Raw genomic sequence first — 138,156 nt, forward strand, 5'->3', positions numbered from 1 at the left:
CTAAACAAAATAACATGTAATTTACTAGAGGTTCTGACAAAATGTCAATTGTCAATGGTCTATTTAAAAACTATTTATTTTATTTATTTATTTTTATCAGTTTGAATGAATGATTCAATGACTCACTCATAAAGAATTCACTTGTTTTAATACTGGAGGAATTAGCATTTGTGAATAAATCTTTTGAATGAACGATTCATTTATTCACTCATAAAGACTTCACTTGCTTTATTACTGGATGAATCAGTGTTACTGAACGAAACTTGAATGAATGATTCAATGGCACTTAGGCTATATTGTCGCCACCTACTGGTGTAATGATATAATTGATACAATATTTGAAGTGTCAGGGTACTTTGATTTACTCTATTTTGAATAATACCGTAGACATCAGTGTTTATATCCAAACTATAAACATTTATCCCAGTACTTCTGTGATAATTTTAATTACTGCAACAGGAATAACGATACTATGTGGTTGAAAAGACTGTTTGTGAAGCTGTTTCATATCTATACATGACAGCTGCTCTCTCTGGGTCAGCACGAACACAGATTTTAATGTTCCGCTGTGATCGTACTTGTCAAAGGTTTAATAGACATAGCTGAATCGCTGTCATTTTGGAATAAGGGTGTTTGAATCAAGATTGCAATCTTTTAACGATGAATCGTGCAGCTCTAGTGCTTTCAATTGAACCAAAAAGTAAACCCAGACAATTTAATACATGTGCATGTAAATTACTGAAAAGATCTTAAGGATCTGGTCTAAGACAGCACAATTTTACACAGTAATAAGCTGTACCACACACTCCTATTGACAAAACCACAAAACACGTAAAACACCATATTACCTCCATCTGTGCTAAGAGAATAATGGTTAAGTTAAAACAGTAATCACGGTTATTAAAGCGCAATGACATTTACCTCACAGCTCAATGTTTATGTGTCATTAGTACGTGTGTTTTTGTGAGTACACTCTGTCGTCTGGTGTAAATCGTTTCATCGCCACTACTCGTGACTTCCTGCCAGCTGGGGCCCTTTCCTGCCCAATATGCTTTTAATTATTCCAACATTCCCTGCTGAGAAAAAACCCTAGTGCTTTTTCCACATGTCAAACTAGAACAGCAACACAGCTGTAGGAGCCGTCTTCAGCAAACTGAAATCCTCTCAAACTATTGCAAATTCAGAAAGAGTCATAAATTCCTCTCATTTAGGACACAGAACAGATAAAAGTTGTGCCGAGACCTTCATTACAGTAATACTGAGAAAACAGAAGCCTGATACCAGCCAAAACATATGTATAGCATCTGCTAATCACATTTCCCACATACAGGAAGTAGACATCTAGGTGGACAAAGGGAACTTTTTTAGGATACAAATAATGGTAGCATACAGGAAAACTTCAAATATTCAAAGATTATCAAGGTCACTTAAAGTGATGGTTCAACTCAAAATGTTCTTCCAAACATGTATTATCTTCTGTGAAACACAAAATATTTTGAAAAATGCATTAAAAGATTAAATTTTAACTTAAAAAATAAATAAGTAAATAAAATCACTGTTTTAAGGTATTTCAGAGCCTGCACATAAATGCTGAGATGCTTGAATGTCATCAAATAAATATATATATCATATACATAAATAAAATATAATTTATATAGCTATGGCTTTGTTTTATTTTTTGTAAATACAATGAAAATCAGTGAGGAATGGATCAGTGTTGTTTTTGACTCCACTGACTTTCAACATATGGACAAAAACAGTTTTTCAAAAATATCTTTACAGAAGATAGAAAGTCATGCAAGTTTGGGATGACATGAGAGTGAGTACATTTTGCTTTTGGGGTGAATAATCCCTTTAAAGGGGTCCTGAATTGAGAAATTAAATTTTTCTTGATCTTTTGACATGTAAGAGGTCATTGTAATATTCTAATATACAAACATTCTGAACGTTTCAGAACTCAAAACTTCCTTGTTTCCAGCTCTTACTGAAACCAAGCTCCGAAAATGACTCGTTTTGGATTTTGTCACATTATGATGTAATAGTGTGACGAAAGACCGCCTCTGCAGAATCAGATTAACGCCTACTTCTACATCCTTCTATCTTTGGCCCCATCCACTGGCATGTTAGTGAGATGAGAAGGAGAGAAGAAAGATACGGGATCACTGGACTAAAAAGGACATTACCTTCCAAAGGATTCTAATGCTAGGAAAGTGTTTATTTATTTTCAACTATGTGAATGTCTCAGTGGAGCATTATTTGTTCGGTACATTTGTGGATTCTTTGGTAAATCAGTCGCAATTTAGGGGTAGACTTTGCAAACAGACTTTTACGCTAAGATATGGACCCAGACTGTAAAAAAAGTTGTGTTATTTATTGTACAAACATGTCAGCCATTTCAATTTAACTCCCAAAACAAAGCTCTCGAAGTCAAGTCAATTGCAGGCACTTTGTAAATCGATTTCACCAAATCATTAAAAAGAACTGATTCAAAAGAATGATTCATTAGCGAATCGGACAATCATTATTATCTTTTCAAAAGACAGACATAAGAACACCCAATGTGGTTGTGGATAAGGTCCATGTGGCATTAAAGTACAGAGAAAAGAGGAGGACAAAGTGCTGACATGTTTTGGCAACTACTGGTGGGCCAGATCCAAACTATTGTGCTGAGTGCCCTGAGATCCAAGTGAACCCTCTGCTGCACAGATGGTTTCAATCCAAACGTGCATATATATGTCTTCTTCTCTGTGCCAGGATGTAAGCACAGTTTTAAAGGTGGTTGAAGGGAGGCCTTGGGGCTGAATAATGATGAAATGGCACTGGCTATGTGTGTGCCCGAAAATTTTTTTTTTGAAAGGTGTCTGTTTAAAAAGACATGCTATATTCCACCTAAAACTATACAGGTGCTGGTCATATAATTAGAATATCGTGAAAAAGTTCATTTTTTTATTGTAAATTATTTTAAAAAATGAAACTTTCATATATTCTAGATTCCCTACATGTAAAGTAAAACATTTCAAAAGTTTTTTTTTTTAAATTTGTTGATTAGAGCATACAGCTCATGAAAGTCCAAAATCCAGTATCTCAAAATATTAGAATATTTACATTTGAGTTTCATTAAATGACCATCCCTACAGTATAAATTCCAGGTATCTTTTGTTCTTTGAAACCACACTAATGGGGAAGACTGCTGACTTGGCAATGGTCCAGGAGACAATCATTGACACCCTCCACAAAGAGAGTAAGTCACAGAAGGTCATTACTGAATGGGGTGGCTGTTTACAGAGTGTATATCAAAGCATATTAAATGCAAAGTTGACTGGAAGGAAGAAATTGGGTAGGCAAAGGTGCACAAGCAACAGGGATGACCGCAAGCTTGAGAATACTGTCAAGTAAAGCCGATTCAAACACTTGGGAGAGCTTCACAATGAGTAGAATGAAGCCGGAGTCAGCGCATCAAGAGTCACCACACTCAGACATCTTCAGGAAAAGGACTACCAAGCCACTTCTGAACCAGAGACAACGTCAGAAGCATCTTACCTGGGCTAAGGAGAAAAAGAACTGGACAGTGAACAGTGGTCGAAAGTCCTCTTTTCAGATAAAAGTAAATTTTGCATTTCATGTTGAAATCATGGTCCCAGAGTCTGAAGGAAGACTGGAGAGGCACAGAATCCAAGCTGCTTGAAGTCTAGTGTGAAGTTTCTGAAGTCAATAATGATTTGGGGGGGCCGTGACATCTGCTGGTGTTGGTCCATTGTGTTTTATCAAGTGCAGAGTCAATGCAGCCATCTTCCAGGAGATTTTGGAGCACTTTATGCTTACATCTGCTGACAAGCTTTATGGAGATGCTGATTTCCTTTTCCAGCAGGACTTTAGCACCTGCCCACAGTGCAAAAACCACTTCCAAGTGGTTTGCTGAGCATGATATTACTGTGCTTTATTGGCCAGCCAACATGCCTGACCTGAATCTATGGGATATTTTCAAGAGAAAGATGAGAAACAGTCGATCCAACAATATACAGATGATCTGAAGGCTCAATAGTGCCTCAGCAGTGCCACAGGCTGATCACTTCCATGCCACACTTCACTGATGCTGTAATTTGTGCTAGGAGCAAGTCATTTGCTGTAATATGTCCTGCCGATCAAGTATTGAGTGCACAAAAGAACATACTTTAAAGAACTTGAACTTTTCTGTTTTGCAAATCCATTTTTTGATTGATCTTAGGAAATATTCTAATATTTTGAAATACTGGATTTTGGACTTTCATGAGCTGTACGCTCTAATCATCAAAATTTAAAAAAAAAAAACTTTTGAAATGTTTTACTTTACATGTAGGGAATCTAGAATATATGAAAGTTTCATTTTTAAAAATAATTTATAATAAAAAAATGAACTTTTTGATGATATTCTAATTATATGACCAGCACCTGTAACTATTTTAAATAGCATTTTAAAAATTATTGTATAATTGCTTTACATTGAGTTTTTATGACCTCATATTAATAACTAGGGTTGTCAACTAAGTACCGGTACTTCGGTACCAAGTCGGTACTGAAATTTTAAAAATGTGACAATACCAGAATTTCCCCCTAGCCTTTTGAGTGGATTCTGGTTAAGTTAAACACCTCTGATTGGCCATTGTGTTCACACGCTCAACAGATATGTCTGAATTGGCTACAATGATCAACGCTTCAAAAACATGTTGTAAATAGACATCTTTGATGCTCTTCACCAAGTGCTTACACAGATACAGACGTGAGCTTTTGAAGATAGATGCCTGCTTTCAAATGCTCCTGTGTGTATCTGTGTAAGCGCTCGGTTAAGAGCGTCAAAGATGTCGAACAGAAGACCGAACCTGCTTGACGAACAAGAACAAACCTCAGGTTCTTGCTAAAGCTCAAATGTGCTGCATAACACACAAGGATGAACCAATTCATTGGTTCTCACGCGTCAAGCGAACATGCTTGAGCTTTCGTTTACCATAACTGATGCGAGTTGATAAATATTTATGTGAATAAAAGCTTAAATTCAATCTGTTCATCATATAAAATGATCGTGTCTCTTTAGAAAATTTGGACTAAACCGCTAAATTCATATAGATTAGTTTTACGATCTATTTATGAACTTCTTGAAGCCTCAAAGTGGTAGTTGCGTAGACTATCAATGGAGGGACAGAAATCACTCAGATTTTATTAAAAATATCTTCATTTATGTTTTAAAGATGAACGAAAGTCTTACGGGTTTGGAACGACATGAGGGTGGGTAAATGACAACAGAATTTTCATTTTTGGATGAACTAACCCAAATAACTCTTTTACAATATAAATAATTTCAATGTATTTTTGATCAAGTAAGTGCAGCTTTGTTGAACATAAGTGATTAAATAATATATATCACTTATTATATATGTATTTTATTCGATTTTATTATAGTATTATTTTATTATATTCAAATTATGAATTAATTTTATGTATCAACTACCACAGTAGATATTTACAGGCTATATTTTGCATTTAGAACTGTTGTACTAGCATGTGATCTTCAAATCAAGTAGTTTGCTTGCTCTCCCTATGTGTCGGTGTGAACGAGTGCAGACCCCCATATGTCCCAGCATGCATGTGTGAGAGTGTGAGAATGAGAGCGAGGGGGTACTGGCATAAAGGCTATGTGTCCATTTGACAAAAGGATGCCTGCAAAGCACTCTGGGATACATTAAGGATTAAACCCCATTTTCACAGAAGCCCACAGAAAGGGGTGCATTCATCTTTTATCAAAAAGAGAATAACAACACCCAACCCCCCTCCTCTTCCTCTCCTTACCCTCCCTCACTCTCTTCCCTTCTGCTCTGCCAGACCAGACAGACCCAAGGGCTCGTCATGACCTCATCTCACACAGATTTACCCCCACATACCCCGTGGCTTTCCTGTGACCTCGGATCTAACAAGCCAACCAACTAGGCCAATCTCATCTCCAAGCATCCCAGGAAAACCAGGCCTTATTGATGTTTTCCACCATGTTAGTACATTCACATACAAGCACAGAAGCAGAAGCTCAAACATGCTGCGTAACACATGAAAACTAATCTCATTGGTTCTTGCACGCGTCAAGCAAACATGCTTGAGCTTCTGTTTACCACACCTGATTGATGTTTTATGTGAATATAAGCCTAAATTCAATCTGTTCATCATATAAAGCGATCGAGTCTCTTCAGAAAATTTGAACCAAACCGCTCAATTCATATGGATTAGTTTTACGATCTCTTTTTGAAGATGAACTGAATGAACTTTTTGAAGCATCAAAGCATCGCAACTGTCTATGGAGGGACAGAAAGCTCTCAGATTTCATCAAAAAGATCTTCATTTGTGTTTCAAATATTAACAAAAGTCTTATGGGTTTGGAACGACAGTAATTAATGACAGAATTTTCATTTTGGGGGGAACTATCCCTTTAATTGCAGATTTCTTTTTGGAAACAAGTGACCGTTGTTGGCCATTTTACCATCCAGCATTGGAGTGCTCTGAATGTGGTCACTGACAGCTATAGCTTGTGAGCAAAGGCAACCATGGCTGCAATTTCACGCAGCTGGATGCTATTTCCTACTGGTCCTATGGAGAATGGTTGCTTTCACAAAATAGCCTCAATTTATGAAGTAGACAGTAAACAAACCTTCTTGACATTTGAACTTGAAAAGTGTCTCTGTGACCTTCATCTTTGTCTGAAAGAAGTTTGAAACTCAAAACAGTAAAAACAACAAAAAAGGACTGTGGTAGCACCATGGTATACTGATGGTGTCAGACAGTTATACCATGGTAGCCAATATGGCTGGACTATTTTGCTAAAGACCCCCTGTGGTGAAAAACAAATTTTTAATGTTATTTATATGTCTATGTGGTGTTTTTAATATGCTTTAAGACAAACCATGTGCAAATTCATAAGTCAACACCATTGCTGAGTATGTTCTCTTTAAAACTTTAGTGATCTAAAGACTACAACGCGGGAAATCGCTGGTGTTTCTGACGTCACAAACTACCTTGTAACCAATCACGTCAACGTGCCGACAGGCTTTTAGCATATCATTAACTATGACCGCTCTGAAGCAGGGGAGTCTCAAGAGAAGCCAGGTTATCCCGGTATATTTTTCTGTTGATATGAAAAATCGGGTAGATTTAGCAATATAGTGGGTGTATGATGTATATTACGATGTTATGATGAACTATATGCCTTTTTCCACCGACGTTCTGAGTTGTTTAAAGCGTTTGAGACTGAGATGGCGAACAGGAACATGGTTTGTGTAACATTAGTAACTCATTATTAGCTGTTTGATAACGTAGTAAAGCAAAAGACTAATTATTACCATTATATGTCCGACGTGGTAAAAAGCAATACCATTGTGCAGCATTTACCTCAGTAAGTTGACCGAGTGGATCTCTGAGCTTGTGTGAGTGAGTGGGGGCGGGGCTAATTATCATATTCATAGATCCGCATATACTAAATGAAGCAAGGGTGTAGAGTTACATTCAAGCTATTTTAAGACATGAAGAAGTTTTTTTTCCACAGGAAAAAAACATTTAAATATGTCATTTTGGTGATCAAAGACGAGTTTTAATGGATGAAATTATTGACTACAGGGGACTTTAAAGTGAGCATGACATGAAAAAAAATCACCCCATCTATTTTTGAAGTGAAAGTTATTGATCTTATAGCAAGCCATTCATCAATGTATGCATTTTATTTTTTTAGGTTTTGTTTGACCTTGTAATTTTTAAATCAAAATTTCACAACATAAACTCATACACAACACAAAAGCACAGAGCACATCTGCTTAGACTATGAGAAAACATTGGTTGCACTTTATTTTACAGTACAGGCACTTACATGTACTTACCTAAGAAAGTACTGGGTAATATAAGGTAACTACATGGGTTAAGGTTAGGTTTAGGGGTAGGTTCATGGTTAGTACCTAGTTATTACCCAGTTATTGCAATTACTATAATAAGTACATAGTATGTACATGGGGAACAGGACTGTAAAATAAAGTGCTACCAAAACATCTATTGGATGTTTACACCAAGAACCATACTGACAGACAGGCTGCCTTTTCGTTTTTTGGCAGCATTCCCTTAATATTGCTGTGACTGAGATACAACAGCAATCCTAGATGCCTCTACATTATACATTTGACCAAATGTTGCATGCATGTAGAAATGCATTATATATGCACAGGCTCATAATGTCTCCTACTGAGTGTTGATATGCATTTCCGTGGGTGGGTAAAAACAAAAGCTGACTATCTCCACACAGCTCTTAAGCATAACATCATTTCTGGACAGTAACTGCTCAGTGATTGGACAGTCTGTTATCATGTGCAACATGAGGAGCTCAGTAAGATGGGTGAAGTCATTAAAACTGATTATAAGTCAATGCCACTCATTAGGCGTAAAAGACGTCCGAGCTTGACCAGAATGAATTTTCATCGAGTTTAAACTGGTTAGTGCCGATCAAGCTACCTCATCAGCAAAGCCATGCTACTAACTAGACAAAAAAAGGCTGGTTGACCAAATATGTCGAGCCTGGTGGTTTTCAGCCAGTGTGCTTTATATAAATAAAGTATTTGTGCTGTTTTAAATAGACAAGTGTTGTCTTACTGCATTATCATTGTCTATTCTGGTACAACTCTCTTATGTTTTATCAAAATTATGCTCATTTTGTGTTTATTATCCATAACTATCCCTTTTAGCTGTCAAATATGTGACTCTGAATGGTACATCTAGTACCTCAAAACCTAACTAGTTGCCACACTGCAGTAAAAGCTTCAGAGGGTGACGTCAGGCTTGAGAACATCCTTTGATGTTGCCGCTGCGCACGCACACATCGATCTTGATGTTGTCTCAATATTTCCAAATCATGTAGCAATTGAACTCGACCTACCTTTTGATATTCCGAGTCCTCCGGGCGGAAATCGCTGCTGGTCAGCTGAAACTGTAGGTTGAAGTGTGGAAGGCGATGAAAAAGGTTAACCCACCACGGCGGAGAATAATTCACCACTGCAGCCATAGTGTTCATGCAGATCTGTGGCTGTAAAAGACAATGCATTCAGCAGCCAATTCCAGACTTCGACTGTTTCATCACGTCGCATTGCATCAAATGCATTTAAAGTGTCTCTTTACACGCTGCCTGCAGTTAAGCAGGGGTTAAAATCTGCACCAAAGACCCCTAAGCAAACAAATGGCTAGTTTTCCCCTAGAATTGTGTGCCCAACACTCATCTATTATGTTGAATTAGATCATACAGATTTGTTCTTAAATGTAATAATTAACATACATTGTTTATATACTATAGGTTTTAAACCGCTATTTGCTCAGACAGGCTTTTGTTATGGGGAATCCGTTCTTACCCGCTGTCAGCCTAAACCATAGTTCCAGCAAAAATCTGCGGTGATCTCAACAACAGACAAATGGCTCCTGTCCTTCGACGTTTTGGTCGAAAAGCAGCAACAGCAGGTTTATCTGTGCTCAGCAGTCAGCATGCACCGAGTATCTTGTCCAACAACGCAGCCCCTGCGTCACTGCCGTCTGCATGTTATCCAGCGATACACTCACTGGAACTGAAGCGAGAGCTTTAAACGCCTTTGATGTCCATCGCGCTTTTGTTTTAAGGTAGTCCCGCAACGCTTTCTTCGAGTAGACGCGCGTGATCAGCGCTTGTGCATTTCTGTCGCGTTACAGTTGAGATACGCGATGATATCACACATTGCGAGGATGAACTAGTGATTTGTGTGAAAGACTACATACGGGCGTGATTGTCAATCATCCACGTCCATATATTTCAATACACAAATGGATTAGTGTGTTTACAGACCTCTGGTGGCCAAATGACGCTAATTCAAATCACATCACTTAGCAATACCTTATTAAAAGTCTTCTTTTTATTGTTCTTAACTACAGTTTTCTGCAATTTTACTGCTTTTTAGTCATTTAATTTTCTTACCTCAGAGGTGTGCTTAATTTATGCTACATAAGTGTATTATAAACGTTATACAAATACGTTAGGCTATTTACGTTATAAAAAATGTAACGTCCACAGATCTAACGTCTGAAAATTCCCCCGACAACGATGACGCGATTCTAAATTTGCATAATGTACTGATCCAATTGGTCGTCCTTCTAGCAATTATTTGCATACTGAATTCTTTTTTTATCTAGGCTTGTACAACTTCCAAATAGCACGATTTATTATGTTTTTTTGTTTGTTTTTTCTTTTGACAAATGGTCAACAAAATGTTGAGGAGGTCAAACAAAAATATTATATTTTTTATTTTTATGTTTTTTTGCAACCCTGTTAACTTTTAACCTTAGGCTACTTCGCCTCTAAATGCAGTTTAATACCCTGATTGACGTGATTTCGATTTTTTAACACATCAAAAATAATCATAAATTGTACTATTAAAAACTGTGTACTATTAAAGTCACCGTGAAATCAAAATTGACAATTCGTATTTTATATGTAGGCTGATATTGAAGTAATTTTTTATTCATGTGCCCTCCTAGCTTTTGGCCCTCTAGCGGTAAAAAAACAAAACTGCATGCATATTGCGGAAGAACATTGTTTTGGTTGTGCTTCGGCTCTGCGTGACTGTGTGGAATAATATAGCCCTTCACAATAGTTACAATGAACTCAAAAGAGAGTTATTATGGCAACTGATCTGTTCGATAAAATGCCTTACTCACCTGCTGAGTAATAAAAAAGGGCATCGCTTTTACAACATTTTAAATCCCTCAGTTCTCACCATCTCCGAGATCTAGCTGCTCAATATGTCAACCGTTCTCGCTCGCTGTGACAATACACTGTAAAAAAAATACTGTAAAATGTATAGTAACTTACTGCCAATTTTAGTTGCCATCAAGACTAAATATACAAGAGTACCTTAAATCATTAGCTACAAATGTACTGTAAAAAAAAAAAAAAAAAAAAAAAAAAAAAAATATTACATACATATAGTGTATATGAGCCATTTTTTACAGCTGATACTGTAATATATGAACATTACATAATAATATATATGTTTACTATAAATATGTGACTGAAATGACGTCATATTTTACATAAATTAGATCATTTTTCTGTGAAATTCAATTCACTTTACTAAAATAACTTCAGGTGAGATTTTCCAGTGTTGTGATATAGTATATTTGTATAAACCTACTTTTGCTGTAAATTCACTAGTCACATACTGCATTAGTCTTAAACCTTTGTCAATTTAATGTGTCATGTGAACAATATTACTTAAAATAACTGCCTGACAAGTTTTCAAAATATAACCAAATGTAATTATTGTACAGTTGTACAAATAGCACACTTAACACTAATATGCATACATTTCTTTTTCTTGTGCATTTGCATATGTATAAGTTTCCAAAAGATGTTCACTGGTCAAAAAATAAATGAAAGTGGAGATTTCAAAATAAATCTTAAGTATGTTAAAACTTTGCAAACACTTCAAACAAACAAACAAAAAACTACTGATAACAGCGGCAATTATCTGCCATACAGGGAATTACAGGCCGCACACCTACAGTGTAACTAAACTTCAATCATAATCTTAAACTTGAAACAGTCAAGAACTCTGGTGTTGGCTAAATAAGTAAACATTTTCCTATTTATGCCAAGCTCTAAAATATTTAACTGGGTAGAAATTTTCAATAAAAAAAAAAATTGTTTTAAAAATCATAATCATTAACCCTTATCCAGTACATCATGAATGGAAAGTATTATTGGTAACAAAAGATTGGGATCCTTGAGGAACATTCAGCTCATGAAGCTTCAGGAGTCCTGAAATTTAATTGAAAGAAACTAGGAAGGTTGGACATTCAAATATTGTTTGGGACAAAGGGGGGCTTTGGAGTCAAAAAGGTTGAAACCACTGATATAACATATAATATACTGGGGTTGTGCCTCCAATGCATAAAAAACATAATAGATCATCTAATTGTACTGTATTTATGTTAATTTCTTAAATTAATAATCAGCCATTGCTATATAGGAAGTTAGACTATAAACGAGGAAATGGTATTTTCACACTCTTAGCAAAAAGGACAAAAGTCCAGAGAAAAACAAATCTTTAATAAAGAAAAATTTAACACAAATTGGCACAAAAAATAATGTGCTCTTAGAGCAAAATCAGTTTTAATAAGACATCGAAACAAGAAAACAGCAACACATTTTTTTTCAGTGCTATTATTGGTTCAATACAGATTCATCTATAACAACACGAAGCACACTGACAACATTTAACTGCATTAACAGCATTTGCTGTCATTTTTCCTCAATCTGAACTTGAAGTTCTCTTATCCAGCAATATGTTTGTGTAGATTCACAGTACTTTTGTATCAATCAGAGGTGTACTTTAAAATGCACACAATGGCTTAAATATAAGATATTCTGCTTAGTGTAATGTGTATATTCATCTGCAATGAGAAGTAAATGAATAATATTAAATCCCTGATCCTCATTTAAACATGATCTTCCTACATAAGGCACTTTTGGAGTGTGAAGACACAACTTTTGAAATTTCTACCTTATTTGAAGGTTTTAGGTTTTAGAAGTCAAAGGAATGTGACTGTAGCAGAATAATAAAGTGTGAAATCACAAAACCGTAACAATCTATCATCCATGATCTATGTACAGTCATTATTGCCCATATAAATGTCAGTTTGTTTCAGTTCCCTTTTAAGTTGCTCAGGTAATAATGTGTGTTCCAAGTTTAAAAAGAAAAAGCATTATTTATGAAGGTCCAAATAGTAAAAAAAACCAAAGAGCTAAACCACATCATTAGCATTGAATGGACTAAAGCATTTTTCTCTTTTTCTCAGTGGCCTTGAAGGAGACACAATGATGTCATCTGAGTCGTCTGAATCAATGGTCTTTGGACTTTCAGTGGCTGGTTGCTGTTGGTGGAGCTTCAGGTCTCCTTAATACCAACAAAACAAAGTCATATATGTCATTACATTAAATAGATGAATGATTATACATTATACATCAGTATGCATAATGGTAGTTTATCAGAGAATTTTCAAGGATATACGGGTGTTCTCAGACATACACTACATTCAAAAGTTTGGGGTCAGTAAGTCTTTTTTGCTCACGGCTGCATTTCTTTATAGTAATATAATATTAAAATACCACTTTTGTATTTGAAAATATTTTAAAATGTAATTTATTTCTGGCTCCAGTCTTTAGTGTCAAATGATCCTTCAGAAATCATTCTAATATGCTGATTTGGTACTCAAGAAACATATCTTATTATCTTATTTAGTGTCTCTTATTATTTTTTATATATTTATATATATGGTGTTCTCAGACATACACTACATAACTGATATATTATATATGTATATGTGTGTGTGTGTGTGTGTGTGTGTGTGTGTGTGTGTGTGTGTGTGTGTGTGTGTGTGTATATAGAAATCATGATACATTTTTTCAGGATTCTTTGATGACTAGAAAGTTCAAAAGAACAGGATTTATTTGAAACAGAAATCTTTTGTAACTTTATAAATGCTTTTACTGTCAGGTTTGATCAATTTAATGCATCCTTGCTGAATAAAAGTATTAATTTCTTTTTAAAAAAATTGTACTGACCCATACTTTTGAATGGTAGAGTAATAGGAATGAGTTATATGTTCTAACCTGGTACTGATCTCTTGTCACGCAGCTTCTCATTATAAGCAGGATTTAGTTTCTCTGCAGTCTCCTCGCTATTATTCTGAGTTACACCTAGAAGAATATAATAAAACATACAAGTTACAGTGGTTTTAAAAGAGGTCGGTATAAGAGATTGTAAGAATAGCCAGGTTTGTATCTTTGTTTATGAAACATATTTTTGGTTCATCAAACGGTTCTAACCCTGAAAACCAACAAAGTCTTATTGATCCTAGATTAACAAACAAGAATCAATTTCTTCAGTGAGAACAAAGCACATTATTAAAGATGAATGATCACCTGAGGTTTGCGTTTTGTTCGTAAACATGGCCTGTGGGAACCCTGTGGGCAGCAGTGGAGGGGTGGAGAGATGCTGCTTTTTCTGATGAATGAAAGATTCAGACTGCGTCACTGTAGATGCCCTGCGAAGTCAAGTCAATATATGTCTGTCAGGAGACCACCTGGCCATGCATGCAATCATATTCATTCAAACCAACTGTTGTGAATGCATTCTTGCATTCTCTAACCAGAACAATCTTTTTTTAATTTTTTTTTTTTATTTTAATGGAATTGATATAATATAAATACGTACATATGCATACATATGGAAGTATGCAAAAACTATATGTAGTATTTCAGTGTAGTGATGTGGTAATTTAGTGTATACACTATGTATTTAAATCACCTGTCCATCCGTTTGAGATGAGCCCTAAAGACAGCCTGCAGCAGAGTCACTTCCTCTTCCTGTACAGCCTGAGTGTTCATAACTGATTGACTCTGAAATATATGGTAAAGGAGTTTAAAGGGAATATTCTGACAGGAAACATGTCAAACATGTCTTGACCAGGAGTATCAAGTAATACCAAGGTATTACCATGGTTTTTGGACATGTACCATAATAATTCCATGTACTATCGTATTAATAATGTAAAAATACATATACACTACAGTGCAAAAGTTTGGGGTCATTAAGATTTTTTTAATGTTTTTGAAAAAAAAAAAATCTCCAATGCTCACCAAGGCTGATTTTATTAAATGAAAAATACAGTAAAAACAGTAATATTGTGAAATATGTTTTTTATTTTTATTTCTGCGATTGCAAAGCTGAATTTTAAGCATCATTACTCCAGTCTTCAGTGTCACATGATCCTTCAGAAATTATTCTAATATGCTGATTTGGTGCTCAAGAAACATTTCTTATTATTATCTCAGTTAAAAACAGTTGTGCTGCTTAATATTTTTCTGGAAACCGTGATACATTCATAGAAAGTTCAAAACAGCAGGATTTTTTAACATTATAAATATCTTAATGGTTAGTTTTGATCAATTGAATATATCCTTGCTGAATAAAAATATTCATTTATTTAAATAAAAAAAAATAAATACTGACACCAAATTTTGGAATGTATATATTTCAATCATGACAATTGACAACTCTCGGAATATTTTTGCATGTTAGTTAATGTTAAAGAGCATGTTTCTGATTATGGAAATGTTTATGTATTTAGTCTGCTACGCTGCTGTTGATTATTGCTGCTGATGCTGTTGCAGAGCAAGTACAGACTTGCTACTGCTAATAGATACAAAAACTCGCTGCTGTGAGCATGTAAGATATGCTGCTGCTGCATGAATAGACATACAAAAATCCTGTAGCAGATCTAGGCAGGTGGAGCTGGGGAGGTGGAGGGTTTCAGAGGAACTCTGAACAGGACTAGCATTCAACAAACACTGAACCAGACTATTTAAATGTTGAGCAAGCAATCCCATTGGCTGCAGGGTGAGCAGAGGCCAATCAACTTGTGCCATGTGGTAATGATTTGATTGCATGCAGATTACATGTAAAGGATCTACCCTCTAGAGCTTCATGACTGAACTATATATATCTGTAAACAAACTGTGCATAAAACATAAAACATCTGATCAAAATGTTAAAAATGGTTACCACTGCAACAGGGACAGTTGCTTGCCTCTGTCCATCTAACTGCCTCTGTCTGATTAGATGCCCTCTGAGACAGGATTGCAAGAGAACTAGATCCTAAGCACGGGAGCAGAAGAATAAAGGAGGACATGAATAATCTACATTCACTGTGGGAGTACAGTACATGTCGGTGTGTTGTACCAACCCGTGTTCGGTGTGAGAGCCAGTGTGTCTGAATGATCTTAGCTGCTTTGTTCTTCTCTATTGACGCAACCGCCGATGACGACAATGGTTCTGTGAGTGTTAATGAAAAAGAACTGTCCTGAACCTGTGAGATGAGAAAATATATGACAGTTTCATATTTAGGAGTTGCCATCTTCACTGTCTTAAAGTGAACTGTTCGTGCGTGTAGCTAATAAGTATTTTGAAAGTATTACCTGACTTGGATCTTGTACTAATCTGAGTTTTCTCTCCTCCTCTAGTTTCTCTTTTAAACAGTTGATTTCTACGGTCAGCACACCCATCTCCTGCCTGTAAATAAAACATGAAATCTAAACTGACTTTACATACTTTCTTAATAAATTTCCTTGCTCATGATTCATCAATGCATGTTATTCTACAGAAGAAAAAAAAATTAGTTTTCAAAATCTTTCATCGAAATGTAATAACTTCCTATACCTTTGAAATGATTTTTCTTTCTGCACACATAACTGAGTTTTTTTTTTAAATGTCACAGAAGTAAAAGAATGTTTCGTTTTCGATATAAATTAAACTCTTCCAACAATAACCAGCATCTCTAAAGGAACACAAATGATTTCAATATAGAAAGAATTGTTTAGAGCATTGGAAATATAAATCAGGATTTAATAAGTTTGTCTCACATAACAGTAGCATCACATATGTGATTCAATCTTGTGAGAACTCCAAAACAAGCAAAACATCACCACAATATAGTTTTAATTCTTGATTCCTTCATTATGTTTATATTACAAACCTGTGTGTTTTCATCAGTCTCTCATGCTCTCTAATTTGTTCCTTCAGCACATTTTCTACCTCTTTCAGACCTTCATCCTTCTCAGCGGACAACTGCTTTATCTCTTCACTGATAAGACAAGACAAATATTTTCAATCAGACTTACTCTCAAATACGTTAAATATTTCAGAAATATAAATATAATAGGACATATTTTCACTATTTTTAACATTGACAATAATATAACATATTACCTGATCACCAAATCAGCCTATTAGAATGATTTCTAAAGGATCATGTGACACTGAAGACTGGAGTAATGTCTTTTTTGGTAATTACTTTTTAAAATATATTCAAATATAAAACAGTTATTTAAAATTGTAATAATATTTAACATTGCCTTTTTTAATCAAATAAATGCAACCTTGCTGAGTAGAAGAGATTTCTTTCAAAAACATTTAAAAAATCTTACCGACCCCCAAAATTTTTGAATGGTAGTATATATATATGCTGTCAGTACACTCACTCTCTCTGGGTTAGTTTTTCCTGTAGTTCCTTTTTCTCTTCTGTAAGTTTCTTTACTGCTCCCCTCAAATGCGCATCATTCTCTGTGATCACATCCATCTCTGTGTTGACAGAATCGCTCTGATTGGCCGATTCTGACTCAGTGCCTTTCCCCTCTGAGCTCTTCTGTGAGTCTGATGTTTTAGTTATATGAAGATTCTTCATCTGCTCAACTCTCTGAAAAAAATGAGACAATTTACATGATGAACATGATCATTACTTTCTACAAATAATGTATATTATAGTAATGTGTAATGCGTATATATATATATATATATATATATATTATTTATTTATTTATTTTTTATTTAATTTTCGATAGTGTATTTCAAGACATTTGTCAAGTTTTGTCCTTAAAACACTCTTGTGTGGGACTAATTTCTTACGCATCTCATCCCAAGCCTCCGTTGCTAATTCCAAAACATCCTTTCAGAACTAGTAATGGAGGCTTGAGCCTTGATAGCAGACTAATACAGTTGATACAGTTATTAACGCATTAGAGAGAGAGAGAGATTGCAGTAATGAGACAGAAAAGCATGTGCATCAATATTTATTTATTTATGTATTTATTCATTCGTTTGTTCGATAGGCATATCAATATTTATTTATTTGTTGTATTAGCTATCTGCAATAATAACGAAAAAACGTGCAGCAGGCCTATCAATATATTTATATATTCTGTTTAATTTTCTATTCATTATAGGCCTATATGCTTTATTTACTTAAGTTAAACTGCACGTTTCCATTGATTGTAAAGTTAGACATCGAAAACGGTAGATCAAGCGCAGAGGGTTGCATGTTAGCAGAGTTTGTTTTTTCCTAGTGATCCTTGGCTTGATTTTCTGTGGCGTTTGGACTTTTGTTTCCTGAGAGGATCAAGCTCCATTTCTTTCTTTCTTTTGCCAAAGGTGCCCAGTAGCTTCTCAGGCTTGTTTCACACTTGTGCCCCGTGACAGACATGATCTGCCTGCTCTCCAGCCCTGCCTCTGACAGCATTTGAACTGTGGAATACCAGCATTCTCTCCTGTCAAGCTCCTCCTGTGGGGCTTTCAGTGGATGAAGATAAAATGATGTGGCATCAGGTAGGCATTTGGTGATGTACTGGGCAAAGGGGGTCACCTGGACTGGCAAACATGAATCCTTGGTAGCAGTCTTTGTTGGAATCGGAGGGCTTTTTGTCATTTTTTGTTTCTCCATTATAGGACAAGCAAATATATTCATCACTATTTTCGTCTTTTTTAATGACGAATGAATGCTTTCTTAACTCTCGGTTTCCTTCACACCCAGACCTTGCGAACCAGCCCGGCTGCTGTGTCTGGTAACAGATACGGAGAGTTACGAATGCGCTCGGTCGAAATGGGAGGATGATGAGAACTGGAGTCTTTCACAGACTTGCGAATCCTTTTAAGGATGGCCCTGAACACGTTGTTGGATGACTTGAATTCAGATTGTCCAATGATGTTATATTTGAATATATGGCGGTTCAGTCCAGCTCTTAGGGAGAGAAAACTTGACACCGAGTACTCTGCGCCAGATGCGTTTCGGACGGTGGCATAGAAAGCTCGCAAGCTGGCATTTAAAGCGTCTGCCCCCTCTCTCTACTTTGTCCACAGACGTATATTTGGCCTTAAGCCAGTCGTTAAAAACATTGACAGCCCAAGCAGTTGTTTTTTTGGTGTTTTCTTCATGTTTTTCGCCCTTAAGTCTATCCAGCTGTTCTGCACTGATTGTTTTGTGTCTTTTGTTGTTGCCAGTTGCCTTTGATGTCACTTCCTTTTATTTATTTTTTCACCTGGACTATCCAGTACTGCTGCCGCCCAGTCGTTAAAATGTTTATGTTCACCATAAATATAAAAATTTACTTGTGATATGGAACTGTAATGCGGTCAATACCTGCCTGGAATTACTTTAGTCATGCGTTTCCCTGAAAATAATTGCACACCTTAGAACGTTCGTCAACCAATCAGATTCAAGCATTCAACAGCCCCATAGTATATATATATATATATACACACACACACACACACAAACACACCTTTTCAAGTTCCAGGATTCGTCGCACAAGTCTCTGTTTGCTCCAATCCATATAACCTGTAAACATAAAAATATGATACACCATATGACTGAATTCAGCCCTGGTGCGGGAATAATTTTAAATACTAAATATTGTGTTTAGACCTTTTTTTCCTGCACATTTAAGCTTGTCATGCTAGGTGACCAGCTGGCTGGTCAACCATACCAGATAAACACCAAATTGGCCAGGTTAAGACCAGTTAAACATCTTAAGCTGGTTTAGGCCAGTCTTTTCAGTATGGTTGTTTATAGAAAACAACGTTTGGTAAAATAGTGTTTCCAGTTCAAGATACGCCTTTGTAAATGTAAATACCCTTGGCACGGCACACAGGGCTGTCCATCATGCTCATCTCTTCCTGTGTCAGTTCTTTTTTGAGTTCTTGGTTCTCGTCTTCCAGTTGTTGAACGGTCTTTGTGAGTTTCAGAACCGTTGCACTAAGGGTCTTGTTCTGCCGCCTGATGTCTTTGATCTCCGCCTTATTACTGAAGAGAGAAAAAAAGAGTGAGAAAAAGACTGATTCAAATCACATGGAATCAAGAGGAACCATTAAACTATAAGTAAAATTAACAAAATTAACAATGTTCGTACCTTCTCTCAGCTGACTCTAACAGTGCTCGCAATCTTTGAACCTAAGCATGAAAAATAAAGAATGTATTACAAAAAAAAAACCACAGAAGTTAATATATAGTTAAATACATTTAGTTCTATATGAAATAATGTAAGCTACCTCCTCAAAGTACGTTTCTACAGTGATCTTCATTTCCTGCATGTTGGTAGTTTTGAGGTCACTCTGAAGCTGACTGTAATGGCAAATACATAATTCATCAGTTTAGGTACAACATACATTAGGGTCCAATACACTGGAGTCTCTAGTTTATATCAACACAAAATTTTAAATACTAAGTGAAAATTTCAATAGAACATTTTTTATCATATTATTATTAACGTCAAGGGGGTGTTTACACAACATTGTTTTCAACTAAAAGCAGAAAAACTTTTTATGCATTTTAGCCATTCATTTACATGACAACGGCTTTTTGGGGACCTAAAAACGCGAACTTTTGAATACAGGTATCAAAGTGCACGTTTTTGTAAACGATACCGTTTATACACTACAAAAATGTGAATTTGTAAAAAAAAAACTCCACAAGTTTGTGTAAGACCTGATGATCATGTTCTCCAGCATGTTAATTATCCAAACTTCAGTGATAGCAAGAATATCTGAAAGTCTGAGCAAAGGAGTTCACAAATTTCATTAGTGACCTAGAAATAGTGCTAAAAAAACATTTTTTGATAGAAAAATAAAAAAAAATCTTAATTTCTTTGAAACTTTATTTTCAGGTTAAATTATTTTTTTTGTAATGTCGACTAAGATTTTTGGACTCCACTGAAGTTGCAAATTGCATGACTGTATAATATAAATGAAGTTGGCATCAGACCTCAAGGCATTCTCTTTTTCTTTGCACTGCTGCTCCAATCGTAGAATCCTCTGTTTCAGTCCATTAATGATCTGGTGTGTTTAAAAAGAGAGAAATACATTTTTTATATTATATCATTCATCCAATTAAGAATCAATGATCTGAAGAAACGTGATTGTTTTTATAATGGCATACTCACTGATCTAGGATCGGTCTTTCTGTCCACTAAACCCCTTGCATAATCTGGGTCCTATATGATCAATGCAAAAATGAATTATTTAAATTTTTTTATAAATAAATAAGCTCTGAGAGAACACTTTTATTTTACCCAATCGTTTAAAAGTTAGAGGTCAGTAAGTAATTTTTACAGTAATTTTAAAATGTTTTTGAAAGAAGTCTCACCAAGGCTGCATTTATTTGATCAAAAATACAGTAAAGCAGTAATATTGTGAAATATTATTACAGTTTAAATAACTGTTTTCTATATATATTTTAAAATGTCATTTATTTCTGTAAAGCTGAATTTTCAGCTTTTACAGTCTTCAATGTCACATGATCCTTCAGAAATCAGTCTAATATGCTGATTTGCTACTCAAGAAACACTTATTATTATCACAGCTGAAAATATATGGATTCTTTGATGAACAGAAATTTCAATCAATGAAATGCATTTTTGCTGAATAAAGTATTAATTTCTGATAAATAAAACAATTTCATAAAAGTATTTTAAAAAATCTGACCCCAAACTTTTGAATGGTAATGTACTGTATGTCTGACAGTAATCCACCCTGTAAATTCTGTTTTGTTTTTTTTTAGATTTCATGACAATCAAATATTCAATATAATAGAAATCATATTCTTTTCAGTTTGAACAGTGTACGAATAATGGCAGCCTGCAGTTGCAGTGGTGTGAAACAGGCCACAAACTAAGCTAATCATTTACTCAATAAAGGGGATGTAATAACTCATATAAACGATTCAAGCTCATCTCTGCTGCTAGATTTGCTGACAATTGCTCATCACCTTCGCTGGATCCAGCAGCTGTTCAATTTGTCTGTCTTTCTTAGTGTTGTCTTCTTCAAGACGGCGCAGCTTGGCTTTCATCTTGTCAGATTCAGCCTTTTGGGATTGGATGGCCTGAGAAAAAGGAGAGGAAATATGTGGTTACATGCAATTTCAGTGTGCTTACTTCTTTTTCAAAGAAAACTACATTCTAGGCTGGTGATAGGAAATCAAAATTACTTGATACTTAATACTACCACTTGCACTGTACAAGGAATTGTGGGTAATATTAACCCAAAAACCTCGCCTTGATATTTCCTAAAAATCCAGTGGAAATAATACACCATCCAGGAACATTTGGCGTACTATTTTTAACAAACTATGATTTGGGACACACTAATCCTAACCACTAATCCCTGGTATACATATAGTACTGATAGTATTGAGAATTTATATAAAGCCCAATTCGTTGAAAACATGCCATCTGATGTAATCAAAATTCTAAAAACACATCCTCAAAAGCACTTACAGTACACGTCAGCGAGTGAGTGTACGAGAGGTGAGCTTCACCTTTTTTAGATCCATTATTTCATCATACATTTCTTCCTTTTCTTTGTAGCCTGGGGTCCCTGCAACATAACCTGATAGAATTGTAAAAATAACATGGTGACAAAATTAGAAAATAACACCTGTTATATGGACAATTCAGGTTGATATATTTAGTTTTATCTCACCGTTAGATGCAGAGCGGGAATATTTTGGCTTTTTCATTCCTAAGGCCCTCCTTCAGGTATTCAGGTGTGCTGGTCATGGAGATGCTGGTCTGTGCGACACTGTAATCTGCTCCTTTCAGAGACTTTGACAATGCCCCTGAAATAAACAAAATGTAACCCTGTAAAGCCTGATATGAAATAATTGTCAGAAAATGTATTTTTTTAAATGGAACAGTTTATTAAACCTTTTTTAAACCTTTTTTAATTCTTTTTTTTTTTTTTTTTTTTTTTTTCATTTGCATATAGGTATGTGGGTTTTTTTTAAATGTTTTGTATCATATATGAAACATCAAGCTTATATACACAATGATATAATGAGAAAATTGAGGTCACACTTGAGGAAAACACCAAAATTTTACTCAGAGGCCCAAACAAATATCCAATTTGGTGCAGATGCTGATATTTATATGGCCAAAATGTAAGATGGAATTCTGATAGCTTGTAATGTACATCAGGGAGATCTTTTTAACAGTATAGCAGACTACTTACATAAAATGCATATAAATGTAAGTTGTCAGTCTATATCTCCCAATAATATCTCTTAGAAAGATAATAAATGCTTAGTTTTATGATCAAAGTTCTGTAGTCTTTATTGTGGGGGGCAAAGCATATAATGCAACGTAAAAAAAAAAAAAGTAACCTAAGTTGCTTCAGTCCAGTAAATGTTCATCTTGAAATATTACTAACAATATAAAAAATATTCTTACATTTACTTTATAATAATCAGCAAAGATTTCACAGCAAAAAGACTTGTGCACCACAAACACGTCGTTCCAAACCCGCAAGACCTTTGTTACGGGCAAAGGTCATACGGGTTTGGAACTACATGAGGGTGAGTACTTAATGACAGAAATTTCATTTTGGGGTGAACTAACCCTTTAAATTACATTTGCATGTCTTTCAAATGCATAGATAGCTATACAGAGATCAGCAGAAATGCATTTTAATCTTGAGGTGCAGATCTGAACTTTGGTTGGGTCTTAGAATGTAAACATATCTGGAACATCTTTTTTGGTACAAGATACATAATTTAAAATGGTAAAATACAGAGTAAAGTTTTAACCACATTATTAAAAAAAATCAACAGACCATGTCCATCATTCTGTAAGTGCAGCCAGACGTCCCTGGGTGTACCAGCCGGAGGGGTTTTACAGTTTTGGAGCTGTGTCCCCTTCACCGTCCTCCATGATGCTACTGGAGTTTTCTTCAGAAGCAAGTTTGCACTGTTCAGGTATGGTGACTCTTTATTTAAATAAAAAAAAATATTTATAATTTTAAAGGCATACTTGAAGTGTATATAGTTTTTTTTTTTTTTTTCATTTGTGTGGCAAGCATGAAAACTCAATAGAAGTCTTTAACTTACTAGGAGAAGGAGGTGGTCTGCCAGAAACTTTCTTTTTTCTTGACTTCTGAAAAGAAATCCATCAATCAAATACTTAAATGTAATACCATATCGGCACAAAGATTCAAAAATCCAAAAATGAAAGAGCAACAGCTGAACTAAGGAAACCGATTAGCCTAGAATCTTAAAGGGTTAGTTCACCCCAAAATGAAAATTCTGTCATTAATTACTCACCCTTATGTCGTTCCACACCCATAAAACCGCTCAATTCATATGGATTAGTTTTCTGATCTCTTTATAAAGTTTTTGAAGTGTCAAAGTGGTAGTTCCAAAGGCAGTCAATGGAAGGAAATCTGACAGCATTCTGTCATCAAAAATATCTTAATTTGTGTTCTGAAGATGAACGAAAGTCTTATGGGTGCTGAACGACATGAAGGTGAGTAATTAATGACAGAATTTTCATTTTGGGGTGAACTAACCCTTTAAAGTCATCATGAACTCAAATTGGCCAATTCTTGTTTTTTATGTAACATTGCTGTATTTATTATAAATGATTTATCCACGCACGTCATTATTTTTTTAATTACTGTGCCCTCGTAATCTTTAAAATATCTTCCCCTCTCTCCTACAGTGACATCTCCTTTCTTCTCTGATGACATTCTTACAGGCGCGAGGGCGGGACAACCTGTCACTCACATGAGATTGACCAATAGCAAACAATAACGATCCAATCAATTTTTGCTGGACAAAATCATGTCCCGTCCTACATTCTTTCTTGTTCAAGAAGCCGTTTCACTCAGACATACGCTACAATATGGAAGAAAAGACTATCGCAACTTTGGCTTTAAAGACTGTCTATCTCACCTTTTCAGTGTCAGACACATAGCTGCTACAGAGACTGTCCTCTGCCTTGAAAACAAACAACATATATATGAAACATTAATAAAAATACACATTAATGAATATATTTATAAGAAACATTTATATAAAAATCGATACACTACCATGAAATATTTATATGATGTAGTACCTGTATTTAGATAACTTTTTATAAGGGCAGGTATCCCAATGTATTATTACCATAGTACATCTCTAAAACACATGGTATTGCATGGTACTTTTTGCTAGTGTTACAGTCCAGGAGATCTACGAATTAAGCATAATGAACTGTTAATGTACTTACCAGATCCTCCACCTCTTCTTCAGTGACAAGTTCTCCAGCTACTACAGACATTATAGCCTATGTAATGGCCTGTTTTTATTTTATCATCACCTTTTACAAACAACAGGACCATAATACTTTCTCATACAGTATGATCTATGGAGCTACGACCTGTAATGTCCGCGTTTTATGATGCAGCAGAAAATCGTATTTTCATCATTTCAAAGATGTGTGTAAATCCTAATATAAAACAGCATAAACGAGCACTGAAATGGGTAGGGGGTGTTAAGAAGAAGTTCCCAAGATGCAGCTGTTTCCTGATGTCGCCGTTAAGAAAAGCAACAAATCCTACGTGGACAGTGTGTATGAAAGCTACAGATTTAACGCAATAATATCGCACAGCGTCGTTTCGCGTCTCTCTTCGCCGTACGGATATAAAGTGCATTATTGTCGTCTAGCAACCGAAAATGTTTAACATGACAATAAACAGAAAATCAAACGCGTTCATGTGCGTCAGCACTGCGCAACACTTGCGCACACTGTTATCATAAAGCAGTCGCCTGTTCGAAATACAGCTCCATTCTTTGAGTAAAATTATGTGATTTCTTAAAGCACCATTTTGTTCTTTCTTTCTTTTTTTGTTATTCATATTAGGCCTATGTATGTATGTGTGTATTGGGGTGAATTCAGGTTTATTGGGACACTTTTTCCCAGTCATCTTAATGGTAAAAGTGTCCCAATCAACCTGAATTCACCCTGTGTATGTAGAGTTAGGGATGTATGTATTTATTTATTCATTTAATGTTGGTTTAGATCTTTAGATATGTAATTGCTTATATTAGAAGTAGAAAAATGCTTTGCTTTATGTGTCACTTGTGTCAAAATGTACAAAATGTGGCTACTCAAAAAAAAAAAAAAAAAAAAAAAAAAAAAAATATATATATATATATATATATATATATATATAGATAGATAGATAGATACACACACACACACACACACACACACACACACATTAGCTTATATTTGCATGCCATGAATAATCGCACATTTAACCTAATACAGATATAATTGACAGAATGCTGGACTTACATTCACAATACTGAAAAATGTAAAAAGTTTACAAGAAACCAATTTTAATGTTTTTCTTTTCAATGGAAAATTTGATCATTTGAATGGGCTATAAAAATGTACCCTATTCAGCTTTTTTAAAATTAAAATACCTCACATCATGCTTTTAATATATATATATATATATATATATATATAATAGAAAGTGATATATGCTTGAAGATGACAGTGATAGTCATTAAAATAATGTTACAAAAACAGGAAACAGTGAACAGCTGCAGCGCTACAGGGGACATAATCCTGCTCCGCTGCTATCATTTGATATTTAATGGTAACTGTGGGGAAAAAACAGTGACTATGACCTTGCATTGGTCATTTAGTACTACCACATCACATTACCCACACGTGATAATAGACATCTCATAGATGGATTTGGTTTGGGGATTACATGGGTGTATTAAAAGCCACCTGTTACTATCTCTCCAATAATTTATCTAAAACTATGACTATTAAAATATGAGGTTATTCTCTCAATGAAATGATAACGGAGGTGTATGAATGTGTGGGTAACTGTTTGTCTCTAGTTATCAAGCAGCTCTGTTGCAAAGCTTTTAAAGTCTGTATAAAAACCCTAAATCTTTTGCCTGGCCACTCTCATTATTATAACCCAGTTACATAAGCTTTAATTCCAGCTTGCCTTCCAAGAGGCTGTGATGTTTTTTTTTAAAAGAGGTCCTATCCTCTTAAGATGATTAATGGTAATATGTGTGTGTTGAGGGATGCAAAGAGAAGGGGAGGGAAAGAGAGGGAGGGAAAGAGAGAGAAGAGGCTGTTATCTGATCTGTTGGTGTTGTCAGTCTGTACAGCCACAGTCGTAAAGCGTGAAGAGGGCAGTCAAGGTGCGAACAAAGGTCTCTCGGGGACTGCAAAGCGAAGCCAACTTCATACTCATCAGCAATCTGGTAAGTAATGAGGAAACATCTTAAAGCCATTTCACTGAAAAAAAAAACATTTTCATGTGAGCTTGTGCATTTGATGAAGAATATTGTTTTACATGTGCATTCATGTAAAACTTACTAAAGATAAAGTATTAGAAATGTATTTTAAATGATATTGCTTATTAGAATTACTGTTTCATTGGAGACACTTTTTAAATCAACAGTGCAAAGAACTGTTTATATTTCAAGGCATATGATTTCTTTGCTGTGAACGTTCAAGAGAAGAGACAGCCTGCCTTTTTGTATTATATGACAGTGTTTAAAGCAATGTTAATGTCATGTAGCTATATATGCGAATTATAATAGCAAGTTTTCATCTTTATTTCGCAGGTCAGTGCATTGCTCTTGAGGATCACCTGAAATCACCCATTGCCCCAGTGACAAGGTAACAAATCCAATTTTCACAAAGAGCTTACAGACCCTAAGAACATACCGAGATGTGAGAGACGGACAGACAGCATAAAGATTGTATTTACATTTAAGATACCTATGTGGAATAAACACAGAATCATTCATAATTAAAACAGAAAACAAATCATTTTAATAGATGCTGAATGGCAAAAACAACTCATGCATTTACATATTCCTAGCAAGCCTTATGCACAGCGAATATAAACCATCCCACTGTTATTTACACAAAAAAATAGTCACTCGTTTGAAGCATACTGTAGCTTGTGTTATCTGATGTGAAATAGGTCACTTTGTTCTACAGAAGATTAAAACGCTTCACTTAAACCATATTGGGGATGATTCTAAATCCATCACAATATTCCCTGTATGTTTTTTTTTTAGTAATTTGCATGTGTATTATATAATACAAAATGGATATTGAATTTCCAGTTAATCAACCACAATTATTTCAAACGCAAAATCATCCTCTCATCTACAGAGTAAAAATAACTGACTATAGTAAATAAATAACAAAAATCAAACATACAGTAAAAACGGAAACACTTTATAGTAAGGTTAATTAGTTAAACATTAGTTAATGTATTGACTAACATGAACTAACCATGAGCAATACATTTGTTGACATTAGTTAATGAAAATATAGTTGTTCATGTTAGTTCACAGTGCATTAACTAATGTTAACAAGATTTTAATAATGTATTAGTAAATGTTGAAATTAATATTAACAAAGATTAATAAATGCTGTATAAGTGCAGTTCATTATTAGTTCATGTTAACTAATGTTGTTAACTAATGAAACTTGTTGTAAAGTGTTACCGTAAAAACCAGTAGTTAATAGTTTTGTGGAAACTGATACATTTGATTTCAGGATTCTTTGATGAATAAAGTTCAAAAGAACAACATTTATCTGAAATAGTGGTAACATTTTACAATAATTTGACTCATTTGTTAACATTAAGTTAATGCATTAACTAACATGAATTACCGCATTTATTAACCTTTGTTAATGTTAGTTAATAAAAGTGTTCATGTTCATGTTGGCTCACAGTACATTAACTAATGTCAACAGATTCAAGTTTTGATCTTAAAATGTATTAGTAAATGTTGAAATTAACATTAACTAAGATTAATAACAAAATTTTGAATGGTAGATTTCGAATGTTATCATAAAACAATTATTGAAAACACATAAAAACAAGAAACATTAATGTAAAGTTAGGCTAACTGCGCACAAAAAGGCGATCTAGGTTGAGCAATATGAACCTCAAGAAAGTGTGCCATTAAAGCTTTTCAACAATTCTGTTAACTGGACCTTCTGTGTGTTTCTTGTCATGTGCAAAGAAAATGCATCTGGGTCAACAAAGCCCCCTGGTGGATGGGCTATCACTAAAAGAGCTGGGGGACAGTGTGCTGGTGGAAATAGAGCCCCGAAGGAAAGGACTGCCCTTCCTCAAACACGTGGAGTACCGTATTGTTAGCAAGGTAAATTCAATTTATATTTATAATACTTTAAGCATACCTTTTTAGTACATTATAGATCTACTTACATACACACACACTAGTGCTAAACGATTCTAGATAAATTGAGAATCATAATATTTTTTTTTGCTGTTGTTGTTTAAAACAAAGTCCCTTTAAGACAAGTCATTTCACTCTGCGGCCATCTTTGAAATGCCTCTCAGGCATGCAAGTGCAGCTCCTATCTCTTTGAATGGGGAAACATCAAATTCTCCAAATCTGTTTGCCAAGCTTTCGATTAAATTTCATATTTGAAATCACCAATGAAATCTGACAACAACTGTCTCATAAATTTTGTTTCTAAACGCTCGAATTATGACAAAAAAATATATTGCGATTTGAAAAAAGCCATATTGCGCATTGCACTTTCTCCCATTCAAAACAATACGAGTGACGCGTCTTGTGTTAAAATAGATCACGACTCTCCCACGATTCTAAATAGACAACTAAACAAATAACATATAATTAACTAGAGCTTCTAAGAAAATGTTATTGCTGCAGTTTATTTTAAAAATATGTTTGTTTGTTTTTTTTTTAAATTGAATGAATAATTCAATGACTCACTCATAAATACTGGATGAATCAGCGTTTTTGAACGAATCTCTTGAATGATTCAATGATAAATAGGCCTACATTTTTCAAGTAGTGCTTGCTGCAGAGCAAAATGACCTCCAGCTCCACCCCTCTGGAGCTCAAGGGTGGAGCTTAACCTGTTTAATGGGTGGAGAGATGGGGCTATGGGTAGGGTTAGGGTGTGGTTGGAGGTTGCAGCTCCACCCATCATGCCCACAGTAGGTCAAGAGAGGGGGAGCTGGAGGTTATGGCTCTGCAATGAGTAGCCTCTCACATTTTTTTTAACAGCCACTTGTCGCCACCTACTGGCGTAACAATGTTACAATACTGTGTTGTTGAAAAGACGGTTTGTGAAGCTGTTTCATTAAAAAAAGAAAAAAAAGAAGCTGTTTCATTCCTAAACATGACAGATGGTCTCTCTAGCTCAGCGGCAGCACCAACACAGACTTGAATGTTCGCTGTGATCGTACTTGTCAAAGGTTTAATAGACATAGCTGAATCGCTGTCACTTTGGAAAAAGATCTCAAGGGAGTTTTAACGATTTATTGTGTAGCTCTAACACACACACATCCCTAAAAATATTAAAGTATTCCATCTCTTTTAAATAGTGTTTCCAGATCCCAGTTCAGCGCAGATACAGTGATTTTGAGGTGTTCCACGGTCTGCTGCTGCAAAAGTTCATCTACAGGATGGTCCCACCTCTGCCCCCTAAACGCATCCTTAAAGGCGGTGAGATTTGAAATGTCCTCAGATGAACTTGCTTCTTAAGCCTTATTATTAGTATTATACCACTAAAACTCTCTATTTTTTCTAACTCTCCCATGAACTCTCAGTTTTGAACTCAGTATCAGACCGAGAGTTTAACGACAGTCGCCGCCGTGGTCTACAAAGGTTCATGACCTTGGTGATCAGACATCCAGTCCTAGCAGGAGATGAGTTGGTCACCATCTTTCTGTCAGCAAGCAGCGCAGTAAGTAATGCAAACCAACAGATGGCAGTAAACTAATTAAACTATGGATGAATAGTTTGACGTTTCGTCCTTTTTCATGTTATAGGATGTTCAAAACAAGATGCGTGATGCATATAAAAAGACAGGTGATGAGTTTCTGACCTCCCAAATAGCGTTGCATGGCAAGGTGGGTAAAAAATAACAAAGACATAAAATAAAAAATTATATTCCACGTAAATATCATGGTTTTGGTGTACAGTGTTGGGTAACCCTATTGAAAAAACCAACATATGCTGGTTTGGTATGTTTTGAAGAATGGCAGCTGGTTTGAGCTGGTTTAAGCTGATCCTTAGTTGGTCCTAGCTGGTCATGAGCTGGTTTAAGCTGGTCAAGTGCTGGTCCTAAATGGTCCTAAGCAACTAGCTCCAGCGCAGGACCAGCTTAAACCAGCTCATGGCCAACTAAGGACCAGCATAAAACCAGCTCAAACCAGCTGCCATGCTTAAAAACATACCTAACCAGCATATGCTGTTTTTTTCAACAGGGAAATTACTCTAAAAAAAGGAATTAATTATTACTAGCTACGAATTACATCTTCAACAGTGTAATTAGATTACTGTACTAATTAATCTTCAGTCACCCCTCTCCATTTCAGCCTCTTAAATAAATAATATAAAATTGCATAAATTATTCTTAAAAAGTATTTAAAGGGAGAAGGTTACATTAAAACATAGATTTTAACATTAGACATTTTGATGTTAAATCCACTATTGTTTTATATAGAATTGTTCTATAGTCAGATACAGTATTTAATGCAGTTACATCAGAAGTAACTGTAATTAAATTACAGAAAAAGTAAGAGTGATCCCTTACTTTACTTTTCAAGGGAAAAGTAATTAAATTACAGTAATTTATTACTTAGTAATGAGTAACACCCAACACTGTTGGTATATATCAAATAACCAAAAGGAAACTGAAAGGGAAATTAACACACAAAAGGAATATTGTAATTTTTAAGGTGAACCTTCCTGAGGAAATGCGGAGCCAGGCTGCTGCTAATCGAGAGGTCATTGCAAGTATCCACAGCAGTTTCAATAAACTCAGAGATGTAGCCGAGCGGATGGCTCAGCGCTCACGAGAAAACTCGACGGATCTGCTCATGTTTGGAAAAGACCTGAGGTGAACTATACTGAACACTTAAGAAATTCTCTCTCTCTCTCTCTCTATATATATATATATGTATATACATAATAGAAATATTAAAAAAAATAATGTTTATAATAATCAAGATAATAAATGTAGTGATACATAAAATATCCACAAATGTATGTGGCTAAATTGTACAATGTACAAAAGCTGCACAAACAGTATTTCATGATCTTTTAATATCAATATTAATGTTAACATTAGATTATTATTTAATATTTATAATTAAAGGTTTATGATTAGACATTTTTAAAAGAAATGTCCTATCTATTTTTCTATCAATGTATAGATCATTTTTATTTTTTGTGGAAGTGCATGGTGTGGTTTCTAACACTTATAAAATGATACATATGCAGTGATGGTTATTGTAGTATCATTAATATAACATTGTAGTATAATATTATATTTAATAATATATTAAAAATATATAATATTATATAATAATATAAATATATTTAATATTATTACTGAATTATTTTAAATATTTTTTTAATTTTATATTTTCTGTTTTCATTTTAATTTAAGTTAAAGTTTTAGTAATTTTGTAAGTAATTTTTTGTTGTCATTTTTAGTATTTTTTTTTAGTAATAAAAATGTCTATATAGTTTTTACTTTAGTTTTAGTTATTTTAGTACTTCAAGTTAAATCGAATGAAAATGAGTAATGTTTCCTTAGGAACTAGCTGAAATTGAAAAATGTTTAAAATGTTAATAGTTTATTTATTTTATTTCAATTAACGGATATTTTATTTCAAGTAACAGAAATGTTATTAATGGTTTTGGTTTTAGTTTTAGTTAACGATAATAACCCTGATATGTAATATGGAAAATCTGAAAGTCTCTGTGGACGAGTCAGAGGTTATTACTTGATTCTTCAACAGTGAACTGGGCTCGGACACACCAGACCTGCCAGTAAACGCTACAATGAGCAAAGCATGGAAAACACAGAGGAAGTCACTTGTAGAGCTGTCAGGAGAATTCGGTCTTCTCGCAGACAAAGCTGCACACCAGGTACTAAAACAGATCTTTATTGAGCATTAGTCTAATCACAAAAATGACTAAAATTATGCAGATAAATGATCTGCATTGAACAAACACCTCAATGTTATTATGACACCCATAATATTATGACTTTCAGTTTGCTTTGGTTGAACAGAAATTAAACTGAATATTTCCTTTTTATACACCAGGGCAGCAGAGAGGAGGATGAGGTGGTGGAGAAACTGAACCTTCTCCTCGAACAGCTGCAGTCGTATAAAGTGAGTATTGTCCGTAGAAAACTTTTCATATCAATTTGTGCCACAAAAGTAGTATTTAATGGATGTTAAAGGGGCATACGGAGCTGGTATTAGATGGAATAATTTAGGAGTTTTGTCATTTTTAATGTATGATTAAACCAATATCTGTGAAAGAATGGTCATTTTACACTTTAACAATTCAACTGTAATGGCATTGTAATGTTAATATATTTGCGTGTGTGTGTATAGGAGTTGTGTGATCGGCATGACAGCGGTGTGTTACTAGAGCATCAGAGAACGTTTGAAAAGCGCAGCGGGCCTGTGGCTACACACTTAAAATACCAGAGCAGCATTGAGCAGCCAGAGTCTCGACTCACACAGGTAACACATAAAGTATAGCACCACCAACATACAAACTACGCTTAACTACACTTTTTTGGGGGGGTGCGTGAGATTGTCCTGTTTTGTTGTTGCCGGAGCATGAGTTCTTGAAACCTCGCCTTCTTCTGGAGGGGGGGGGCTGGGAGCAACAGCTCATTTGCATTTCAAGGGACACACTCAAAGTGCCTAAACACACTAAACACACACTTCACATACACACACTGGGGACACAGGAGACTTATTTTACATTTTGTAAAAGGGGGATTAATAGGTCCCCTTTAAATATAAATTTTAAAATGCTAAATATAGGCTAAATAATGGGTACAGTATGCTCACAATCCATAATGATGTCTGATTTATGAGCAAGTTGTTCTTGGTCCTTGTTGGTCCTTTAGAATGAATCACCCAAAACGGCAACGAGCACACACAGTAGTGAATCATCGTTTGAATGAATCGTTCGAGTGAATGATTCAAAGGTGGCTACTTTGTTGCCACCTGCTGGAATAACAATGTAATTGCAATGTATCCACACCTCTGACAGGTGAACTAAATACTATAATTCTGTCTTCCTACAGCAGGAAAACACGATTATCACCATGGAAATGAGGAGCTATTTCTCCCTTTTGTGTCTGCATCAAGAAACCCAGATGGTCTTCACCCATCTGCCTCTTGTAACTTCAATACTGGGGACATTTGTCCACTCACAAATACAAGGGCACAAAGAGGTACATTTCCAATAACAAACTCTATTGCTTCAACTGATTATTTTAGTAGTTTAACACTATTTGTATTTACACTGTGTGAACTGAGTATTTTCACTCCTCAGATGGGTGATGTGTGGGGTGAACTTCATCCAAAACTGAAGGATCTGTTTGAGAACACTAATGAAGCCTCGTCTCGCTCCTCTTCTCAAACACACACCTCCAGAGGACAGAAGACCTGTGCTGTCATTGGTCCTGCATAACCAGTCCAGGACAGTAAATATGAGGGAAATTCCCAGCCTTTTCTCAACTCCCTAAGAACTCAGTATACTGCTTCATGCCATGTGTTTTCCTTCTCTTGACTGTACATACTTTAACACTTTTCTTCATTACTTTTCCAAATATGTAAATACAGAGAACACAGTGGCCCTAAAACATATTTGAACACTTAAGGTCACCTAAAAATTCCATTAGAGACAAAATATCAAACTGTCTGCTAATCAAAACTAACTTCATTTTTGTTAATGTTAACTGTAAAAGGGTCATGGCAACATATGTTTTTACATTACTTCAGCTCATAAAAATAAGCCATTTCAAGTTATACAAGATTCAACTCTATTTAAGTAAATATAATTTAAGTAAATGACTTGTACATCCAATTTGCTTATACTTAAAAATTTAAGGCAGCAACTAAACCTAAGTTTTTAAGTTGAAATAAATTATTTTGTTTGGTATTTTGCTATCTAAAAGAATGACATTCAAACATTTTTTATTGTGCCTCAAGTATCCAAATACTTTTTGAGCCCACTGTATATTCAGAGAATATAGAATATATTTATTTTAAAAAATTTTAGTATAAAAACACCCTGTGAGACTAACATGATGATGTCTTCACTTTTGACTTTTTCATTGAATTCCCATTTTTTCCCTTTTTCTTTTAATACTTGAACCACATATGTTTTGATGCAGTACATGGTTACATATTCAAATAAATAAACCCAGATCTTCCAAAACCTGCTCATCTCATATTTTTTCAGGTAACCCAAAATAATATTTCATTTTGGCAGGAACTTACATAATATTCAAAGATTACATGTGTTGTCCTTAAGATAAGGCCACAATTTGAGTATGGATGAAAAGGTTAATCTGAAATGGCCCTTTGCAGAAATTCAAAGAAAGACAAACGCCATTCTGGAAAAATATTTTTTAAGCAAGACCAGCTGATTTAATGTTGAGAAAGCACCTGTCCTCGAAAACCATCCACAGCCATCACCAGTTTTGGGGGTAATGCATTACAAGTAACTTGAGTTATCTAATCAGAATACTTTTTTTAAAGTATCATATTACTTTTAAATTTACAACAAAATAAGTTACTTTTTCAAATAAGTAATGCAAGTTACGTGTTTTCCCCATTTATTGACCTCTACTGTACAGACATGAATTTGCATTTCCTTCAGCTTGAGGCTTATTCATTTCACGTTTGGTGTGAAAGGGCCTTTACATTTTCCAAAAATAGTTTTTTTTTTTTCATTAAAAAAAAACAAACAACCCCAGCCCAGGTGATGAAAAGTAACACAAAAGTAATGTAATGCATTACTTATCATAAAAAGTAACTAAGTAATGCAATTAGTTACTTTATTAGGAAGTAATGCAATATTGTAATGCATTACTTTTAAAAGTAACTTTCCCCGACACTGGGCATCACACATACAAAGGACAAGACCGATAAGTTTTATACAAATGGCAGAGTATCATTTAATAATTCCAGATGTCAGATATGGTACAGCACAGGAGTTCTGTTGGTGTCATTGTTTTGATCTGATATGCTCGCACCAGTTAGCATGCAAATTAAGCTTGCAGCTAGTCGATGCTTCGTCAGCTAAATGCTTTATCAGTGAATAAAATGATTTTTTTTAAAAATGATTTCAAATTTAACTGTGCAGTCAATTTCACTGGATTACTCTCAGCCGAAAAGAGAGAAACAAAACAAAAAATAAGAGAATTTAAAAAAAAAATAATGAGAAGGAACAGCAGAGAAAGTCTAAGGTGAAATCATGTAATTTTCATCATTTTTTACCAGCGGTGTTAATCTGAACAGTCTATACAGTTATGTTGGTTTGTGTACATTAGATTCAGTCTTTATATTTTGAACCTCCTGTCTAAAATTAAACTCTTTAGTCACACATTATAATCTCCAAACTTAACAGAGTGCCAAACACATCAAATACACAGAAACGGGCCTGTTTTGGTGTTTGGTTGAGCCACAAAATGTGAAAAGTAAGTTTAATTTCATATTGAGTTATTTTTCAATATTATTATTTTTATTATTATATAGAATATTTGAAAGATGTGACCATATGAGGGGGAACAGGGAAAAGGCAGTGTAATCTTCACAAGTTAAAACAAACTTCTTTGTTCTTATAATGTTTTTACAAGAGAATGAAAAGTACATTTTAATGGCCATATGTCAACTCATAATTTTATTGTCAACTAAAGTGAGTGCTCTTCCTCTTGTAAAACCATGAATACAGTAGAACATGCACACATATGGGAATAACAAAAGTTTAAGAGTTTAAGTTCACAGCTTTGCAAAAGGGACCATAAAGATCCTCATAAATAGAGAAACAAATATGGGCAATGGAGCAGTCAAAAGTAAAACAATGTTTCCTGTTTGAGCTTCACTGTCAGTGCTGAATAATGTCTTAGCCCCGCCCCAGACTCACGCTATTGGTTGCTCAATCAGAGCAGTGTTTTGATCAAAATCAATGTACGGATGGTTCATTTTGTCTCTGCATATTAAGACGGGCAAGGACAAAAATATTTTTAAGATTAAAAAAAGACACAAAATACAATGTCGTATATAAAGACAATTCGGGGGGAAATAGTAAGAATAAAGGCTTTGCCGTTTTTCTACATATTTAAATATGATAATATTTAATACCCATCTCTAATTTGTGATAATGCCATATGCATACCAAAAGTTAAACTAAATAAACAAAGAGCAACAAAAACAAGTGCACGTGTATGATAAACAAATTGCACGGTTTTGACATGGTGCACAGTCATTAGTTACATTATATGATTATCATTAACAAATCAATCAATACTCCTTTTGGAATATTAACTGAACATATGACACTTAAGGCAAAATCAACAGCTCATTTAAGAGCCGTCATTTGAGCAAATTTAAAGATGAAGCTTATTTAGGTATTTTACACTGGCTTGGTTAGAACCACTGTAAAAATACCTGATGGCACTAAAGGTAACAATGTGAGCGGAGGCAGAAAGTTGAACTGAATGGAGATTAGCAAACAGTCAACAAAATTGATTAATCAGTCAATATTTGGCTAATTTTGAGATCATCAGTACCGGCCACTTAGTTATTATTAACATTCCCTTGTTTCAGGTCCAAATTCTAACAACAGCTTTTTAAAACAACAATAAACATTTTCTATTTTCAGTCATATGTGTATTTTGAGTAAATATAGTGTAATATGCCATCATTAAGTCATTTATGTATATATCCACATTACATCAGCCACCCTGCTCTCCAGAGATTGGCACCAATTATCTGCCACTGAAAAACCCATTTCAGATGAACATTGCTCAACAAGCCCAACTGTTTCCCTCTCGTCTTAAAGCTATGTGGAGGTCATAGTATTTAACACACAGAGCAGTTTAGAAATAAGAACATATGTGAAATTAGAAATGTGTTTGTGTCTTGTTTATGCACATGAACGAAACAGGGATTAATCACCTGATGCACAGAGATCCAAGATGATTGTGACTGTTTCATGCATTTTATAACATTTGCATGAATTCAATGAAAGGCATGGCGAATTATCTTGACTAGTGATTGACTGATATTTATATCGATCAGGCTAATTAATCCGTCCGATATTTGGTCATTTTGAGGCTATTGGCACGAGCTATTGGCACGAGCTATTGGCACACCCATTATCATTAACATAAGTGTTAATGATTCCTTGTGTCAGTATATAATATATAAATGCACCAACAGCTTTGGGTTTTAAAAATATAAATATACAATGGGGTTCATAAGTCTGAAGACACTGAAATTCTGGGATTCTACTCTAATTTAAACTTGGAAATAAACAGAATGCTTTAGTCAAAGTTATGACATAAAATTAATATGAAATCTCAGATTTAGACCACTAATCAAATAAGCTAAATTTTTAAAGACTTTACTCAAAAAAAATGCTGGGTTAAAAACAACCCAAGTTGGGTTGAAAATAGACAAACCCAGCAACTGGGTTGTTTTAACCCAGCGGTTGGGTTGGAAATGGACAAACCCAGCAATTGGGTTGTTTTAACCCAGCGGTTGGGTTGGAAATGGACAAACCCAGCGATTGGGTTGAAAATGGACAAACCCAGCAATTGGGTTGTTTTAACCCAGCGGTTGGGTTGGAAATGGACAAACCCAGCAATAGGGTTGTTTTAACCAAGTGGTTGGGTTGAAAATGGACAAACCCAGCGGTTGGGTTGAAAATGGACAAACCCAGCAACTGGGTTGTGTTAACCCAGCGGTTGGGTTGAAAATGGACAAACCCAGCAATTGGGTTGAAAATGGACAAACCCAGCAATTGGGTTGTGTTAACCCAGCGGTTGGGTTGAAAATGGACAAACCCAGCAATTGGGTTGTTTTAACCCAGCGGTTGGGTTGGAAATGGACAAACCCAGCAATAGGGTTGTTTTAACCAAGTGGTTGGGTTGAAAATGGACAAACCCAGCGATTGGGTTGAAAATGGACAAACCCAGCAATTGGGTTGTTTTAACCCAGCGGTTGGGTTGGAAATGGACAAACCCAGCAATAGGGTTGTTTTAACCAAGTGGTTGGGTTGAAAATGGACAAACCCAGTGGTTGGGTTGAAAATGGACAAACCCAGCAACTGGGTTGTGTTAACCCAGCGGTTGGGTTGAAAATGGACAAACCCAGCAATTGGGTTGAAAATGGACAAACCCAGCAATTGGGTTGTGTTAACCCAGCGGTTGGGTTGAAAATGGACAAACCCAGCAATTGGGTTGTGTTAACCCAGCGGTTGGGTTGAAAATGGACAAACCAAGCAATTGGGTTGTGTTAACCCAGCGGTTGGGTTGAAAATGGACAAACCCAGCAACTGGGTTGTGTTAACCCAGCGGTTGGGTTGAAAATGGACAAACCCAGCAATAGGGTTGTTTTAACCAAGCGGTTGGGTTGAAAATGGACAAACCCAGCAATTGGGTTGTGTTAACCCAGCGGTTGGGTTGAAAATGGACAAACCCAGCAATTGGGTCGTGTTAACCCAGCGGTTGGGTTGAAAATGGACAAACCCAGCAATTGGGTTGTGTTAACCCAGCGGTTGGGTTGAAAATGGACAAACCCAGCAATTGGGTTGTGTTAACCCAGCGGTTGGGTTGAAAATGGACAAACCCAGCAATAGGGTTGTTTTAACCAAGCGGTTGGGTTGAAAATGGACAAACCCAGCAATTGGGTTGTTTAACCAAGCGGTTGGGTTGGAAATGGACAAACCCAGCAATACGGTTGTTTTAACCAAGTGGTTGGGCTGAAAATGGACAAACCCAGCGGTTGGGTTTAATATTTGCCCGACCTGCTGGGTAGTTTTATTTAACTCAAATTTTGTGTAAAAGTTACTGTACTGCTTGCTTAAAATGAACCCAAAGTATGTTGGAAATTAACATTTATTAATATGTTTAATAAATGAACATTTATTAATAAGTTTAATGAATAATATTTAAACAATAAACTTTTATTAAATTGCTTATTGTTGCCTCTAGTAATTATGTCTGATTTCCAAAATATTTTGGGTTCATTTTAAGCCAGCCATATAGTATTTTTGGTTTAAATAAAACTGCCCCCAAATAAAACATTGGGCAAACATTTAACCCAACTGTTGGGTTAAAACAACGCAATTGGTGGGTTTGTCCATTTTTAACCCAGCATTTTGCATTGAACCCAGTGTTGCATCCATTGGAGCTCACGAAACTCTGGATCATTCTCAAATCATCAGGTTTTACACAAACTTGTGGAGTTCATGCAGCTCAGCACAAGTCCTGCTTTCATTAAATAAAAAACAACAACTACAAAAAACAAAGAATACTATGACATTCTGATATTTAGGTTCATTTTTTAATTCAATTTTTCAATGTTAAGCTGATAATTTAAAAAGTTGAACTATGTAAAATAGAAGCACTTTACTTAAGTGTTCTCGGACTTTTGGACCCCATTATATATGTAGGCTATACAGTTTGTTTATCGGCATTCGACCATCAGCCACCCTGCTTTCTAGATTAGCAATCAGAAAAACCCATTTCCATTGACCACTAGAAATGATATGATGAATAAATCATTTGTACTGCTTTTTTTATCTTGATTTATCTTACCCCACTGTACAAAACAAGTGCACCAAATCTGTTCAGCCATCTAACATACAAACAAAGGCTGTGCTAACAGGATGTTAGCATTAAAAAATAAAAGTGAGAGTTTATATTGTGCTTAAAAAGAAATACACATTTCATATTCATTACAGATGAAAAATAATAACAATAAAAACATTATATATGCATTCAAGTGGTATTTCTATGGCTTTTTGTACAATACAACCTTTAGTGAAAATATACATCTACACATAATTCAAGTACAAATGTACAAAATTCTTTAAACTCATACCCTTTTCTTTAATTATGATACAGTTTAATACAGTTCATAAATACAGTTGAACATTCATACGTTTAGCATTCTGATTGGCAGCTGATGGGAAGTGGGAGTGGTTTTAAGTCAAGATGGCTCCTCCTCCTCATTGCTGGCACTCCTAAAACAAACCTGTAAATGATGAAGAACACAGTGACAATATATATATGTCATTCTTGGCCACTTTTGAAGAATTTTAGTATGAATTTAACAACAGATTACCTAAATTAACCAAGAATCAATACGTTAATCTTATATCAACCTTATTATGTAATTTTTCTTCATTATGAATTGTAATTTCAGAACAATTTTTAATCACTTTAGAAACGTCTTGCCATCTAATGCAAAAATTGCAGTAGTAATCACTAGATTGCTTTCATTTTTCATTAGTTTGTGATTTGCTTTGGGTGCGTAATCATGTCATAATATCTGTTACTCTGTATTTTAACTTTTTGTTAAATGTATTTTATAAGACCAATAGACCACAAATGTTGTTTTTATATACATTTTAAATTGGAGATCAAATTAGCCGTAACAAATGTTAGTTTTTTGGTCTCAGAGCAAACACAACACAGTTAAATTATGAACTGGAATCAGCTGTCAATTAATCAACGAAACTTTGCTTTAAGTGGTAAACCACATAGATTCAAATGTCTAGTCATTTAGCTGACTAGTCATCAGCTTTGAGGTTTGCGTTACTCTGCCTAGGGTTAGTCAGGGTTAATCAGAGTAAACATACACAGATAGTCTAACTAATATATACAGGGTTCGTACGCATTTCTACCAATAAATTTCCATGACTCCATAACTTTTGAGGCAAACACTCATGACATGACGTTTCATGAAACCTCTGTGTATCCATGTAAAATAAGAATAAAATTCCATGTTCAAATTTGAAATCTCTTCGTTTCAGCGATGACTAATCTGAACACCTCTGATTGGCCATCACATTCATTAGCCCAACAAAAACATGTGTGATTGGTTCTAATGCTCAACGCTGCAAAACGAAATCTAATGGAATGCCACAGTCGGATGGATCAAATAAACATTAAGTATTGTAGTTTGTTTAACCAATATTATCACTTAAACATATATTCTATTATATAAATATTTTGAAACAAATTTCCATGACTTCTAAAACTTTCTGGGTTTATTTATTTTTCCAAAACTTTACCAGGCCTGGAAATTGCTATTTTAAAATTCCATGACTTTTCCAGGTTTTTCATGACTGTACGAACCCCGTATATACTATATCAAATTAATATCAAATGTATATATTAAATAAGTACATTCAGCCCTGTAGTATGAACATAGAGATAGAAGTGAGAAGTCTGGTCATGCAGAGACGGTTTATCATTCAAAATCATAAATGGCAAACATTTTTTGGCAATAAAACTAAAAGATGAAGATGAGAAAATCTGTCTGTGAAGAGCTAGAAAATACCTCAAGCCCCACCCCCTCTGACCACAGCGGGCGGCACGCTAGCACTTGCCTCTCGATGGAATAACCTGTAGAAGAATCCTCGTTTGGGTGCTGGATTTGGCCTGTTTACATCCAGATCAGAACACAGTGTTCCATCCATCTCGAACACATTAATCTCCTTAAAGCACTCCATCTCAATCATCTGAAATATGAACACACACACACACGTACAACTGTACACACTTAAAAGGTTCCATGCCAGTCCTCTATTTCACATCATGGCCGCATTTCCATCTAGGATTTTCAATAAATCAATGGTCCATCATGAATTTTTAGAAGGAAATTTTATTGCTCAGAAGTTACTTTTTTTATTGACTTAATGGAGATGTGTCTCATTTAACCTTATCTCAAATGATTCTCATAAATATACCAAGACATAAAAAAAGACACAATTGTCTACATACTGTAAGAGTGCAGAGCTATAAAATTGATCAAAAGTTATAAATTACATTATAAAATGACAGTAAAGACATTCAGAATCTTACAAGATTTGTATTTCAAATAAATTTTCTATTCATCAAAGAATCCTGAAAAAAATGTATCACAGATTCCACGGAAGTATTAAGAAGTAGCTGTTTTCAAGAAATGTTTCCTGAGCAAATCAGCATATCAGAATGATTTCTGAAGGATCATGTGACACTGAAGTCTGGAGTAATGATGCTGAAAATTCAGCTTTGCCATCACAGGAATAAATTACATTTTAAAATACAGGAATCAACATTTGAAATGGATCAAAAAAGTTAATCAAAGTTGTCCTAAGAAGAAGGTTTTAGGACAACTTTGATTAACTTTTTTTGATCTACTTAAATTGTTGACTACTGTATATTAAAATAGATCATTTAATTTCACAATATTACTGTTTTACTGTATTTTTCATTAAATAAATGCAGCCTTGGTGAGTATAAGAGACTTTTTTTAATTTTTTTTTTTACTTTTTGTTTTTTTTCCAACAAAATTTTGAATGGTAATGTATGGACATATTACTCTTCTGAAGTGACCAGAGTGCTGTACCTCATTTTGCCATGGGATGGAGACACTTCCTGTTACAAACTTATGGTAGAAGTCATCATCTGTAGGGTCCAGATTTACACCTTTGACTGTAGAAAACTGCTCTATGTCCAGAACATCCTTGCAGTACACCGCACGAGGCTAAAAAAAAAGACAGCAGATATGACAAACATCCACCTGGAAAATCATACATGCTTAGTCTTACAGGTGCTCAAGCAGATAAAAACATGAAAACAGCCAGTCAATGACTCACATCAGGACAGAACGGTGGGTCTAGTATGTTGGCCTCCAATCGCTTGAAATTGATGTTGCGGAAAATGGGATGCAGTTTGACTTCAGCCCCTCCTCTCCCTTGACACCCCAACCGCTCCTTTGGATCTTTACATAACAACTGTGGAGCCCAGGAAAAGAGAGGGAAAGTGCTGTCAGAAACAGGAACTGAGGTCAGGGAGGGAAAGAAATGGAGCTGACACAGAAGAGGAGAAATCCCAGTGGAAGTATAACTGACCTTGAGGTCACAGTCTTCCATGACACCATGAGATAGGACTAAACAACACTCACTCCTCCACTATTACACATGAACTCTTTTCCTTGTTGAAAATATTACATATTATAGCCAACATTCAAAATTTAATTTTAATTCTGACCAATAAGTGTGTCCATGATAAAGAAAAGGACACAAGTTCTTATACACCTACACTTAGAACTCATGAAAAACTTTTATAGCATTTTTAATATTTGAATTTAATAACTCTAAAATGTAATGTGGTGCAGTGTTGTTTTTGTTAACTAAAACTTGTTTATTGAAAAAAAGGTGAAATAAATTAAAATGTAAATATTAGACAAAAAAAAAAAAAAATCAAACTTGGCAACTAACTGAAATAATATAGGTTGAAGCTGAAGTACTAAAATTTTTAAAACTGAAATAAAAATAAATGAAAAGCTAAATAGATATATTACAAATAATAAAAAATGACAGAAGAACATCTAAACTAAAATTAAAATAAAAACGGAAATAAACAATCATTATTTTCAAAAAAAGTTTAAAAAGTGTTTTTTTTCCAAATTTAATAAATATTATGTTACTTATACCCACATGAATTATTTACTGAGCAAAAGTTTCTCAAATATTAATAAAATATTACCATAACTACTTTTTTTCCTTTATAAAAAAAATAATAAATTCATAAAGTAATATCAAATAAGTAAGTAATATGAAAGTAAAATAATATTTTTTTTTATTTAATATTAAATATTTAATGCCCCCCAAAAATATATACATTAATTTTAACAGAAATAAATCAAAACATGTTAATCAGGAGAGATGTATTTATGAATTGCACTTTTTATGTATATTTGCATAAATTAATACATTTGGACAATACATGATCATTATGTCATTTACCCCAATACCAATTTATGTTGACTGTGGTTTAGTTGACACACTCCCAATTTAAGAGTCCCACTGGTTACAATGGCACTGTGATCATGTTGATCATGTGTTCTCATCTCATGAATATGATCCTTTCCACAGGACCAAAAAAACCCTAAAGAGCATCAAGTGCGCACCTGTCGGCAGATATCTTTAGCATCTTCAGAGAACTTTTCAGTGTATTCCTCCTGGTCCTCACACACACGCCGGTCCACCTCCTCTCTCTTCACACGCTCTTTACGGCGACGGAAAGGAGACTGACCCTGAATCATTTCGTATATTAGGCATCCCAAACCCCACCAGTCAGGACTGAAGGTGTAGCTCTCATTCTGAATGACCTCTGGTGCTAAAAACACATACGGAGAAGAATGAGGTCAAACACTCTATGACAAGTACCGCTGAAGAGATACGGAATGCATTTGGCTCTTACCCATGTATCCCACCGTGCCAACACGCCCTCGTATCGTCTCACCCTCTGGAATTTGGACGGCAAGTCCCAGATCAGAAATACGGATGTGCCCTGGAAAACAGCATCTCTTATACTTCATCTATTTTTTATATTTTTAACTTCCTTTTGAGTGTAATGTTGCTGTTTGAGCATGAAAAAGGTCTGCAAAGTTACAAAGCACAAAGTCACTCCAAATGGAGTTTGTAAAAAAGACTTAGTAAAAGGGCTTAATAGGTCTTCTTTAAAACCTGCAGTTTTTTCATTCCTAACATGCCCAAACATGACATGCTTCAAAATGGTTACAGCTAATATGAATGTTCTCCTTAGAGGTAAATGCTCTAATTAAAGAAGTTTAAAGGGGAAAAACTAGATTTTTACTTTTTCTGAAGAAAACTTGATTTGTGTTTGTTTGTGCAAAATGCATCACCACAATGCAAGGGTATTCTGGGTGAATGGCAAGACATTGCTATGTGGTTGCTAGGGTGGCAAATGTCTAAGAGTCCACCCTCAAGTCTAGATACGCATAAATAAGATAAAACAGAAGACAAAAAAACAGGCCTTAAAGGGATAGTTCACCCACAATTTACTCACCCTCAAGCCATCCTCCTAGGTGTATATGACTTTCTTCTTTCAGACGAATACAATCAGAGATATTTTTCTTACAAAAACCCATCGCTTCACTTCATAAGGCCTTTATTAACCCCCTGGAGCCGTGTGGATTACTTTTATGATGGATGGATGCACTTTTTGGGGCTTCAAAAATCTCAAGCCCCATTCACTACCATTATAAAGCTTGGAAGAGCCAGGATATTTTTTTTGATATAACTCAGATTGTGTTCGTCTGAAAGAACGAAGTCATATACACTTAGGATGGCTTGAGGGTGAGTAAATCATGGGATGATTTTCATATTTGGGTGAACTGTTCCTTTAAAACGCAGTGGTAAATATAAAAATGGCTTACCACGATCATCTAGGAGAATATTTTCAGGTTTCAAGTCTCTGCAAAAATAGAGGGAAAAAATCATTTTAGATCATTAGTTAACTTTTTTGTTATTGTTTACACAACCATTCAAAAGTTTGGGGTCAGTAAGATGTTATTGAAAGAAGTCTATTATACTCACCAAGACTGCATTTATTTAATCAAAATTACAGCAGTATTATGAAATATTATTACACTTTTAATATATACAATTTAATATATTTTAAAATGTAATTTATTCCTGTGATGGCAAAGCTGTATTTTCAGCATCATTACTCCAGTCTTCAGTGTCACATGATCCTTCAGATATCACTATAATATGCTGATTTGCTGCTCAAGAAACATTTCTTATTTTCAATGTTAAAAACAGTTGTGCTGCTTAATATTTTTTCTGGAAACCGTGATATATTTTTTTCAGGATGCTTTGATAAATAGAAAGTTCAAAAGAACAGCATTTACAGCATCTTTCGTAACATTATAAATGTCTTTACTGTACCTTTTGATCAATTTAATGTGCACTTGCTGGCTAAAAGTACTAATTTCTTAAAAAAAAAAACCTTACTGCCCCCAAACTTTTGAACAGTAGTGTATATGGGGAGCTGTAGCCTTATGTTTAATAATCTGAGCAGCTAATACATGGTTTAAATCCGGATACTTTTGAACAAGTAATTTGACAGAAAGCTTGCATAATAATCCTGCTCTATTTTAGCACTGCTCTGACCAGGTAATTCCATACGAACTGTCTCCTCAATCTGCCTGCTTCTAATAAAAGACGTACACATACACGGAAAAAAAAAAGAAGAAATTTGTTTATATTCATTTTGCATAGAAAACGATGCCTGCCAATATTGATGGAAAGTAAAGCCTTACATTCAAAAAATATATTCAGAATTTAAATATATTCAAATCTCGCAGCCAAATATTGCTATGCAGTATCTTCAAAATTTGCAATATTCATCATGCAAAACACAAGGGAAAAAGTCCAACAAAGTTATCACTAGACAGAATCTCTGGACTTTATCATTTATATTCTGGAAAATCTTCAGAATTATGCAAAATGGATGTAAACATGGTAAAATGTGAGAGTGTTAAACTAAAACTAAACACACCTGTAGACGATCCTCTCTCGATGCAGGTCCTCCAAACCACAGCAGATCTCTGCTGCATAAAAGATGGCACGCTGTTCATCAAAACCTGAGTTTCCCATGTTATAGATATGAAACTTCAAGTCACCGCCATTCATTATAGTCAACACCAAACATAGAGCGTCCTTAGTCTCATATGCATATGCCAAACTAACCTAGGGAAGAAAAAGAGAGAAAAAGAGGTGCATTGTTATCTATTCATGAAGAAAGGATACATGAAACTTTGTGGTGTGTGTGAAACGGTCAAATGTAGCTCATGAGAAGGTGTTTCACATAACACCTGTAATACATTACAGCACATTTCAAACCTCCACAAGGTTATGCCAGGATAAACTATAAATGGACACTCAGGAAATAAACCGTATATGCTTTTAACCATTAAAGCATCTTGATTATTGTATTTCTTTAGGATTTTTTACTACTATAGAGACTAATAGAGACACTTCAATGGTCAGAGAAACAAAGGAAAACTAGACTTTTATATTTTCTGAAGAAAAAGAGATGTATGCCCATTCACAGTTGCTATGCAGTTGCTTTGATTTGATTTGTGATTTCAGATTGTTTTTAAAGAAGTTTTATGCTCACCAAGGCCAGATTTTTTTATCACAAAATAGTAATATTGTGATATAATCAGCATATTAGAATGATTTCTTTGACACTAAAGACTGGAGTAATGGCTGCTGAAAATTCAGCTCTGCCATTACAGGCATAAATTACATTTGAAAATATATTAGAATAGAAAACAGTTATTTTAAATTGTAATAATATTTCACAATATTACTGTTTTTACTGTATTTTTGAACAAATAAAAGCAGCCTTGGTGAGCATAAAGGTGATGATACACAGGGCAACTTTTTGAGCAATGTTGCTGGGCAATGTTGCCAAAAGATGTTGCTTGGGCACTTTCCCATTGAGAATGGGCAACAAATTTCTATCTGGATATCTAGGGAGAAATTTGTTGCCCATTCATAATGGGAAAGTTCCCACAACAACATCGCTTGGCAAAATTGCCCGGCAACATTGCTCAAAAAGTTGCCCTGTGTATCATCACCTTAAGAGACTTCTTTCAGAAACGAATTTTTTCTTACACCTGTTTTATCGTCTGCCAGGCGAAAAATGTCTGATTAGGTAGAAAAGTGACCGCACACCTCTAACTCAACAAAACATACAATTTGAGGTATCACTCATTTTCTATATCACAGTACAGGACTAGTAACTAAGTTTAATACGTAGGATTAAGGGTTTAGAAAACTCAAGCTGCAGTAATAATGGTGATGTTTGACTTAGCAAGCCTGTCTAGAAGGGCTACATCATATGCAGCACATTATCATTTTACATCAGCATGTCCTCTGTGATCTGTTGAGTGACGTCTGAGGAGAACCACTGCCGAAGTTGAAAACCGCAGTGTTAAGGAGGGGTTCTCATCCTTCAGCGGTTACACCCAACATTGTGGGTGGTTAGGTTTCAGAAGCAGACAGATGTGAGAATGGGTTGTGAATTTAGACAAGAAGCTGATGTTACCATGAGAACCTGCAGCTCAACGAGACCACGAGGACAATCAAAAGACCCTTTACATTATTAATAACTCCAAAAAATATAACTCCAATGGGAGCCAATCTGAGTGTTTACAAACTACAATGTAAAGCAATCTGGTCATTTATCATGTAAATAGTGCTGATTTTAAATTCGAAAGAAATAAATGACTTCTCAAATACTCCAATAACATCAAAAATAGATCTCGTTGGCTATTACACCACCATTTTTTACAGACGGTATACCACAGGTTCCGTTGTACCTTGGTATTACCAACTACTTTGGACTACAATGTAAATACTGGACAGAATCTATACATAATGTATACAGAATGAATTTGGTTGATCATACAGTATGATGATATATCAACTGTGTATCATCTGATATAACTGTACAATGGTTTACATGTTGTACTATATCTGATATATATATATATATATATATATATATATATATATATATTGTGATGGAAATTTTGAACTAATTAATAATGAACTAACATTTCTTTTCTTCTACAGGCCTAATAAGCTAACTTTGAAATAGAGAAATAGTCAATAGGACTGAGTGTTGTAACAAGTGGAACAATTCTGCTGTGCTGGCTAGACAGCATCCTTCTAAGGATAAAAAATAGTCTTTGAAAAATTGTTTTAACCTATTGAGTAATCTGAACTATTAACCCGGTGATATTTTTTGATGATCTTGTGATTCAGTTGTTCTAATCTAAATTTACTCCGCCAGTGAGCGGGACAGAGGAACTGATATGTTTTTCTTAAGTCTGAACCAATCATATTAAGACTGATGATTATGAGTAATAGATCATGCTATACTGACTGTGAAATGTACCTGAAATCCTATAAAACCTGCTGTATTCCTTTGTTCGGAGAGAGATTCTCTGGGATTGATGGGAACGCTCCCGGCCGTGATTAAAGCTTTGAAGGACAAAAACTGGAGTCTCTGGTTATTGCTGCGCAGCAAGTCAGGTTAGGGAACACTAGGTTTTTGAGGGTCAAGACGTTGACCGAGAAATTATTGAGTGTTGATTAGGCAACGCTCCGAAAGATCATATATTATTGAGTGTCGATTTGGAGACGCTCCGAGTACTATTGAGTGTCGATTTGGAGATGCTCTGAAAGATCAGGAAATTTATTGAGTGTCGATTAGGAGACGCTCTGAAAGATCAGGAAATTTATTGAGTGTCGATTAGGAGACGCTCGGGTGTCGATTAGGAGACGCCCCAGGAACAGGTAAACTTAAGTCAGGTGCGTCTTGGAAAATCTATCACAGTTTATATAAATATATATATATATACACATATATACATATATATACACACACACACACACTCCACAATGCTAAAGTTGAGTCAGTATTTTTTTTTTTTTTTTTTAAGAAATTCATACCTTTATTTAGAAATGATTCATTAAATTGACCAAAAGTGACAGTAAAGACATTTATTATGTTACAAAAGGTTTCTAATTTAAATAAATGCCGTTTTGAACTTTCTATTCATCAGAGAAAAAAAAGAAAAAAAAAAAAGAAAAAAAAACCCTAAAAATATATCAGTTTTCACAATAATAATAATAATAATAATAAATCTTAGGAAAATTTGTAATATTTCACAATAAAGAAAATACTGACTGATTGGTTTAAACATGATCACCATTGTTGTTTGGTTTTATAGTTACGTACAAACCACGAATATGTTAGAGATTTGAACTGTATTATTGTTTATGTATTTTTATTTAATTGTTATTATTTTAATTAATTCATTTTTTCCTACAGTGATATTGTTAATTTGTAAAAGAGTACATTATTTAAAGTTTACTTACCATTTTATATATTTTATTTTATTTTATTTTATTTATTGTTATTATTATTACTATTGTCATTGTTGTCTTAATATTTTATGTATGTTTAATTATTTCGGTGGAAAGGATTATAATGGGGAAAAAGTTATAACTTTAATTGTATGAAACTTTCTGTTAATGCTTTGAAAAAGTTTATACATAAATTATAAAACAATACAGACTGTTGTTAATGTAGTTTTTGATTATATATACATTATTTTATAATAATACAATTTTAAATATTTTAAATATATTGTCATATTACAAAATAAAAATATTGACTTTTTATTATATATATATATATATATATATATATATATATATATATATATATATATATATATAGCTGTATTTCTTTATCAAATATATAAAAAATACAAAACAATCTGAACAATATATAAAATAACTATATACAGTCAAACCAAAATTTATTCAGACACCTTGAACATTTCATTCATTAATACAGTTTATTCACTATAGTAAAAAAAAAATTGTAATAAAATATGACAAGATCTCAGAGTTAAACTGTGTCAGAAAACATTAATCTTAATTATGTCAGATAACACTTAAGCAAAACATGGTCAGGTCAAAGTTTTATTTATAAATTTTTATCAGTTTTACTGGTAATCCACTGTATGAAGAATTTTGGGGTATAATATGTCACAGTTTACTTTATTTTGCTATCCTCACTTACATAAATGAACTATAGTGTCCTGCACCCACTAGTAAAAATATATCAAAAATATAAAAAATGTCTGAATAATTTTTGGTTTGACTGTATAATCATATAATATGATAATAATATATAATCTTACTGCTTAAAGTTTACAGATTAACAGCAGGGTGTCAGTCAGAGAAAGAGTGAATAGAATAAAAGCTGTTTCCCATCACACACAGCTCAAATTAGTCACGGCATTATGTCACTTTATACTGTTAGAGTTTACTTGTCGTCCCCAACTTTTAAACATGAGTCTGTTTATACATGCTGAATGAACTCTGGGGCTGGAGAGAGAGAGAGAGAGAGAGAGAGAGAGAGAGAGAGAGAGAGAGAGAGAGAGAGTGAGAGTGAGAGTGTGTGTGTGTGTGTGTGTGTGTGTGTGTGTGTGTGTGTGTGGGTGTGGGTTTAGGGTTTAGAGCACTTGACTCTGCTCTCTAAAAAGCTGCTGTTTGGTCAGCGTTGCTAGGCAACAGAGATGTTCTCATTTGTGAAGTAGTTCATGAGGAGCAATCGTTCCTGCCTGTAGCATGAATGCGGACAAAGACTCGCACACACGCATGCATACTCTTGCGCACACATACACACACAACATTTTTCTTTTAAATTTAGATGTACTTTACATACCTAAAAGACACTTGCACTAGCTGCAATCCTAAGCACAACTCACCTGTATGTGTATGTGTTCGTGTATGTGGCTGTGTGTGTCTGTGCGAGCTTTGTGTTAGTGTGTGGGTGGGTGGACAGAGGCTCAGGTGCTCTACAGCTGTAGTGGAATGAATCAGAGGCCGACATTACACTGCAGGGACTGTGTGCTATGTCTGTACACATGTTCGGCTGGCTGTTCTCTTTTGAATATCGTTTTTTTTTTTTTTTGAGGTCCTGGAATGACCAAATTCCAAAAGATAATGTAAAAAGGCTTTAAGTTATTAAAAGGAATAGTTCAGCAAAAAGGAAAATTATTTACTTGCCCTCGTGTCATTCTAAACTCAAGTAATTTTTATCTGTGGAACACAAAAGGAGAATCTTTGCAGAATGTTATGGCCACTTTCCATTGAAAGTGAATGGAGACTGGAGCTGTCAAGCTCCAATAATGACCAAAAAAAAGCATCAAGTGGTCCATAAGACTTGCACACTATATTATAAGTCCTCTGAAGGCATACAATATCTTTGTGTAAAGAACAGACCACAACGTGAATCACTGTTAATTAAACATCTTTGTTTACATACATTCATGTTTAATGACAGGAACAAATTAATGTTTGATGTCATTGGCATCAAACCAGGTGCAACATATCTTGAGGCGCATATTTGAATGTGCATGAGAACAAGTTTTGTACTATTTTTAGTGCATTTTTTTGTCATTTTGGAGATTGACAAAACAAGTCATTTAAAAAACAAAACAAAAACAAAAACAGCCAGAATATTCTGCCTAACATCTCCATGTGTTTTCCATGGCAGTGTTGTTATTGTTAAAGGGTTAGTTCACACCAAAACTTGATTCGTATCACACGAGAGTGAACCTCATTGTTTACGAAGCACGTTCGAGCTTCCAGAAGAGGTTTGTTCTTGTGTGTCATTCAGATTCGGTTGAGCTTCTGTTTCTGTTTCGCTGATCAAGGTTTACATGCGAATAAAAGGTTAAATTAAATCTGTTCATCATATATAGCGATCAAGTCTCTTCAGAAAATTTGGACTAAACCGCTCAATTCATATGGATTAGTTTTACGATCTCTTTATGAACTTTTTGAAGCATCAAAGTGGTAGTTGCAAAGGCAGTCAATGGAGCGATAGAAACCTCTCAGAATTCATCAAAAAGATCTTCATTTGTGCTCCGAAGATGAACGAAAGTCTTTTGAAGAATTTTTTTTTTTCGAAAGAGTTTGGAATGGCATAAGGGTGAGTAATTAATGACAGAATTTTCATTTTGGGGTGAACTAACCCTTTAACTAAAACTAAAACTATTTAAAATCATTTTGGTAATTAAAATACAGCTGAAATAAAATAAAATAAAATATAAATATTGAAAAACTTACTAACTGAAATAAGTTTAAGTACTAAAATAGTTTAAACTAAATCTGAAATATAAATAAATTGCATTAAATTCAACATGAAACAGAAGTTGCGATAGTATTTTCTATTGTGACATATATCTGAGTAAAACGGCCACTTAAACGAGAAAAAAAGTAGGGTGAGACTTGATTTTGTTTATCCAATTGATTGGATCATTGGATTATGAGGGCACATGATTTTTTTTATGATGTGCATGGATTATTTATAATAAACACTGTAATAATAAATAAAAATAAGAACAATCTGGAACAAAACAAAAATAGATCATTCAATCCTTCTTAAGTACATGGTCTTGTTTTTAAATACTATTTTACTTTGAATCAAACGTCATAATGTTAAGATCATCTTGGAGTGGACTGGTTTGGTTCAAAGTTTAGACCTCTTTATTTAAAAGGTTAGTTCACCCAAAAATGAAATTTCTGTCATTAATTACTCACCCTCATGTCATTCCAAAGACCTTCGTTCCTCTCCAGAACGCAAATTAAGATATTTTTAATGAAGTCCGAGAGGTTTCTGATCCACACATCAGCAATGTCATTACACATTTCAAGGCCCAGAAAGGTAGTAAAGACATCGTTAAAATAGTCCATGTGACTACAGAGGTTCAAACTTAATGTTATAAAGCAACGAGAATACTCTTTGTGCGCAAAAACAAAACAAAAATAACGACTTTATTCAACATTTTCTTCTCTTCCCTGTCAGTCTCCTATGCTGTTGATGTAGTAAACACAGTGCAGCACTTCCGGGTTCTACGTCAGAATGCCGAACAAATCATAATAGTTCATTCAATCATTCTTAAGTACATGGTCCTTCTTCCTTTTTCACATTTTTCAAATACTAATTTACTTTGAATCAAAAGCCATAATATTAAGATCAGTGGTTTCTGTGGTTCAGAAAAAAATATCTTAAAAAATAAAAAAAATGAGTTTCATCAAAAATATCTTAATTTGTGTTCTGAACATGAACGAAGGTCTTACGGGTTTGGAATGACATGAGGGTGAGAAATTTCAGTTTTGGGTGAACTAACCCTTAAAGAAATTTTTAATGGAGAAATCGAAATACTTGGAAAAGTGGGTTGATAATGTCGCAATCTATTGAATGGGTAAATGAGACCAATGTTCTTACAGTAGAATGGTTTCCACTATTTTTGTTTTAAAAATCACAAAGTGACGCTTAAACAAACATTCTGTAAAAGTGGTACTATTGAAAAAATAACAATAAAAATTGAAAATACTGAAAATTAATAAATAACAGAAACATATCAACATATCAGGAATATGTTTCCAAAGTGTGTTGTGATTATGTCAAGATTGGTATAGGACTGCTTGGTGATATATGCTTAGTTTGAATATCTGTTTTACACAGCAAATATTAAAAGAATTTTTATGGCTGATATTTGGGACCACAGCCAAATAGCTGTTATAAACCATCTCTCTGTGATTTAGCTAGGCAGGAGGTAAATGATTCAATTCATAGCAATTGGTTGTGAACTACTACTCTGAACAAGATTCAGCTCAACTACCCATGATAAATGTAAATGAAGTTGAGATTTGCCATTAAGCTGGAAAATATAGCAGATTTTCCCTAAAACTCTGTTGAGAAGCTCGTGGAAACTGAATCACAGAGAGAGTAAGTCAAATGTTTATTGCACAAACAATACAGACAAGACCAGCATGCAACTGAGACGTCAGGTTAAGATAAAAGTAAAAAATGAGGAATAAAAAGAAAGTAGTACTTACTACAAAACTACTGTTAACTTTTTCTAAAATGCGTTTTTCATTTAATGCCATTGCTTCACCTTTTCTTTTCTTCACCCGTTTCTTCTCCAGCTTTTTACAGGCGTACATCTTACCAGTGGCACGAACCTGGCAGGCACAAACCTGGTTGGATGGAGGATGAAGAGAGCGAAATGGCACAGAAAAAGACATTATTATTTTTAATCACCTTTTCCAGTTCACTTAAAGGTGCACACATTTATTATTACTATTATTACTATTACTATTATTATTTCAACCAGAGCTCAACAATAAGGACTGTCCGATGTCCTGCCCAATCTAAATATTCAAGTGCAAGAAGACGCAAGAGAGAACTTAATTCAGTACTTGCGCGCTCTGTGAGAAACCCTGTGTGTGTCAGACAGCGTGCCAATACTGAATTGAGTTCCCTTTTGTCTGCTTGCACTTGAATCCTCACAAACGTAGTCGTATATATCTTAAGCGAACAGAAACAGTTGAGAAATACTCGATCTGGGCATTAGGTCTTAAAGTGACAGCAGCCTAATATTCCTGCTGCCGCCTGTGTTTTTAATGTTAATCAATCAACAAAAAACAAAGAAAATAATCACTCACTGCTCTTGCCTGAATAACTTTTGTAACTTTAATAAGGATTAAGCTATGTTTAATTTATACAGTGAAGACTATGCTGTGTTATTTCAAATTTTATTTTACATCTAATTTCTTTATTTAGTTAGTTATTTAGTTTTGTGGTGGGGCCAGTGAAACTTTTTGCAGGGCAAGTAAAAATTTGAACCACTGGCCCAAACGGACCAGTAGGGAAAAATCCATAGTGTTGAGCCCTGTCAACGTTATTTCTCTAAAGTACTATTCATTTCGCTTTTTCAATTAGCAAAAAATAACTAAGTGCACCTTTAAATAGTCATGCTGTATAACAAAGTAATTTTTTAAACAATGTGAAAATCTTCCACGTAGTCTCTCAATTAAAAATGTCATAAAAACTGCACACATAATTATTACAAGAGAATAGACGTGTTTAAAACATGTGTTAACATAACATGTGTTTTACATTATGACATAAGAAGTCATGTCAAATGCTCAAAAACTGATCTGACAGTGACTAAATGAAATTACTCACCTCACCAAATCCGCCCTTGCCCAATACCCTGTAGTGTCTAAACGTGTTTTTGGTTACTGGTTGCCTGCAAATGAAACACAGTTCAAGTCAATTCACTGCACAAAACTAAATTTCAGAAATAGAACGTGATTCATAATGATGCAACATAAGGGCATTTCTTCAACTATGGGCATTGCAACTAAGGATGATTTTTATTAAAACTAACATTTCGTTTTTGTTGTATGAAGGTCATGTTAAAACTTGGAAACTTATAGATTTTACTGTAAAAATATGAAAATCCAAGAGATATGAATTAATGATTTCAAATGACCTTTTGTTAGAGCAAGATTTTTAGTTGTGTGAGTTTTAGGGGTGTAACAGTTCTCGGTAAAAAACAACAACAACCGTACGGTTTAAACTCAATTTAAACAATTCAATTTAAACATTCAAGAGCAAGACGCAAAAGAGAACTCGCGAGCACTGTGAGAAGATTTGTGTGTGAGCTCACCCGAAGCATGCACATGGAAAGCCGCGTCTTAGACAGTGCACAAATATTGAGTTCTCTTAAGTCTTGCGCTTGAATGGACAAATTCACACAAAAATGATGTCAACATGTCCATCTTGGCGAGTATCCTAGCAGACATAGGTTATGCCTTAAGTGAACGTAAACAGTCGAGAAAGACAACGCATGTGTATCAGTGTCAGTATTTTGGATCCGTGCATTATGTCTTAAAGTGACAGCAGCCTGATATTCCTGCTGTCTGTGTTTTTAATGTTAATCAAGCAAAAGACAAGGAAATCACTCACTGCTCTTGGCTGAATAGCTTTTGGAACTTTAATAATAATGAATCTTTATTTAATTTAAACAGTGAAGATTATATGCAATGTTATTTTACATTTGATTACTTTATTCAATTTCTGTACCTGAAAACTACTGTTAGATAACCTGAAATAACCTGAAAATCACTGTTTATTTTATTTGTATATTTGCTCTATTGTATTTATTTGTGATGTTGGTTGTAGTTTGATTATTTTTGTTTCTTATTTTCTTTATTTTTATTTGACAGTAGTCCTTTTTCCCATGAACATAGCACATACCAAACCGTACTGAAACCGTGACCCTAAAACCACGATAAAAAACAAACCGTGAGCAATTTGAGCAGTTACACCCCTAGTGAGTGTTAATTATTAGTCCTGACTGGACAGGAAGTCTGAACAGCTCCACCAATCACTAAGGCTGACGGAGATGTTACTCACCTCTCCAACCACTTCCATTGAAGAAAACGGGAAAAGTACATTGTCTCCTGATATGCTGAGAATGGAACTCCACTTAAATATTCACGAACTATCCTGAAAAAAAAAAAGAGAAGGAATGTTTGAGAAAATGTACAAATGCTATGGTGTACATGAATATGGTAATTATACAGTATTTACCCTCATCACTCTACCATAGTACTGTCATAATACTGTTTTTTGTAAAGGTGTTACAAGCTATTCATTATTTCAAGTACACTAAAGCTACTTACATACATAAATAAATAACTTTTCTGAAAACAGTAATAAATTAAATATTTATTTGGCTAAAAAAAAGCAATGTCATTCAAGAACTTCTAGAACTTGTTAATCGAAATAAACAGTTCAAACAAAACTACTTGTCTTGAGAGTTGAGGTACTTTAAAAATACTTTACAATTTACAATAAGGTTCGATTTGTTAACATTAGATAACTACATTAGTTAACATGACCTAATACTGAAAAATACTTCTAAAGCATTTATTATTAATCTTAGTTTATGTTAATTTCAACATTTAACAATATATTAGTTGTATCTGTGAATATTTTTTGATGGACCTGAGCTAACATAAATTACATAAAGTATTTTTATTAACTAATGTCAACAAAGGTAAATAAATACTGTAATAAATGTATTGTTCATTGTTAGTTAATGTTAGTTAATGCATTAACTGACGTTAACTAATGGGACCTTAGTTAGTAGCATCTCTTCTTGTTGGTAGCAACTTGAATGATGACTTGTACAAGTGTGATTGTAGATGAGCCAGATGTTTCTCATGCATCTCATGCCATCTTACCCTCTAATGTAACACACACACTATCACACTTAGATACATGAACACAAACTTTAACAAACTCTGTGCCCACAGAGATTCAACAGGAAGGGTTAAAGTACTCCACCTCACCCCCTCTCAAACAGAAAGGAAGCTTAAACTAAACAGAACTAAAAGACTGACTGAGGCAAAACACAAACATACAAAACTGTTTAGATTTAAAGTCACGTGTTAATGTTACTCAGACAAACAGCGTGGCTACAGCGAACGGTCTTCACACTAATACCAGTAAAAACCACAAACTGAGATCCACAACCATAAAGTGAGGTGGATAAACTATTGATATAAAACTAAATAACTAGCACGTGTTAACACATAGACCAGCCAATTGCATACACTTAAATTAATAGTTCTACCAAAAATAAAAAAGTCAGGCATTATTTACTGAGCCTCAAGACATTCCTTCTTTCGTAAAATACATGGTGATTTTTTAAAGAATAATTTGGACACTAAAATTATAATTAAAACGAATGTGGACTGGAGCTTTTGTGCTCCAAATGGCAAATAAAAAAATCCATGACAGCGCCATTGTGTGCTGTAACTTCTAATGTCAGAACAGCTTTGTGTGACAAGCAGACCAAGCTGTTATTTATTAAATGCTCAGCTATTACTAAATAGTATTAATAAAATACTATTTATTAAACCTACTTTGAGCTAGCCGATTTGGAATATACAGTAACACGATTCTATTTGGGGTCAGTAAGATTTTTTTTAAGGTAATTAGTATTTTTATTAAAAAAAGAATGCATTAAATTGATCAAAAGTGACAGTACAATGTTACAAAAGACTGCTATTTCAAATGCTGTTCTTTTGAACTCTCTATTTATCAAAAACATTCTGAAAAAAATGTATCTCGGTTTAAAGAAAAATATTAGGTAGCACAACTGTTTCAACACTGATAATAATAAGAAAAGTTTCTTGCGCACCAAATCAGCATATTAAAAAGGATCATGCGACACTGAAGACTAAAGTAATGGCTGCTGAAAATTCAGCTTTGCCATCACAGGAATAAATCACATTTTAAAATGTATTAAAGGGGACCTATTATACCCCTTTTACAAGATGTAAGTCTTAGGTGTCCCCAGAATGTGTCTGTGAGGTTTCAGCTCAAAATACCCAACAGATCATTTATTATACCAAAACGGACCTTTTTGGGTGGAAGCAAAAACACACTGTTTTCGTCTGTGTATATTTAAATGCAAATGAGCTGCTGCTCCCTGACCCCTTTTCCAGAAGAGGGCTGTGCCTTTACAGCTCATGCCTTGGATACTCTGGCAACAACAAAACACGCATTCCACAAAACTCTTATTTGCATTTCACTTGCCTGCTTCTTCATTATTTTCTATGTAAACATGCTAGACAGACCTTGTGCCATTCACATATGCGAGACACAAGTGCATGTCCATCTAGCACATTTACATAGAAAAGCAATGGAAAAGTAACGCAGTGGAATGGAAAAAAACATTCTGTGTTCACTGGAACAGCCAACATAACATTTTTAGATTGCAAGATAGTGAGGAGATAAACATGGCAGACTGTGTACAACTCACTCAGGGATCTAAACTAACAGGGCAGATTCCATCGCCAGTCATGGGCGGGGTCTGTTACATTGTGATTAAGGGTACGTTTACACAACAACGATATGCTTAAAACGGATACGTTTTTCCTTTGAGTTTTCCACGTACAGACGACATCATTGTCAAAACGATCCCAATTTATATGTATCCGTGAAAATGACTAAAAATGCTGTATTCTGCTGGCAGGCCATTAGATGGCGATGAAACACTATAGACTGAACATGTAATGCACATGTGCATGACGTCATCGTTTTCACAGGTACGTGTTTTTGTTGTTTACACGGAGACTGTTTTCAAAAACTTGCACTTTGAAACCCGTTTTAAAAGTTTGCGTTTTCAGGCCACCAAAACGCCAATGTCATGCAAATGAACGGGCAAAACATATAAAAAGTTTTCCGTTTTTAGTTGAAAAAGGTGTCGTGTAAACAGCCCCTTAAAGGGTTAGTTCACCCAAAAATGAAAATAATGTCATTTATTACTCACCCTCATGTCGTTCCACACCTTCGTTCATCTTCAAACAAAGGTCTCACGGGTGTAGAACGACATGAGGGTGAGTAATAAATTACATTATTTTCATTTTTGGGTGAACTAACCCTTTAAATCCACTTTTCGGTGAAAATTATGATAGATATCACATTATTGTATGAAGGAGAAAGATTCTGAGATATATACTGTGTGTTCCCACCCCTAATTCGCATGCTTGAACACCATTGGACACTGCGATGCAATGTCATTATGCCAATCAGGCTTTCTACGAGAAAGGTGTTTCCACATAGCATCATCATGCAACATTCAGAGACCAATACTGAAAGGGAACATGGCGGACTGTGTACAGCTCACTCAGGGGAGGATCTAAACTAACAGGGCAGATTCCGTCACCAGTCGTGGGTGGGGTCTGTTACATTGTGACGCCACAATGTATATGTGGGAAACAGGACAAGGCCGAGAGCCGTGGGAATGGAGCAAGGTGGTGGCGCGAGTGTTAATTAGCATCACCTGTGTGCCGCACCGGCTTTAAGTTCTCACGGTGGAGCTCCAGGAGCATAAAAGGAGGAGCGACAACAGTGAAGGACGACAGAGGTCCAGGCCTGGACTATTTATGTTATGTTTTATGTTTTAATATGTTTATGTGCAGCTGTATCTAAAACGCCAACGACTCATTTTTAGAAACTGTTTATGATTTATGGGGAATAATAAAAAAATGAGTGGGTGGATTTTTACTATTGTAGGGTGGTTGTGTACACACACTAGTGACACATTTATGTTTAAAGTGAATTTTGCATAATAGGTTCCTTTAAAATAGAAAACAGTTATTTTAAATAATGTAATAATATTTCATAATATTACTGTTTTTACTGTTTTTGATCAAATAAATGCAGCCTTGGTGAGCATAAGAGACTTCTTTAAAAAACATTAAAAATGTTACAGACTCCAAACTTTTGAATGGTAGTGTATTACTGAATCAAACTCAAGAAAATGCCTTGGAGTTTTTAGCCCTTCATAGTTTTTGTATAGGTGTTACTTGACTGCAAAATAGCTGTTAACCTACAGTAGATGACCTCTAAGTGAACTTCTTTGACTTCTTTTAAAATAACTTTGTTATTACCTGGTACACTCCTGGAACAGCTCTTTACATGGACTCTGTTCCAGTTTCTGCCTGCAATCCCCAACCACGTCCTGAGCAATCTCTGGTAGATGAGCTGCCGACTACATGAAGAAGACAGAATGAAAAAGAGGGAGAGAAAACAGGAAGAGGTGTTGATAGGGCGTCATTAAAAAAAAAGAGAAGTTTAAAGTTCAATCATTAATTCAGTAACTCTTTCAATGAACGTGCATATAGGAGAGTGTGAGAACAGGTGTGTGCAAGTAAAAAATTGAATAAATATTTACCCCATTATTAAAATATGTGTCTAAAATATTTAAACCGACGTCTCTTCTCTTCTCATCCGGAGCCAACTGATACAGTGCCTAAACAAACACACACACAAATAATGCTGAAATTAATTTGGCGAAAACTACATATGACAGTCAGTAAGGGTGCACAAAATATGTATTCCATTAAAGAGAAGGTGAGGAAGCAATTCCATCTTTGACATAGAGACAGCCTGAATGCATATGCCAAAGGCAGTCTGAGAGAAAAAGACAAAGACAGAGAGGTTAAAGAGAGGTACAGAGTGAGTATGTGTATGTTTGTGCAGAGATTTCATACCACAGAATCCTGGAACTCTATGCACCGCCGTAATTTGGGCTGAGTGTCACAGAACTGCCGAAACAACTGACGACCGATTGGTTGCTTCTCACAAAGGCTAGTGTAATCCCTCTCTGAGAGCAATAAACAAGAAGAGAGACAGAGAAAGACGATTAAACCCATCACATGATTTTCCTCATCTATAATCTTTATCATGAAATGGAGGTTGTGATAGTCTAAAGAAAAATTGTAGGGCGGGACTTGATTTTGTCCATCAGGGCAAGTTATTTAAGTTATTATGATTAAATGATTAAAGATTACGAATCAAGGGTAATGTAGCTTTTCACCTGGAAGTCCACTGTTAAACATGATTATTTAAAAAATAAGTTTAAATTAATGTGGGCTGATGGCATCAACAAAAGTATATACCACTGATTCAATCCCAGAGCTCACAGTAGGTCTGTCTTTAATGGTTTCTAAATTATTATTATTAAAAAAAAAAATTACCCTATGAAGAAAATTAATCAGATTTTTACTTTTGAAACCCAAATATTGCACTCTATTCAACAGATTGTGTGAATATTATGACATTGTTTTATTTTAAAGGGGGATATCATTATCGTTGGTTGCAGCAAAGGAGAGTTGAGTCAGGATCTATGTGACATTTATTAATAATCTATTCCAAAACAACAAACACACGGGAGCAGAGGAGAACACAGGAGAATAGTAATCCAACTTAACACTGACGAGAACAGACAAAGAATGACTCAAACTGAGAGCTATAACTGAAGAATACAGTAACTAAAGAGCTAAACAAGGGGCAGGTGTCACAAATCAGTCAATCAATGAGTAGCCATGACAACAAAAGAGAACTAGAAACCAAGGAAACAAAAAGGAAACGCCAACTCAATAAAGGGAGAAAACAGAAACCTCATTCATGTGACATTTATCTATTTAAAATTAGATACTTTTAGGCCTGGTTTCACAGGGCTTAGATTAAGCCAGGATTAGGCCTTAGTTCAAACAGGATGTTTAAGCAAGCGGCAACCTCCCCCCGTTTCTCTTGAAGCAATTACGGAAGTGACTTAAACTGCAATTCATCGACTGGCCGCTAGGGACAAGCTCCAAAAGAGAGCAGAATCTCATGTTAAAATGCCCAACTTTATAGCAGAAAAAAACATGTTTACTGCCTGGTACAAATTGTGGTTTTGGTCTATATAGCTAATTTTTTCCCTTATGACAACTCTGAGGGGGGTGAATTTTTTATAACTCATCCATTTAAATTATATTAAGCCTTAAAGTTCTGCATAATTAAGGGTGCGGCCACTTGAGTGACAGCTGGGTTGCCACTGCTGTCACCACTAGCCATTTGTCTGCTGACGTCACGTCACCTCAGCTCCACCCACGTCCCGCCTCTTTGCCCTTTTTCTGTTATCCGGGAGTGACGCGCGGTGACGCGCTGACAAGATGGCAACAGCCGGATATAGGTTAGGTTTCAAAAATGCTCTTCAGAAACCTACGGGTGACGTCACGGACGCTATGTCCATATTGTTTTTACAGTCTATGTATTTAAGTAGCTTTTATAAATGTACCTTAGAACAAAACATTACTGGTGTGCATCTTGAGACAAAACAATGGCACTGACATATTTTAAGATATGCCAGTACAAGTTACTTTCAGATAAAACAGCTCAAACATGCATTTTAGTCTGGGACTAGCTTAAGCCTTGTCTGTGAAACCGGGTGTTAATACTGTTAATATTAAAAGCATAAAATGTTAATTTTATGTTAGATAATTTCTCAACATATCTAATGGGTCTCAGATAAAACATGAAATTTGTGCCTCTAATTTAGAAATAAAGTCACCGGACACAATGCATTCATGGAATCTGCTAGAGAGGGTGGAAAATCATGAAAAACCTAATTCTGACTGATTGAGGTTCAAAACCCTTGAATGACATTTTTGTAGACCTTAAGGAAAAAACAAAATGTTTTAAATGTATGATATGACCTCTTTAATGAAATATTTCCTCTATATACACACAAAAAGTGCAAAACTCAGCATACAGCCACAACACTAAATCACAGTGATGCTGAGCAGAGAGCTCAAGCTGAGCCCTTGTGCTGCAGGACTCTCTGGAACGTTATGGGCCTGGTGCATTCTGGGCCAAGAGGAAACAGCCTCAGCCGGGACTTCCTCAGTGAGCCAAGGTCTACAGCTGTCTGACGCAAACACACACACACACCTGCCCACACACCGGCATAAATTTCTAACTGACAGAAACATTATAAACCATGTAAACCTTTTAATAAGGAATACACTAGTAAGAATGCTTTGTTTAGTGAACCACAAAATAAACCAATCCTTTTAAGGAACCAAATTAAAATAAATATTTTAATATGTACTACTATTTTTAAGGTGCACTAGGCTAATTACTTATTACTTATCGATCACAAATATGGCACAATGGCACATCTGCAACTAATTATTTAACTTAATTTAATGGAATAAATTAATTGAACTAATTAAATTACTTATTTTTGAACTAATTAAAAAAAAAAAAAACATAAACACATCACCCTATATGTGCTATTTGCAATGTTAAAAAAGTTTTCTATGTGTCAGCCAGATGGGCAATACTTAAATAACATCAAACAGCACTAATGAGAGAGGATTTAGCTAGAATAATTTGATTTTAGCCACTAAAAAAAAACAACAACAATGTGATCGGAGGGTATCAGACTGCACCTGGTCCCTGCACGACTAGGAGTGTTTTTCTGTATACAAATATAAACAAATTGGTGTATTTAATACCTTGAAACTAGGGCTGTCAATTTAGTGCAATTAATTATAAAAAAAAAAGCATGAAATACGATAAAAAAAAAAAAAAAAAAAAAATGAATGCAATTAATCACGCCCCCTGACCCGTATCTAAATTCTGTTTAGACGGATTTTCCTACCATCAGAGCAATTCAACCTTGAAGTACCATGTTTTTGTGAGTCCACATGCAACGTGCCTGTATAGGCCAGTGATAGGCTTATGTTCAATGATACGGAAATAAAATAAACAATATTTTGACTTTCAAAACTATGTTTTGTAATGTCTATTCAATGATTTACACATTTGCCACAATAATGTAGGCTAATCTCTTTGAATTATTTTCATTTGGGAATAAATTATCAATGTATTTTTCTCATCAAATATTGATGTAGTTAGTTGTGATTAATTTGATTATTTGATTTTTTTATTGATTGACAGCCCTGCTTACAACATATATTCTGCCAAAGATCATTTTTGAATGCTTTCTTTCATAAATCTCTCTTACCAATAGTACGTCTAAGTTCCTCACATTGACTGATATGAGGCAGTTTGAGCATCTCCTTCCATTTCTTGCTCCGCCCATTCCGTTTCCCTCCTCCTCCTATGAGAGATAAAGAGAGAAACAATTATGATAAACTCAATGCAAATTACAATCCCACTGTAATTTGGCAATTTGCTATTATTAGTCAGTCTCTACCCGTGGTTAAAACACATAAACATTGAATTTTTTGGCACACTTATTCCACATGAGTGTGAAAAAAATCCACATATATATATTATATATATATATATATATATATATATATATACACACACACACACACACACACACACAACAGTTCTTTCTGGTTCTCAAATTTGATTGGCTGAAAGACGTATGATATTGTAGTGATAACAGCCCTCCTACCTTTTCACTGTTTGTATCACTCCGCTTGAAGTGACTGTCATGGCGGCCGAGCAAATCCACCATATTTTTTACAAATACTTCACTTGTTGTACCACAAACTGTTTTTTAGGCGTGAATGTAGTTGTTTAGACCTGAAATATGTGACTCATATTTAAGTGTACCCGCCGAGAACAGCTTCATCTCAGCCAGTGCTTTGGGGATTTGCTGCTGGCTCTTATAGTGGTTAAACACGAGATATAATTCATATTGGGTACATAAAACAGGCAATCTTTGGTATTATTAATCTATTACTTGTTCCTGAGCAAATTGAAATTGGGCTATGTTAAAATTAATAATTTAATATAAAGGCTATATTTAACTTGCATCCTGTAGAGCACTGCTTTTGTACGTTTGACTGAAATGTACAATTGTGTTTATTTCCTAATGTCATTTATAATAGCTATTGTTGTTAATTTAAATATTGTTGTTCAATAAATATTATTTTATAAAAATAATATGTTGTATTTGGTATTCAGAAAGGGTTCATTAGTGCGTAGTATGGATTGAGTGAAAGTTACATTTTCACACTTTATGAGTAAATGAGTCAGTAAGTCGCAAGACACTTTTGACACAATTGAAAGGGAATTTTGTAAACAAAGGATGTTGTTTTAGTGCTGCATGTTATGGAAAATTCCTTTAACTGTAAAAAAGACAAATACAAAGATCATTTTCCTCAGTGGACATTCAAACAGATTTTTATAATGGATATAATATTATGGACATCGACCTGAAGAATGAATGTTATATCAGACACAGGTAATGCTCGCTCAGGCGATCTTTCTCTCTCTCTCTCTCTCTCTCTCTCTCTCTCTTTTTCAATAATACTGTACAAAATACAATGAGTTTCAATGGAGGGACTTAACATTCCTTTGTTACTAGTTCTAAAGTTACATTTTAGAATTAGTAACGGAGGCTTGGTCAAACTGTCAACTTGAGATTTGAATCCGTGGCGGAAGGAAGTAGCTCTGCACAAAAGAGGGATTTAAAGACACTCCGTTGTTATTTCTAATTTATTTACATACCCGTGCCGTCGAACTGTTGTATAAACGTAATACCACACTTGCACACTCGTACCTATAGCTGTGCTGATATACAGCCATATCGCACAGCTACTTGTGTGATATTTCTCATATAATATTCATAATATATAAAATGTTTAAAAATTAACTTAATAAGCCATAGTAATAATAACCTGTCACAACTTTGCCATAAAGGCCAGAAACACAAGAAACACAACAATCTTAAGAAGAGAGAGAAAAGAAACATATGGATGACAAACATAAGAGATGAGGCATTTTAATAGACAACAGACAGAGTCAAACAACAATAACAACTGTTTTCCAGAAATCCTTTTTTTCAGTCTCCAATCAATTTTCATTTTTTCAAAAAAACATTCTTCCATACATCTGGTAAACATTCTTCCATACATCTGGTAATCAATGCTATCCCGAATGCACATTGCCTTAGAGAGATCATGACAGCTGGCAAACTTTGAACCTCGAATATATGAAGCAATCATACCTTGTTTTCATATAATTATTTAATGCAAAACACTCAAGGAGTGTACAAGAGCGTAATCAAAATCTTGCCATCTTGAGGCCAAAATGTAGAGAAAGCATTCCTCGTATCCGGGAAAAGAGTTTTCCTCAAACTAAGGATTGGAATGAGAAGAGTTTATCCTCCAGGATTTACTGTAATTTCAGTGACTGCAAATTCCAGCCACATTACAGACAGACTTACAAGTCATGCTCTTGAAAAAACACATACGCACACACACACACACACACACACACACACACACACACACACACACACACACACACACACAGAGAGAGAACTGCTGGCCTCTGAAATTACCCTTGGGGGTCAAAAACATTTAGGGTGATTATTCTGGGTCTTATTGTTTGTTTAATTTCCATATGAAATCCACAGCAATGCATTTTGCAATCAGGTTTGTCATTCTGTCCGAGATTGTGGCAGTTGTTGGTTTATGCACACATGCATACAGATGTCTTTGGCCGTAGTATCCCATCTCACCTCACTGGTTTTCAATGCGCCTCACGCTATGAGTGCCATGTTTTGAAAGGAAATTTTAAAGGGATACTTCACCCAAAAATTCTGTCATCATTTACTCACCCTCAAGTTGTTCTAAACCTGTATGAGTAACCATACAGTAAAAAATGTAAAAAATGTGGGTAACCAAACAGTTGCTGGTCCCCATATGGAAGTAAAGTAATGCCATATGTTTTTGAAACAAAAAGCATGTTGAATTGCACTACTTGAAAAAAATATGCATTGCATTAACCGTGCTTGTATTTTAATGCATTGTATTTTTAGGGCTTGCATTTTTATGGGCTGAAATTCAACATGGTTGTATATTTAAGCTGTGAATATTTCAATTCAAAACAGTTCACACACATTTTCATTGTTAAAAATTCAATAATCCATATTCACCTTTTAGATTTCACTTCCAAAATATTCATTCTGTCATCATCATTCAATCATCATTCTTTAAAAATACAACCTATTATATTCAGAAGGCAATTTTCGGTCCATTTTATTTTGCGTCCACAAATTCAGTTTTCACATCCGGGAACTGCAGGAAAAGCAGTAGAGTACCGAGCATAATCTCCATCTGCTGTTAGTCGACCTCACCAGCAGGTGGTGCAAACGCGTGTTGATGAAGAGCAGAGCAACAGTTCGAGCAAGTCATTCATTTCATTCATTAAAATGCATTTACATTAATGGAGCAAGCGGAAAGTGCATGTGTGATGATTATCAGGGACAGTATATATGCAGAAAAGCTGATAAAGACACAAAAGTTGTGTTTACATTTAATTTAATGTCTTCACTGTTACTTTTACTGTGTAGCCTACATGTAAGCAGCTTTCTCTACAGTGCACGAGATTATAATGTTATCCTGGAGTATGATGTATTGAGGGAAACCCCAGTACTGCAGCACAGCGCTGCGATATAAAGCTAAGGAAACGTTTGAATTGTACATCAGCATCGAGGAATAACGTTATAATCTCGTGCACTGTAGAGAAAGCTGCTTACATGTAGGCTACACAGGGAAAGTAACAGTGAAGACATTAAATTAAATGTAAACAACTTTTGTGTCTTTATCAGCTTTTCTGCATATATACTGGCCCTGATAACCATCACACATGCACTTACCGCTTGCTCCATTAATGTAAATCCGTTTTAATGAATGAAATGAATGACTTGCTCTAAATGTTGCTCTGCTCTTCATCAACACGTGCTTGCACCACTTGCTGGTGAGGTCGACTAACAGCAGATGGAGATTATGCTCGGTACTCTACTGCTTTTCCTGCAGTTCCCGGATGTGAAATGTTGAAATTTGAACCACTGAATTTGTGGACGCAAAATAAAATGGACCGAAAATTGCATGCTGAATATTATAGGTTGTTTTTTTAAACAGAATGAATATTTTGGAAGTGAAATCTGAAAGGTGAATATGGATTATTGAATTTTTAACAATGAAAATGTGTGTGAACTGTTTTGAATTGAAATAAATCACAGCTTAAATATACAACCATGTTGAATTTCAACCCATAAAAATGCAAGCCCTAAAAATACAATGCATTAAAATACAGGCACAGTTAATGCAATGCATATTTTTTTTCCAATTAGTGCAATTCAACATGCTTTTTGTTTCAAAAACATATGGCATTATTTTACTTCCATATCCCCATTGACTTCCATAGAATGAAAAAAATACTATGGAGGTCAATGGGGACCAGAAACTGTTTGGTTACCAAAATATATATTTTTTTACCTAATTAACTAAATTATCGCACAAATTTGACTGCAACTAAAAATATGTAGAGGATAATGAATTGTGATTATATTAAATATATAGATGATTTTAATAAACAACAGTCTCTCCTAATCATAATTCTCAAAGATCTAACATGTTAATTCACACAGCACAGATGCACACTGTCCGACATGTTCATTCTTGCAGTTGATTATACATTGACAACATATCACTCACTCAATACTAATGCAATAACATGCAAACATACATACAACCATTGAGCTGTTTAACCGGTCAAACTCTCACAGATGATACACATCTGTTCAATCTACTCTAAAATCTACAAGGACAGATATTAGCAAACGCTAAAGTGAGAAAGAAAGAGACAAAAATAAACATCCTGGTCAAGACAAATGTCTGTCTAGTGTCTACACTAGACTATTAGTAGTTTTTGGAACAGTTAATGTAAAGCTAGACAAGCATATTTTCTATATTTACATAAAGGCACAACAAGATAAACAGGAAGAAGCGAAAGATGACTGGCTGAAAACAAGGCAATCTGATAAACACTCTTTCACTCTGAATGAATTTGCCTACAGACACGCAATAAGTCCAACTATTTCCTCATTATTCGACAAACACACACCTTAAAAAGAGACACAAAGTTTATGCTGTTTCAGCATTCCTCAAAATGTATTTGGGAAGTTGATATGAAATACTTTTGGAAAGTTGGCATGACCTGCTGTACTCCATCTAAAACTATTTTAAACAGCATTGTGCTTTTAATAAATAATGAATTACTATGCATTCAGCATTTATGAGGTGATATAAATTGTGAGATTACACCAATGAGGTGTTTAAAAAACAGTGGAAAATCTTAAGAGAAAAAATGACCAGGTACATGACCTATACCCTTAACTTTGTACTTCGTATAAATTACAAACCTAAAATGTATAAAATCTATCAATTATAACCAATAATCTAAATTGAAACAATCACATCAAATGCTAAATACCTAAATCAATTTATGAAACATTTCCATTTGTAAGCTTTATTAATGTAATAAGCTTAGATGACCTCAGAAATGCAGTTATCTTAAAAATAGCCTTATTTCGGACAAAAAAAAAACAACAAAACACTAAGCCCTATCTAAGAAAACTGTGCACGACATGTTACTTGCTCTAACAAAACAAGTTGTGAAGAACATCTAATCAACTAACACACTCACAGAAAAGAGAAGGCTACTGACGCAACTGTGTACAAAAAGGCCTTTTAAAGAAGCTGTGGTTTTCAATCTTTTTTAACTTAAAACCACCATTGTCCAAGACCATATAAAGCTCCCTTCCCATGTAGCGTAGGCTAAGATATTTCCTTGGGTACTTCTGCTATAATGATGACAATACTGTATGTTTTCCATCCTTTTATTAACAGAAACTAGGGGTGTAAGTTGATTAAAAAAATTAAATGCAATTAACATTGCGATTCCAGAACTTTCAGAAATGCATGTTCTGCAAAAATAACAGCAACAGTTATTCATGGAACAAATTAAAACAATATATATGTCAGTTTATATATTGATTTTCAAATCTTTCAGCATTTTAAGTGGATAAGTATTATTAAGTTTATTTTTTAATCTTGCTGAGGCCCCCTAATTCCCTGGTTGAGAACAACTGATTTGAATATGGACATTTTCCCACGCATTTCATGGCTTGTCAAAATAAATAACAGAAATATTGAGTTGATTAGATGGCATGAAATGAAAATTCACCCTATCCATTTTCTAAATGCACATTATAGATCTTAATGTGAACGATTCATCCACATTTCATGTAGGGCTGTAACTAACGATTATTTTGATGACTGATTATTTTTACGATTAGTGCGTTTCCATTCAGCGTGGGTTTGTAGAGAATACGGTTGTGAGTACTGAAAATGTGCAGGTGTCAGTTTCAGTTATAGAATGCGGTTGTCACGCTCATTAAAAACTAAAGGCTGTATGAACACAACGGTATTAAGCTGCGCTGCCATACTAGCCATTAGCATCTGCTCTGGAGTTTTGTTTTGTGTGAAACGAAAGTAAACAGTGTGACGCGTCGACGCATTCCACACAAATCAATGTATTTTCGTAATCAATTATGTTGACGCATCGTTTCAGCCTTTTTTTCTTTTTTTTCTAAACATCCAATCAACAAGCAATGGATAGAACCAAGTACCCACATTTCTTTCTTTTTCAATAATCTGTTACATTCGGATATAAGTTGCAATACGGAAGCCACAATATGGTTTCATTGAGACTTTTGCTGAGAAAAATAGTCCATTACGACACCAAAAACAATTGTCCTAACAGCAGGAAAAAGGATGCATCAATATTAAAATGTATTATTAGTTACTTATTTAAAGTTGTAGTTAGCTAACATGTCCTCTGTGCTTTCTATTTTAATTTCTACCCAAATTTTTGTCTTCCAACTGATGATTTTGTTTTCTTGGGAGCACCTGAGCCACTTCTAGCAGCCATCTATCAAAAGCTTTATGCACACCAATATAAAGTTGCGATGAATTGGAAGTAACAAGAGATCGTCCATACTGTGACATACATTTTAGTGACTTTAGCAACTTCCGTTTCATGGCGACTTAAAGCAGACAAAGTGAATGGTGAAGTCCTGCATACATTCGGAAGATAGTTAGGACATTTTGATTCAAATTTATTAAGTCAAAATAAAAAAAATAAAAATGCATGAATGAATTGTTCACAAAATCTATAACATACATTTCTTTTGAAAAAAATGGGGTGAATATTAATTTCATGCTAACTTTAAAATCTATACTGTCATCCGAAGTCATTTATTACAGTTAGCGTTCGCAATAAACGTCTTAATTCGCAAACTTGCGTTGACGCGAAGAGCGAGTACGCGTGACATGAAAGTAGTGCCGGCAAGTTGCCATGGGCAAAGGTGAAATATCACCTGCATGCGAAATAGCATACTTCCCTACTATATAGTAGGCGAAAAACAGTATGTGACAAAATAAGTATGTCCGATTTCACAGTACTCATAAAAGAGTAGGCAAAAAATCTGGATTGCGTCCAAGCGACGCAACCGACATTGGTAGGTCACGTGATAATGACAATATGGCGAATATAGCACGTCCAAGCGACGCAACCGACGCTGGTAGGTCACGTGATAATGACAATATGTCGAATATAGTACGTCCAAGTGACGCAACCGACATTGGTAGGTCACGTGATAATGACAATATGGCGAATATAGTACATCCAAGCGATGCAACTGACATTGGTAGGTCATGTGAAATTGACAATATGTCGAATATAGTACGTCCAGATTATATTCATACTACACACATTCATACTATATAGAACATACTTTTTAAGCAGTTACAAAGTAATTAGTACTTATTCAAAATAAGCACCTACTCAAGAAAGTATGCAATTTGCAACTCTGTTTGCCAGTGATTATACAAAAAAAGCACATTTGACCGCTCAATGATGCGCTTGACCAATCAGAATCGAGTCATCCAATAATACCCAATTTATCACAGATAAGACCAGGTCCAGCAAGGAGCAAGCCGACCTCACTCATATCACAGTGTACTCCTTTGTGCGCAGATAGAGGGGCAACCTTGCGGCCTACAACTGCAGTTCAACCTCCCTCCCAGGTGAAGAGGATGGGTGTACACTGCGGTCTCTGCGTTATGAATCCAGGGAAAAATACATAGTAACCTCCATTAGGGGTCTGACAGAGGAGACTGAGCATAGGAAGTGCGTACTAGCATACTAAATGAGATGCTATTTTAGAGAGAGCACTCATTCAAGACTGTATACAGATGTGGCGAATGTACTTATATCCAATAAGACGCTGGATTCAACCTCGTCCATGATAAAGTTAATACGGCATTCATTAAGCGATAATTGATTGCGCCATTGCCCGTCTCTTACCTTCCCTCGCCTTCAGCAGCACGGTGTTGGCCACGATATTCTCAATCTCCATTGTCAGAAAAAAGATCCCGTGCAGTCCCGATACATTTCACTTAGGAGAAAAAAGACGAGGACGGTCGCGCTGTTGGTGGTGGTGATGATGAGGATGATGATCGGTGGTGAGGATGGTTATGATCGGCGTGAATTTGGCGTTGGCACATTGCAGGTTAATTGTATTTCTCCATATCTCGCTGTTGAACCCCCCACCTTTCCGCTCGCCGTGGACATGTACTCTCTCTCCCCCTTGTTAGCATTCAGTGCTCAGCAGTCCTTCCTGTCTCGAGCACTCGCTTACACCGTCAGCTCTGGAGGAGGAGGGATCATCTTACAACCAGAATGTAACCAAACGGTCTCGCTCTCTATCTTTTTGTCAGCGTTTACAATATTTGCGAAGCCTATAGCCTACAATACTCAATGTATTGTATATATGCTATATATAAAATATTACGTTTCTCACACACATACTCAGATTTATCGTCCACTACATTTACCCTGCAGACAGCGCAGATTATTGTGAGCAAGATCATATCTCAGTGCTGAAACCTCCAGATAAATAAGTACAGAGTTTAATTTATTTGAATATTTGACAGAGTTTTTATTTATTTAAATATTTGTTGGGAAACTATGGATTTTTACTGATGTTAGTAGGCTAGGCTATATTAAAAATAACATTTCTGTTATATGATTTTATTACACTAAACAAAGTGTAACAGACTTTACACTAATGTATACATGAAAGAATCTAATATAATTAGTTACAATAGCTGTATGTTATTAATTTGAATTCAATGTTATGTATACTTGTGGTATATTTTAAGGTTAAAAAAACTAACAAACGAAACAAAACAATGAATTCACATCTTTGGTTCTTCAACAAAGGGGACGAGGTCCACTAGGGGGCCTCAGCAAACGATGTACAACATGTAAACTTACATTTTTATTTAATTTGTCCTATGAATTGTGTTTATTGAAGAACATACAGTGCCTAAATCTTGTGGAATCAAAAAAATTGTTCATGGTTTTGCAAACAAGCAGCAAAAGTTCTAAAGGAAATAATCAGTGTTGGGTGTAATGCATTACTAATTACTGCATTTTAATTACTTTTCCCTTAAAAAACTAAAGTATTTATTAATTTTTCTGTAATTTAATTACAGTTACTTCTGGTTGCATTAAATATTGTATAGACTAGAACAATTCTATATAAAACAATAGTGGATTAACCATAAAAATTTTGTCTAATGATAAAATGTATGTTTTTAATGTGACATCCCTTTAAATACTTTGGTCATTTCAAGAATCATTTATGCAATTTTATTCGAAAGAATTAAAAGATCAGTTTCATGTCTATCCTTGTTTTGTTCAACTGGTATGGGATTTTTAATGGTTTTAAGATTTAATAGATTTATTAAATTTAATATGGATTTAGATTTAGATTTAATAGATTTAATATGGGATTTAGAAAGTAATTAGTAATAAGTAATGCCATACTTTTTAGAGAGAGTAATCAGTAATCTAATTACACTGTTAAAAATGTAATTAGTAGCTAGAAATTAATAACTTTTTTAGAGTAACTTACCCAACACTGAATAATATATTACTCTAAATTTTGCAAAAAGACAATGTTGTTCACATTCAAGTTTGCTCAACAAATTTTTATAATCTGAATAGGTTTAAAAAAATCAATGAAAATGTTTCTGAGGGCAGTTCTTGAGTTTTTTTTTATCAATTGACGGTAGATATTTCAATATTTGCAGAGGATAAGATTACATTCACATACGATTATACATATTTTGCACCTATTTGTCCAATAATTTTGAAGTTGAGCATGTTTATTACATTTCTAGGAATACATTTTTATGAATGTTTTTTCAAAATTGACAAACAAAATTGTAAATGTAAATCTACATGATTATTGGTAGTTTTTAAAGATTTTTTCTTTTTTATACAAACGAGATCATCATAATAATACAAATTTAATTAATTTTGCAGTACATCTTGTTCATGCAGGGTGCTTATAAAGTGTTGACAGTTTGTACAAATTAGTTTTTGGTCTGTAGTTTAGAGAAATAGATCAGTATTGTGAACTCTATTGACTAATTTAGGTCATGAGTATTGGCTGCATATAGTAAGTTTTATTTAATGACTGTCGTGATCTTTGGTATAATCACTGTGTTTGGGGATTTTAGGGTGAGATCTGTATGATAACTGCAGTGATTTGCTGACTCATGGAGGTGATTGTGGATGACCTTATTGCAGAACAGTGAGGTGGTCGCAAGGCCTTGGATTTCCACCGCCCTTGGGGATATTACAGCCTGCTTCACTCTTACACAAGGACACAGTACAGCCTGTCTAGACTATGCACTCAGCTGTCTGATATTCCAATTAATTGGCTAAGACATTGTCCCCAAATAACTAAAGGTTTTACTGCATAACATATTTTAGAAAGCAAAGCTCTTCAAACACACCTCTTTAAGTCAAAGTGAATCTGTAATCCACTTATTCAATATAAATTCCATCCACATCAAAGTACTGATGGTTTTATAAGGTTTTTAAAGGAAAGATATAAGCCACTGAAGTGCCTTAGAATTGACACAATCAAAAGAGATGCATAAATGAGTATTGCAGTGAGTTTATTCAGTATTTGTGACCCACAAAAAATGTGACTTTAGTTATCAAAAAAGCACATTTTCTTATCGCAGAACTTTCCTTCTTCAAAAAGTAGGCTATTCTGTTGACTGCATAGTCACCTTGTACACCAAAAAGAAGTCATTGTCCTGTACTACTGGCACATCTGCTCAGTTTTGATGTGTATGTGACTACTAAAGTAAGGTTTAGTTTATTTCACATTTGGGTCTCAGGATTTGGTGACTTTTATTTTGAAATTGTAGCCTTGTCTTTGTCATATGGGTGTGGTACTGACAACTGCATCTCTACAGTGGCAGTGACAGTTAAATTGTGATTAATTGAATACTCACATAATGTTATAGGGACAGCACAGAACGTGATAATACAGCTACATGAACCTCTGAAGACCATTCTTTCCTTGCCTACATAGAATGTTTTCAACCAAAAAGCCATGTGATTTTGAGTTTCATATTTTTTTATTCAAAAATGATACTGCTGCAACCGAGAATTAGACTTTGAAATTTCTCATCACAAAATTTAAAAGCATAAATAAAAAAAAAAGCATGTAAAGTATTACAGGATTTTATTACATATATAACGTTATATGAATGTTGTATTTATTTCATAATAATTCTTTACTTAATAATAGACATGCAGCTATTATCATTATAAAAAATCGTTATTTTATAAGTTATATCAGTGTTAACCACATACGCAGATGCGCTTTTTTGCCAATTTAGCCCTAATTATGGAACTTTTATTTTGAAGAATCGTGTTATGACATATTTCATTCAGCCGGAAGTGACTCTCGAATCTTTATTTGTAGAGGACCGCTTGTCCCGTTATTATCACCAATAATTATTTTGTTTTTTTCGAGGCAAATTAATCGTTCCGGCGAAATAGGCAAAGCCCCGTGTGGCATTGCCTGACAATCTGTAGAAATGTCACAAACATGGTGTGAAAGGACGGAGTGAGGTTTCCAGTCGGTGGGCGATTTTTTTTCTTCATCATTAGTAATCACCGGGAGGAATTTCTCTGTTTTATCAAACGCAAGTATGTCAGGAAAACACTTTAACGTGCACGAAGTGGGCTGTTGCATCAAATACTTCATATTTGGATTTAATATTATATTTTGGGTGAGTTAAGAATTTCTGACATTGTGTGCGTGCTCTTTTTTCATCGCCCGGGGGTTTCACTAAATCAACCTCTGGGAGTCTGACACATTGGCTGTGCTTTAAATCCTAGTGAACTGTCTACCTAGTTAGCACTGTCAAACGTTTCAAACGCGTTTATGATAGCCAGATCGAACGTTCGAGCGTTCTACGTTTACTTATGAAGCCCCAAACCTGTGCTGAATGTTCGTTGGCTCATTTAGGGAATCATCTGATGCATTTTCCAAATGCTAGCAAACAAAAAAAGTACATTCGAACGTTACGAAAGGCGCTTATCTTGGTCGTGAATGGAATTGCAGTTTGAACATTCCAAACGCGCTTGTGATTCCAGAAATGCTTTTAAAACGTTCCGACTGCACTTATGGTAATATAAATAATGTTCAAACGTTTCAAACACTCTTTTGATGCCACAAAAATGTTCGAATGCGCTTATCCTACTAAGAAATTCTGTTAAAGCATTCCAAACGCGCCTATGATGCTAAAAAATGCTGCTCCAAAGTTTATAACATGCTTCTAATCGCCAAAAAATGCTGTCAGCTTTTCCAAACATGCTATCTACGCAGGCAGCTCACTAGGTTTTGAGACACAACCCATGTGACAGGTGGTTTGTGCTTTATCCATATCAGAGGTCAATATGGAAGCCCAAAGTCATAATTATGACATACTATACTACTATACTATAATTATTAGATAAAAAGTCGAAACTAGTCGTAATTATGACTTAGTATGTCATTAATCATCATAATGAGATTAAAAAAAATCAAAATTATGAGATTAGAAAAATCGAAATTATGATTTCAACTTTGAATTTTAACTTTTTATGCAATAATTTCAGCTTTTTAATGTCATACTTTGACTTATGTCATAATTATAACATATTAAGTCAATTATGAAATAAAATGTTAACAGTATGACATACTAAGTAATAATTATGACTACTGTAAATCATAATTGAGATTAAAAAATCTAAATGATGAGATATAGGCCCGGTTTCACAAACAGGGCTTAGCTTAAGTCAGGATTAGGCCTTAGTCCAATTAGGGCATTTAAGTAGCTTTTATAATCTTTCACTAGAAAAAAAAAAACATTACTGGTGTGCATCTTGAGACAAAACAATGGCACTGACATATTTTAAGATCTGTCAGTACAAGTTACTTTCAGTTAAAACAGCTCAAACATGCATTTTAGTCTGGGACTAGCTTAAGTCTTGTCTGTGAAACCGGCGGAAAAAGTTTAAGTTATGACTGTCATAATTCACTTTCTGTCATATTGACTTTTTAAGTTAGAATTTTGATGTCAAAAATTTGATTTAGTATGTCATAATTTTGACTTTTTGTGTCATAATTATGATTTACAAAAGCAGGATTTTTTTTTTTTCATATGTTGTAGAAATGGGCTTCCATAGCAATCAATTTTAATGTAACAACAAAACAAATTTAGTTTCAAAGGTAATTTATAGTTCTGATCTGATCTCTCACTCTCTCTGACAAAAATACACACTGTTTAGCTGCTGGGAGTGGCATTCCTGTCCGTGGCTCTGTGGGCCTGGAGTGAGAAGGTGAGTGAAGCACATCTTTTCACAAGCACTTCATATATGAATCTAACAAATCAAGTGAGATCTTGGTCTAAATAAAGTGAAATAACAGTTATTATTCTCAGTTTTGTTCCTGTTCGTCTTTCCATCAGGGGGTCCTCTCCAACATATCCTCCATCACAGATCTGGGTGGGTTTGACCCAGTGTGGCTGTTTCTTGTGGTCGGAGGGGTGATGTTCGTGCTCGGCTTCGCAGGATGCATCGGTGCTCTGAGGGAAAACTCCTTCCTTCTTAAGTTTGTATGTCATATTTTGTTTTTACCAATGAGCTCAATAGAACCTCTAAGCAATATGTATTTAGTGCACCTGCCATCTGCCTTAAATAATATCATGCTCTATATATTATGTAAAGCATGAGTGTCCATAGTGTAGTTAATGGCCTCATTGCAGCTAATTTAACATGCTTATTGAATAGTTTGTACATCACTAGATAATGAATTTGGGTACATTAGAAAAAACTGATTTGAAACTTTCAGAAGGACATAAAGTGTTGCAGGGATGATGTATTATTTGTAGGCCAAAACCTGGAAACAGGTTAGCATTTTTTAACTTCCAGTTGCATCGTCCCAAAGTTAATGTGTTTTTGGTTAAATGCCTGAAATGAGGTACACTATATTGCCAAAAGCATTGGGAGACCCCTCAAAATCATTGAATTCAGGTGTTCCAATCACTTCCATGGCCACAGGTGTATAAAATCAAGCACCTAGGCATGCAGACTGCTTCTACAAACATTTGTGAAAGAATGGGTCGCTCTCAGGAGCTCAGTGAATTCAAGCGTGGTACCGTGATAGGTTGCCACCTGTGCAATAAGTCCATTCGTGAAATTTCCTCACTACTAAATATTCCACGGTCAACTGTTACTGGTATCATAACAAAGTGGAAGCACAACAGCAACTCAGCCACAAAGTGGTAGGCCACGTAAAATACCAGAGCGGGTGCCAGCGCATGCTGAGGCGCACAGTGCGCAGAAGATGCCAACTTTCTGCAGAGTCAATAGCTACAGACCTCCAAACTTTATCTGGCCTTCAGATTAGCTCAAGAACAGTGTGTAGAGAGCTTCATGGAATGGGTTTCCATGGCCGAGCAGCTGCATCCAAGCCTTACATCACCAAGTGCAATGCAAAGCGTCAGATGCAGTGGTGTAAAGCACGCCGCCACTGGACTGTAGAGCAGTGGAGACGTGTTCTCTGGAGTGACGAAATCACGCTTCTCTGTCTGGCAATCCGATGGACAAGTCTGGGTTTGGTGGTTGCCAGGAGAACGGTACTTGCCTGACTGCACTGTGCCAAGTGTAAAGTTTGGTGGAGGGGGGATTATGGTGTGGGGTTGTTTTTCAGGGGCTGGGCTTGGCCCCTTAGTTCCAGTGAAAGGAACTCTTAATGCTTCAGCATACCAAGACATTTTGGACAATTTCATGCTCCCAACTTTGTGGGAACAGTTTGGGGATTGCCCCCTTCCTGTTCCAACATGACTGCGCACCAGTGCACAAAGCAAGTTCCATAAAGACATGGATGAGCGAGTTTGGTGTGGAGAAACTTGACTGGCCTGCACAGAATCCTGACCTCAACCCGATAAAACCCCTTTGGGATGAATTAGAACGGAGTCTGTGAGCCAGGCCTTCTCGCCAACATCACTGCCTGACCTCACAAATGCGCTTCTAGAAGAATGGTCAAAAATTCCCATAAACACACTCCTAAACCTTGTGGAAAGCCTTCCCAGAAGAGTTGAAGCTGTTATAGCTGCAAAGGGTGAGCCAACTCCATATTAAACCCTACGAATTAAGAATGGGATGTCATTAAAGTTCATGTGCACGTAAAGGCAGGCGTCCCAAAAGTTTTGGCAATATAGTGTATGCCGTTAACAGAAGCTCAAGATATAGTCATGTTTAATTATGTGACACAAAATACATAAGTAATACTTCCTTGTGTTTTTCTTGAAAGAGGCGGTTGCTAACAAATATAGCTAAATGTGACTACAAAGGTTGTCGTGGATATTAAACATCGGTTGCATCCGAAACCGCATACTTCCTTACTATATAGCAGGTGAAAAACAGTATGTGACAAAAGGAGTATGTCCGAAATCACAGTATTCATAAAAGAGTAGGCAAAAAGTACCCGGATGACCTACTATTTCTGGCGAGATTCTGAAGTGTGCATATGATGGACGCTATCCCATGAGGCCACAGGAGAGGAAGATTGAAGCAACGCAACTGATGCTGGTCGGTCACATGATAATGACAATATGGCGAATATAGTACATCCAGATTATATTCCTACTACACACATTCATTCATACTATAATATATAACATACTTTATGAAGTAATTACTTATTCAATATAAGTACCTACTCAAGAGAGTATGTGATTTCGGATGCAGCCCCTATCACGCAGAAAGAGAAAACTCATCTACTCTGGGGAAAATTGTTATTTATTTATTTATTTTTAACTGAAATAGTTGTCTGTGATGGTGACGTTGAAGTCATGCGACCATGGTGTTGTTCGTTTATAACCTACATTAAGCTTTTTGCCTCTGCTGATGGTATTTAGGCTTAAAAATTCATTCAAATTGTGTTCATTTATGAAGATTATCTTGATGAACAAAATAAGAATAAATATAAGAATCATATAAGAACGTATAAGAATCATAAACACAGAGGTTATTTAGCAATAATCCAGAAGCCAATGGAAAAATCCTATTAGCTTTTTGTCAAGCAAACCAGGGTGATGCTAACTTCAAGGTTATTTCAAGGCAATTGTGACTTTTTTCTCAGAATTGCAAGTTTATATCTTACAATTCTGACTTTATTACATGCAATTGCAAGTTATAAAGTCAGAATTGCGTGATATAAAGTCGCAATTGTGAGTTATAAAGTCCAGTTCTGAGGAAAAAATACGGACTTTTTTTCCTCAGAATTGTTTATACTTATAAAGTCAGAATCTCGCAATTCTGACTTTATAACACGCAATTGCGAGTTTATATCTCACAATTGTGAGAAAAGTCAGAATTGCGAAATGTAAACTCACAATTGTGAGGGGAAAAAAGTCAGAATTGTGAGATAAAAAGTCGCAATTATCCTTTTTTATTTTTTATTCAGTGGCGGAAACAAGCTTACATACGCTTAAGTTTCAGGCTTTCAAGCTGGCATAAATTAATTTCCTTGTTATGATGCTCGGCATACATTTTGTAATCTTTATCTGCTGTGCAAGAGAAGCGTTCTGCACAAAATGCAGCTTCTGTGCCCCATTTTGCAATGTAATTTGGTGAAAGTGGTTACAGAGATTTGCAAGAATGTAGAATGATTGCAATTACTACATTGGCGTCATGACTGCCTGTCAGATTAAAGGCCCGTTCACACCAAGAAAGATAACTATAACAATGACTACATAAGTGTCCACACCAACACATGATATCTTTCTGTGTATTATGCACACGCTGCAGCTATGTCATCTTCCACTTTAAATGCTCGAGCTCGCGTCGCTGATTGGCTCTCAGCATTTTTATCGTTCATCAGCTGGAAATAATCATTATGAAAGTGATTCCAACAATATTGTTTCTCTCTGCCGTTATTGTTATAGGTGTGGTGTTGGGCTCTTCTATTCTTTTATCATTATAGTTATCATCCTTGGTGTGAACGGGTCTTTAAAAAGGCAAATATTCTAAAAATGACAATGCGAATTTTCATATTTTAGTTTTAAAGCTGAAATTATCTACAAAGCAAAGTTGATTGGAGTCTGTACTGTATGTTATGCGGTTTGAGCTAAATTAATTGCAAAAGTTTAATACTTGATCCCTAAACTGAATGTTTGGAAATGCTAATACTGATGCTGCACTGTAAATAGAATCATTGTCTCAGTTCTGTTCAGACAAATGTGAATAGAGAGTGCAGGTGTGCAAACGTGTTCTTGAATGGCTGGATATGAGTAACTACATGGAGGGGTGGGATTGACTGGGTTTGAATGTGGTTTGAAATTGTGTGAACTTCCTCTCACACAGGTTCTGGTGGTCTGTGTTACCCCTTTCATATGAGAGAGGATGCTGGAAGAGCTTTGTGAGAATGTCAAGAATGGTATTACAAAAGTATACAAGAGGCCCATTTCCTCTGTAGGGTTCTTAAAACATCTGGAAACACCAGATGAACTGTGATGTCACTCTGGAAGTATTCATTGCGGTCACAGTGACAAATCATCGCTCACTGTACTTGTATAAAACATTGTGTATTCAGTTGGAGATGCACATTGTGAAAATATGTGACCATTTTGAGATGGGAAATAAGAACTACGTCATCTCTAAAAAATGTACATTTCTCTGTAAATGTGTCAAGGGATGTTGGCAGGGTTAGGAATCATAAAACAAAGAACATTAACTTAGTTTAATCTGTTGTGGGAAAATAACACGTTCTTTATTCATTGGATACCCTTAGGGCAGATATTATCCATCATGAGTTGTGTAACCCGAACTTTGCTGTCCTCTTCTGCAGTTTTCTGTTTTTCTGGGAATCATATTTTTCCTGGAGTTGACAGCGGGAGTCTTGGCGTTTGTCTTTAAGGACTGGATTAAAGACCAGCTCAAGTTCTTCATCAACAACAATATTAGAGCGTACAGAGACGACATTGACCTACAGAATCTCATTGATTTCACGCAAGATTATGTAAGGACACACTGGCACACAAAACCAAACCAAGAAAAGTGTTTACTTAGTTTACTTAAAGGGTTAGTTCACCCAGAAATGAAAATTCTGTCATTAATTACTGACCCTCGTGTCGTTCCACATCTGTAAGACCTTTGGAATACAAATGAAGATATTTTTAATGAAATCTGAGAGCTTTCTGTTCCTCCATAGAGATCCAACGCAACTACCAATTTTAAGGAAAGACATCATTAAAATACTCCAGTGGTTTAACATCAGTTTTATGAAGCAACACGAGTGCTTTGTTTGCGCAAAAAATTTACCACTTTATTTATGAAATATTGATCTGCAATGCATTAACGAGCATCACAACGCATTCCTGTTGTGTTCAGACTCGAGCATCAACCCAATGCACATGCACGAGTGTTCACAAGAGCACCACGACACATGCGTTTTGTGTCATACATACGCAAGAGCTGACATTGTTGCGTGAACACGCTTTGGATATTATTTTGTAAATAAAGTGGTAAATTGTGTTTTTGCGCAAACAAAGCTCTCACGTCCCTTCATAAAATTTAAGTTAAACCACTGGAGTCACATGGAGTACTTTAATGGTGTCTTTCCTACCTTTTTGGATCTTGAAAGTGGTAGTTGCGTTGAATCTCTATGGAGGAACAGAAACCTTGGATTTCATTAAAAAGATCTTCATTTCGTACAGATGTGGAACGACACGAGGGTGAGTAATTAATGACAGAATTTTCATTTTTGGGTGAATTATCCCTTTAAGTGTTTACCAAGTGTTATTTTCAATGATAATCTCAATTTAATGTGCAAAGATAAGTATTACAACAACTAACCACTTTCAAAATATTGCCCTGTTTATTTTACCAGTTCAACATGTAATTTGTTTAGTAAATTATACACTACTACTACTACTACTACTACTAATAATAATAATAAAATAATAATTATTATTATTATAGTTGATATAAATATACTATACGCCCAGAAAATATATGTCCAGAATATATATATGTGTGTGTGTGTGTTTGTGTTTGTATTTGTGTGTGTGTGTGTGTGTGTGTGTGTGTGTGTGTTACCACTTTACAAAAAGGTTCCACCAGTTAACATGAACTAACAATGAAAATACATCTAAAGCAGTTAATGTTAATCTTAGTAGCTGCAATCTGTTCTAACCTGTAACGGCTTTCAGCTATCGGTAGGTTCACATAGGAATATTAATTTCATGTATGTTTCTACAGTGGGAGTGTTGTGGAGCTTTTGGGCCTGAAGACTGGAATCTGAATATTTACTTTAATTGTACTGACACTAATCTGAGCAGAGAAAAATGTGGGGTTCCCTTTTCCTGCTGCACCAAGGACCCTGCTGTAAGTAAACACACAAACACATGAATGCAGCACACACAAACACACGACTTCCAGTCATCTTATATCACATAGAATGTGTCACTGTCTCCTTCCTGAAGACCTGGGAACATAAACAGGAAGTGATCACCAGCACACCCACATACAAAACAACAGTTCTCTATTTTATAATGCTTAAACCCTTTGATTTAATGTGGAATGTTAAGTTGAAGTTCTCCAGAGAATTAAATCTAAGCCTTCTTCCTGTTTTTCTTCCCAAAGGAGGATGTGATCAACACACAGTGTGGATATGACATTCGAGCGAAAGGTGTAAGTACACTTTCTTCAGAAGAATATTCACCCAAAAATTAATTCAACCCTTATTTACACTCATGTCACTACAATCTGTTTGACTTTCTTTCTTCTGTGGAATGCACTCTTTTCCATATAATTGAAGTGACTGAGAACTAGGGCTGTCAAGCTTCAAAATGACTCAAAATCCCCATAAAAGTATCATAAATGTAGTCCATATGCACTATATTCCAAGTTTTCTGAAGCTATATGATAGCTTACTATAACGTTTTTTTATAAGTAGAATTGTTTTATATTTTGCATGCATTTAATTTACCTTTGGCTAACACTGTGTCTGAACCAGTCGCAAGCAGCGTGACGCGACAAAAGCAAATAGAACCCATTATAATCACTGATGCTGTCTACACTCGCCCTACTTCTGACATAAAGAACAAATAGATTTGCAGTGGTCGCTCGGTTGCTTCAAGATGTTACAGCACGATGCGACAACCATCGCGTCTGGTGTACACACAGTGTAAATGTTTGTTTTTATGTTTAAAGGAAAACGAACAGAAGATGTTTATACATACAAAAGGATGTGTGCCGCAGTTCGAGAAATGGCTACAGGAGAATCTAACCGTAGTTGCCGGAATCTTCATAGGAATTGCACTTCTGCAGGTGAATAAACAACGAAAATTAGCTAAATATACACGTTTTGTTGTGTATGTGCCACTGTAAACAGTAGTGAAGGGATGATTTCCAAGGGTAACTGATAATGGATAATTATTTAACATAATGCAGTGCTCTGCAAGAATATGAAGACCTATAGACAGTTCTCTCACTTTACATTTATCCTACATTTTAATTTATTAGTGATTTATTATTTTATTTCTAGGTTCTGAAACCATAAAATGATATTTATTTATATATACAGAGGGGTTTAAGCCCACTTTTTCTATTCAAGATTTACACTGCCGTTCAAAAGTTTGGGGTCAATATATATGTATTTTTTCAGAAATAAAAGAAAAAAATGATGAAAATAATAAGAAATGTTTCTTGAGCAGCAAATCAGCATATTAAGGCCTGTTCACACTAAAGATGATAACTATAGGTCTAAAAATCGTTCTAAATATAAAAGATCAGTATAGTCCACACCACAACTACTGTATAACGATAATAGCACAGAGGAACTTTATTGTTGGAATCGCTTTCAAAATGATTTTTTCCAGCTGATGAACGATAAAAACATTGACAGCCAATCAGAATCCATTCTGCTTTAAAGCGACAGATGACATAAACTGCAGTGCGCACTTAGAATAAGCAATGATATCGGACACTAATATGGCAGAATAATCTTTCTTTCACATCATTATAGTTAAATTTATAGTTATCTTTATTATACAATTCTTGGTGTGAATGGGCCTTAGGAATGATTTCTGAAGGATCATGTGACACTGAAGACTGGAGTAATGATGTTTTGCCATCACAGGAGTTAAATTACGTTTTAAAATATAATAATAATAAAGAAAGCAGCTATTTTGATTCATAAAATAATTAATATCACAATATTACTGTTTTGTATTTTTTTTTTTTTTTTTATCAAATCAAATAAATGCAGCCTTGGTGATACTTTATCACACTAATACTAATACTTTTCACACTAATTCTACCCAAACGTTTGAACAATAGTGTAGGTGGTTTGATATAGCATACACTCTCTGACAATTAAATAAATGGGCCTTCTGATACATCACAACCCTTCAACTTTGATTACCGGTATTATAATACATGCATTGTTTAATTTATCTCCACTTTCTCGTGAGTGCTTTTTCATTTCAGCCACTGTCCTTCAAATTTACAAACTGCCAAGTGTGGTTATTTTATTGATTTATTGGCAGCTGTGTGCTCTTTAGGGAGTCTGAATACTTTTAGAAGGCATCAAGCCTAGATCTGGTTTATTAATGTCTAAGAAGCCAACTAATAAATTACTGTGCTATGTAATTGTGATGTGAAACTCTGTGTTGTCTTCTTGCCTGAGACATTAACCCATCCTCTGCTTCTAGATATTCGGGATCTGTCTGGCACAGAATCTACTGAGCGACATTGAGGCGGTCAGGGAGAGCTGGTAAGAAACATCAATTATATAAGAAGTACACTGTCTTGAGCTCTGCATTTTAATTAGAGCCACCACACACCCTAATGTAAAACTGGGAAACACTGACAAAAGAAAGACTAAAGGCCTGTTTACACCAAGGATGATATTGATAAAGATTTTAAATATATTCTAAAGTATATAGACAAATGATATTGCTGGAATCACTTTCATGACGATTTGATGAACGATAAAAACATTGAGAGCTAATCAGAATCCATTCTGCTTTAAAGAGCTCAAGCATTTAAAGCGGTAGACAACAAAACTCAGAACGAACAGAACGATGTTGTCTGCTGGCGGGGACGGTAATATAAGGTGTGTTCACACTTGGCAGGTTTTTGGTTTGCGATTGCTTTGTTAGTGTGATTCATTTGAATAAATGTGAACGCTGCCATCCAAACCCTGGTACGCACCAAACAAGTTGACCTAGACCCCTGAAAAGATTGGTCTCACTCTGTTTTCAAACGAACTCTGGTGCGGTTTGACTGAAATATGAACGCAACATGGGCCAAAGACATGTAAACTAACTAAAAGCAGGGAATGATAAGATGCGACCCTTAAAAGGACAGAATGCTCAAGCTTTAGGGGTGTACTGATACACTCGTGTCACAATTTGATACATATCACGATACTAAGGTCACGATACGATATTATTGTGATAGTCTAAGACATATGGTAAAAGGATAACAAAAAAATTTACTGTTGATTAAAATGGTAAATTTGGTATTACATTGGGAGTGGAAAAGAATAGGCTTAGACTTGGTAACCCAGTGCAAAGGACAATGGTGACACCAGAATAAAAATATTCATGATTCTAACACTGAAACACAGATTTGTTTTATATGAATATGTTTGCACTGTGTCACTGCCTAGATATATGTATGCCACTTTTTTACTTTAATGTAGTACTGAGACTAAAACTCTGTAAACTTTTTCCTCACACAGTAATTTTCATTTTGGGTGAACTATCCACGATACGATATTGTTGCATTTTTATATTGCGATATATTGTGACACGATATATTGTTACACCCCTATCAAGCATACATGTTTTTTCTTGTCATAGTCGCGATGTTGCCCATCACTGTTCAGTACAGGCATCGGAATTGTATCTCCTCGCAGCAGATCTTTGTTTGTGTGTGTGTGATGGGGGATTTCTGCCACTGTCTTTACACGTTTTATAAGCTCTTTATGAGCGGTCAGCTCCATCATACAACATCATATGTATGCACATACAGCGAGTGGATTTAGCCCAGGACACAGCATTGTTCTGGATGTTTGACAAGGTCCGTCGTAAAATATACATCATAAAAGACTTCTTTTTTTTTTTTTTTTTTTTTTTTTGCATCTTTAGGTTTGGTGTTAAAAATGACAGTGTGAATGCTAAGCGAACCAGGACTAAATGTATCATTTTCTTTTTTGGTCCGGACCTAAAAAACCAAACTACAAGTGTGAACACACCCATAGCTATCATTATAAGCCCTATTCAGACGGTAATTGTTTCTCAATTGTTAAAATGCTTGCAAATTACAGTGAAACGCAACAGTTATCGTACGGTGTTCCGCAGTGGTCAAAAAGGATTTAAACTGTTAATTTTGAATTGATCTCCTCTTGTAAATTCAGATATGTGGATTCGGATGGCAATTAAATTACCACACGACCTTGGTGTTTGTCCAAAAACAGTAGGTAATTCGGCCGGGGATTTTTCCATGGGTGGTGGGAGAAAAACACTGACATTTTGGATTCAGGTGGCAATAAAATCACTGACTAGCCCCTGTAAATGTTGAAAATACCTTACGCTTCTGTGAGAAACAATTATCGTCTGAATGGGGCTATAGTTATCTTTATAGTTGGTGTGAATGGGCATTAACAATGATACTGACTAATGCAGATACACTATATTGCAAAAAGTTTTGGGACGCCTGCCTTTACGTGCACATGAACTTTAATGACATCCCATTCTTAATTCGTAGGGTTTAATATGGAGTTGGCTCACCCTTTGCAGCTATAACAGCCTCAACTCTTCTGGGAAGGCTTTTCACAAGGTTTAGGAGTGTGTTTATGGGAATTTTTGACCATTCTTCTAGAAGCGCATTTGTGAGGTCAGGCAGTGATGTTGGTGAGAAGGCCTGGCTCGCAGTCTCAGCTCTAATTTATCCCAAAGGTGTTCTGTTGGGTTGAAGTCAGGACTCTGTGCAGGCCAGTCAAGTTCCTCCACACCAAACTTGCTCATCCATGTCTTTATGGACCTTGCTTTGTGCACTGGTGCGCAGTCATGTTGGAACAGGAAGGGGCCATCCCCAAACTGTTCCCACAAAGTTGGGAGCATGAAATTGTCCGAAATGTCTTGGTATGCTGAAGCATTAAGAGTTCCTTTCACTGGAACTACGGGGCCAAGCCCAGCCCCTGAAAAACAACCCCACACCATAATCCCCCCTCCACCAAACTTTACACTTGGCACAATGCAGTCAGGCAAGTACCGTTCTCCTGGCAACCGCCAAACCCAGGCAGACAGAGAAGCGTGATTCGTCACTCCAGAGAACACGTCTCCACTGCTCTAGAGTCCAGTGGCGCGTGCTTTACACCACTGCATCCGACGCTTTGCATTGCACTTGGTGATGTAAGGCTTGGATGCAGCTGCTCGGCCATGGAAACCCATTCCATGAAGCTCTCTACACACTGTTCTTGAGCTAATATGAAGGCCACACGAAGTTTGGAAGTCTGTAGTTATTGACTCTGCATAAAGTTGGCATCTTCTGTGCACTGTGCACCTCAGCATGCGCTGACCCCGCTCTGTGATTTTACGTGGCCTACCACTTCGTGGCTGAGTTGCTGTTGTTCCCAATTGCTTCCACTTTGTTATGATACCACTAACAGTTGACCGTGGAATATTTAGTAGTGAGGAAATTTCATGAATGCACAGGTGGCAACCTATCACGGTACCACGCTTGAATTCACTGAGCTCCTGAGAGCGACCCATTCTTTCACAAATGTTTGCAGAAGCAGTCTGCATGCCTAGGTGCTTGATTTTATACACCTGTGGCCATGGAAGTGATTGGAACAACTGAATTCAATGATTTGGAGGGGTGTCCCAATACTTTTGGCAATATAGTGTATATTACGGCTAATTTGGGTTGGGTTGTAGTTGAGTGTTGTAGTGTATTAGGCCATTTATTACAACCAGCTTTTGTATTAATTCAAACTGGCAGCAAAAATGCAGTCTCAGACCTTTTTTGTGTAGTGCACTGGAAGAAATCTTTTCTTAATCAAACAGTCAGTTTGATGGTAATAGGCAGGTAGAGGATGTCTCATCTTGCTAACATTTCTGTCTCTTTTTTTCATCCTCCAGTTTGTTTACCTGAAGCACTTGAGCCGTTCTGCAGACAGAGCCTCCATCTCTCTGTCACTCAGCAACAGGGTTGGCACATTGTCATCACAGTATCCTAGCAACTAGTGAGGGATTCCATTCACATACCTCCTTTATTACAATGTACAGCGACATCTTCACGTTTCCATGATAATGGTGTCCAACGATAGATTTGTGTTTAATCCTTCTTCAAATATCACACAACGAAATCCAACAGTATTAACATGCTTAATCTACATACAACTAATTTGTCTTCCTTAAGACTATACATAACATAACAACAAACACTAAAGGCCACTTGCATTCTGTCTGTGTTGTTTTTTAACTGTTGATCTATGTACATATGTCTCAGATGAATGAAATGAAGAAAATGAGTGGAAACCTGCATTCGTTTCCATTCCAGATGATTACATCGCAGTTCATCAGTTTGGCAGATACAGGAATGATTAAGTCATTGAATTATTTCCATGTTTGTAGGCAAATACAGAGAAGCTTTGAATATTTATAGATTATTAGTTGGCCTAAACAAATGAGCGCACCTTTTCCTGCATTTTCTGCACTGTTTGTGCGGGAGGAAATCTGCATAATTGTGCAGAATGGATATTTAAATATGATAAAATGTGTTTGTCAGTGCTAAGAGTACTATAGTTCTATTGATAGCTGAAAACATGATCAAATTAGGCAAAATATTTATTACTTGCGGGGGATGTGTAAAATTTTGTGAATGACTAGCATCCTGTGGAAATCTGCTCAAGCCCAAAGCCCGCACTCTGCGACGGTCCGCGCGCTGTCCGTGTGACGCAATTTTTGTCATCAGTAGGGTCCGCGCAGATGGTTGGCGTACAACAGCGCATGTGCAAATGACTTGAGCGCTTGAAAAAATAGTGTGCACGCGCCAAACGCTTCTTTCCGCACTTACAGCCGTATACCAGAGGCTCGACGGTGGTCTTTTAGCGCTCGGCGAAAGAATATACATTGAAAGGTTCGGACGCTCAATTGTGCGCGAGATGGAGCAGAATGTGGAAAATTAAGTATACCAGGGCGCGCGCAACGGAGCGGAACGCGGAAATGAAGTATACCCAGGCCTTCAGATTTCTGTAATTCTGCAGAGGCAGATTCTGTGCAGAACCCATTTTAGTAAGGCAGTTGTAGCTTGCAGAATGTGCTAAATGATGAGTTACTGTCTACTTAACATGAGTGTTTGACTCTCTTAAATGTATTAAATTCATTGAGAATATTTGTTTTTGTTCACATTGTCAGATTGTGTGTGTATATTACCTGTTTAATGGATTTTATAAAAACAGTTGCTTTTGAAACTAAGGGAAATTGCACTTGCATGCTTACTGGAATAACACTACATTTTCCCAGTGCGTTCAGCTATATGAAGATATTTTTGTGAATCGCTCTTTATCTGTACTGGATTTTGAAATTATAGCCACTGTGTAAGTAAAGGTGTCACTAGAAACATTAGCACTGGAATTTAAGACTTCAGACTGTCAGATTCTGGGGAGGTTAGAACAAAACCTAGTAAACTGGGTAATATGGGTGAATCTCACAAATATTTGCAAATAACATGTCCAGGTCACATTTAACCCCCAGAAAAATTATATTTTCTTTAAAGAAGAGTAAGCCTATTCATGTAACATTAAGATCTGTTGCATTATTTTCATGACAATTAAACACATTTTCTCTTCTTATTCTCAGTATTGTAATGATAAAAACAATTGTATATATTTTTTTTTAATTTAATTTAAAGGTAAACTATTTAACTTTTGGCCCTCTAGCGGTTAAAAAACAAAACTGCATGCATTGGCATAGCAGTGGAAGAACGTTGTTTTGGTCATGCTTCGGCTCTGCGTGACTGACTGGGCGGATGAATATGATCCTTCACCATAGATAAGCTTTACAATGAACTTTGTTAGAGAGCTACATATGGCAATTTATTTGTTCAATAAAATACCTTACTCACCTGTTGAGTAATAAAAACACCTTCTCAGCCAAGCCAATGTTGATTCAGACTCTCCTCTATTCAGCGTGTTTTTTTTGTTTTGTTTTTTAAATATGTGTGATTCCCCGGAGGTTTGAGATTTAGCTGCTCCATTTCAACCTTTTTGCGCGTTGTGACGACTAACCTATGCCACTGCCACGACATACACGCATCAAAGTAGTCGGAACAACTTTTACACACATGACGAGGGCGAGTGACGCATGCGTACACAATTTCCCGCGAAAACCATCCCGACTGCTCTAAAATATAAACACTTATAATAGGCTTACCATAGTGAATCAGAGTAAGGCAAAAACACATTTTGGAAGAAGGATTGGTGATGCATTGACTCATTATTTAAATTTTGAACCAAAAAAGGTACATGGTGTACCTTTTATTTGTAAAGTATTTGTTACAATCTCTGGAATAATTTTTGGATAAATATTAAATAATTTTTAATACAGTGATATTCGTGTTAATGGTACACACAAACCTTGATGGTACAAAAAATAGGTTTCTTTTATTATTATTAACATTAATAACACCAAGTTCAGGGGTTTAATTTCCAGATAATTAAACTGATAAAACATATACCTTCAATTCAATGCAAGTTGATTTCAGAGGTGTATGGAGTAGGCTACTTGAAAACCATACTTGAGTAAAAGTACAGAGATTTTACAGCGAAAATGACTCTATTACAAGTTAAAAGTCACTCATTCCAACACGACTTGAGTAAAAGTCTAGCCTAAGCCAGGATTAGGCCTTAGTTCAATTAGGACATTTAAATAACTTTTATAAACGTTCACTAGAAAAAAAACATTACTGGTGTGCATCTTGAGACAAAACAATGGCACTGACATGTTTTAAGATCTGTCAGTACAAGTTACTTTCAGTTACAACAGCTCAAACATGCATTTTAGTCTAGGACTAACTTAAGCCTTGTCTGTGAAACCGGGGGTTTGAGTATCTGATTTTAACAGTGCTTAAGTATTTTACTCATACTGAATGTAGGCTCAAAGATGCACTAGTCCTCAACACCTAAGAGACATGCAGTGAAAAATAAGAAACCATTGATTTGTGAGGAGAGAAATCACATGTTTATTATCTAAAATCAAAATAAAACTGAACACCTCAAAATTGCAATAAATAAAGACGCAACAAACTCTTAAACATCTACAGACGCTAAAGTGCTCAAAAAAGTCAGTAAAGCAGTAAATGGGGTGTATTATAATTGGGACTTGTTATGAGATTCACCTGTATATACAGTATGATAATGAATCATGAAATATTTCTGAACTCAGAATATCTGTGTCGGAAAGATAATGAGAATGTTTTGCTTTGATTGTGAAAGGAATCTGCAGCAGCCTGTTAGATAGTGGTTTTGTGACTTTTGTAAAAACAGGGTTTGTGAGATCATTTGAAACACAAGCTGATTTGATGAATCCATGTGGTTGTGATAATGCCTTTTCACTTTACACTTTCCTGATGTGTGTAACCTTAATATATCATAATATGTTTGTTTTCAGTTGATTAAAGTTTTGGACAGTCTTTGTGAAAGGTGGAGTCCAAAGAATTGCAAAAGACTGCATTTAAAATGGCTTTCAGTGGTTTTGCAGTATGTGCACAGTGAAACTGAAGAACAGGGAAGTTTTAGTATTAAAAATGTGCAGATTTAAAAGAATCCCTTCTTTTGTCTAGCACTTGTAATTAAACCTGAATTTTAAGCTTAAACTTTTGGTAGATTGTTGACTGGTAGTGCCATAAAAATATTAAATAAATGTTGGTGTATTTTCTCAAAATTTCTCAAAAACTATTGTATAGTAATAACAAGATATGATGTAAAATGACATTTTATGATAACTTGAAAATTCACAGAATCACAGTCATCTTGTTATAACCAGAAAGTGTAGTTTTTCTGAATAACTGGATCTCTTAATAATGGCATACTTACAGGAAAAAAAATGAAGAAAAATATATTTGGTCAAAACTTTTTTTTTTTAATTTCCTAATTTCCTCATGTTTCTGTGTCATTTCTTAATATAAATTTTACATTATCATATTTAACAAATGTTATAAACAATTTACATTGTTTTCCAAAATGGTGGTATTGGAAACAATAAATTTTATATGTTTTTGTATGTGTGGTAAGCCTGTGTCTATGTCTGTGACTCTTTTCTAGCCCTATTATTAATAAAGTGTTATAAATTGTTTCCAATATTTAATTATCACCAACCTGTGCCACATGATTTTAAGGTGTTTTAAAAAATGTTATTTTTAAAAATAAAACATTAAATAAAATTACCACTGGAGTGTCAAAAAACAATAACAAACCTTTTTATTCATTACTTATTTGAAGGTTATCATTTTATCATCTAAACATCAGCAACTATATACACTAAATATTACTTAAATTTAGTGTGAATTTATGTACTTTAAAGTTACAACATTTGCTTGTGTGATTTGCGTGTAATAAAGCTGAAGATATGAGCATAACAATCTATTGTAGCTATTAACACAAAACACATCTGAACACAACACATTCCTCGTGCAGTTTTAAGTATGTACGTTAGATGGCGCTAGAGGCATGAAACATATGTTACCCAAGGTGTCAAATAGTACCTGCCCTCTAAAGATAAACTGATGAAGGTCAGGATTTAATCGTGAAAATTACATAGAAATTAATATTTACTCATAGTAGTGAGCTGTACAAGAACTATCACAACACTGCAAACAATGATTCAGTTATGAGCTACTCATTAGTGGTTCACGTGACACGCTTACAGGTTAACCTTAGCCTTCATGGTTTATGGTAAAATAAACTTCATTAATTCCACAAAGCATAGATCTTTATCTCAGAAGGTATGATTCAACACTATATTTTACTGACACCCTGTTAAAAGTCTATTTATTCCTGGAAATCCACCAACAAACATTAAAATATACATATGAATCATGAATTGTAACAATACAGTATTATACACACATGTACACACTTAACTAAATTTCAGGGGTGTGTCCACCTCGAGACCTTGCTGGAAATGAAACCGCGATGTCTAAATCACCTTAATTGCACTTGCTTATACAACCCTCCTTCTTCCTTTGGGAAGCAGCCTGGGTAATCTGAGCAGATTAGGATCTGCTGTGTCTTCTTAATCCCACCACGATTAAAATAGGATTAGAACTCATCTCCTGGCCTCAGTATCACAGTAACTACTCAGTGGCACTCTGTCTTTCTGTCCCATGGACCAAAGGCACAGCAATAGGGGTCACTGTGTTTTGAACTCTCATAATGTCATTGTCCAGGCAGCAATATGGCATTGCTCACTACCAAATTCTAAACACATGCATAAGATTTATGGCCATAATTCAACAGCCAAAAATAAATAAATATATTTAATTGTTCGAAATGAATAGATACCACATATGATCACATTGTAGGGGTAAAGGTTTGGAGTCATGTGCAAGTCTTTGGAGTCATATAAGACTTAAAATCACCATGAAATCAAATTGGACATATATATATAATATTGCAGTATTTATTATAAATGATTTATCCGTGCACATCATTTTTTATCCATGCACATCATTTTTTTAAATTCATGTGCCCTTGTAATCTTTAAACTTCCCTTTCCTCTTGCAACAACATCACAACTTCTCTTCTCTGATGACGTGTTTACTGGCGCGAGGGCGGGACAACCTGTCACTTGATTCCCGAAAAAAAAGTCCCGTCTGACATAACATACTAAACTTTAACTTCAAGTACAGTATGTCCTTGAATTATAAAATTACTAACACGTAGAAAAATATTAAGGACACACATTTTTATTCAAACGTAGCTATATATTTAAAATGTCAAAACATAATTGTTACCATATCATGGATAAAACTTTATGTAAAATTGTTTTATTTATTTAAAGTTGCACTAAATCTCTATCGCCATCTGTGGTTAAACATAAAAGTGTAAGTTACTTGCAGATTTTTAATTTTTTTTTTTACTGGAAGCTGATGACACCGGAAGCCTCGCACATTCAAGTTACAGATGGCCGCACTTGCTTTCACGGAAAAAAAAAGGTGGACACCTCTATCAGAGCGAATCTGTCATTCAACACCAAGAACCATTCACAGTAAGAAGAAAGTTCAACAAGGCATAAAATACTGTCATCTGAGTAAGTAAGTAGCATTTTTGTGCTAAAGTAGCCGGACTTTCTTTTCTTTACTTACGAATATGACATAAACATAAAATTTTACGGAAAATCCGATCCGACAACTTAAAATAGGCAAGTAGTGAATCATGGTAAGCCAAAACCACAGTTTTAAACAGATTTTTAATGTACTCACTCAATAATCGAATTTAGTTGATTTTTTTTTTTACCTCAAAATTCTTTTGTAGCACCTTTACGTTTATTGCGATAATTTATGTCTTTGTAGATAACACTGTGAATATATGAATATTGACCCTGGTTACTGAAAAAGACACTTGTGATTCCAAATAGCTTTATTATAAAGGTGGTTATAAGTATCAAGAAAATATTTGTAGTTTAAAGACGGCATGAAATGGAAGTTGCGATATTCTTATCTTCCCTATTGTGACGTATATCCAGGGTTGCCAGGTTTTCACAATAGAACCCGTCCAATTGCAACTCAAAACTATCCCAATTTTATTTCAGAGGGGGTCCCCTGGAAAATTTGCGTTCCAGGGGGTAAAATCCACTTTTTGGTGGGGTTCCCCTGGTAAAATTTGCATTACAGGGGCTAAATGTTAGTTATTTGGAGTCGCTTCAACCTGCTAACATGAAAAACAATCCGTGGCAACAGTGTTAAAGTAGCCCAATTCCCCGGGAAAACTGCGGACTTGGCAATACTGTGCATACCCGAAACGGCTTCTTGAACAAGAAAAATGTAAGGTGGGATTTGATTATGTTTAGCAGGAATTGCTTGGATCATTGGATGATTGTGGTTTGCTATTGCTGTGATGTCATGTGAGTGACAGGTTGTCCGGCCCTTAAATACGTTATCAAAGAAGATAAGAGATGTTGTTGCAAGAGGCAGGGGAAGTTATTTTGATTAAAAATTACAGGGGCACATGAATTTTAACAAAAGAATGATGTGCACAGATAAATCATTTATAATTAATACTGCAATGCTCCATAAAAAAAAAAAAGAAAAGAAAAAAAAGAATTGTCAATTTTGATTTCATGGAGACTTATCACCAAGACACCAACAAACGGAGAATAATATATTAACATTTTATGTAGGCCTATACCATGCCATCCCATAATGCCTAAACCAACAACTGGCAACCACATTGGCTAAACTGAACTGTATGAATCTCCAGAGCGTCAAGAACCACATGAGGAGGATGTTTCACCCTGCAGAACAGAGTTAGCCTCAGGTCAGATGTGTTTGCACATTCTACATGATTTTCCATATAACTGCAAGAACCAGACTCCTGGGTCATTTCCTGGAAGATTGTGTGGTTGATTGGAGGTGGAATTAGTCAATAGTTAAGCTGAAATGTCCTCTATGCAGGGCAGGGTCAGGTTCAGCTGCATCCAGCATGTTGCGCTCATATGCTATTTAAAGCCTAGTGAAAGCTTTGGCCTTACAGGCCTAATCTTCTCTTCACAAAGATGCATTAATCTATGGCTTCAATCTATGGTGCTGGATGGCAGCTTTAGGTCCAGTCAGAGTGGGATGGGTTACAGCTGCCTCAGGACTCTATGGTATTATGGTATATCTCTTCCTTGCGTGCGGGGCTTGCTGACATCTGGGAACAGGCTCTTGAGAAAGACAGTTTATCTGAAAGGGAGGGATGAAGTGGGAGGGGATCATAGTGGAGATTGCATAAAATTCACCATGGCTTAAGAGAGTGGCTAAAGGTAATCTTAACTCTGCAACACAGATGACCACTCAAGAGTGAGATCATAGCTAAAGATGACTATATATATAAAAGTTTTTTTTATTCATGTAACCTACTTATCCAACTGCTAATTTTTATAATTCAAAGTATCATGTCTGTACACAAAATAATAATAAATACTGTTTATTTCAAATCATATCAAAGTATAAAGTGTCACGAGAATAATATTGATTTTTTGACATTAAATACTTTTGGAAAGGTGAACAGTTTTTACTAATTATTTTACAAAGATTCTGCTAATTGTTTTATATTATGCATGCAGCTTTTATCATCTCATATTGATTGAGAATACATGGAATATTTTCGAAAACTTTCATGATAGAAAAAAGTTCATTGTTCTTTACAACTTTGCAGGTTATGTACCCAACTTGTCAAGGACAGAACAAATGGGTAAGGGATGGGGCAAGGAAGGAGAGAGTGAGGCGGGGGAGGGAGGAAAGATCAGACCTCCCCTTTAACCTGTGGCAGCAGTAGCAGCATTCTTGATCCATGACAGTGAAACAGCAAGTGGTTGGTGTCCATAAGTCTGTGGGATTCTTCCGAAAGGTTCACCGTCCACAGTAAACCACCAGATGTGAAGGTAAATTTATTATTCAAAAGTGGTATTCTGGCATGTGTCATGTTTTCCTGTGCTTCTGTTTTTATTATTTCTAGAGTCTTTCATGTAAGTGTATAAGATCTATTAGCACAATTTCAGGAGAAATGCAAAAATACAAAGAAAGACATAAGGTAATTCTATTAAATGAATGTGAAATAGTGGAATGATTATCCTATTCAACTTGGAGATATATGTCTTTAAAAAATATGTCTTTAAATCAAGGTGACCGATGGAAGTGGTGTTCATTTACTGTTACTGTTTACTGATTTGTTTCTTAATGTTCCTATCATGCAGATATGATCACTGATAATACATATATATTAGTGTGTGTGTGATACAGTATGTGGTAAGATATACTGTGAGTCAGGGTAAAAGTAAAGGCTGTGTAAATCAGGATAACAGTGGCCTATAGATCCGATTAAATCCTTAACTTGACAGATGGACTCATCGGAGGAAGCAGCCAGGAGTTTTAAAATTTGAAAGATATAAATTCATGAATTCATTTTTTCAGTGTCTGCAATAGATTTTTATACATTTTAACAGTAGCATGAAATCATAGGCATGCTTTAAGTTAAAATATTTTAAGTTAAAAATAAAATATTAATTATAGTTCTGACTCTAAATTCTGATTGGATGAGCCATGTTGAAGCTGTAAAATTGTCAGTCTTTCTACAGAACTATATTTCTTGATGGAAGAATTGGTTAATTTGATCATTTTTAATATTTATATGTAATATATTTTAATTATTAAATTATATTAATTATTTATAATATAAATGTATCATTTTATATGATAATTGTAACTATTGGTTTATATGTATATATATATTTTACATGAGAAAATAAGCCATGGAACACTCTAGTTTAATATGTCATGTGTGAATGAATTATTACTTTATTAGTTATATGCATTGTGTGAGTACAGGACCTGTCTACCAGATTATAGTGGTTATATATTGGTTTAGAGACATTAGCACATGTCCTCCTGTAACCTATACATGCCAGATCAGAACAAAAGTGGCTCTCTTTAGAGCTGCACACTGGGATTGGTAAATTTTTAGAAGCAGTTAGTTATATTCAGATATCGGGTTATTGTACACTACATCAGAACTGAATTATTGGCAACGTTAACTGTAACTAACTGTCATATCATTCAGTGGTTTAACTTTAGACTGTCGTAGATTGGTAATCATATGTGATGGGATTCTATTTTAGGATACCCTATATGTCTAAAAAAAGAGAAGAATAACTCTATTTGTGTTGTGAGGTGTCTTATATGATTTAAAATATAGTATCAGAGTGATCTAAAGTGACCTATTCATGACCTGTTGGATAGCTCTGTGTTTTAATGTTGAGTTTATGCACGTTATGGTAACATCTGAATTAACTGATTTTATTCAAGACTAATATGACTGAACCATTCTGACCATTGTATTTATACCAACTTAAATGAACACAAAAGAAGATATTTTAAAGAATGTTGGTAATAAAACAATTGACGGTCACGGTAGCATTGACTTCCATAGTAGGGAAGAAAATACTATGGCATTGTAAAAAGTTGATTTAACTTAAAAAAGTGAGGAAACCTGTTGGCTTAAAATTATTAAGTAATAAATGTAATGTGTAATTAAAAAAATAAGTTATGTGAACTTGACAGTTCCACATAACTTAATTTTTTTCAACTTATTTTTTTTTTATTTTTTACAAATGAAGTTCATGTACTTAAAAATTTTAAGGCAACTGGTTTACCTCACTTTTTTAAACTTAAGTCAACTGATCACTTTTTACAGTGAATGGCTACCGTCAACTGTTTGGTTACCAACATACTTTATAATATCTTCTTTTGTGTTCAACATAAGAAATAAACTCATACGGGTTTGGAACAACTTGAGGCTGAGTAAGTGATGACAAAATTTTCATTTTTTGGGGTGAATTATCCCTTTCACACTTTTTTAAAAGTCAGATCTGGTGGAAAAAGCTAACAACAGCATGTTATTGCTTCTTACAATGTGGAAATTAACATCGCAGATACTTTTTGAACTGAAACTATGGGAAGACAAAAATGGTCTATCATCAAACCTGCACAAAGCATTGACAATTTAAATTATTACAAGTTACAGTAGGAAGTGAGGTGAGAAGAGCTAAGCTTTCTGTTGCTTTGTTGACATAGTCTAGTTGTCACATTGACTAGATCTACAGTTCAATGGCACTTTTATACTGCAAAAGAGAGCTTTGTATGTGTGCCAAACCACAGGGTCTGTCAATGCCCTTAACATTTCCATCTTCGATTACTGAACCTGGTTTAATTACATTAATGTGCTAGATAAAATGTGTTCTTACTAATAAATGTGTAAGAATAAGTTTTTCAGTTTGCTTTAATCATATAATCTTTATAATATATTATTATATAGTATTAAAATTATAATATATTATTATTATTATCCTTAATGGTATTATTTTTTAATAAAAGAATGAATAGACTTATACTTACTTAACATCAAAATTATAGTTCACCAAAAAAACTGAAAAATTTCAGTTGTCATTTACTCACCCTCATGTTGTTCCAAACCTATACAACTTACTTTCTTCTGTGGAACATAAAAGAAGATATTTTAGAAAAATTACCAACATTCTTCGAAACATCTTTTTGTGTTTTGCAGAAGAAAGAAATGCATACAGGTTTTGAAGAACATGAGGGTGAATAAATGATAACAGAATTTAAATTTTTGGGTTAACCATCTCTTTAATGCTAAGATTAGGCATAAAGGGTTAGTTCACCCAAAAATGAAAATTCTGTCATTAATTACTCACCTTATGTCATTCCACACCCATAAGACCTTCGTTCATCTTTGGAACACAAATTAAGATATTTTTGATAAAATCTGATGGCTTAGTGCGGCCTGCATTGAAAGCAAGTTAATTTACACTTTCAAATGCCCAGAAAGGTACTAAAGTTATATTTAAAACAGTTACTGTGACTACAGTGGTTCGACCTTAATGTTATGAAGCGACGAGAATACTTTTTGTGCGTCAAAAAAACAAAATAACGACTTTATTCAACAATATCTAGTGATGGGCGATATCAAAACACTGCTTCAAAGCTTTACGAATCTTTTGTTTCGAATCAGTGGTTCAGAGCACCAAAGTCACGTGATTTCAGTAAACGAGGCTTCGTTATGTCATAAGTGTTTCGAAATTTCAATGGTTCACCACTGGGGGGTGTGACTTTGGCAGTTTGATACATGCTCCGAACCACTGATTCGAAACAAAAGATTCATAATGATTCTTAAAGCTTCGAAGCTTCATGAAGCAGTGTTTTGAAATCACCCATCACTAGATATTGGTGAATAAAGTCGCTATTTTGTTTTTTTGGCGCACAAAGATATTCTCGTCGCTTCATAACATTAAGGTTGAACCATTGTAGTCACATGAACTGTTTTAAATATAATTTTAGTGCCTTTCTGGACTTTTGAAGTGTAAATTAACTTGCTTTCAATGCATGCCGCACTGAGCCATCGGATTTTATCAAAAATATCTTAACTTGTGTTCCAAAGAATAATTAATGACAGAATTTTCATTTTTGGGTGAACTAACCCTTTAAGTCAGCAGTGTTGCTTTATATGGAGAGCAAGTGTGGGATCAGTCTTAGAAACACTCCTGTCCTTCTTTGCCACTGCAAAGACAGACATGCTCTGGAAGTTAATATGTTACAGCAAAGTGACTGACAGACAGATACCTGACTGGCTGAGGAAAGTTATGTTAATCCTACTTAAATGAAGTAGAATGAATAAATAAAATGAATATTCATGCCATTCAGTCATACAAAAATGTGATATTTTGGAATCACAGACTAGTAATAATTAATATGATATGTGATTTTTATGAATTATGTTTTTTATCCAAAACTGTAAGTCTGTATTTGTAAAAGCAAAATTGTTTTGTTCCAGAATAACACACTCTTGTGATATGTTGTGTTTCAGAGATTATTATGAGGAAACCATTAGAGATTCTGGACCCTTCGAGGAATCGGAGAGTACATTGTTCCTGTCAGGTTTAAGTAGAGTAGGAGTGTAACCATGACCGGCACTCCATAGATTTCGGACCACCGGACCCCCGAGCTGCCCGTCAACCATGGATACCATGTTCCCCAGCATCAAACTGGGGTCAGTTTGCACCCCTTCGGAGCGGAACAGCAAGCGCCACCGACTGCAGCATGTCAGGAGGAAACTACGTCCTTCACGGATTTTTGGTTTTATCCTGAGCCTCTCTGCCCTCACATTGTTCCTGTCCTGGAGTGCCTTTACCCTCACTTTGGGCCCTTTCCCGAGATGGATGCCACTCACCTCTCTCGCCAACCATGAGGGACTTGCAGAGCCAGTGCCACAAAGAACTGTCCTTTCTTCCGACGAAGAGCATAACGTTTCAGCAGATCCGCCCATCGCCATGGCCTCGTCCATTGACCATAGCCAGGGAGACTACCCTGAGGATCTGTTCACACTGGAGGAGAGGAGGCAAGGTGCTGTCGTGCTACATATGTTCGGCATGATGTATATGTTCATCGCCCTTGCTATCGTGTGTGACGAGTTCTTCGTCCCTGCTCTCACCGTGATCACAGAAAAACTCGAGATATCAGATGACGTGGCGGGCGCCACCTTCATGGCCGCTGGAGGCTCTGCTCCCGAGCTCTTCACCTCTGTGATTGGAGTGTTCGTATCACACAGCAATGTGGGCATCGGGACCATTGTGGGTTCTGCTGTCTTCAACATCTTGTTCGTGATCGGGATGTGCGCTCTCTTTTCACGTGAAATTCTGAACCTCACTTGGTGGCCTCTGTTTAGAGATGTCACCTTTTATATCATTGGACTAATTATGCTTATCATCTTTTTCCTGGATAACCACATTACCTATGGTGAGAGCATTGGACTGTTATGCTGTTATGCTACCTATGTCACTTTTATGAAGTACAACGTGGCCGTAGAGACTTTGATCAAGACTAAACTACTCAGGAATCAAGTGGATGACATTGAAGCTCCTCCCAAGGTGAGTTGTATTGTTCCAGGTGAATTGTCTGCTTCCCAGGTCAAAGGTGGCATTCAGTGGATGTGAATTGATGTCTCTCCTTCCACTCCTGTTAGGATCAGTATATCACTGTGGTTCTCAGCCAGTGGACCTCAGCCTTTCCTTCAAGTCAAAAAGGTTGAGAACCACTGGTATATCATGAAAATGGATTTGAAGTGCTCACAAAATAGCTAGTATTTAAAGGGATAGTTCACCCAAAAATGAAATTCTGTCATCATTTGCTCTCCCTCAAGTTGTTCTAAACCTGTACGAGTTTCCTTCTTCTGTTGGACACAACATAAGATATTTTGAAAAATGTGGGTAACTGAACAGTTGATGGGTCGTATTGACTTCCATAGTATTTGCTTTCCATACTAAGTCAATGGGGACCAGCAATTGTTTGGTTACCCACATTCTTCAAAATATCTTATTTTGTGTTCAGCAGAAGAAAGAAATTCATACAGATTTGGGACAACTTGATGGCAGAATTTTCATTTTCGGGTGAACTATCCCCTTAATCTCTAAAATACACCATTGTGCAATAAGTACAGCTCCACTTTAAAATATTCACTTGTACGGAGCCCCTAAAGGGACATGGTGTGTCGTGTGTGTGTGTATAAGAGGAGCTGAGACTCACACAAGGTAAAAAACATTTGTGTTCCTCTGAGAAACTTTGCGTTTGCTCACAAAACTTTTAGGATGGATATAAATTTTAATATGAGGTGGGAGGTAAAACTATGTTTCTGTGCTTTTGCGAGCGAACACGTTAAATAAAAATAGTTTATTTTTTCTTTTGTTTTTTACAAATTCTAACAACTTTAATTTCTGAAAGTATGTTGAAATGCATCTTTTTATGCACAATAAGGAAACCGACAGAATAGACTCACTTAAAAAGACATGACGACTTTGTGAATATAGCGAGTAGCCGATGCTCACTGGTTTTTATGGTGCATTTTGGGTATTTCTAGGGATCTTGAGCAATAACAACAGAACTAGGGAGCTGTTTGCAACAGCAATGGGAGTTGAACCTGAATATTGGCTGAGAATCAGTGTTCCCAATGAAAAGAACACAGACAGTTTTATCACCTCTCTGAGCCGGATTAGGCATTATATCAGGTGTCACCTGGACAGAGCAGACAACACTGCTCTGAATACACAATCAGCTGAGTAAGACCAGGACCCCTGCGGTACGGACAGCAGAAAAAGAGACCGAGAGTAAAAGAGCAAAAGTATTAGAGATGAGGCAAGATGAAGATATAAAGGAAGAAAGTTGTTAAAATCTTCTACATACAACCCTTTTGTTAAAAACTGTGTTTAAGCAGCCAGGCGTCTCAAGAGGGATGAATATCTATTTTTGTCTTTTCCTGGCACAATTATCTTTGTTGATACTACCTCAAGAGAGTTCTTGGAGTTGGTTTTGTGGATCAATTCTCGATTTGTTACAACCAGTATTTTATCTTGTTTTGCAGTGAGAAAATATCTAATATCATCCTTTGAACAAAATAAAAGCTTCTTTTTTTTTTCTAATGCAAAACGTTGGATTTTATAGATTCAACTGTTTACTGAATTGTTGAATGTTTTTGTGTGTGTGTGTGTCCATCATAGAATACTACAAGTGCATTATAGGACAAACACCAAAAACAACAACTGGGTGGACATTTTTAAAGCTATTTCTCTATCAAATAAGCATTATTAATAATCATAAATCTGACTGGAACAAGGAACAAATGTACACAGTATATGCAGCTGATTTTTATATTAGAATTATATTAGAATTTATCATCATTCTTAGGTTCAATGAAGAACTTACAGTGGCTCCAAAGTATTTAGACAAATTAGCCACATATACAGTATAAAATATCAAACCAATTGGCACACTTTTAACTCAAAATATTGAATAAAAAGCACTAAAACAATAGATATACCATTGAAAATGAAGAAAATACATATATGGACACTTTCTGGTTGTCGGACATTAGTAAAATGACCTCGGGTCCAGTTGGTTACTGACCAAAAATGAAATGAAATGCTAAATTTATTTGCAGAAGTCTCTAATGCAGCAACATTCAGACATTTTTAAACGTGACTTAATTGTCCAAAAGTGTCCGAATTGTTTTGGGGCCACTGTATACTGACCCACTACTAGAGGTGATATGAATAATGTATGATTATATGCCATGCATTGTCAAATTAACATGAATCTGGATATCAGTTTAGTGGTAATATGTATTATAGGTATAGTTTAGGCCCATATGAAACCAGTTAAGGTTTAAAACTCTCATTTGTATCTCCATTACTTGTCCAACCTGCTGTGTTTCGTTCAAACAGCTGGAGTCGGATTTGTTGTTTGCAGATGCAGTTTGTCCCTCATATGGAACACAGGTGAATCAGCTGACCGCGCTGCTTTGATAGGCTTCTTAGTAATGCACCAGGGGCATATACATTACTTTTAAGAACCATTAGTAGCATGTTATCTATATAAACCCACACTCATTAGTGTTAGATTGCTCTTTGCTGGTAGATTGCTTTTTGAATGTAGGAATGTCACCTCAGTACATTGGGAATATGATTCCAGAAAGCTTGTGAAAATGTTTCATAAATGTCCCACTTTTCATTCAGAATTGATTTACGCAACTACATAGATATGCTCTTCAGGAGGACAGGCAGGCCTAGTAGAAGACGGCAACATTATAGAAAACTTTACAAAGGATTTTCATCCTTCTGGATTGGAATGAAAAATGGCTTTGGTTTAGAGAGACTTCTAAAATTAAAATTAATAGTCAAGGGGTTGGTATAGGGCAGTTGGTACATGTGCTCTTTGCTCCTTTAGCTGAAGCTCGGGTTAATCCAATAAGATTTGATCCTTTTAGTACTGCTAAGTATAGACAGGTGTCCTGTTCTTTTTTAAACAGGACTCAAATATAGAGTATTGTGGGAAACGGGCAGGTTTTTGAATCACAACATCAGATTTCTTTCGCAGTTAGACTTTTATGTCTGTTAGTGTTTAATGTAAGTTCTGAAACATGGTGGATATCTTCATCTCTGTTTGTGGTTTATGACTCCCAACCTGAAATCCTTTGTAATCCCAAATCAACTGCTTAGAATGGGTGACGCCAACCAAAGTAAAAAGACTCTTAGTGCTTATAGAAGTGACCTGCCTTCTGAAGAAGACTTTTGAGGGAATATCGAACATTACAACAACCCTTTTCACTATCAGTCCTATTATAGACAATTACCTGGGAGACCATTTTAAATTATTAATTACACTGTGTTGCGCTTTATGGATATTTTGAAACCTTTTAAATGATTTTAATAGTAAACTGACAGCAAATATGGGCATACATTTTAAGTGATAAAGTATATGAATTTGAATAAAATAAAACAAACACTTCTCAATACTTTGAGAAAACATTAAATAGTTATTTCGTATCTCCCACCTATTAAAAGTCATTGCAAAATAGGTTTCATAATTCATTTTATGGTACTGTATAATATTCTAAGTGCCCTCTGGCTTATAAAAAATAAGTAGTGCATTTGACTTTCTAGTTATATAATATGTAAATGCTTAGAATATTTGCTGGCATAATTTCAAGTGCTTAAGTATATTTAACTTCATATGAAAAGTAAAGAGGGGAAAGTGTGAGAACTTGGTGTCATGTGTTGTGTGAGGTAATTTGTGAATCCTTAAATGCCTCTGTCTCTAAAATTGGTTACCTGTCACAATAAGCCTCTTTAGTGTGCTCACCTGCCTTCTCTGGTTAACTACAGGACCCTTGCTAAGAGACACTATAGAGGCAATTCAAGTTCCCAGATGACCCATACACTGTTAGAAAAAAATGGTACAGTGCTTGTCACTGGGGCAGTACCCTAAGGTACAAAAGTGAAAAGGTATATCTTTGTACCTTCTTACCCCTAAATGGTGCATATTAGTACCTTAAATGTACATATTACTACTTTAAAAGTACATATTTTTACCTTTGTACTACCCTAGTGACAAGCACTGTACCTTTTTTTCTGACAGTGTATGATTAAACCTGGAATGAAGTCCACAAGGTTTTCGACCTTGTAAACAGTCTGCCTGCCTGTGTTTTTCCACAGATGTGTGCAAATGCAGTTGTTACAGAATTGAACTCAATTGGATCTTAAGCTGGATTCATTTGAAACAAAGATGATTCAGCATCTTCAGTCTCTCTGTTACATCATGCTGAATTATCTTCATTAGTAAAGGCATCAGGCCAGGAGACTAATCGGAACTTTGCTCAGATCCTTTTGTGATGTAACGGACAGTCTTTTTATCCATTGTTATACTGATTGATGCAGACTGATTGAGTTAGAGATGTGGTGATGAAGTGAATGAAAAGTATTAATATACAAGCTGAAAATTTACTTTTGCATCGTTGCTTAAAATACAGTAATTCCACAGTGATGTATGTCATTTTTTTTCTAGTGCTTGCAGTACTATATATAGTACTGTAATGGTGGCATTGCATGGATCTAGCATGCTAATTGGTACAACTAATTGCTAAAACTGTTACTCTGCAAAGTTCATTAGCTGATCTTTGGTAAGACTGCCCTTGATCCCATTGACTTCATTTTCAGCATCCGTGTCTTGTGTAAGGCTACATGTCAAATGCAATGACAAAATTATACATTTGTTAAATGTGCTTCGGCTTTGCGATGTTGGAAAACATTTCTGTTGTTTTTTTTTTACCTCCACAATCAATTTTTAGTCATGCATAAAGTTTAGAATTTAAGGTTTCCCAAGGTCGGTTGTTTATTTTCTAACATTTTCACGTGATGTCGATGGGTCATCCTGTTGCTATTGTGTTATTGTGCGCATGCCTGGTGAAATATCTGTAAGTAAGAAGTAATTTTTATGCCACACATATGGTAGCTCTCTAGAGTCCAGACAACTGAAGGCCAAAACAAGGTTGATTCTTTTCTGGAGGACACTTAACAAAATGAAAAGGACTTTTTTTCCTTCCTCTGCCTTTCACATCTCAGCTAGTCACTAGCAAAAAGCTTGAAAATGTGCATGTTGTTTTGGTGCCATCAGCCCATCAGTATTTTAATTTTCCTGCAACTCCAGAATGATTTATAATTCAGGTGATTGGCTCAAAATATTTGGGTAAAGATGATTTTGAATCACATGTTCATTGAACTGCCTTTGAGATTAATCAGTCAGACATTCCCCCCAATACCTGTGCTAAGTTGTAAAAGAAATGCAGTAAAATATGCACCATTTCAAACAATTTTTTACCTCAATTCTTTTAATGTTTGCTTTAAACACTAGTAATTTAACTGATCATGATGCAGGATGTAGCTTTGAAGGTCTGGTTTCGCTCTAGTTTTTAAGATCTGGTGTCAGTTTTTTTTTCTTTTTTGACCATCTGGTGCCTATTTTTATGTTAAAAAAGTGATTTATGTTAACATGATTGCTGTGTAATGAGTTTTGTAACGTGAATGTGTACATTACATACACTTAAAAAAAATATTTGTTGCGATGCAATAGAAGAACCATTTTGGGTTACCCAAAGAATGTGAACCATTTTTTTCTTAGTGTGAGGAGTATTTTAATAATCTGAAGAAACTTTTTCCATTATAAAGAACCTTTTATGCCATGGATGTTAAAGGTTCTTCATGGATCCATTGATACCAATAAAGAACTATTATTTTTAAGAGTGTAAAATGCCAATGATGGTGATAAAACATCTTCAATTTCTAGAATGATAACTAAAACTACAGTATAATGTTTTAAAAATGCTCTAACCTATACAAGAATCAGCCAAGTCCACACCACAACTATAACAATAATGACACAGAGGAATGATATTGTTGGAATCACATTTAGAGCGATTTTTTTTCCAGCTTATTATCATATACTTTGACAGCCAATCAGAATCCATCTGACTTCTGAAAATCTGACATCTGAAAGTGTGAGCTGCTGTTCATGTTCATGGGAATTGGGAAGTAGGTAAGAATAAATGCTAATGTAGTTATCATTATAGTTTTCATTCTTGGTTCGAACGGCCTTAACTCAGACATTTAAGAGTTTTGACCTAACAGCAGGAAGTCTGTTAATGTCAGACAGCTTCAGTGAGCTGGTCTCTGGTTGGCTGACCTCTGCTTTAAAGCTTGCTGAGCACACAGAGCTCAGCTCTATTTCCACAGGCATCACTTAGAGCTTATCTTCCACCTGCAGAAAGACCAAAGCTGGGGAGGTAGGAACATGAACAGAGCAAATGGGAGGGCCTGCTAATCACAAACGAAACGTGCTTAAGCCCTCTATGTTCTACTGGGCTGATTAGGCTTAATTAAGGCTGCTCGTGTGTCTCTGCTGAGCCAACCAGTTTTCTAATGAGGACAGCTGTTCCTGCCACCCCACTGAGCAACCTCTTATTTCGATAGAGCTTATTTGAACCATTTAGAAGCAACGCTTGTCACAACTGAAACTCATTTTGGAAAACTCAATGAAGTACGTGTAAATGTATTTAAAATGTTTTAACAATATATGGTTACACTTTATTTTAAGGTGTCCATGTTACAGTGTAATTATACATTTAAGTACTGAGTAATAATAATTAACTACATGTACTTACTATAGGGATTAGGTTTAGGGTTAGTTCCATGTAATTAAGCACAATTTATAGTAATTACTCTAGTAACGACATGTAACATGCGTAACAGACAAAAGACTGTAAAATAAAGTGTTACCCAATATTTATTCTCTTGTTACCCAATATTTATTCTCTTCCTATAAGTCCCCCTGAAATCAAAATTTAAGTTTTTTAGCTTTTAGTATGAATATGTTAGCCTTAATGTTATGAATAAGCTGGTGTGTTCCAAAACAATGACAAAATTCGCATTCAGGAGATATAAGCATTCAAAACTTACAGTCTCTCACTTCTGCTAAAATGGATCACGGATTTTCATGACATCACATCGCACTTCAGCTTCTCATCAAATCTTCTGTCCAATCAAATGCTCTCTAGAATCTGAAGTCCCGCCCCCTCCTACACTATCAACAGACACTGAAGCTGCGGCTAAAATCGGCCATTTGTTCACACATTTACTAGTTTCTACATGGTGAACATGGTTCTATGTGGTACATGGTTCCACATAGTGCACTATATAGAAAATAGGGAACGATTCAGACAGTGTAAATATGCTTTCCATAGACGCGAATGAAGTCCGTTTTCGCGTTAGTATAACGTGAACCGCCGCAGCACGAGCACAGTCTTTCTCTGGCCCAGGGACACGAGAGCACAGAGCGGATCATATCCGCGAGTCGGCACAGACCACGAAAGGACCCATTTGAATTCTGCACAGGATGCTGCATTTTAAAGTGATAAAGAGGAGATTAGGAGGATAAACAGTTAGATATTAAAAGGAAACAGAGGTTTTGCTGAGTTTAACGGTTCTGGCCGAGCTGTGACATAAACAAAACGCTATTGGCTATTTTAAAAAAGTAGGCTGTTCGATATATCGCCCTGTCTTCCTGTTTCAGTTGAAATTACGTCAACACACTGAATAATGCTGCGCATTTCAAGACACTTCAGCAGGCCTTTAAGTACCTTAGTAGTTCCACAAAAAAAAAAAAAAAATTACATTTTTGGCTCTAAAACTTATATATAAAACTTCAATAGAATTAAAAATATAAATATACATTTTTATAATATATAATACATTTCTATAATATAATATAATAGGGTTGGGTAAACAATATCAATTTCTCGATTTTAATTGATTCTCATTTTTACGAACCGATATCGATTCTTAAATCCCAAGAATCGATGAGTCTAGTCTGTTCTCAGTTGATGAATGAACAGAACATGTAGCGCGCCTCCTATCCAATAAATCATAATAATCTTTGTGCTTTGTTACTTTTGATATGAAGCAAAGTCTCAGATTTCAAGTGACGTCCTTATTATTATGAGATTCAAAAAATAAATACCGTTTTGGGCTGTTTAACGTGACGTGACAGATCGCTTTAGCGCCTCAGTTAAAGAGAAGCGGCAGCACGGACCGCATGTGAGCATCCTCTCCTCTGCTATAATACTAGTTAGAGCACGAAATAAACATGCATAAACATCTGAAGGTATGTTAAAAGATACAGTACAACTTACCGAAATCCGTATCATGTCTTAGTATGTAATAGCTCAATCAGTGTTTCAACCTCGGAAAGACGTCAATAAAACAGCTTGTAAACAATGTCACGTAACGTCATTTACCTCAGAAAAACATATTCAGTGACCATAAACTCATTAGTCAGCTAGAAAAGTGTACTCTAGAAAGCAGCATTCTGATAAATATGGCTACGCACCGTTACATATTCATTATAATGTTCTTCAATATTTAATGCATGTTTGAATAAATCAGTTATGACAGCCACGATTTAAATTAAAATATTTAAATTAGAAATATGATTATGTAATTCTAAACTTTATTTATTATAAAAAACATAATTGAGTGTAATTTAAATGTTTGTATATAAATAAGTTCATTTTAACCTTCATTTTTATAGTAAAGTAGTACCAAATGACTCCCATGTGTAGTTTACATCATTAGTTGAGGTTTTTTTTCCTCTAGAAAATTTGCCATGTACTGTAACTGATATACTACATCCAAAATAATCGATATCGAATCGCAAGCATGTGAATAGAAATCGAATCGAATCGTGAAAATTGTGTCAATACCCAGACCTAAAATATAATGCCCATTCATGATATATAGATCGTAACTTTTTTTTCTCACCTTTTCCTCATAAGTTTTAGTGTAGTATTATATTGCTTATTGATTGGATATGGTATTAAATGCAGTACTGTAGTTTTTTGTTTGATATGATGTAATGCTTGAGGCCACATCTGAATGAGATTTTGAGGCTGAATTTTGTAAGGAGTGATTTTGATCTTTTGGTTTCAGTGATGTCTTGGAAGCTGTTATTGATGGTATTTGGATGGTGGGGCAAAATTCTATGTTTGGTCTTCCTATACAATACTTAAAGGGATAGTTCACCCAAAGATGAAAATTGTGTCATCATTTACTCACCCTTATGTTGCTCCAAACCTGTATGAGTTTCTTTGTTCTTTGTTCTTAATCACAAAAGAAGATATGATAAAGACTGTTGGTAACCAGACAGTTGACAGTAGCCATTGACTTCTATAGTATTTCCCCCCTACTGTGGAAGTCAATGGCTGCCGTCAACTGTTTGGTTACCAACATATATCATATCTTCTTTTGTCATAACTATCCCTTTAAGAAGTGGTATTTAAGGCCATGTAAAAACAGAAGACCAGAACTATAGTAGGTCTTAGCTGTTTTTAGCTTTTCTGTGTAACAGCTTAATATGTTATTGGTTACCTGCATGTTGGGGACAGACTGATCTGATCTTTTTTAAAGGTGGCCTAGAACGTCCTCTTCTCTTTGTTAAAAGTCATAAGGCAGTCTCATTCTATTCATAAGTTTGGTTTCCTTTATTTTAAAGAATATGATCAGATTTAACAGCTGATTCTTTCATACGGTTTGCTTCCCATATGTACTGGTCAATAATTGTTTCACGATGAATTAAATGGAGTTGTATGTTTGTTAATGGTTAAAATATTCACTGCATCCCACTGTGATCTTGACCAAAAAAAAAACACTTATTAAATTTTTTTAAGCTTAAATGTATTTTAAGTTTATTGTGGTACATATTTATATACATAGAGAGAGAGAGAGATTTCTTGAGCTCCAAATCAGCATATTAGAATGATTTCTGAAGGACCATGTGACACTGAAGACTGGAGTAATGATGCTGAAAATAATTCAGCTTTGCCATCACAGGAATAAATTACATTTTATAATATATTAAAATAGAACAAAGTAATTTAAATTGTAATATACAATATTACTGTATTTTTGACCAAATAAATGCAGACTTGGAGAGCATTAAAGATGTGTTTCAAAAACATTTAAAAATATCCGCTAATGTTTCTATGTAGTCCAGATCAAAATAATGCTGGAGATGTTGCTGTTTGTAGGAGGAGTCAATGATGTCATAACAAAATCAAGAGAAAGTACAGTGTGTGTATCATTCAGATGGCACTTTTACCATAGAGAAACCTTGTTTTTGGACACAGTGGTGATAAAAACCATTATTGTCCAGTTCTTTTACATTTGCAGACTATATTTTCTAACCACTAGGTGAAATTCATCCTCATTGAAAGTGAATGTTTTGTGCTTTCAAATTCGGTGTGCTGTTGCTGCGAAGACAAAAATATATATGGTGCTGCTTATATGACTAAAGATTTCCTGTACTTTTTAAGCTTCTCTGAAAATAACTTCTCATTTAGAAACAGTGTTTTATGGTGTGGGGGATTTATTTAAGAATACCCCAAAATTACCTGATGAGGTCATTTGTTGCCTTACAAAACTGTTTATTTTTGACTCTTTCTTAGGAAAATGTTTTGTTAGGTAACAAAAATTATGTAATTAACTGTAAATAACTTAAAATAATATATATTTAAATAATAATGACCTCATAAGGTTTTTTGCAGTGTAGACATAAAACTGCCAATTGCGTTTCATCTTTTTAACTATGTTCACAACTCTCTATGCATTTTAGGTGTCTAAACTAACTGTTAATTTGATTTTTGCCCTTTTGATAAGAAACTACTTTTCATAGAATTCAATGAGTTCTGTTTTTTCTCTTTTTTCTCTCAAGGTTATCAGCGCAGTAGATGAAGAAAATAAACTTTCAGTAAGTATCATCTGACCCTTAGCACTTGTCCTCAACGTCTACACTCACTTTTCAGTGAGTTTTTAAATGATAGACAATACAATTAGATATCTGAAGGTATTCTTTTTTCCCTATAGGCTAAACCCCGCCTCCAGAGAGGAGGAAGCTCCGCCTCCCTCCACAACACTCTCATGAGAAACAGCATCTTCCAGCTAATGATTCACACACTCGATCCTCTCAGTGATGGTAATGTGCAAAAACAGACACTCCAAATATACAAATATCCACACATATTGACTCGCTTCATAGATTTGTAGTCTAATTAATAAAATAATAAACTTCAGGGAAGTTCAAGGAGAAGGCATCAATTCTACACAAGATCGCAAGAAAAAAGGGAGAAGATGAGGCAAATGGTGTTGGTGAGTTTAAATGTTTTGTAAAAATTCAACGTGGAACAGCATTTACTTTTGTAATGTGATCATCCTGAGTAAAATCAGGATGATCACTGTTTTTATCCACCGAAAAATGGCCAATTCCAAGCTAACGCAAGTGATTGGAAAAATACAAGGATTTGATGACATCAAACGAAAAGTAAAGTAATTTCTGATGCAGAACTTCTAAAAGAAGACTATGAAGACAAACATTTTTTTTCTTTGAAAATGTGCAGTTTGCACGCACAATAACATCAGCAACATTTTTGATTTCCTTTTATACTGATTTCCTTCCTATTGTGCCACAGCTAGCCTACAGCTAGATAAGACGCTTACTAAATATTTATGTCTGTCATAAGCGTTTAAAATCTGATGATAGTGCTGGGGTTAGTGCTTAAATCACATAATTACGTATTGTAATATTAAATATATAATTTCAACGTTACTAAATTGAGATTCCTGTTGTTTTATTCTCTAGTCGATAAGAACCTTCCCAACAGCAGTAACGTGGAGGTAGAAGTCACTCCGCCCATGAATGGCAGTGTTGGAGCTGAGGTGATTTTAACATAGTAATCTTAACACAACCAGTTGTTTATATATTCGAATCCATAATACTGATTGACATCACTGTGTTTTTGTGGTTCTTATCTCAAAGGCTGAAGAGGAGGAGGAAGATGAAGACCAGCCTCTGAGCTTGGCATGGCCAGACACACCGAGAAAGCAAGCAACATACCTCTTCATCTTCCCCATCGTCTTTCCATTGTGGCTGTCACTGCCAGATGTCCGCAGAGAAGTAAGATTGAGTAGAGTTTTCTATTTTTACATTTGAACAACTGACATATTTAACACTGTTTAAAATATATATATATATAATATATATTTGAATCACATGACACCCCTTCTTTATTTTTCCTTCTGTCCTCTTTTGTTCCATAGACGTCAAAGAAGTTCTTTCCGATCACATTTTTGGGATCTATTTGTTGGATTGCTATTTTTTCCTACCTGATGGTGTGGTGGGCTCATCAGGTACCTCAGTGTCTTCACACACTTCATCAGTAGTACACACTCAACCATCCCACACCTGATCTAATGCCCTTTCTTTTACCAATGTATTTAAATTACTCTTAGCAATACTCTGAAATACTGTAGGGATAATGCATGTCCAAAAAGAATAGAACTGTGAGTGAAAGAGGAGCAATGTCTTCAATGTGAGGTAGTCATAGGTGAAGGTTGATCTCTCCTTATAAAACTGCTGTAAATTTGTAACTCAGAGTAGCACAATAATACCAGCCAAATCCTAAAGCCAATTAGCTATTCTTGTCATTTTCCTCAGAGGCAACTGCTCTCTAGTTCTGCAACAGCTCCCTCTGTAGAAACTCTAAACCCATTCAGCCAGGTTTTCCAGAGAACCTAGAATCAACTATAACAGTTCTCTATCAGGGGCCAGGTATTTACACAATAACCTGTGTAAATGAAAATGCTAATGAAACACATAAAAAAGTTGTAAACTGAAATCATATTTCTTTTTTTGCCTGTAAATAAATATTTGTTTTATTGAAGAACATAGAAACTTTTGAAATAATAAAATGAATTGTGGTTCACCGAAAAATGAAAATTCTGTCATCATTTACTCACCTTCATGTTGTTCCAAACCTGTATGAATTTCTTTCTTCTGTTGAACACAAAAGAAGATATTTTGAAGAATGTCGGTAACCAAACAGTTGATGTGCCCCATTGACTTCCACATCTGTCTGATTACCCATATTCTTCAAAATATCTTCTTTTGTGTTCAGCAGAAGAAAGAAATTCATACAGGTTTGGAACAACATGAGCGTGAGTAAATGATAATGGGGAGCCTTTGAGTCAGAAAGGTTGAGTACAACCAAACTAAATATCATTTGACCCTGGACTTTTTGGATTGTACTGGATCAGAACTTCTTGTGCAAGCAAAGTCCTTTCAAAGAAAGTCTATTCTCCTGGCGGCCATATTTGCAATGCCTCCAGGCAGCTATTTAGTGAATTCAAGACCAAGTCCTATCTACTTGAATAGGGGAATCCTGAAATCTCAAAAACTGTTTGCCACACTCACAATTAAATAACATTTCAAATCAGCAACAAAATCTGACATGAACTGTCCCATTTTTCAGGCTAGATCCAATGCGCATATGCAGTCATAAGGCCATTTCACACTGCACCAACAGACACAGACCAACGCCGACAGTCACTATATTACAGCACGTCACTTCTCAGACATTCTAATTCCGTTTCAGCATGTTCATTCGGCGAAAACTAGCTCTGTGACTTTCATCAGAACCTAGTAAGATGCCTACACAGGGAGCTGCCTTTAAAGACAGCACTCTAACTGAAATGGAACCTACTGTAGGAAGAACATTCTAAATATTACAATATCGCTTCTTACAGTTGATTTCAATGGTGCTTAGAGTTAGTATGTTGACACAATTTTTCGAATAAGCATAAAAATACATAGCACACACAAATATATGCACTAATATTATTTATGGCTTTTGGTTTTGGATGAAATATGAGTATATTTGTAATCAACATTTCTCTCTCTTTATCTCACCAAGCTCATAGAAATGCTCTCTGGGATGAATTTTTTTTAACAAAGAATAGATGTGATTTTGGCTATCTTAGACGGCAAATAATTTTACTGCCTGTTCCCTTTTGGAACAGGCTTCGATGCTACCTTCATAGGCAGCAAATTAAGTTTAGAAAAAAAAAAAAAAACATTGTGTGGCATAAGTAAAGTAATAGTTTTCACTGGATCCCAAGCTAGTGTATGTTAATAGAGTGCAACTGTCGGCATTCATTTTCTAAATTGATTTTGAACGATAACTTATAAACCTATAAACTTATAAAGACAGACCTACTGTGAGCTACAAGGTTGTTAATCCATGGTATTTGCTTCTGCTAAAGCCACCAGCCCGCATTATTTCAGCTTATTTTAAAAATAATTATGTTTAACAGTGAAAGTCCTGGTGAAAAACTACATTACCCATGATGCTGTACAGAAAATTACACCAATCAGAGACGAAAAAAGCAACAAGCTCCAAAATAGCTCTTTTGTTCCACCCACTCCCATGAAGCACTGCGAATGATGTAGGCATATATATATATATATATATATATGCATATTTTTACAATAAACTTAAAATATATTATTTTTATTCATATAATCAACATTTGTAAATGAGTAGTTTATTTCTCCATCGATTATGCTGTTCGCAATACTTCATGGGATTGTAGTTCTTTTTCTTTCACTCACTAAAACCATCAAGTGCACAGTTTTGTAGTACCTTCGTCTTTTTAGTTTCAAAAACTTTTTTTTTTTGCTTCAAATCAAAGTTTGTAGTGTTGTGATTCACCGTGTAGCTGATTGGCTTGGTTCATGGCTTATAACTCTTTAACGAAGACGAAATGAAATGAAAAATAGTTCTGGAACCAGCACCACTGAAAAATGGGGAGGCCACTGTTTGCCCTTACAGAGATTTACCATAGTAATCACAGTTCCCACCCAAATAGCCAAATTACTACATTTTCCTGTAGCGCTACTAGAGTAAAATCATAATAAATTAATGTAGGAATGTAACAAAAGCAAGTCTTTCTGTCACTTTAATTTCTTTGATGACAGTTGTTTCTAATACCAAGTTAGCATCATTTTATCATAGTGTTTTGGTGGAAACTGTGGTTAACATTTGTACACATTAAAAACCCAATGCAAATTTCTGCCGCAGGTGGGCGAGACTATTGGAATCACGGAGGAGATCATGGGTTTAACTATTCTAGCGGCTGGTACCTCCATTCCTGATCTCATCACCAGTGTTATTGTTGCCCGGAAAGGTCTCGGCGACATGGCCGTCTCCAGCTCAGTCGGCTCAAACATATTTGACATCACTGTAGGGTGAGAGATCTTCATCATCAACTTAACACTCATTATTTAATTGAATCAACAAGCTAAAACAACCTTCTAATACATCGCTCTGTGTCTGTTCACTGTCCTCAGCCTGCCATTTCCTTGGTTACTCTTTGCAATCCTGAACGACATGTCTCCAGTGACTGTGAGCAGCAACGGCCTGTTCTGCGCCATTGTTCTGCTCTTCCTCATGCTCCTCTTCGTCATTATCTCCATTGCTGTGTGCAAGTGGAGGATGAGCAAGCTGCTGGGTTTCCTCATGTTCCTGCTGTACTTTGTGTTTCTGGTGGTCAGCGTAATGCTGGAGGACAAGGTCATCAGCTGCCCAGTCTCCATCTGATTCCTTTATCAAGCCCGCCGTTGTTCGTATTCCAGGAACAGGCCCTCCTTTATTGCTCTAAAGGCACTCCAGGGCATACGAATTATAACACAGAAGCTGAGCTGTGGCACAGCATCTATATATCCACTGAAGTCTGAGTAGCAGGGCTTTCCAAGCAGTAGTTTGTTACGGGAAAGTAGTGCAATATTCCGCATGCACTCTCAAAAGCAGTACATAGAGACTTGATGTACTGTAGATTTTAGCCATTTTTAATATGATGCGAGATGAGGCTGGACTTTAAGAGCGAGGAGACACCACATCCAATGAGGAGGCGGACTTATATGGGGAATGTCTACAGACCCAGGAAAGGACCTTTGGTGCAAATATGTAATAATAAATAAATCAAGATCCTGGTACTGTGCTTTAAAGCTCATGGTATCATAAGCCTTGTGTTGCACAATAACTTCCTAAAAAGAAGGAAGAAACAAAGCTCTATATTTGCTTTGTCCGAATGCTGGTCCTTTCTGATTGTTATTTGAGCATTTTCATTCTGAGTATATCATATAATTTATTGAATAGACTTGTAGACTTGTAGTCTTCAGAAGTCTAGAACTGCAAATAATCAATATCCAATACACAGATTTGGAGCGTTCATACTATTGAATATAATCAACCACGTTAATGATGTTATTTGTAAATGCAATATTTTGTATGTTTATTCTCTGGGACTGATGTTTAATTTGATGTGATTTGTTTGGCAAAATCCAATGAGTGGATGAATAGTGCAAGATATTCTCTGCTTGTAGAGGAAAGCCAGTTATCACTCTCTTCTTACAGTCAATTACAGCAAAAGCCGTCATTTCTTGTGCTGTAGGGTGACTTCATAATCATCATCTGTCTCTAGAATATTGAGCAGTGTTCATGAACTTTTACTGACTCCACTGTTATCAGAGCTGCCAGCTGGTGTCAATGTGAGTAGATCTGTACGGCGCACTTTGCAGAACTCTTTAACAATCATTCATCTCTGCCTGTATCTCTCATTCCTGTCTTAAATAATTTTGGCTGATGGGATGAAATTTGGAAGTGAAAGTACTAAAGAAATGGAGCACCCAACAGCTTTGCAGTTGACCGATATTCTTAGTTAAATACAAATGTATCTATCCATTCATAACTTCTGTATATTTACATGAGTGATGGACAAAATAAAATTATTTCTAAACCTACATACTGTAGAAGCGCTATTACTTGAAGTATTTGTAGTTATTTTGGAATTATTCAAAATTTTCAATTTGAGCTTAAATGAATAGTTCACCCAAAAATGAAAATTCTGTCTTTAATTACTCACCCTCATGTCGTTCCACATCCGTAAGACCTTTGTTCATCTTCTGAACACAAATGTCCCTCCATATAGAGATCCAATGCAACAACCACTGTCAAGGTCCAGAAAGGTAGGAAAACATCATTAAAGTACTCCATGTGACTCCAGTGGTTTAACCTCAAATTTTATGAAGCAAGTGCTTTACTAGTGCAAAAAAAAAAAAAAAAACATAATTTACCACTTTATTAACAAAACAATATTATCTAAAGCATGTTCACGCAACAATGTCAGCTCTCTCGTGAACACATTTTTTTTTCTCCTTTCCCCGCCATGGCTGAGGTAAAAGCCAACTCTGTACAGTTCAGTCAAAACACTTTTTGATATAAGACACGGCGTAAAAGTTAATAGAGTTCAACAATTCGACACAAAGTTCATTTAATATATATTTTTGTTGTTAGTTCATAATAAAAAAAATAATGTTAGAAGGGTTTACAGGAAATTTTAACTCCACTTAAAATAGATCGTCTGCACCTACCGCCATCTTGGCCAACCTCCTCGTGAACACAAAAATGTGGTGCTCTCGTGAACACGCAAGTCTTTATTTATTTATTTTTATTACAAATTAAAAACACACATAAAACAGTTACAACTATATTAAGACATCCAAAGACATTACAACTAAAATTATTGGGTTTACAATACATAAAAAAAGATATATGAAAGAAAATAGTCTATATATACACAGTAATATTGAATTAAGTAGAAATAATGAAAATAAACAAATACATCATTAATTAGTTCTTAAAGAAGGAAGACAGTATATACAATTCAGTATATAAAATACTCTTTAGCGAATAAAACGCGCGAGTCTGAACACAACACAGGCGTCGTGATGCTCTCGTGAACGCGATTCCGCAGATCAATATTTTTGTAAATAAAGTGGTGAATTTTTTTTTTTTTTTTTTTTTTTTTTTTTGCGCAGACAAAGCACTCGTCACTTCATAAAATTGAGGTTAAACCACTGGAGTCACATGAGTACTTTAAACGCTGTTTTGTGGCGTAAAACAATCATTTGAGGAATTAATTCATAATTCATAGTTTTAGCTTCAGATCTTTGATGATGATACGATACGGTCTTTGCCATAAATCATTGTTGAAATAATGTCATCTCACATTTTTGCTTATAAGCGCAATGTAAAGATTCAGTCCTGCTTATAATACCATAGTTGTATTTATGTATGTATTTATGTATCTACAAATTTTGTTATGATGCTTATACTGAAAAGCCATTAAAACATCATTATTAATGTACACAGTCATATACTTGTAAATTACATTGTCATTTTACTTCATAGGCCTACATTTCAACGTGGCAGAGACAATGAAACATTTACCTAAAATTTTGGCTTAAGTTAATATTGTCTTATGTTAATATTAATATTATTTCATATTGTCTTGTGGTTTAACGTTGTTTGTGAGGTAAACTTATTGGACCCCCTTCAGTACCACAGAAGATATTACATAATTTTATATTATATAAAATTAAATAATATTACATAATATAGTAATTTCTAGTGGTCATTCCATAATATGAAATAAAGAGATACCATAAAGTATTTCTTTATTAGATTACAGCTGGGATTATAGATGGGTCCATTGCTAACAGGCGAGACTTAAAACAGTTAACAGTTCATGTGAATAAATACTACTTTTATTGAGGATGCTAAAGTTACTGTTAGGAAAGAAACCTACATTTTTAGTCTCAAACATTTTCCGCTTGTAATCCAATGGCATGTAATTCAAGGCATCTTTCAGTGGATGGCGATGAAGAGAAGCTCATAACACTAGAAACGCGGAAGCGGAAGTGTGATAAGAATGATGTTGCACTAAGCTGTCAGTTACAATTGTTTACATCAGACTTTATTTTTACTTATTGCTAAAAGCCACGTACCGGCTTACAGTGAGGCATTTCAGACCATCTTACTCGGGGATAAAGAAGAGATCTTCCATCATAACCGGAGAAATGAGGAGCTCAGGAGTTTTATATCTGCAACTTTTGCTGTTGATTGTACCTCACATCAGCTGCTGGAATGATGGTAAAATGTCTTTTATATGAACCATACAGTTAATAAAAAAAAATCCTAATCAAATCAGAGATCTCGGAGAAGATAGATGGGTCAGTCTGAGTGAAATAAGTTCGTATTGGACTTATTTTATATTTGCATTGAAGTTTCAGCTTTAGAGGATGTTGTTACCGTGCTGTGACTCTGAGAAATTTATTTTTGTTAATTTCGATCTTAAAGTTCACATCCGGTCTTTTTTTTTTATACCAAATATTTTGTGGATGTGTTCATAATGATATTATTAATATTACTAAGTTGATGTTATGGTATTTTAGTATTACTACATAATAAGAAAAACAACAAGAAGAAAGACCATTTTGCCTTTTTGTAATGTGTGCATCTTCTTAAACAGGACAGTTTGATACAAAATATTTTTGGGGTGTGGGCATTATGATAATTTAAATCTGTTATGATGTTTTATTATATTACTAATACCTATTAGTATTACAAAATAATGATGATAATAATAATTTAAAGAAGATGCAGAAGAAGAAAGAGGAAAATATAAATTAAATATGTGCATTTTTGTAGTATATGTATAATAAGGAGGAAATTTTTTGGTGGTGTATATGGCAAATATGGTAATATAAATATGTGTAAATATATAAAATATGTGTAAAATATATTATATTTTATTAATATTTGATACTACAACTACTTTTACTACTACTACTACTAATAATAATAATAAAAAGAAAAAGAAAAAAGAGGAAAATATAAATTAATGTAGGCCTATATTTGTGTAATATATCGTAAAGAGGACAGATAGGGCTTTTATGTGGCACAATTGTTGGGGGTGTGGCCAAAATGAAAAAAAATATGTGATGATATTTTATTATTACATAAGAAGAAAAAAGAGGAGTATCTTAATTAAATATGTACATTTTTATAATATATGTATCTTAAAGAGGTGCTTTTATATGATACAAAATGGTTGGAGTGTGGCCAATATGATATGTGATAATATTTTATTAATATTTAATAATAATAATGAATAATAATCAGAAGAAGATTAAGGAAAAATAAAAATTAAATATGTTCGTTTTTGTCATAATTTTGTGACCCTGGACCACAAAACCAGTCATAAGTTACACGGGTATATTTGTAGCAATAGCCAACAATACATTGTATGGGTCAAAATAATCGATTATTCTTTTATGCCAAAAATCATTAGGATATTAAGTAAAGATCATGTTCCATGAAGATATTTAGTAAATTTCCTACTGTAAAATATATCAAACATTTATTTTTGTAAGTAATATGCGTTGCTAAGGACTTCATTTGGACAACTTTAAAGGAGATTTTCTCAATATTTTGATTTTTTTTTGCACCCTCAGATTCCAGATTTTCAAATAGCTGTATCTCGGCCAAATATTGTCCTACCCTAACAAACCATACATCAATGGAAAGCTTTTTTTCAGATGATGTATAAATCTCAATTTCAAAAACTTGACCCTTATGACTTGTTTTGTGGTCCAGGGTCACATATATATCTTTAAGAGGACAGTTGGTGCTTTTATATGGTGCAAAATTTGGGGTGTGTGACCAGAATAATCATATAAATATGATTATATGTCATTTAAAATAAAAAACCCCCAAAAACAATCAATATAAATAATACATACCAGAAGGATAATATAAATTGAATATTTTATAAGCTTTGTATCTTTTTGTATCCGGTGCAGATGCAGACAGACAGATAAGAAGTAATAATAATACAATCTTTTTTCCTTCAACAGATGCTGTGTTACTGCGCGATGTTCAGGTGCTCACCCTCTACAGAGGACGTTACACCACTGCACGCCGCTCCAGCCCCGTTCTACAGCTGCAGTGTGCTGGAGGGTCAGCTGGCTGTGGATCATATGTCCCAGAGGTGGTGCAGTGTTACAACAGAGGATCAGATGGCATAGACACACAGGTCAGGGTCAAAAATTGCCTCTTGTATACGGTAATTGTCTCTGAACTATTCATAATATTACTCTCTCTCACTTTATAGTGGGAATGCAAGGCTGACATGGACAACTTGTACAGGTTTGGGCGTGTGGAGGTCTCCTGTGAGGGCTATAGCAGTCCTGCTGATGCCTATGTGCTGAGAGGCTCATGCGGTCTGGAGTACACGCTAGAGCTCACGGCAGAAGGGAAGCAGCAGCACACTCATGGCTCCGGGGGCTCGTCCGGCTTCTCAGGCTTTGCCTCTAACTTCTTCCAAGGCTTTTCCAATCAAAAACAGCAGCAGAGAGGAGGCCCCTATCAGCAGTCCGACAGCCAGTATTCCTTCCAGAACAGCCCCTCTGGTGATGGAGTGGGTGGGCTTATAGCAATAGCCTTCCTTTTGCTGGTGGCATATGTTGTATACAAGATGTTTCTGTGCAGTCCTTCTCACGGCCACCAAGGTTACAATGGAGATGGGACTCAGGGATTCGGCGGGGCCTTTGATAACAGCCAAGGCATGGGACCACCACCTCCTGGATTTAAACCAGATTATTACTCAGGTAATAATCTATTCAAAGAGCAAGAGTTTGTAAATCACTTTTGTAACCATAAATATGACCATGTGCAATGTGAGGAGGGCAGTTTGAGTCCATTCTTCAGTATTATAGACTTAATATACTTATATATACACTACTGGTTAGAAGTTTGGAATATTTAAGATTTTTTAATTTTGAAACAAGTCACTTATGCTCAGAAAGGCTATATTTATTTGATCAAATATACAGTAATATTGTGAAATATTATTACAATTGAAAATTTTCTATTTGAATATATTTTAAAATGCAATTTATTCCTGTAATGTAATACCTGAATTTTTCAGCATGATTACTCCAGTCTTCAGTGTCACATGATCCTTCAGAAATCATTCTAATATGCTGATTTGCTGCTCAAGAAAAATGTCTTATTATTATCATCAATGTTGGAAATGCTGCTTAATATTTTTGTGGAAACCGTGATAACATGCAAAAGTTTGGGGTAAGATTTAAAAAAAGAAAGAAAAAGTAAATGAATACTTTTATTCAGCAAGAATGCATTAGAATCCTTAAAAATGTATCACAGATTTATTGATAATAATAAGAACCATTATTAATAATTGAGCACCAACAATAATTGAGCACCAAATGATTTCTGAAGGATCATGTGACACTGAAGACTGGAGTAATGATGCTGAAAATTCAGCTTTGTCATCACAGGAATAAATTACATTTAAAATATCCTCAAATAGAAAACAGTTATTTTCAATTGTAATAATATTTTACTGTTTTTACTGTATTTTTGATCAAATAAATGCTGCCTTGGTGAGAATAAGAGACTTCAAAATACATTAAAATCTTAATGATTCCAAACTGAAACTGTAGTTTAGAGACTATAATAACCTAGTGTGTGCACTGTGCATATTGAAAGCCAAATTGAAACCAAATATGCATAATATTTGCATATTTATTTATGGGTAGTTTATAAGATTTCCATTTTGTGGGTTCTCTCAGAAGACCACTCCAGCTCAAGGCCCGGGTACGGCTTTTCCGATGCGTACACCAGACCTCAAAGTTCCTGGGCCGGTTTCACTGGTGGAAACAGACCTGGTGGGGGCGGATTCTGGACTGGAATGGGCACGGGTGGAATTCTGGGATATTTGTTTGGGAATCAGAGGTAAGAAAGCAACATATTCTCACACGTAATTTGCAACAGATTACACCGTTACACAGAAGTCACTGTCAAAAGAGCAGCTTTCTGTTGGCCACGCAACCAATTACAACTCGTTGCGAAATTCCTGATGGCATGGATTCTTATTGAATTTACTGCACTGCAGAGATGACGTATTTTTGTAGGCAACCCGGAAGTTTGCTTCTCACTGGTTCCCTCAATAAAAGCCCAATAAGTTGTTTCCATATGCTTTTGAATTATCTCAAAAAATAAGCTCTGTGATTAACAAAAGTTTATGATACTTGAACGTTTTGTCCATCAAATACATTTTCACAAATGAACACAACGTTTATGAATTTTAAAACCTAAATTCAATCACCAGAAATAAAAAGCTAACCTTGGGCTATATACGAACTACACCACGGTTGCAACAATGTCACCATCACTAAGCTTCCGACAACACTTTCAGTATTTATTTAAAAAAACACTTTCTCTAAAAGTGGAGTTATAATAGTTTGCAAGAGCACGATTATAAACACAACAAGGCTGTGAAAGCGGACTAGTGAGTAGATGAGTTTACCAGTTCGGCTGATGACGTTTAATGTCCGTGACAACCTCTGTAGTCCCATTTAGACACTTGTTATCAACCGCCTTCTTCAAAGACATGTAAAAGCTTTAAAAAATCACAGGTGAGGTATTACTGGTGAGTTTTATGTCATAGAATAAAATGTCTAAATATCTTGTGAGCTTGTGTTCACCACAGACCTTATTTCAGGCATTTAACTAAAATCAGATTAAAAAAACCCATTGACTTTGGGACGATGGAACTGGATGTGCTAAAATGCAAACTCGTTTCTGAGTTTTGGCCTACAAAAATACATCATCCCTGCATCACTCCATTTAAGAGCATTTAAAGGGGTCCTTCATTATGATTTCACTCTTTTAACTTTAGTTAGTGTGTAATGTTGCTGTTTGAGCATAAACAATATCTGCGAAGTTACGACACTCAAAGTTCAATGGAAAGGGAGATATTTTCTTTTACAGAAATCGCTTTTTAAGGACTACAACAAACAGCTGGTAGGGACTACAACGAGCTTCTTCCCGGGTTGGTGACATCACAAACTTCAAAATTTACATGCCCCTGAGAACACGCAACAACAGGGGTGAGGTCATGTCGGGCTGCTTTAGAGAAGAGGAAGAGTTGTTGTAGTAGAGTGTTGGTACCATGCCGTCATTTTACGCCGGACTGCTTCACAAACGAGGGACAATTCAACGCTGGATTTTAAAAGATTATCATGACAGCACATGCTAGTCGATGAGTTGAATCAACTCCACAGCAACTACATAAATGTATCCACTAATCGTTCAAAAATCGTTCAGGTGTAACATCTTCCTGAGTCTCTTCTTCAGTGTCCGATTCTGGTTTGAACAATGTAAGGCTGAACACCGTTACTGACAATCATCATTTAGGCTGCGTGAGATTCTCCAGCTTTGTTGTTGTTGAGCAACCGAATTGTGAGCTGTTAAAGCTCCGCCCTCTTCTGGAAAGGGGGCCGGTAGCAGCAGCTCATTTGCATTTAAAGGGACACACACAAAGACGGCGTGTTTTTGCTCACACCCAAATAGGGGCAAATTTGACAAGCTATAATAAATGATCTGTGGGGTATTTTGAGCTGAAACTTCAGACACATTCTGAGGACACCAGAGACTTATATTACATCTTGTGAAAAGGGGTATAATAGGTCCCCTTTAATGGCATTGTAACTGTTTGCAACTGTTATAGTTAATCATGACAGTTTTGATCTTGTTTGTCTTTTTGGTAAGAAAGGATCTGCTGACAACATAAATGTAAGTCTAACTGCACTAATTGACTTTTATGTTGATCTTAGACGCCAGCCACCTATGGGGTTTACAAGACCATCTTATTCCAGCAATCCTTCTCCAGCACCAAAAACAAGCTCAGGAACACGAACCGCCTCAGGTAAACTCCAGCAAAATAAACTCCATTACAGATATCAGATGTGCTCTTGTGGGGGTTTTTTTAAAGCTCATTTCCTTCCTAAAATGTCACTGTGCACTAGGCTGCATATTGCCCTGAGTAACCCATTAGAAGTCAATTAGATTGTGTTTTGGTGATATATTTATGGTGTTTTCTGATGCAGGTTTTGGAGGAACTAAAAGAAGATAGATGAGATATGAGCATCTACTCTAACAGCCGCAGTTCTCAGATTGGACATGATCACATTACATCAACGGTCACATTACAACGAATTACAACTTTTTCTTCATACCACTGTTCATTCATAACCCAGACGTTGCTAGACTAGATGTAGCTCGTTATTGATCTTGATTGGTGTGTTGCTGTTCTTTTTTCATACTGAATTTAACTATGGATAAAAAACACCACCAAAAACAAATGATGCTATTGTTTATCATGCATTTATTGCAATTTTGTTTCCTCAAAAGAAAATTTGAATGTTTTAATAAAGGTCTTTATTTTTTATGTAAATATATTTTTGTAAATATTTAAAGTCAACATTAAATCAAAATGAACCCTATTTACTTAATCCAAGTACTTGGTCTTATTCTGCAACGATTCAATATTATTCCAAAGAAATTATATTAAAGTCTTTTTATATAATGCCTCCTTGAAAAAAAAAAAAAGTCATCAGATTCAGTCCTGGCTTCATTCTGGCATAGAAAATCTTAGACAATAAAATAATTCCCTGCATAGTTTCTCATTGAAAATTCTGTTTAATGGAAAAATATTAAAGTAAAATTTGTTGCAAATGACATTTAATGTTGACTTTATATCTTTATATAAAAAAGGGATGTATCAAAATCATGTAAAATATTATAGGTTTTTTTTGTGAGTGTGTGTGAGATTTTACTAGACATACTGTGATGAAGTGCTTTGGCCACTGGCTATAGTGAAAACGCAAACTGATACGTTAAGGCATAAGATGTCAATTTGCTTACTCTATTACTCATTGCCTTTATATTAAAATTTTGATTTGGAAAAGCTTTGACTATGACTATTCTGTGCTATTACTAGTAAATTATATAATAATGATATAATAATTAATGAATAACGAGATCTGCTTGGTTACAAACATTCTTCCAAATATCTTCCTTTGTGTACAGCAGAACAAAGACATTTTTCATACTAGTTTAAAATGAATTAAATACTGATTTACAGTATCTCACAAAAGTGAGTACACCCCTCACATTTTAGCAACTATTTTAGTATATCTTCATAAGGGACAATACTATAGAAATGAAACTTGTATATATTCTAGAGTAGTCAATGTGCTGCTTGTATAGTAGTACAGATTTACTGTCTTCTGAAAATAACTCATCATACAGCCATTATTGTCTAAATAGCTGGCAACAAAAGTGAGTACACCCTAAGTGATAACAGCTCTACGTCTTTTAACCATGCAAAGCCACATGTCCTATTCATCATGTTTATGTTTTTGTCTGCTTGATAGGACCATACAAATTTGCGTATCTTGTATTAGAGCAGTTCAAATTTGGTGCTTTGAGTACAATCCTCTCGTACTGACCACTGGATGTTCAACATGGCTCCTCATGGCAAAGAACTCTCTGAGGATTTGAGAATTAGAATTGTTGCTCTCCACAAAGATGGCCTAGGCTATAAGAAGATCAGTAACACCATGAAACTGAGTTACAGTACAGTGGCCAGGGTCATACAGAGGTTTTCCAAGACGGGTTCCACTCGGAACAGGCCCCGCAAAGGTCGATCAAAGTAGTTGAGTCCTCGTACTGTGCGTCAGGTGCAGAAGCTGGCTTAAAAAAAAACAGATGCATGAGTGCTGCCAGCATTGCTTTAGAGGTTGCAGAAGCGGGAGGTCAGCTTGTCAGTGCTCAGACCATACGCCGCACACTGCAGCAAGTCGGTTTGCATGGCTGTCGTCCCAGAAAGAAGCCTCTTCTGAAGCTGGCTCACAAGAAAACCTGCAAACAGTTTGCTAAAGACAACCTGACCAAGAGCATGAATTACTGGAACCATGTCCTGTGGTCTGATGAGACTAAGATAAACTTGTTTGGCTCAGATGGTGTCCAGTATGTGTGGTGACGCCCTGGTGAGGAGTACCAAGAAAACTATGTCTTGCCTACAGTCAAGCATGATGGTGGTAGCATCATGGTCTGGGGCTGCATGAGCACTGCTGGTATTGGGGAACTGCACTTCACTGAGGGAAACATGGATTCCAACATGTACTGTGACATTCTGAAGCAGAACATGATGCAGTCCCTTCAGAAACTGGGCCGAACGCCATGATAATGACCCCAAACACACCGCCAAGATGACAACTGCCTTGCTGAGGAAGCTGAAGGTGATGGAGTGGCCAAGTATGTCTCCACACCTAAACCTTATTTGAGAACCTGTGGGGCATCCTCAAGCGGAAGGTGGAGAAGCGCCATGTGTCTAACATCCACCAGCTCCGTGATGTCATTATGGAGGAGTGGAAGAGGATCCCAGCAACAACCTGTGCAGCTCTGGTGAATCACATGCCCAGGAGGATTAAGGCAGTGCTAGATAACAGTGGTGCTCACACAAAATATTGACACTTTGGACACAGTTTTGACATGTTCACTTAGGGTGTACTTACTTTTGTTGGCAGTTATTTAGACAATAGACAATAATGGCTGTATGTCAAGTTATTTTTAGACAGTAAATCTGTACTACTATACAAGCAGCACATTAACTACTCTAAAGTATATACAATTTTAATTTCTATAGTATTGTCGCTTGAGAAGATATACTAAAATGGTTGCTGAAATGTGAGGGGTGTACTCACTTTTGTGAGATACTGTAGATAACAAGAATATAAGCATAATGATAAATTGATTTTGAATAGCGTCACTTTATTTGTATTCACTATATATATATACGTATATTTATATATATATATTAAATGAAAAGGAACAGCAGTATTTATACATTAGATCTTATTTATCACGTTAATTTCATACATTTATAAATATAAAAATATATTTTATATATTATTATATATTTAGAATCACATTAATCTCACTTCATTTGCAATTACAACATAAACAGCTCACAATGCAATAAACAAATACAAACAAAAAACATAAGGTAATGAGTTGTGCTGTACCCTGAGGCAATAACAAACAATCAATATATCACAATATACATAATTAGTGTTCACAGATCAGCCTTCTCCTCATAGTGACAAATACAGGATGATCTTTGGCTATCCAGGTAAGGCTTACATCCCAAGTGCATGACAGTATCAAAGAGCAAAGTCACTGCTGACTCACAGGCTGTGAAAACATGAGTATAAGGTTTTATCTCAGTATAATGTACAGTAGCGAGCTATGTATTATGTGCATAAGTGTTTTCTGCAACTGGCAAAATAAATGATATAATTATTTATCACATACATATATGGAAGCTTGTTTCTGCCACTGAATAAAACTATTTTTCTCATAATTCTCATAATGTTTATATAACCCACAATTCTGACTTTTTCTCCCTCAGAGTTTAGATATACTCGCAACAATACTAAAAAAAGGTCTGTATTGAGGTATAAACTTGCAATAGTGAGAAAAATAAATCAGAATTTCAAGTTTCTATCTCACAATTCAGCCTTTTTTTTCTCAGAATTGAGATATAAATTTGCATTTTTTTTAATTCTGTGGTGGAAACAAGCTTCCATACATACACAATATTAGTAAGACTGTCAATTACCTTGAACACTTTGGGACAAGCCCAGTGTCATTTGTAAATGCCCACAAATGCTCTCCAGACAGACCTGAAACTGCTCATCACAGTCATTTTTCTTTCTCCCACAGGTATCATAGCATTGATCATGCTCATTACAGCATCTGGTCATAGATGGAATCCCAACATCAAACTGCAGTCAACCAGAGAGAATATTAAAAGAGTAAGCATATAGAGCCAGTCATTTAAATCTGCTACTACAGATTAGTGAAAGTCACAATAAAGCAATACCAATAATAGCTAGCTTCTACACAACATATTTTCCCTCCTCACCTGAAACCCAAACAGTGGGGAGCCGCATCCGTTGGGTGGAGCTGGTTTGTAGTTGGGGCGAGGAACTGGTGTGTACCCTATAAAGACCCATTTAAACCAAACACTTTTAACGTTTATTTTTAGATGCTTATTATAGAATATATATATATATATATATATATATATATATATATATATATATATATATATATTATATATATATGTGTGTGTGTGTGTGTTAAACACATAACACAGATGTTTAATGTATCATTTACTGATGTCTAAAATATGACCAACCGTCGCTGCACTTAAAGAGACACCGTCCGTCTGAACCTCCGATCAGGTCCAAAGCCATGTTAAGGTATGTGTCAATCCTGTGAATCCCGTTCCGGATGGATTTTAAGGTCTTTCTCCAGTCTGGAGGTTCAATTTTTTCAGTAAACTCATCAGCTTTAACCTCATTCATCAATATTCCAACAGAGAGCAGCAGTGCAACGCAGGAGATGACACGACAGGGCATAGTGCAACAAATCTGTCACTTTACAGGCTAGCTCTAAAATCTACCTGCAAAGTATTTGTTTTGTTTACGTTTCCAAAAAAGAGAACTCACATGTTTAAAAAGATCTGCGATAATAAGGTTGTTTTTACTAAAAGAAAAAGTTATACATTAAGTACGAGTCGACAACAGCATCTACTTCCTGTTGATAAATGAGCAGATTTCTTCTTCTACTACTTTTACATTGAATGGTGGTTGGCAAACTAACTGGCGCATTTCCGCCATCTACTGTCCATCCATCCATCCATCCATCCATCCATCCATCTATCTATCTATCTATCTATCTATCTATCTATCTATCTATCTATCTATCTATCTATCTATCTAATTTACTAAAATAAAATATATAGCTATTATTCATTATAAATATTATTATTTCTTAAATAAATATAAAAATTTAAATTAATAAATCAAATAAAGAACAATAAAACAACTTTATGCAAATATCTATGTAAGTATACTATATAAATATATAGGCCTATATATAAAATATTTAATCAAATAATATAATAATAAAATGTTTAAATTCATAAAACAAAGAAAAACAATAATTGAAATAGATTTATTAGAATTAGAAAAATAGAAATAGATTTTGTGTAAATATCTTAAAAGCAAAGCTATAAAAAGACTATATATAATAAATATATACATAAAATAATATTATTTAATAAAATAAATATAATAATCATCTTCAACAAAGTGCTTAAAATTATAAATAAAAGAAAGTAAGACTAAAATAATGTAAATATCTCCTGAATTCATCGAACTCCACATATGAAATATATGTGCCTACAGGAAGAACGTTCAGATAAAAGGCACATCAATGCTTTTTAACAAATAAACACTTTTTATTAATGTTTCTCAGGTTCAAATTTTCTGGTAAAGAAATGTTCTCAAGGACATGGACCCACTCGCTGACTAGCCTTGTTCTTGAAAAAGAAGAGTTTGGAAAGGGAGACTTGAATACCTTTCTTCTTTACTTTAGGTGTGACATATCTGAGAGCTGGACTGAGAGATTTATCAGAATCTAGTCTCTGGTCTTCACAGCATAATTCATGTATTTCTCCCAGGACAGAATCCTGGTACTTTCCAGACCTGATGCTAGCTTGAGCGGTGTTGCAAAGAGATGAATCAATATCCTCCACAGGTGATGGAGATGCAGCACAGGCTTGTATCAGTTCTTTTTCGATGCAAAACTCATTATTTACAGGAGGATTCCAAGACCCAGTGTTTGATCCCCATAAGGTAAAGCTTTCGCTGGTCACGTCATTCTTTTGTGCCTTAGGACACATCACCATGTAGTCGAGTATAACTGCAGATAGGATAGCTGTGAGATAGATTACAGCCATTTCAGTTTCATGCCAAACTGCCTTCAAGTAGTTCTTTTGTGTCAGGATGCCATGAGCTTCATTTACAATTTGTAAAACAGTATTGTTCTCATCGGGAAAACACTTATTGCTGAGACTGCAACTAGTAACATTAATTCCTTCCAGGTGTGCCAGTCCCTTTGCCAGACTGGCGACAAGAGCTTCAGAAAAATAAATGCCAAAAATGTCAACATGATATGTAGCCTCAAGCTTTGCAAGCAGTCCATCAACAACACTCTGTAGAAGATGGTATGGCAAAGTTAAACCTTGAGAGGCTTCTTCTTCTGTTCCTCGCTGGCTGCTTCTTTCAAATGGAGCTTCATCATGTACATCCTCAATCTCCACCTCCTGTTCTGAATCAAGAGCCTCTAACTTTATCCCAGAACTTGGTCTGAACACCTCATTCTCATGCATTATATCAGGCCTTGGAGTTTTACTTCTCAAACTTTTTAACTCGTACAGCTCCTCACAGCAGTTAGAAATGACATTCTCAAGCGCCACTTTCTGTTCTGAATCTTGAGCCTCTAACTTTGTTTCAGAACTTGGTCCAAGCACCTCATTCTCAGGCATTATATCAGGCTTTGGAGTTTTACTTTCAAAAAGTTCTGACTCATGCAGCTCTTCATCAGCAGATTGAGCTCCTGATTTATTCCCTAAAAGAACAACAGGAATTAGTAAATATATTTTTTAAATTCAAAATCTGTGAAGAAAAGTGAAATTTCCATGGGCAGTTTCCAGGTACGTTTTTTGAGCAGACAATGGCATAGAACAGATTTGTTAGAAAATATTGGGAAAATAAAATAAATAAATGAATAAATAAATAAAATATTGCTGTTGTATACAAAATAAAATAAAATAAAATAAAAAATTGCTGTTGTATGCAAAAAATAAAAATAATAAAAAAAATGCTATTGTATGAAAAAATAAATAATAAAATAAAATATTACTGTTGTATGCAAAAAATAAAATGAAAAATAATAAAATAAAATATCGCTGTTGTATGCAAAAAATAAAATCAAATAGTTCTCTTGTATCAAAAATAAAATAAAATAAAAAATATTGGTATAAAATGAAATAAAACCGCAATATTGCTGTTGTATTAAAATAAAATAAAATATTGTTGCTGCATTAATAAAAAATATTGGTCTTGTATAAAATAAAATAAAATATTGCTGTTGTATGCAAAAATAAAATAAAACAAAAATGTTGTTGCATTCAAAAAATAAAAGCAAACAGTTCTCTTGTATCAAAATAAAATAAAATAAAAAATATTGGTCTTGTATCAAAAAATAAAATAAAATAAAATAAAACAGAAATAGTGCTGTTGTATAAAAATAAAATAAAACAAAAATGTTGTTGCATTCAAAAAATAAAAGCAAACAGTTCTCTTGTATCAAAATAAAATAAAATAAAAAATATTGGTCTTGTATCAAAAAATAAAAATAGAAACATTGGTTTGGATAAAAAAAAAAAAGAAATAAAATAAAATAATGCACTTGTATTGTTTTTTAAAAGTGATCTAACATTCTAAGTAGGGCCTATTTCATTATATTATGGGTTTAGTGCCTCTGCAGACACTATAGAGGGTATGCACGTGATGTCACCGTCGACCGTTATAACTGCGGTTACGCCCACCGAGTGGCAAAAGACTGAGCGGCAGCATTGGTTTTCAGCGTGAATGCCGCGAAAAATACACAAAACACATCCAAAATGGGAAAGAGCTTTGCGACTGACTGCACAAATAGCTTTGACACAAAATCTGAGGTATATTTTTACAGACTGCCGAAAGCTACAGAAAAAAGAAGCAAACAGGTCGCTGCAATTCACAGAAACAGCTGGACTCCAGGCAGAGAAACATGTTTTGCAGTTATCATTTTGTGTCAAAATGTTGGATTTTGGGGTAAAATCATACACTATATATTATTTTGTTAATGTGTAATATATTATAATGTGTTGACAACTTATCAATTAAATATTTACCATCTTATATTCTGCATAATTGGGTGTTTTTAAATAAACACCGACAAAAACTATATACGTTTTAGGGCTGGACGATATGACGATATATATAACATTGATATAAGTGATCACTCCGATTTAAACCTATCTATATTATATTTATATAAAGTGTTCACAGGCCGATTTGCTTTATGTATTTCCCCAGTGTCGAAATCAGGCACATATAAATGTCAGGAAACACGATTCCTGGCTGCATGTCAATATCCATGGATTAGGTTTCTTTGACATGTCATAAGGAACACTTTCGACCTTTAGTGTAATCGTTTGTTCTACTCGCGTTTTCGCAGTTTACCCTATTAAATCCAGTCATGCAGCAGGTTCTTTTGCCACTCAGTCCAGCTGAGGGAGCGTGTTCCGGCGGGAAAGTGACGTCTATGCATAGTGACCTCTCAGATATGTCACTATTTCAGAAGTGAGTGTTGTTGACATCAAGTGAATGAAAACAACATACCTTGCCTGACTATCTCAGCAGCCCGCAGAGGATTTTCGGTGGCTTGATCGACGATATCCATTATCGTATCAGTTACTGTTTTTCTGAGGATGTTGAGAGTTGTTCTCTCAGTTTTTGTCATGGTCCTGGGGTCAGCAGAGTGCCAGTTCTCCTCCAAGGTGCTGAAGTCATCCATGCAATCTTCATGTGGTGTGAGTGGCAATCTCAGAAACAACTTCAGATGGTTCTCTGCTGCTCGCTGAGAGAAGTACTCAAGCACGTTTATGTAAAATTCCCAGCGTGCAGGTATTTCAGTGAACATTTGACGCAAAAGCTCCAAGCACAAGTAATCGACAGGGAATGTCTTGCCCATGTCATTATTCAGGAGTTCCTGGTAAACACAGCTGATCAGATCTTTACTAAACGTATGGATCAACTCTTGCTTGAGGCAGCCATTTAAAGACGTTATGCTGTCTGAAGAACGGTTGGGAATTTCCAGAAAGCGGCCATCGGACTTGTTTAACAGATATTTGCAGTGCAAGAAATGCATCACACGTGCAAAAATTTTCTTACCAATGATGCTTGCCTCAACACTTGAGATGTGACCATTGCCTGTCCTGTTACAGTGAGCGCAGTTATAATTATAGGGCACATCGATGTTCAGTTTCTCCCACTCTTCAGCTCTTGTTTTAGCTTCCAAAATCATGCTCTCCTCTTCTCTCAGACAGAGGACGAGAGCCGGAAGGACCACATCCATCGACATTGTCCTTATCCACTCGACAATTTGCTCAAACATATGGGCGAGTTTTGATTTGGAAATATGCTTTTCTTTGAGGGTCCTCTTGACAATTTTGCGAGATCTGGAAAATGGAGAAATATATATATTGCTGTTTGCAAATCAGCATGTG

General features: G+C 35.3%; 9 protein-coding genes across 11 annotated transcripts in view; 4 read left to right on the top strand and 5 right to left on the bottom strand.

Annotated features, from left to right (window-relative positions):
• ttyh3b (tweety family member 3b) overlaps positions 1-9,833 on the bottom strand; it is a 41,821-nt gene extending 31,988 nt beyond the window's left edge. The window contains exons 1-2 of the mRNA XM_051891279.1: positions 9,396-9,833; positions 8,930-9,076 (exon numbers count right to left, since the gene is read on the bottom strand). Coding sequence (XP_051747239.1) covers positions 8,930-9,064 — 135 coding nt within the window. The 5' untranslated portion in view covers positions 9,065-9,076; positions 9,396-9,833. The remainder of the gene's footprint in view (positions 1-8,929; positions 9,077-9,395) is intronic.
• A 2,324-nt stretch (positions 9,834-12,157) lies between these two features.
• Positions 12,158-25,471, bottom strand: iqce (IQ motif containing E). Its single transcript, XM_051890937.1, is given in 23 exon segments — positions 12,158-12,968; positions 13,685-13,771; positions 13,997-14,118; positions 14,382-14,473; positions 15,639-15,731; positions 15,820-15,942; positions 16,052-16,145; positions 16,609-16,716; positions 17,114-17,328; positions 19,187-19,242; positions 19,538-19,707; positions 19,814-19,854; positions 19,953-20,025; positions 20,665-20,735; positions 20,843-20,893; positions 21,667-21,780; positions 22,216-22,286; positions 22,380-22,425; positions 22,427-22,515; positions 23,508-23,660; positions 23,782-23,824; positions 24,625-24,669; positions 24,944-25,471. Coding segments are annotated over 23 exon segments (2,160 nt in total). The 5' UTR covers positions 24,995-25,471; the 3' UTR covers positions 12,158-12,816.
• Positions 25,472-26,822: 1,351 nt separating this feature from the next.
• On the top strand, positions 26,823-34,974 carry snx8b (sorting nexin 8b). The gene is made up of 12 exons (XM_051893453.1): positions 26,823-26,955; positions 27,322-27,376; positions 28,744-28,884; positions 30,102-30,222; positions 30,327-30,463; positions 30,549-30,629; positions 31,461-31,621; positions 32,529-32,658; positions 32,838-32,906; positions 33,135-33,266; positions 33,842-33,991; positions 34,093-34,974. The coding sequence occupies exons 3-12, from the start codon at positions 28,747-28,749 to the stop codon at positions 34,228-34,230; spliced, it is 1,257 nt and encodes a 418-aa protein (XP_051749413.1). The 5' UTR covers positions 26,823-26,955; positions 27,322-27,376; positions 28,744-28,746; the 3' UTR covers positions 34,231-34,974.
• Positions 34,975-36,266: 1,292 nt separating this feature from the next.
• Positions 36,267-73,947, bottom strand: grk4 (G protein-coupled receptor kinase 4). Of its 2 annotated transcripts, none has more exons than XM_051893439.1 (16): positions 73,580-73,947; positions 65,406-65,501; positions 62,101-62,213; positions 61,782-61,859; positions 61,498-61,598; positions 57,446-57,538; positions 56,210-56,273; positions 55,078-55,218; positions 47,135-47,325; positions 46,008-46,045; positions 45,029-45,118; positions 44,736-44,944; positions 43,420-43,557; positions 43,170-43,307; positions 42,169-42,300; positions 36,267-40,808 (listed from the first exon to the last, which is right to left on the bottom strand). In XM_051893439.1, the coding sequence occupies exons 1-16, from the start codon at positions 73,629-73,631 to the stop codon at positions 40,764-40,766; spliced, it is 1,719 nt and encodes a 572-aa protein (XP_051749399.1). In that variant the 5' UTR covers positions 73,632-73,947; the 3' UTR covers positions 36,267-40,763. The 2 variants fall into 2 exon arrangements, with proteins under 2 accessions (XP_051749399.1, XP_051749389.1); XM_051893429.1 differs by having other exon boundaries at positions 42,120-42,300; positions 73,580-73,945.
• Positions 73,948-77,022: 3,075 nt separating this feature from the next.
• On the top strand, positions 77,023-95,007 carry tspan5b (tetraspanin 5b). Its single transcript, XM_051894201.1, has 9 exons — positions 77,023-77,379; positions 78,923-78,973; positions 79,102-79,248; positions 83,487-83,657; positions 84,899-85,024; positions 85,283-85,330; positions 85,853-85,969; positions 87,355-87,416; positions 90,793-95,007. Exons 1-9 carry the CDS (start codon positions 77,299-77,301, stop codon positions 90,803-90,805), a joined length of 816 nt encoding a protein of 271 aa, XP_051750161.1. The 5' UTR covers positions 77,023-77,298; the 3' UTR covers positions 90,806-95,007.
• Positions 95,008-98,846: 3,839 nt separating this feature from the next.
• On the top strand, positions 98,847-120,997 carry slc24a2 (solute carrier family 24 member 2). The gene is made up of 10 exons (XM_051909322.1): positions 98,847-99,297; positions 103,296-104,355; positions 115,076-115,111; positions 115,228-115,336; positions 115,435-115,509; positions 116,000-116,076; positions 116,177-116,314; positions 116,458-116,547; positions 119,277-119,443; positions 119,546-120,997. The coding sequence occupies exons 2-10, from the start codon at positions 103,447-103,449 to the stop codon at positions 119,793-119,795; spliced, it is 1,851 nt and encodes a 616-aa protein (XP_051765282.1). The 5' UTR covers positions 98,847-99,297; positions 103,296-103,446; the 3' UTR covers positions 119,796-120,997.
• Positions 120,998-122,925: 1,928 nt separating this feature from the next.
• Positions 122,926-129,873, top strand: saraf (store-operated calcium entry-associated regulatory factor). 2 transcript variants are annotated; one of them, XM_051900632.1, is made up of 6 exons: positions 122,926-123,188; positions 124,955-125,133; positions 125,212-125,707; positions 126,695-126,857; positions 128,741-128,832; positions 129,014-129,873. In XM_051900632.1, exons 1-6 carry the CDS (start codon positions 123,116-123,118, stop codon positions 129,037-129,039), a joined length of 1,029 nt encoding a protein of 342 aa, XP_051756592.1. In that variant the 5' UTR covers positions 122,926-123,115; the 3' UTR covers positions 129,040-129,873. The 2 variants fall into 2 exon arrangements, with proteins under 2 accessions (XP_051756592.1, XP_051756600.1); XM_051900640.1 differs by having other exon boundaries at positions 126,698-126,857.
• Positions 129,874-131,720: 1,847 nt separating this feature from the next.
• On the bottom strand, positions 131,721-133,611 carry pla2g12a (phospholipase A2, group XIIA). Its single transcript, XM_051892532.1, has 4 exons — positions 133,174-133,611; positions 132,898-132,974; positions 132,592-132,757; positions 131,721-132,164 (listed from the first exon to the last, which is right to left on the bottom strand). Exons 1-4 carry the CDS (start codon positions 133,394-133,396, stop codon positions 132,046-132,048), a joined length of 585 nt encoding a protein of 194 aa, XP_051748492.1. The 5' UTR covers positions 133,397-133,611; the 3' UTR covers positions 131,721-132,045.
• A 545-nt stretch (positions 133,612-134,156) lies between these two features.
• LOC127519263 (uncharacterized) overlaps positions 134,157-138,156 on the bottom strand; it is a 5,937-nt gene continuing 1,937 nt past the window's right edge. Inside the window, exons 3-4 of the mRNA XM_051906856.1 lie at positions 137,270-138,108; positions 134,157-135,452 (exon numbers count right to left, since the gene is read on the bottom strand). Of these exons, the coding sequence (XP_051762816.1) occupies positions 134,326-135,452; positions 137,270-138,108 (1,966 nt within the window). The 3' untranslated portion in view covers positions 134,157-134,325. The remainder of the gene's footprint in view (positions 135,453-137,269; positions 138,109-138,156) is intronic.

This window comes from Ctenopharyngodon idella, chromosome 1 (assembly GCF_019924925.1).
Source record: "Ctenopharyngodon idella isolate HZGC_01 chromosome 1, HZGC01, whole genome shotgun sequence".
Classification (NCBI taxonomy): Eukaryota; Metazoa; Chordata; class Actinopteri; order Cypriniformes; family Xenocyprididae; genus Ctenopharyngodon; species Ctenopharyngodon idella.

What these genes read in the sequence shown, in the direction of transcription:
- snx8b (XM_051893453.1), top strand. Translation starts at nt 28,747, where the DNA reads ATGCATCTGGGTCAACAAAGCCCCCTGGTGGATGGGCTATCACTAAAA. An exon ending in AAATAGCGTTGCATGGCAAG is followed by an intron (nt 30,630 to 31,460) that starts GTGGGTAAAAAA and finishes GTAATTTTTAAG; the next exon opens with GTGAACCTTCCTGAGGAAAT. An exon ending in AACAGCTGCAGTCGTATAAA is followed by an intron (nt 32,907 to 33,134) that starts GTGAGTATTGTC and finishes GTGTGTGTATAG; the next exon opens with GAGTTGTGTGATCGGCATGA.
- grk4 (XM_051893429.1), bottom strand. Translation starts at nt 73,631, where the DNA reads ATGGAGATTGAGAATATCGTGGCCAACACCGTGCTGCTGAAGGCGAGG. An exon ending in CGAGAGAGGATCGTCTACAG is followed by an intron (nt 46,046 to 47,134) that starts GTGTGTTTAGTT and finishes CTATTTTTGCAG; the next exon opens with AGACTTGAAACCTGAAAATA. An exon ending in CCATCCCATGGCAAAATGAG is followed by an intron (nt 42,301 to 43,169) that starts GTACAGCACTCT and finishes TTCATATTTCAG; the next exon opens with ATGATTGAGATGGAGTGCTT.
- tspan5b (XM_051894201.1), top strand. Translation starts at nt 77,299, where the DNA reads ATGTCAGGAAAACACTTTAACGTGCACGAAGTGGGCTGTTGCATCAAA. An exon ending in GCTGCACCAAGGACCCTGCT is followed by an intron (nt 85,025 to 85,282) that starts GTAAGTAAACAC and finishes TTCTTCCCAAAG; the next exon opens with GAGGATGTGATCAACACACA. An exon ending in TAGGAATTGCACTTCTGCAG is followed by an intron (nt 85,970 to 87,354) that starts GTGAATAAACAA and finishes CTCTGCTTCTAG; the next exon opens with ATATTCGGGATCTGTCTGGC.
- slc24a2 (XM_051909322.1), top strand. Translation starts at nt 103,447, where the DNA reads ATGGATACCATGTTCCCCAGCATCAAACTGGGGTCAGTTTGCACCCCT. An exon ending in ACATTGAAGCTCCTCCCAAG is followed by an intron (nt 104,356 to 115,075) that starts GTGAGTTGTATT and finishes TTTTCTCTCAAG; the next exon opens with GTTATCAGCGCAGTAGATGA. An exon ending in ATATTTGACATCACTGTAGG is followed by an intron (nt 119,444 to 119,545) that starts GTGAGAGATCTT and finishes CACTGTCCTCAG; the next exon opens with CCTGCCATTTCCTTGGTTAC.
- saraf (XM_051900632.1), top strand. Translation starts at nt 123,116, where the DNA reads ATGAGGAGCTCAGGAGTTTTATATCTGCAACTTTTGCTGTTGATTGTA. An exon ending in TAAACCAGATTATTACTCAG is followed by an intron (nt 125,708 to 126,694) that starts GTAATAATCTAT and finishes GGGTTCTCTCAG; the next exon opens with AAGACCACTCCAGCTCAAGG. An exon ending in AGGAACACGAACCGCCTCAG is followed by an intron (nt 128,833 to 129,013) that starts GTAAACTCCAGC and finishes TTTCTGATGCAG; the next exon opens with GTTTTGGAGGAACTAAAAGA.
- pla2g12a (XM_051892532.1), bottom strand. Translation starts at nt 133,396, where the DNA reads ATGCCCTGTCGTGTCATCTCCTGCGTTGCACTGCTGCTCTCTGTTGGA. An exon ending in TCTCTTTAAGTGCAGCGACG is followed by an intron (nt 132,975 to 133,173) that starts GTTGGTCATATT and finishes GGGTCTTTATAG; the next exon opens with GGTACACACCAGTTCCTCGC. An exon ending in CTTGTCCCAAAGTGTTCAAG is followed by an intron (nt 132,165 to 132,591) that starts GTAATTGACAGT and finishes ATGTTTTCACAG; the next exon opens with CCTGTGAGTCAGCAGTGACT.